This window comes from Arvicola amphibius, chromosome 3 (genome assembly GCF_903992535.2).
Source record: "Arvicola amphibius chromosome 3, mArvAmp1.2, whole genome shotgun sequence".
Classification (NCBI taxonomy): domain Eukaryota; kingdom Metazoa; phylum Chordata; class Mammalia; order Rodentia; family Cricetidae; genus Arvicola; species Arvicola amphibius.
In genome coordinates, this window is record NC_052049.1 from 39,940,464 (window position 1) to 40,062,359 (window position 121,896).

At 42.4% G+C, this 121,896-nt stretch overlaps 1 protein-coding gene across 2 annotated transcripts; it reads right to left on the reverse strand.

The window, feature by feature from the left end:
* Positions 1-62,702: 62,702 nt before the first annotated feature.
* Positions 62,703-119,812, reverse strand: Depdc1b (DEP domain containing 1B). 2 transcript variants are annotated; one of them, XM_038323529.1, is made up of 11 exons: positions 119,765-119,812; positions 112,226-112,491; positions 92,089-92,224; positions 87,509-87,636; positions 86,572-86,702; positions 83,955-84,002; positions 79,834-79,974; positions 69,238-69,404; positions 67,145-67,321; positions 64,927-65,112; positions 62,703-63,220 (listed from the first exon to the last, which is right to left on the reverse strand). In XM_038323529.1, the coding sequence occupies exons 1-11, from the start codon at positions 119,810-119,812 to the stop codon at positions 63,059-63,061; spliced, it is 1,590 nt and encodes a 529-aa protein (XP_038179457.1). In that variant the 3' UTR covers positions 62,703-63,058. The 2 variants fall into 2 exon arrangements, with proteins under 2 accessions (XP_038179457.1, XP_038179458.1); XM_038323530.1 differs by lacking the exon at positions 64,927-65,112.
* Positions 119,813-121,896: the final 2,084 nt, after the last annotated feature.

Here is a 121,896-nt window from a genome sequence, read left to right on the forward strand (position 1 = left end):
TCACAAGGAGATGTGTAGAGAAGCAAGATGAACATGTCATGCTAAAAAACAAAAAGGTGCCGCCACATGGCAGAGCGTGATAGAAAAAAATGGGTAAATTTAAATGATAAGAGCTAGTTAGTAATAAGTCTAAGCTATCAGCTGAGCATATATAATTAATAAGTCTCTGTGTGGTTATTTGGGAGCTGGCTTGTGGGACAGAGAAAGTCCACCTACACTGGTTCATTGTTCTCATGAGAAACATGAAGTTAGGTTCATGTGGGCCTCTGGTCACAACTTTTCCATCAACCACATTCTACAAATATACCCTGTTTTCTGTATATCTCTGCTTAATGATACTTTATTTAGCATTCATGGATAATTTGCTAATGCTGGACATACTATCAACAGTTGTGTAACACCTACCTGAAAGAAACTTGTCTAGCACTCTCATTCTTCTAAGGCAGAAGTTCTCAACCTGTGGGTCATGACCCCTTTGGGGTCAGATGACCCTTTCACAGGGGCAAACTAAGACCAACAGAAAACATGGATATTTAAATTATGATTCATAACAGTAGCACAATTACAGATATGATATAGAAATGAAAATAATGTTATGGTGGGGGTCACCGCAACATGAGTATTAAAGGGTTACAGCATCAGGAAAGTTGAGACCCACTGTTCTAAAGAAACACACTAGTGCTTAGGAGTACTTCAGCACTGTGCATAAAAGTCATTTGATGGATCCAGTCACCACCACCAACAACAAAAAAATCCACAAACAAATTCAAAAATATAATACCACCCATACCGTGAAAATGATACTTACTCATACACAGTAGGAGAACAGAACGCAGAATCTTCACATCACCTTATTTAACCATGGCTGGGGATATGTTTTACAACTCAAATATTTCATGGCTCTTATCCATGAATGACTGCAAAAGCCTGACACTGCACCCTCCACTGTTGTAAACAAATGTTAGCAAATAGATAAGTTCTCAAATATGGAATCTGGAAATAGGAATGGCTAGGGCTCCTACATAAGGTGGCAGTAGCAGATGAGATGTTTCTCTGCAACCCTGCCAGACAGAAACATCATAGTGACAGGGCACAAAGTCATTCTAAACACAGACAGGAAGCGCACCAAGCATGAAGAAATCAGGGATGGAGAAGCTGATAATGATGTAGAGAGAAAAGCAGGGCACGGTCTGCAGGCCTAATCCCGGCTCTCTAAGGACTGAAAGCTGCAACTGCAAGGCAAACGGACAGAACTGCAGATCATCACGCTGAGTGACATAAACCAGAATTAGAAAAATCAAGAATTGCGTGGTTTCTCTGGTGTGTGCAATGCTGGAGGAATAGAAAGACCTGAAAGTAGGAGAGTGTTAGGGAAGAGGAATGGGAGAGGACAATGGGGTGGATACAATCAACAGACATTATATGAACATGTGAAAATATCATGGAAAGTTTATCTCATGAATATATAAAATGTCACAAAATACACTAATATAGTACATTAATGTTTTCTCTCCCTTTAGCCGTTATTATGTCATGTTTTAGCCTCTGAGTGCACCTTGAAATGCTGAAACTCGTAGAAATTCTCATTCAATTCTTACCCTTTCTCTTTCTCCACTTATGAATAAACATAATTATGAATTAGCCTCTTCCATTCCTCCAACCCTCCTCAAGCTACAGTTTCGCTTTTTGGCTAGACTTCTTGCTGGGTTTGCCTGTGCCATTTGCCCTTTTCCCTCCCCCTGCCTACCTGGCCTTTTTTTGAAATCTCCCTTTCACACGCTGCCCTGATCCCCCTCACCTCGCCCCCTCTGACATCCTCAGACTTGTACAAGTCTCGTGCATGCAGTCCCAGCTGCTGTAAGTTCATGTGTGTATCAGCCTGTCACATCCTGCAAATACCCACTGGATATAGGTAACCACTACCTCTAGCTCTTAACATCTGTCCAACCCTCATCTGCAGTGCCCCTAAGCCTTGGACGCGTTGGTGGGGTATGACACAGTTGTCTCATTTTGATCTGAGCACACCTGAGTTTCTTATTCTCTACTTCTAAATCTATAATGCTAGAAATCATTAAGCTGGTTTATCTGGAAATATTAAAAGTTAATCTTTATTAGGAAACAACATTATGCTCTGTGAATGGTGTGGTGGTTCTGGCCTGAGTTTTTATTAGCCGCTTCTGTTATTTCTAAATAAATAAATGGAAAAACAATCCCTCAAAACACAATCAATAAGAAGGTCCACAAATTAGCTTGTGCGATGTGTCTGTATTGCAGACAGTACATGAAATTTCAAGGGACACAGATTGCTCTAGGTGACAGAGTTTTTCAAACTGCAGATAATGTGTTTAGTGAGTTATCAACATATTTTCAATAAAACAGAATAAGAACTTGTTCAAGTGCTTCTAGTATAATAAAGCATAGTTTCATGAGAGTACTTGTGTATGCTATATACATATATATATATATATACATATACAAATATATGTGCATATATATAAACTATAATGTGGAATACATTTCTTATTGTTGGATACAGATGTAAACATTTGCTGAACTATGCTGACAACTACCAACATAAATATAAATGTTATAACTTGCTATAGTAATACATGGTATTTATTGTTTATTGTGATCTGTATATGAAGCCCCTCCCCCTATAGGTTCAGCTGATTGATAGGCCTATAGGGGAATGGTTGGATCACAGGAGTTTAGTATCTTAATCTGCTGATGATTCATGATTTGACAGTGTTGAAGGTGGTGGCTACTAGGAGATACATGTGGGTTGGAAGATGTAGGTCACTGGAGGGAGTCTTTGGAGAATCTATCTTGCCTTCCTTCTCTTTTTTCCTCCATCCTTCAAGTCTACCAGGATGAGAAATCCTCTCCATGGCTCTCTCCACTATGACGTTCTATCTTGCCTTAGGCCCACAGCAACAGAGCCAGAAAATTATCCAAAAAAAGCTTCTGGAACGAAGAATGAAAAGAAATCTTTATTGCCTTGATTTTGCTGATAAATTGACTCAAATATGTAAATAAGTATTTTATAGCGATGGCATATTTTTATTTAGCTCAGATGTAAACACTAGTTTGTGAGTGCTAATTAATGATGAAATAGAATTTGAATGAAAGTCAATGATGAAAGATTCATAATTAAAGCATCGAGTTAAGAAAGAACTGTGGGTCATGGATGAGTTAATTAGAGAAGAATATGAAAAAGACTCGTCTTTATCAGATAAAGGTAATTCATGGTCAGAACGTTGGAAAGAGTGTGTTTAGGAGCAGCCAGGAGGGTACTGAACACAACACACTTTGAGAGGGGTCAGTGGGCCTTGCAGAAGCAGGGAGCCAAGACGAGGAACAGCTGTCCTTTATCCAGATCTCTTGGCTTCCATGTTGGGTTCCTTCCTGTAAGCCATGCTGAGCTGTGGTCCTCTGTGTAATTCACTCTACCCTTCCAGATTCTTTCAGTGATGACAGTCACTTGGCACCAGTTAGAAAGGGGCATTTCCATCTCTACCCTCTAGTGCCACCTTGACCAATGCTTTCTTTACCCTCTGAATCAGGACATCCATAGCATAAATGTCCTTCAGTCTTTCTCAGTTGATTTTCCATGAGAAAAAAATAAAAATAAATCTGGAATTTTAAGGCATGAGCAGGAGAACTTCAAGCCAAACTCATAGGTTTGTGCAACTCCACCAAGAAGAGATTTTGCGGGCCAAAAGGCTGGTATGCCATATGGAAAGAATTTAAAATATATATTAAAAAATATTCTTAAGTGAGAGTTAATATTTATTGATCACGTATTTTGGACAAGGCATTTTACAAACATCCAACCACCTGATCTTCACGATCATGCTCACGTGGGTACTGTCAACTCCATTTTTCAGGTGAAGTGGATGAGGTCAGGATTGTTTTAAAGCACCTAACACAGTCTCGCAGATCAAATTTTTGAGGGATATGGGAAGAAAAGAACGAAGAACAGACTATTAAATAACGAAGAAAGGGAGAATGTTTCACTGTCAGTTTGTTAAAATCAGATGTGTAAGTTTCTAGCTCATATTTACTTAGAACCACAAGGATTCACGTTCACACATACACATGCACACCCACACTCCCTCAAGGTGGCGCTATTCTGATCCACCTGCCTTTCCTGTGGACTTTGGTGTGACGTTTGTGAGTCTGCCCAATGTCAGACCTCAAACTTTTCCTTGAGAAAGACACTGTGTTTGGAGTTTCCAAACCAGTTCTCAGAACAAAAGGCTAGCCAATGTTTAGAAGCTCACGGGGACACTCACCCAAAGCATGAGGTACTGATTCATTAGGTGACAGAAATTCAACCAACCTGTTAGAGATGGGTCAATCCTCAGCCTTATTTTAGGAAACCAAGCAGACAGCAATGGGGGATATTCTGGAGATCAATAACATGAGCTGCCAACCCCAGGGATCCCACCAGTGGGGTTAAGAAGAACCACCAAAAACCCCACCCTCGGGGAACCTGCACCCCCAGAACTGATACCAAACAGCTGGACTTAATAGTGAACGCTTGAGGAGAGTTCCTCCACTGAGGTATTAAAGGAACTTTGAGGTGGAAAAACAAAGAAGAAAGAGGCAGGTCTAGGGGTTGGTCTCTTTGTTTTTTCTAAACAACTTGAAGCTCTTCTGAAAATGGGATAGGACATCAAGCCAATGACGATACCCATGTGATGACCATAATCACATTAGAGCCCTGGCATCCAAATGCAGTAACTGTGGAAGAACCAGGCCCCTGCTGTTCCTACTCATTTCTAAAAGCCAGTAGAGAACTCATTTCTCAGATCTTTTGTAGCCACGGGGAGCCCAGAGAACTTCACAAAAGTATTTCAAGAACAAAACTCTCCCAAAGTTAGCATGTGGTACACACTGGCCCTTCCTAACATGGCCATTTGGTTAAAAGCCCTGGAGACTGTAACAGTTGAAGCCCTGCAGTTTCAGAAGAACCAGTTGACCTTTAAATGTGCTGGTTTGAGTCCAGTCACCTTTCAACAAGCATGAAATTTGGCACAAGACGAACTAAAACACACCAATTATTTTCATGGTGTACATGACTGAGCTCACAGTGTACATTTAGCAAAAAGAAGAGTGATCATTTTCCAAAAGCCAGACTTAGTGGCTGAGCACCTCTGTTGGAAAAATTTTCCTTTGCTAATCATCTCCAAACGCGTTATTGGACAAGGCTTGCCCTGAGAAAGCACGGAATCTTGAAGACTAGAACCCTGTGCTTTTCTTTAAATTCTACATATAAAGTAGTACCCCCAGCTTTTCGGTGTATCGGAAATAAAAATAACTGCTTATTTTGCAAACAAACACTTAGCAGGATAAATAATGCGAAGTTGAGTGTTGAGGTGTATCCTATAATGTCAGCACTCTAGAGGCAGAGGCAGGAGGATTGTTAAATCCAATTCCAGCCTAGCATAAAGAGTAGGACCTTGTCTCAAAAAGAGAAAACATTCCAGAATCAGTAAAGTGGTAACAGTTGGCTCCTAAGAGAGGAAATTCTTTAGAATCCAGAAGTTCAAAGCCAAACACTGAAAGAGCATCTACTCCCCAAAATAATTCTTTGCTGTTAGAGGGTAATTCCCATGGGAGTCTTTTAAGTGCTGAGATTCCCTGGCGTTTCAAAAAGTAACATTCAGTTTACAAATATTCCACCAGCAGCCTCTAAAAATAATACAATACAGTAAACATTGCATAGCTTATTTGAGGGCCATGTGCAGAGATGCACACCCTAAGTGGGTGCTGGGCCATGATCCCTCTTTTTGCCTCTGACCACTGCAAAGGCATGTCCTTCCTTGCCTCTGTCCACTGCAAAGGCATGTCCTTCCCTGCCTCTGTCCACTGCAAAGGCATGTCCTTCCCTGCCTCTGTCCACTGCAAAGGCATGTCCTTCCTTGCCTCTGACCACTGCAAAGGCATGTCCTTCCTTGCCTCTGACCACTGCAAAGGCATGTCCTTCCTTGCCTCTGTCCACTGCAAAGGCATGTCCTTCCTTGCCGCTGTTTTTTTAACCTTCACCTCCTTGGTGTCCCAAGCACTCACTCCATTTCCATCAGTGCTTGCTCCTAGGTTGGCCAGCTACATGGAATCTTAGCCTCCACTCCTAGACCATGGCCACGTCCAAATCTAAGTTTCCTTGGGTCTTGTTTGCGTGTTATTTTGAAATTTGAAAATCGTTTATTTCACAATTTATAATTCTAGAAGGTCAGCAACACATCATACATTGCTTCCCCACATGAACTAGTGACAAAACAAAATTTGACTTCAAATGTACATTTCCAGGACTGGCTAGAGCTCCAATCGTAACGCCAATGAGAACTATCTAATGTTTAATCCTCTTCTTTCAGAACGCAGCTTTGGAGAGGGCAAATCTCAAAATCCTCTGTGATGCACACTCCAGAGTGAGACTTCTGCTGGCTGTGCCCACATCTACCAAACCTCGCCTTCCCTAACATTTCATTTCCCCTTGTCTGCTCTGTTGTGGGTCCAGAAAGACAAAGGTCTGGGTCTAACAGCAAGGAGACTAGCAAGCAGCCTGTGGGTTGTGGCCTAAGGCCAACACCCAGCTCACCACCCACCCACCACTTCTGCTTTAGGGCAGAAGAGAGAGTGGTTTGGTTCAGGAAGAATAGAAACTGCCTGGCTGGGACAGCTCAGCGTCAGGGAAACACATGCTGGCCTTGGGGCCTTGACACAGAAGGGACCCTTAGACATTATTGTCAGGACAGTGTGGCAGTCTGTCTGGTCCTAAGACCTGCTCTAGAATCTGAGGGTCCCCTCCAGAATCCAGTCAGCGCAGGTCATTTCAAAAACTTGAGAAACAAGGCAGCAGCCAGTTTCCAGTCTCCCTCCCTGGATCCCTAATAAGAGGAGTTCCAGCCACTAATTCTGACCCCTTTTTCCTGGCTACATACTCATTTGACACCAACTCACAACTGACTTCACCACCTCTCTTTGCCTTACCAACATTGGGGTAACATGAATGTGTCTTGACGGCCAGCAGAACATGTGTGCCACCAAAACCAGCATGAAACAGGGCTAAGTCCATACCTGACATTTCAGTTTCTCCCATAATTCAATTAATGCAAAAAAATTTTTCTTTAATGAGGGAAAAAGGCTTCTACGCCAAAAGATCTACATAGCAATTTGAGTTTTTTCATCTGGGTACAAAATTCAATTGCATAGAAATTTGCCCATGCTTCCCAGCCCAACCACTTTTTTCCTGCTTCCTGCCAACATCATACTAGAAAAATCCATGTGGTGTGAGGAGAAGGAAGCCCAAGATGTCCGAAGATGGACTGCTAGAGATTCATTCTCATGATACTGTTAACTAAGTGATCTAAGCTAAGTCACTAAAACCTCAGTTTCACCTTCTGTAAAGGGGAAATTGGAACATCCACCTCTCAGTGGGTTGTGAAGGAAGCATCAAGAACCTGGAAACACTTTAAACTATAAAGAAAAAGGGAGTGAGGAAAAGGGATGGGTTGGAGAAGAAACACTAGAGAGACCTCCCTCATCCCTCCCATGAGCAGGCACAGTGAAATTTTAGACAAGAAAACCTAGAGGTGCTGACTCGTGCAGAATATCCCTAGCAACTGTCCAAGCGAGCCACTGTGATCTGAAAACCTGGCCGAGGTCTTGACCTGAGGAGCGGGTTTTGAAATTCTGGTGCATGGAAATGTGTACTGAAGACTTGGGACTTGGGCCTGAAGCGTCATAGTAGAAGCTCCTCATTTCACTCCTAATATTAAAAAATAAAAGAGCAACTGGAAGGCACACTGTGGGACAGGTACCCCGAACCACGAACTTACTATATTCCCATGGCAAATGAACTCCATGAGAATTCTCAGCTTGGTGTGCTCTGCGGGATCCCATTGGAATGTGAGGTGACACTTAGCGCTCCGAAACAGAAAACAGGAAGTCAATGGAACTGGTGTGTCTCACTTCTGAAATGCCAACCATCCCCACACTCGGTCATGGATGAGAAATACAGTAACGTGTAACCCTTCTCCTAAATTGTGCACCGAAAACATCCTATCCTGGGGGTGGGGGTGGGGTGGGAAGTGCAGGCGCCTTCTGCCATCAAGGATGACTGCAAACTGAAGCCAAACCGCCACTGATCCTAAGGAAATGACCCAACCAGCGCCTGGGTGCGCTCTCTAGGGAAAGTGATAGTGGCGCTGAAGGCACTTTTCTTGAGGGAACAAGAAGTCCCCTTTCCAACTTCCTGTTCAGAGGGCTTTGTTTGACTCCAGTGGAAACCCGGAGCTCTGTCCTGTACGTCTGCTAGCTGGATTCCATCATAGACCATCTCCGCTACCTGGTTTGCCTCAACCACACATTCAGCTGATCCTCCGTTCGGATTTGTAAATCCAGCCCCTCTGGGGTGGATTCTCTACTGTCCTGCCCTTGCCCAAGGCTGCCAGGTGAAGTTTTCCAGCAGTGTATGCCCTTCCAGGGTTGCCTGCCTGCCTGCTATGCCCCTTAGTACCAACTGATCATATCTAACTTGCTCAGCAAGTGGTCCCACCCTGTATACCAGGGGTGATGTGTTAGAGTGGAAAGTGTATCTGCCTGAACTAAATAAATGGGGTAAGACTTTATCTTAGGGTAAGCTTTATCTCTCAGTAGCTATAGGAATCTGATAAGTTATAAAATCTCTCTGTGCCTCAGTTTTCTCTAGTGGAATGGAGATAACACCCATCTACACAATTGCTAGCAATAGGGATAATAGAGATAAGGTGGTTGGTCCTCATCGATTTGAATGAGACTTAAAGTTCTTATTGTGAAGTTCTTACTATATTCAAGCTCTGCTCTGAGCATTGTGTGCATGATTACATGTGCAATCATTTATTATGACAATTATAAATCTGATTTTACTCAAGGAGAAACTAAGGCAAAACAGAAACCACAAGCCAGCCTTGCTCTATGGACACCAATTTGTGCTCCTTCCCTTCCTCTAGCTTTTTGTTTGCTTTGAGAGAAGTCCCACTATGAAAGCCATGTTGGTCTTGAACTCCTAATCTTCCTGTCTCAACCACCCAACTGCTGATGCCATGGGCCTGTACCACCATGCCTGGTTCCCCTTAGCTTCTGAGAGCAAAGCCAGTGAGCAAAGCCAGTCCTTCCCATTCTTTGAGGACTTGTTCCATATCACAGTATTGCCTGATAGGTGTGAGAAAGACTTTTTTTCTCTCTCCCTAACCCCACCTGATGCCCTGAGGGACAGAGTGTCTGAGTTCTCTCTGTATCCAACCTAAGGGCTTCTATTCCTCAGCACCCTTTCTCTTACACATCAAACCATAATTATTCTCCAGCTTTTTCTGCAATTTATTTCTTGAAATGCCCTCCAAAAACAATGAGGTCACATCCCCAAATTCTAGCTGGTCTAAAACAAAGCAGTCACATCCTCCAACGGCCGGGGTGCCATCCCCCAACTGCCTCTGCTAAGGTGTCATCACTGTTAGCACTCACTAAGGGAACTTCTGCCATGCCTTTTGTGCAGATAAAGATAAGTCCTGTCCTCTAGGGGCTCGTTGATGAATGACGTGAGTATGTACATGGAAAATTTTAATAGGCCATAATGAGGAGAAAATCTATGTTACTGATGTCAGTACTGTCTCTGACACATCTCAGTCTTGCTCTTTCTGTGCCGTGCCATTCACCAAGTGACACTGTGACATCTTTCCATGTCTCCAGACACCCTGTGATTGACTTCTTACGGGCCTTCGTTGCTAAGCTGTTAAAAGTCCCTCTGGGCACGCCTCACCATGTGATTTCCCTCCAAACGAACCCAATCTCTTTTTGACACAGAACATTGTCGCTACTGAAGTTCAAGCTACTAAACCCTGATGGACTAATTGCTGGGCCCTGAACCTGAGCCTACAAAACTGCCTGGGAACTTGACGTCCCAGTCATACTTTGCCCAATTCCCCTCTCCTACACACGTCACTTCATATGCCACCACTAGGAGAGAGTTTTTGAAGGCTCCTAAAAGTGACTTAAGTTCCTCGTCCCTGTTCTTCCTCATTTTACATCTGGAATTTAGGTTCTCCACTAACGGTAAAGCCAAATATCACCTTATCTGTGAGACTTACTTCCGTTTTCTGATTTTCTTTAATCAATATTTGTATCTTCGTGAAAGCATTTAAGCCCTATTTGCATTACAGTCACTAGAATACCTATTTTATGGTCTCAGTCTTCAGGACAGGTATTTTGTCTTAATCATATTTGAACCAGTAAACTCTAGGTTGTGGGTTTTAGTGTTTTGTTTTGTTTGAGAGGAACTCACTCTGGAGATCATGCTGGCCTCAAACTCAGAGATCTGACTGCCTCTGCCTCCTGAGTTCTGGGATTAAAGGTCTTTGGCACCACTGCTTAGTTAATCCTATTTAATATAGTGCCTAGCAGAGTAACTCAAACATAATATGTGCTCCTTATATAATGAAAACATTTTATTCACATTATATGCTATCATATGGAAAAAAATTCAGATGGATCCAAGTGGGAACCCTAAAGTTTTGGGTTTTTTTTTCCATTATCATTACTATCAATGGTAATGATCAATTCACAGGGCAGCTTAGTGGGTCTAAGGACTCAGGTGTGTCTATGAGGGAGTGTTTAATCAATATCAGCATTTAAATCAATACAGCAAATAAAGAAGTGGGAAAAGCCTCATTCTATTCCCTGAGGGCTAAGAGTAAACAAAAAGAAAGGAAAAAAGGGTCTTGAGCTAGGTGTCCATCTCCAGAACGGAGGACCTCAGGCTGAGGTGTTCGTGTCTGTGTCCTGTCCTTGGACATTGAAGCTCTCGGTTCTTCAAATTTCTGGGACTTCAACCAGCAGACCACTGTTTTTTCAGGTCCATGGCAGCAGTTAGAACATCCCCTCCCTGGTCCCCAAGGCCTTCAGACTTTGACTAGATCTCACCACCAGCTTTCCTGGCTCTTCAACTTGCAGACACCATATTGTGAGACTTCTCAACCTCCATAAGCACACGAGCGAATTCCCATAACAAATCTTCTCTTGCACATCTACACAGTTCCCATTCGTTCCGTTTCTCTGGGAATTCTGCTAACATCTCATCTAACCATTTATCCAGCAGATCTTTTTATCCCTAGGCAAAGTTATTCATTAGGGGTCAAAAATGAAGACACAAATGTCTACACTCAATAAACTTGCATTCTGTATTAAAAAGACTGGCAGAAGATACGAATAAAATAATTATACTCAAAATAGTAAGAATTGCAAAATCATGGCAATTATATCATCGACTAGGTATGTGACCTCAGGCAAATCATACTGTGAGCTAGGTGTCAGTAAGTATATAACGTGACTCCTAAGGACTCTGTGAACCTAATGCCAAGTACGCTAGTGTATAACCGTCCTTTGCTAATGGATGATATTGCCCTGTTGGTAAGTGGTAACGAATTTGCAAAAATTAATCTGTTATTCATGCTAATTAATTCTGGAGAAATCAAGACAAGAGTCACTAACGAAAGGTAGAGAAACAGCAGCTGAAATTAATAATTACAAAAGGAGAAAAGATGAATTACATGTGCATCATCAGCACCTCCCGGTAAATAAATCTGTGGAATCAAGGCTGTGAGTCGCAAAGCAAGCTTAGTGGGAAAGCAGTCCCCAGGAAGCTGGAGAGAGGTGCTCCTTAGGGCCCTGTAGTCTACACCAGAGATCATAAATTTGCATGTGGAAGTCAGCCCCCATCTGCTGTGGGCAGGAACTTTTTCTCACTTACTCTTGCATCTGGTGCCTTACCCGTAACAAGCATTCAATAAATGCTTGTGAGCAGAGCAACGTATTATCACCAAGAATTGGGTATATAGCCAGGTGTGGTGCCGGCGCAAACCTTTAATCCCAGCATTTGGGAGGCAGAGGCAGGTGGATCCTTGTGAGTTCAAGACCACCCTGGTCTTCCACTCTGGCCTACAAAGCAAGTTCCAGAACAGCCATAGAAACCCTGTCTCCAAAAAAAGAAAAAAAAAATTATCTGTGGGGCTGGCAAGATGGTTCAGTGGTTAAAGATGTCTGCTGCTCAACCTACCACATGTGGACACACACACTTTCTCTCAAATTTTATTTTTTACAAGTGTGTGTGTGTGTGTGTGTGTGTGTGTGTGTGTGTGAATCATGCTAATGGGCTGAACCCAAAGCTTTGCACATGCTAAGCATGCACTCTACAACTGAACTTCACCTCCTCGCCCTTATCAAAAATGTACTGAAGATCTACACACGCTAAATCTAGAACCATATCACCAAATAAAATCGGCAAAAAACTTAAACCGGAGCTGTGAACCACACTTTGTTCTTAGAGATGTTTATCAAAGGAAAACAGCTCTGCTACCAAGAAGTGGTTTCAAAGCCGTGAATCCTCGCTGACAACCCTCCACACCATGACGGGAGCCTTTGTCGACAGTGGCAATCCAGAAAGCCACCCTGCTTTCATGTGGTTGTGTCACGTCATAAGCCCTGTCATGCCTCTTTCTCTTTCACACCCTTCACCTAAAAATCCTTCCTAGCCCCACCCCTCAGACTTCTTTCTCCCTGCGCCTGGAGCTGACACCTTGATTCTGCATCACAAAAGCCTCCAAAACTGTCAAGGATCAGCCTTGCTTCAAATGTAGGGAAGCAAATACACACACACACACATACACACACACACACACACACACACACACACATACTCTTAAACATACACACTTATGCACACTCTTTTACACACACACTTACACATGCACACTCACACACACTTACATACACTCACACAGACTCTTACCCTCATCCTCTCTCTCTCTCTCTCTCTCTCTCTCTCTTTCTCTTTCTCTCTCTCTCTCTCTCTCACACACACACACACACAAAGAGCAAAACCAGACCTAAGACTGTGAAAAAGCACCTCAAAGTTTGCACCCATGGCATACGGTATTGGCCTGATTTAGGTGCTGCATAAGGCTACCAAAACAAAAAGAAAATAGTAAAGAAACAAAAGTTGGCAAAGGTGTGATAAGTATGTATGTATGCTTCCTGGGAAGTTTCTGGAATTCAAACACAAAATATTTCCTGGGTAGCTACTCTAAGAATTGTTTATGTTGTGTCTTGATCCCTCCCAGACCACTACTCCTTTTGCATGTTCAGCAGGGACTCAGGCAGGGTTGGAGTTAGCTGAGATTTCCTGCAGTGATAAAGGAAGCGGGTCCTACTGGGGAAGAACACAGGCAGAAGATGCAGGTGCCATGTGCAGACGTGCTGCTCTTCTTTCCCATGCAGGATCACACAGATTCCAGCCACTAAAACATAGTGACTGGAATACGCTGTTTCAATCCAGCTCATTAGGAATTAGTGCCAAGGGCTTTTAACAGAGCTACTCACACAGGCACCTTCTGTCCAGCATTTCAAACAATCCCAGACTCCCAGAAAGAAAGCAGCTGTTTAAGCACAACTGTGGTTTATCTAAGAGTTGATGCACAGTGAAGTACATAGTAGCTAACTTTTGACTAATACTCTAGGGACCAAGTCCCCAGTTACCAGTCCTGGTCCAGACTTGCAGACAAGCATTCAGAGGGCAAGAACCTCAGGCCTCATATGCATACACACACAACAACTCAATTTTTACATAAAGGCAACTCAGATTTGGAGAAATAACTATACTAAAGCATGCCATGCCTACAATAGGTGTAGAGTTCTAGATAATACTGAAGCAGTGTTCTCCAAATGTCCTCTGGATACCTTTATCAAAACCACGAGGGTGCTTGTTAGTCTAGTGGCTACAACCCAACACTAGAAGAAAGGGGCATCCATCCAAGCCTCAGGCTGAGGTGAGATTATGGAAGACCTTGAACACCAGCATGAAAAATTTGATTTTCATTTCAGTCTTTAGAAGCTATTGGAGGTTTCCTTGTCCTTTCACCAGATAAATTAACACATTAAAAACAGCACGGTGTGAAGACAACTCTAGTCACCTTGTGTAGACTATGTTTAAAGAGATAGGGACCAGAAGCTAAGAAAGCTGGAGCAAAAGAAAGAAAGAAAGAAAGAAAGAGGGAGAGAGGGAGGGAGGGAGGGAGAGAGGGAGGGAGGGAGGGAGGGAGGGAGGGAGCGAGAGAGAGAGAGAGAGAGGGAGGAAGGGAGGAAGGAAGGAAGGAAGGAAGGAAGGAAGGAAGGAAGGAAGGAAGGAAGGAAGGAAGAAAGAAATAAACTGGTCAGACCTTATGCAAGAGGCACTCACTTGGAGTTAGATTCCACTCAGGTAGTTCAGTGGGCTCTTCAAGGACAGTTCTGCCATCCCTATTTTCGGGATAAGCCTGCTCAGTGTCACCTAAGTCATGACAAAGGCAGGCAGTGAGTGGTAAGTCGTGATCTTATAGCAAGGGCCAGGAAAATTTCCCCAGTAACTCCCACTTGTACCCTGTGTTTCCCTCCCTTTGACACATTCATGGTAAGGGGCAGAGAAAGGCACCTTCTGAAAATCAAGAGGGTAAAGAAAGAACTAGAAGGAGAAAGTGCTGGGTGGTCTCAATGAGAGACGGGGACTAGGGAAGGAATGGCATATCATCAGGCTTCTTCCTGGCCCAGATCAGAAGAGTGGGCACCTGTTGGCCACCTGTGTCCTCCACATCTCAGAGAAATGTACACTAATAAAAACCCCCATCCTGGGAGATGCCTCCAACATCGCTCAATAACGAAAGCTAATTACTCTTGAGAATGTAATTACTGAGGTGTCTAAAATTACTACTCCCGAAGAATCAGTGGTGCAGTTATTAAGACAATACTTATTGATCACTTGACTGCAATAAAAGCATTAGTGAGAGCTGGAGGCAGTATTCCCCAGAGACATAGGATAGAACCCTAGGATCGAACCAAACATGAATGGCAAAGAAAAGTCAATGAAATGATTCCTAATGATAGTCTGATATACTCATAGACTGGTTTGTAGCCCAACTGTTACCAGAGAGGCTCCACCCAGAAACTGATGGAAACAGACGTAGAAACCCACAGCCAAACATTAGGCAGAGCTCAGGGAATCCTGCAGAAAAGGGGAAGAAAGGATTGTCGAAGCCAGAGGGGTCAAGGGTATTAAACCAATAGAACCAACTGACCTGGGCTCACAGAGACTGAACTGACAACTGGGGAGGCTGCATGGGACTGACCTAGGCTCTCTACATATATGTTATAGTTGTGTAGCTTGGTCCTATTGTGGGACTCATAACAGTGGAAGCAGGAGCTGTCTCTGACTCTGATGCCTGCTTTTGGGATCTTATTCCTCCTACCAGATTGCCTCATCCAGCCTTAATAGAAGAGGAGGTTCCGAGTCTCACTACAAGTTGATATAGCATGGCTGACTGATATCCATGGCATGTCCACCTGTATCCAAAGAGAAACGGGAAGAGTGGATGGGGTGGATGTGAGGGCTATGGGGGGGGGGAGAGATGAAGGATTAGAGAGAGGAACTGGGAAAAGGGAGGGAGGGGAAACTTCGGGATGTAAAAGCAAAACAAATTTTAAAAACCACAAACAAAAAGCGATAAATAGGAAAACTTAAGCAAAACGTTTAAACTTTGGACTTGAAACTGGGGAGACGGCTCAGTGGGTAAAGTGTCCGCCACATGAGCGCGAAGACCTGAGGTTGAATTCTGAGGCCCCACATAAGAACTAGATGCATAGTACAAGTGTCTGAAATCTCAGAGCTCCTGTGAAGAGATGAGAGACAGAGATAGTAGAATCTCTAGAAATTCCTGAAAACTCATATTGTAGAAATACAGCAAAGACACCAAGGTAGAAGGCAAGGGCCAATGCCCACGGTTGACCTCTGACCTCCACATGCACACTGAGGTATGTGTGCGGGCACCAGCATTCACACACACACACACACCAATGTGCATGTGTGCACATACATTACTTCAATAGCAGCAGCAGCAGCAATAATAATGATGAAACCCTTCGCTATGACTGCATGGCCTGTCCAATGAACCCTCTGACTGGGAAGACTCAGACAGCGTTCTGTAACCAGATAGTTACAAACTACACGAGAATAATGGTTAGAAATTACATGAAAGGCTTTACTCTTCCTTGGGGCTTTGGATTATGGCTTCTATTCATTCGGCCTCATAGCTCGCACATGCTATAGTAGGACAGATGAAAACAACCTGCTTTTTTCTTGAGAAAGGCGGGGCAGATGCAGACAGCAGCAATATTGGAATACGTGCCTAAGTCTTTACGAGCGGTGGTCAGAAGCGTAGGTTGTGGAAGTCCAACAGCCTAGATTTCGATCCCGGCTCCAGTAGCTACCACTTTGTACAAATTTTATGACCCTCCCCAAGCCTCAGTTTCCTATTACGAAAACCTGCATTAATTATTCTAACACCCAATCCCTAGGGCTATTCTGAAGAGTTACAAAGATAATGAAATGAAATCCTTAAATAAAAGAAGCTTAACAAATGTTATCTACTAATATCAAAGGCAAAAAGACTGGTTTTGTTTTTGCTCCTATTGCTACACCTACCTAACCCTACCACGGCCAACAGTATTTTTGCCCCTTACCTTATCAACAAAGTAGATCCCATGCTGCTTGAAGCTGTCCAGTCGAGATGGAATAATTCATCCTGGCCGGGAGGCAAGAAGGGCCCCACACTTGCCAGCTGTCAGAGGAGAGGATTTCAGAGAGAGGAGTTGGTACAGAAGGAAGTGAGCCTGGCATGGACAAAGCAGATAAGCTTGTTCTAAATGGCTTCCTGGGCTGAGAAGGGCCACATGCTCGGTCATATGATGAACTGAAGAATTGCCTTAGAAATGCTTAGCTTACTCGGGAGAAAAAGCTGCAGCCTTTGGATAGGCACAAGAATCGTGTGCCTTCCTCTAAAGCTATTCGAAATTGTGAAATAAATTTAGTACCGTGAAGGGGGGGGTAGAGAATGTTGGATGCAATGGCAACATTGAAAAGAATTTTATTTAGCTCCTGAAAGATACATATTTCTTCCCCTGGTCATATGGTAACAATGTGAGCCCTGAATGTGCTTGCTCACCACGGTTCTTCATCCCTCAGGGGCGGTGAAAACAGCCTGGCTCAAGTTACTCTCAATGTCCTGTTTATCTGCTGAGTAATTTCAAAGTTTGTGACCCTCTTACTTCAGTATTGATAAACTCCAAATGGGCCAGAATCCTGCTTCCTCCACACCCCCTATTTCACCAAGGGACAGATAAAGACTCCAGTGACTTTTTCTAAAACACATCTGATTGGCACAGGAGAGGAGCCCAAAGTTGCTGATGGAGAAAAGATAGAGGGAGGGGAGAGACACGACAGCACGGGCTTGAAATAACTTGCTGTGGGGAACCGAACGATGTGGGCAGCTCTTCAGATTTCAACAAGAAAAGCGCTTAAGTAAAATACTTTTTGAGGTGAAGCATTCCTGCAGCTATATATAGTGCACAATAAATTATCTATGTCAGATTTTTCTCTGTGTCTGCTCCTTTTGCTACCGAAGGCTAAATACCGTGTGTGTGTGTGTGTGTGTGTGTGTGTGTGTGTCTGTATGTGTTTGTGTCTGTGTGCGTCTGTGTGTGTCTGCGTGCTTAAGAGTGAAACCCAGTCATAATGTTTTCTTTACTTGAGCAAATTTCTATTTATAATCAGGACTTCACCCATTTTAGGAGTGAGACCCTACTACCTTTGCCTAGCAGTTAGGACACACTTGAAGTCCCTATGAGCACTTATAAGCTTGTCATCCTTAGGGTGTCCTTCAAGTCAGTAGCCAGGCTTTAGTCCCCAGGAGTGTCCTCTTGGTCTACAGTGTCCTCCCCAGTGTAGGTTTCAATTCAGGGACTTTGATAGGGCATTTTGCCAGGTAGAATCCTACCTTCTGTACCCCCTAAGTCCTTCCTAGAATAAGCAGGGGCTTTTGTACATGCCTCAGACCTGTGCGCTCCTGGTGGACTTTCAGATGGTGACCCTGGTTTTCAAGATCTGACATTCCTAACATTTCTCCAAAAGTCATCTACCAAAAAGGAACTTGGAGCTGGGTTTCCTTCCATTCAGCATTTCTTCTGGTCCATGTCAAAGACTTGGCCAGAGGGAAAACTTGTAAAGGCAATGTAAACACATCCGTGTTTGAGCTGCCCTCTGAAACAGAAGTTAAACGTGCTTGTGATATTGTCCATGCTAACCAATAAACCAAGCTGTTCTCACTGGTGAAAATATCCTAAAAACCAGGGAAATGGACTGGGTGTGGGCCAGGGAACTTCGAGGTTTCTACATATGTGGGAGACAGAGCAAATTGACATACCCCCTCACCTCACACAGGAGTGTGTATTTTGGTGAAAGTATGTAAAATCTAGTCTCCTGGCAAATTTCTGATATAAAGTCATGCTGTTAACTCTCTTCTTCACTCTGCACATTGGCTAAGTTTACTTGTTCCACATGACTAAAATGTATACTCTTTGGTCCCTGCCTTCCCATTTCCCCCATTCCTTCTAACCCAACTAACCACTTTTCTACTACTTCTATATATTCAGCTTTTGAGTTTGCTTTGTTTAGATTCTGCATGGGATATTATGCAGGATACTTCTTTCTCTGTCTGGCTTAATTCACTTAGCAAAATATTAATTGGATGTGTTCATGCTCTCACAAATAATTTGACTCCTTTTTATGAGGCTGAATTCTGTGAACATAGGCAAGTGTGGGCGTGCATTTTGCAACTTCCTTGTGCATCCATTTACTGACAGGTACATCTTGTCTACTGTGACGAACACAAGGGCATAAATCTCTTTATGGGTGGGGATTCCATTCCTTTTGGACGTATGACTCAGAAGAGAGGTGTCTGGCTCGTGGTTTTAATATTCATTTCTTCAGGAACCTCCACAATGGCTGAACTAATCTACCTTCCCATCAACAGCACACAGGCGTTCACCTCTCTCTGTATCCTTGCCAACATTCGCTCTTGCTTACCTGTTTTATGCATTAGCCATTCTAACAAGCAATATGTACCGATCTGCAATTCCCTGACGATCAGTGATGTTGAATACATTTTCTTCTACCTTTTGTAAGGGAATTTCCATGCAGCTGCGTTTTCAAGCATATTTTATTCACGTGAAGAGCACGTTGGTTGGCAGCCTCTTCGATTTCATCAGGAATATATCAGTTTAAGTCTAGTGAAACTGGAAGGGTTAAAGCCTCCACCTCCAGCCCCTCCTGCCCCCTCTACTGGAGACTGAAGAAAAAGGGAAAGGGCCACACAGGTCAAACCTTGGGGAAATGGGGGAACGCTGGAGCCTAAGAGTTCCCTCAGCCTTGAACCTCCAGAGTCTTCAACCTTGGGAGCTTCCAAGCAGAGCAGTGAAGCTCTCAGGACCCTTGCTGTAATCCAAGCAAACCACTACACTCATCCTCAGGATCTTTGTTTCTTTATAATCTTGTTTATAACTTAAACTAGATTTACAAAATTAAATATATATATATAAGCATATATATATATATATATATAAGCAAGTCTATACATGTGTAGACTTGCTTTTCTAAAGCAACACTACCACAAATGGCATAAAATCTGCAAATTGCACAAGAAGACTATAGAAACAGTAGCACTGATCTCCCTCATCTCCCAGGCTCCTCGTGATGCTTGGTCTCCTGAACGCTTCCAAAAGCTGTCCCATGCATAGACAACAGTAGACGTGCAGATTGCTTATGTAAAATGTGTATCCAACAAACTTCTCCTGTTGTGGACTTCAAGAACAAAGGGAACTGTGTCTTCTCTGCCTTGGTGTAGCTCTCTGCACCAGGATGAGGCTGTGGTCGCCATTTAACCTTGGAACACTTCTCTCCTTGCTGCTCTGAGTGCACCACTTTCCTGGCTGTTTTATTCTTCCATGTAAACGTCAGCACCAGCTTCTTGGCCATGCCGCCCTTTATTGTGTCACACCATGTACTGAGTGAGAGTCCACGCGTATAAGGCTGTTCATTTTTACATCTAGCCAACCCTGCTCTCCTCTCTTGCTTATAGTATTGATAGTGCTTTTCCAATTAGTTCTCTGGAATCTTCTAAGCACAGTTATATTATTTTATATTTGCTTGTTTTTACGTCTTCTTTTTCTATTTGTTCACTTGTCTGAAAGAGGCCAGCTCCTCAAATCAGTGTTAAATAATGTTAGTGCTGCTGGGTTTTTCCTCATTAGCTATGAATGTTTCCATTGTTTGTCCCATCTGCATGAGCTACTTTGGGCGTAATACAAAATATTTTTTAATCATGAAATTGCAAATTCAGTCTGGTTTATGGGCTTGTTTTTTCTCCACCATTTTAATGGCTTTCTGTTTTGTTCCCATCTATTGTACCCATGTTGTCTTCTGAGAGTTTATAACTGATCTGCTTTTCCTTCTTCATGGTCCATTTCTAATATTTCATTAACATTAATGTCATAAATTTAAACTTCTTGGTGACAGTCTTTTTTTTTTTCTTTTTTACATACTGGTGAGGATTTCATCCAAGAGGATCCCCTTCCTCTACACATCTTGTCAATTTGTGTCACGGTGTCTTACATAGAACCTGCCCCCACTCCCTCTTCATTAATTGTATTTAAGTTCAGTGTATTCTTCTGGCCCTTGGAGATGGCTCATGCTCCCGGCCAGCAGTTCTCTCTGGCTCTAAGGGAAACTGACAGAACAGAATCAATGCACTCCGTTGTGGTTTCTACTTTCCAGACAGTAGACACAAGCTATTATGGACACACCATCCTCCGTACCAGCTTACCAGGAGACGGGCCAAAAGGAACAAGCCTATATGTTTGCAATTTTGCTTGCGCCATTCTTTTATAAAGTCAAAGGGAGCCCAGAAACCGTGCAGTAAGACAACACATGCGTGTTTTTCCTGGGGTTCCAAAGAAGTGGTTGGTTCACTCTAAGCAAGCACTGCTTGAGGAAGTAGTTCTCTACCACCTATGTCTGAGATATCTACACACCCATGCGTCTTCTCTGGCTCTCTGCACCCATATTTGGTCTTTATCGCAGTGGTAGGCCTCTCCAGACACTATCACTTGAGAGTTAGTTTTTAGGTTTTATCAAAAGTAAAATACATATATATCCATATATATATGAAATATACATTCATATGTATAACAAATATACATGTGAAATAATATAATGTAGTATGTTTTATATGATATGCTATATATGTTATTTTTTACCTCTCCCTCTTTTATTCCAGCAAAATTGGTAGAGAAAAGTGGAAGAAATACCTTCAGTCTCTTTAGTCTGCTTCCTTAAAGACAAGTCCCATTATATACAAAGATGAGTTTTAAAGTGAGCACTAATAGTGAGCTTATAGGAGGGAAATGTCTTGTCATGGGAATCTACATATCTGAAAACTAACTGTGAGGTAGGTAGGGCAATCCCTTTGCCTCTGCCTATGTGGCTGGGAGTCAGAAGGTACCACGCAGACTGTGTGAGCACATGCTCATCTCTCCCAGAAACCATGCTCCACTTTATCCTTGCCCAGTAGTAACCACTGGTACCCACAGTGTGGTCCAGCATCACATGGGAGCTTGGTAGACATAGTCTCAAGTGCCTTCCAACTCCAGTCCTAGGATGGAAATCTGCATTTTAGCAAGAGCCCCAGATGATTCGCAGGCACAAAAAAAAATTGCTGAAGTGCACGTCTCAACCCTTCCCTCATGCCATCATACCAAATTCTGTCATTGGTCAGATTCACACAACATTCCTACCCTAGTAATCTCTCATCATGCTATGATTATGTGCTTATTGAATAATTCTTTTCTAATCACGAACAGCTCCCCTTCTAAACTCCTGCAAGCACCATGATTATCCTGCAATCAATCAATCATTCAATAAGCCTTTGCAAAACAGGCACATGAATGTGTATGATATCATTTCCGTCTCAGAGTATTTTGGTGGCACTTAGCGCTTCCCCAGGCTCCCACTAACCGACTAAGCCATGTCCCAACCAACCTGGTCTCTGGATCCAGGGTTCTATTTGGCCCCACTTGACTGTCCAAAGTCAAGGCTTTGGAACATGACCCCAACAGAAGTGAACGAGTAAGGAGAGCAATAACAGCATTACCAAAAACTCTGACGAGAAATGTCATCAGACCCTAGACCCCCAACATTGTACATACCTGGAAAGGATGCAAAGAGATTCTGTTTCCTGAGTGTTGTTTCAGCAAATATTCGTGATTTCTGCATGGAAAGGGAAGGCACACTGTCCAAACACTAGAGCGGTAACAGAACACCATCCCACCCCTGCCCCAAGAGGCCAGGTTCCAAGAGTCGAGTCCTGGTGAGAGGGTGAAGCCACAGCAGATATGGCTGATGTTGAAGACAGACTTCAGCAGGACACCTATGCTCAGACTATGTTCAAACCATGGAGTTTCTCTTGTCAGTTGTCCTCACCAGGTGTAGTTAACAATGCCTTTTTCAGCCTTGGCGGGGGGGGGGGGAGGAGGCATTTTGATGAGCTGGAAATGAAAGGTGACCATTTCAAACTAGTTTCGCTAGGTGGGTCATCAAACTTTCACTAAATACAGTAAGTTTAAAATGAATGTTTGCAACATGGAAACAGAATGTGGTCATTCTAAAAATAGACACTTCCTTGCTGTGAAAGTCCTCTCTGGAAACTCAAGCACAAACGCAAAGCAATGATTTCATCTTTTCCGGCTGTGTTCTGTGAAGCAATTTTTTTCCCAAGGCAAAAGGTTCACCACACAGCAGGGAAGCAACCAGATTGGTTAGCAAGACATCCAGGGAATCTCAGAAAGCTAACTGTAGGAAGTCAAGGGAAATTAAGCTATAGGATAAATACATTCTCTCTGTGGGGCACTGTTCCGCAGCAATCTAAACAAATGACACTTGTTAAGTCCTCTGCTATATGCAGGGCTCGAAGTAGTGGAAGAAGGAGTTGTCATAGATCATACTATGTGGTAGTCTATATTGTATCATACTAGAAATGAGAAATACACAAGGAAACCACCAAGGAGGGGATGGATGCATCAGAGCTGTGGCCTGATAACATTGTCACCTTCAAGTACTGAAATATCACACTATGCTCCAGAAATATATATATAAAATTGTAAGTGTTATTTTAAAGTTGAAGAACTTTTGAAAGATGGCAAATCACTCAGTGGGAAAAATCAACTTCCTTTAGAACATAAACTTATAAGGAAGCTATTTTCCTGAATGAACCCTCACTCTTTACAGCTTTAGAATCCCCAACCCAAACATCAGAATCTACAATGCTTCACAATCTAGACTTATCTTAGTATTAACATGATGCCACATGTAGGAAACTCCACATATGACATTGTGTATGATAGACAGAGTCCAAATGCAGGCACAACAAAAATATCATGGAAGAGCCTTAGGAAATATGAAGGAGGTGGACATGAGCACACAAATCTCATACTTAAATTTAGGTTCCGTGTGTATGCATATATCCCAAAATATGAAGTTGCAAACACTTGTGATCTAAAGCACTTCAGATAAGGAATGTTCAACTTGGAAAGCCTTGAAAGCAAATATACCCACTTCCTCAACAAGACTTCCTGGTCAGAGTCCACTCTGAAATGCAGTTGGTTAATCACAAATGGCCATACCAACCTTCGTGAAGATGTCTACTCTTTCTAACTCTTCTCTACCTTTTTCTTTTGAAGTCACTCCAAACACACACACAAAAACACACATACACACACACAAAAAACATATACCACATACACCATACACACACACGGACACACACATACACACACACAAAATACACACCACATATGCCACACATACACACAAAATATACACCACACACACACTTCATATTCAGGCCAGAGCATCCTTCATGGTGCTCAGTCCAGTGGTCAATCCTGTCATGGAGACAGGTGATGACTGTGTTCTTGAAAATTTTTTCATGCATTCCATTTACATTTTTGGCATTGTTAATTTACATTTGATTGATTTATAACAGACTTTACATTTTTACTTATGCATTTACTAATTTTGATCAGATTCACACACATACCCCCCACTACTTCCACTAACTCCTCTAGAGTCTAACTCCCAAGCCCCCTCTCAACATCATGCCCAAAATTTTTAATAACTTACTGGTCCTAATTAGTGCTTACCATAAAGGGTGTGAGACCATCCAGATGGTTGACCTACTATGGACCATGTTCCTAAAGGAAACTGGTTCTCACTCCTCCAAAAGTTAGCAGCTCGTCAGCTATGGGCAGAGACTTGTGAACTCTTAGACTCTCAATGCTGGAAGTTTGATTGCCTTAATACTGCACAGGTCTTGTGCAAGCAACCACGGCTACTGTGAGTTCGGGAATACAGTAGTCTTGTCCTGGTCCTCCAAAACCTCTGCTCTTGGAATCTTCCCAGAATCTTAGAATCTTCCTCTCTTCCTCCATGTTCCCTGAGCCTTGTGGGGAGAAAGTAGGACATGGTGTCCCATTAATGACTGAGCATTTCACAGACATGTATTCTCTGCTTCACTTCAACCCCTTGTGAGTTCCTATATTAACTGCTGTCCATTCCACAGGAAAGCTTCCCTGATGAGTTGCACTAATCTGTGTATGTAGAGATTTGGATTTAGACAGCACTTTGATACTAGGTCAGTTTGGCAAAATAACAGTATCAGATTAATTCCTGGGACCTCTGAGCTCCCAAGTCAGGGGTTCTTGGTTATGGTACCGGGCACGCCCTCTCTTTGACAGAATGGGTCTTCCATCCAGTTTACTTTTACGCCATCATTTCTCCTTAATTCTCTCCTCACCTCAGTAGGGACTTGACTAGCCCAGAAAAATCCGAATTTGCTTGTGTGTGATCATGTGCACCCAGATCTCCACGGCTCCTCTTCTATTTTAAGACACTTGAGTTTTCCTTTTTTTCTTTCTAGTGAAACTGTGCACGCGGATGCGACAGAGTAACAGTCTCTCTTCTCCCAAGATAATATGTGTATCTTCAATAATTACTGTAGGCAAGTTCTCTTGCCCTGTGTCCTAAAAATAGTAATTAGATCTGAAGACGTGTTGCTATAAAATATCCCATGAGGCACTTTCACTTGTTTTTCTTGTCTTTCCCAGAAAATATGGCCCAATTTGTGGCTGCTGAATAACTGGAGAAAATGCAATCGTGCAAAGAAAGGCACTTTTGATGCCTCTAGGGCTCTCTGGATGTTTCTGAAATCAGAAGCACCCCCTTCAGCTGGTCTCTTGGTACATCCTCCTCTCTGCACACCCTGGTCCTCCAATACATACACATGTCCCTGATGCAGAGATTTTAAATGTGATTCCTCACCTTCTGGCTAAGAGTCACCATGGAATAACCAATGGGTCGTGTCACTCTGAATCCTTCAAATGATTGTATTTGGACTCCTCCTGAATCATCACTAGGACAACGACTACCTGGTACTAAATGAATCTGCGCCTGCTTTTGAGATTTTTTTTTTTTTTAACATGAATTTTTTTTTTTTTTTTATATTTAAAAATTTCCATCTCCTTCCCTCCTCCTCCCCCCTCCCTCCCCTCCTTCTCCCCTTTCTCTCCCCTCCTTCTCCCCCTTCCCTCCCCTCCCCTCCACCCATACCTCCCCTCCCTCCCTCTCAAGGCCAAGGAGCCATCAGGGTTCCCCACTCTATGCTAAGACCAAGGTCCTCCCAACTCCCCCCAGGTCCAGGAAGGTGATCGACCAAGCTGAGAAGGCTCCCACAGAGCCCGTCCATGAAGAACAATCAGAGCCCAGAGCCATTGTCCTTTGCTTCTCAGTCAGCCCCCGCTGTTGGCCACACTCAGAGAGACGGGTTTGGTCGCATGATCCATCAGTCCCATTCCAACTGGAGTTGGTGATCTCCCATTAGTTCTGTCCCACCGTCTCCATGAGTGAACGCACCCCTCTCGTTCCTGACTTTCTCCCTCATGTTCTCGCTCCTTCTGCTCCTCATCGGGACCTTGGGAGCTCAGTCCAGTGCTCCAATGTGGGGCTCAGTCACCTTCCCCATCTGTCGCCAGCTGGAGGTTCCCTCACGGTCCTGACTTTCTTTCTCATGTTCTCTCTCCTGCTTTTGAGATTTAAAGGCCCTTATCCAGTACCCTTGGGTGCAGATGATGGGGGGCAATCCTACAAAGGTCAGGACTGCCCATGCCCTTCACGTGGGCAGAGCAACACTGGTGTTACTTCAGGCACCAGAATACCTTTCCTCCCTACATGCTACTTGATCTCTGGAATTTTATTTTCTGCCAAGGAAGGCACCACATGGAGACCCCTCTGTTGTACTCCTTGTCCCAATATAGTAAAGATGTCTTCTCATGATTCTTAAGCACTGTATGGATTTCCTTAACCATGCATGGTGGTATGCGTGTAATCCCAGTAATGAAGGGCTGAGGCAGATGTATCAAGAGTTTGAGGCTGGCATGAGCTACATAGTAAAACTTGTTTTATTTTTTTTTAATCTAATAAGGGGGAAGTTTTAACGCAGTGACTTGAAGTACAGGTTTTTTTATTTAAAATAATCAGAATTATTGCCTTGGGAAGAGTGATGGGCATTTATTGATTTCTTAGCCCAAAGCACATTTCTATTCCCAACTGAGATGAGCTTATACTGAGTTTGTTTTCTTCAGGAGAGCCCTTGAGACTTCTGACATTTTCCTCTGTAGTTTTCCCCCCAAGTAATGCTCTTTTAGTTATTTTCTAGTAGAATAACAAAGTCCCTGAGCTTCAGAGTATAAAAATTATCTATATCTAAGCCTTCAGATTATTAGCATGAACAATGTGCAGATTTATTGCCTACCAAACAGCTTTAAAGAAACCTAGACATGTCTAATAATGAAGACACTCATACTTCAGACAATCACTAACATGCTTACTTCTTTTCAATGTTCTGGGTATAAGCCTGTCTTTTTTGCCCCTTGAGATATGGTTGAACACTAATTCTTTCACAATGCTGGAGATGGACCTCCCAGTACAATCCCTGAGCACACTCATCAGAACTTTTATTGGCATCATTAACGCTTTGTTGACTTAATTTATAAGCTCTTTCTGTTTCTCTTGCTTCCTCAAGGGCAGAGACATCCTCTAACCCCACGCCACACAAACTCACAGAAAATAGTGGATCAAAACCATTTCATGTGTTTTCTTAAGTTTTTTCCAGAATTTCACTTTCTGGACCCAGTATGGCTCTACTGTCTTACTCTGGTCTGATCACATCATTCCTTGCCCAGTATATAGTAGGTAGAAAAGGCAATTTGTCTATCTTTTGAACACATACAAGTTTGCTCTAGTCTGGTTCTTGGTCTTTCAGAATCTCAAAACTGGGAATTATATTGTCTAACTCACGTGCTTTGCCATATGGTAGATGATTGTCACTCAAAGAGTAGCTGACTCTTCGAGAACCTCTGCCCCACCTCCAGGGTGCTGAACACATATCCAATGCACAGACACCAACCTCGGGGGTTGCTGCATTTCTCACCTCCGTCTAACATCTCTCTCCTGCTTTCTTACCCTCCTTCAGGCCAGTTGTTCCAAAAACACAGATCTATGCAACAGAAGGCAAGGTACAACACATCTTTCTACATAAAACCTTCTGGCCATCCTCAGCAGGTAAAGATAGGAAATGAAGCCAGGAGGAAAAAAAAAAGAAATAAAGAATTCCATGCTGCCACAAAGTGAGCTATTTTTACTGTTCACCATAACATTTAAAGACAAGTACAACCGTAAGGTTGTTCCATTAAAAAATGGAGATTTTTTTTTCTTTTGTAAAGAATTGGGGCCAAGGAATAAGGAAGATGTGAGGCCAGGAGGATTCTATTTTAGTAGTATGAAATGCTGATCTTCTCCCACTTCACGAATCTCAAAATAACATAAACTGTCTTCCTTTTCTGAAGTAAGAAAGCAGTCATGTTCACAATAAGCCTACTTTCTCTTCTCCTGCTTCAGCACTGGTAACTTTCTTGACCTGGCCTACGAGTCACCACACTATCCCAGACAGATTGACAAAATTCGGAATTGCTTCATATATTGTGAGAGAGCCTTCACACACACTTTGGGAGTTTTTCAAGTACATCACTCAGAAACTTAGACTTGGGAAGAGATTCAGGTCAGTGCGGGAAGCCTTTCACCTCTGTGTCTAAACTCTTGAGCTTGCCATCTGTTCTAATGTCATTCCCACAGGACCAGAAGTCACTGGAATCTGCAAGTTTATACAGCTTGAGAAATTTCTTAGCATAACGTACATACAACACATTCTTAACTTCGAAAATTTAATGGGTGTTTTACGTGGTGTTTACTTTTTCCATGGGAGCCGAGAAAGAAATCTAGCATGTCTGACACTTTTAAGAGATGAACTTTGTTTCATATTCTGAATCCAATTCAAACATCCGAAGTTCAGGAGAAAATTCTTAAGAGGAATTGGCTGCAGTGTATTCTCATATTGCAGATAATAGGGTTTAACATATAACATGCAATATGACATGCAATAAATATGTAATTTATTACTGGTAGAATTTTAGCTAGTGAACTTTTCAAATGAACAGCTACCTTAAAATTTATAACTTAACTGATAAAAAAGAGAGTTGTTGGGTTTTACTTTGGGTTTTTTTTTTCTGTACTTGCTTTAAACTTCATTTCTTCATTTACTGTCTTCAAAGAAGGGTAAAGAGAGGCAGAAAGTAGACTAGGCCTATCAATTTTCCTGGCAGTAGTTTCTGGAGTGTGTTTGTGGGTAAGAACTCAACCTTGAAAGATGTTTACAAGAATGTTTCAGGACAAACAAAAAAAAAGGAAAAGTCTCAGCCTACTGTAGCACCACCTAGGGAGAGAGAAGTTCCCTAGGGCAGAAGAGAGCAGAGATGGAGATGCAATGACACTCTGTACCCCCTATCAAGGCACAAAAATAGAAGACTTCAAAGACACAGTCCCAGACACAGGGTATGCACACCATGGGAAAAGTCACTCAGGATAAACATGCAATGCAGAGGGAAACCAGGAATGACTCAGCAGCAGTATATGAGAACTAAGGACCAGAAACAGAGGCATGGTCCACCATCTCACAGGTACCACCTACACAGTGTCGCACACAGGTCACGCCCAGCGTTAGCTACTTATCTAGTAGTTGGGCTCAAAGTATAAAATGAGAGAAGACGTGGAGCCAAAACTAACTGTTTCTATTATGCCAATGGAATGGGGATTAACAATAGTGAATTTTTTTAAAGGCTAATATTTGTATACTGAGATTATTACCCACTATGAAGGAAATATTTAACCATTATAGATTTTTTTCTCAGTTGAATAAAGAGACAAAATGGACTTTATTCAGAACCTGTCCACTTCAATGCTATGCAGTGACAATGTCCACCCCATCAGAATGTTTACTACTTAGCAAATTAAGACACAAACACATAAAAATCTAGATGTTCCTCTACATGACAAAGTACGTTCATTCATAGTAATAGCTTTGACTTATTTCAGTCTATAATAAAGTCTATGGTTCTTATACAGGTTTGTAGCCAGTATGTCACAGCAAAAGATAAATAACATCAAGGCCAAAGTGCTATTGAACAAGTGACATTCTTTGCCTTGAATCATTATTATTTTTTTTCTTAAATTGTCATTCATTTGGGGGCAAATATGTCTTGCATACAATAGAAAATCACATATCTTCTTCAAAGTCAAGCAAGAAGGAGAGGTATCAGCCCTAAAGTGGTCATGGGTTGTGAAGTAATGCTCCCAAAGGTGACCAATAACCTCACAGTACTTGACACTCAGCTCTTTAGATCTACCTGCATAGCAAGGAAAGGAGTTTGTCTTTCTATCTGCAACATGTGTTCCCTCTGGCTCCTATGACGCAGCCTCTGGGATGTGTGGGACGTGCAAAGACACCCACCCTACTGGAAAGCACTGCAGGAAGTGAACCTTCATCAAGCACTTCCGTGTACACCCTGATGACTGGCTCCAGTTATTTTTACCAGCACAGCAGGGTTCAGTCCTGCTCAGTACCCAGCAATACAGAACTGCAGTTTATCATACCTCTCTGCTCTTCTGTGAATTCCTAAGCTCTCTGAAGCATTCTGAATCAAGCCAGGTAGGGTGGCACTGGGCTACATTGCAAGTTCAAGACCAGCCTGGACGATATAGCAAGATCCTGATTCTAAAATATAAATAAATAGAATAAGATAGCCATATTAATTAGTAAAAATTGGTAGCTACTCTTTACACATTATGTTACACTTTCCCTGGTCATATTATAGATGAGGGTCCAGCTCCTGACTAAAAAGAAATCAGTATCTCTGAAAACATGAGATTATGGGCTCATGTGGGTTGTGTCCTTGGACTCAAGCAAATTGAGTCCCTTACTAGTGAAAAATGGGATGTGTTTGAGAGTTTATCAGAGAAAGAAAATAGAAAGGATATATTTCTGCATGTATAGATACATATGAATAAAGTGAGAGAGGCAAGAGGATGTTTTTGAAGAGTTGGCTCAGACAGTTGAGGAGAACTGGACAGTTTGGAACCTGTAGGTATGCCAACAGGCTGGAAATTCATTCTATTTGAAATTTATTCTTGAGCCTAAAATCCATAGGCCAGAGGAGAAACTGATTGAGACCCTTACATGTCATCGAGACTAATCACATTCTCTCGAAGTCAACTGATTAGAGATGCTGAACACATCAACAAAAAAAGATTTCATTGCAACATTTTGATCCGTATTTTTTAAAAAAAACCACCAAGGCACTGTAACCTTTCTTGTCACAGAAACCCAACCACCACAGGATACGAGTAACCAGGACATGCACCAGCTTCATAATTACAATGTCACGCGTGCTTAAGTTCCATAAATTTATGTTTTTAAAAAATATGTTGCAAATGGGAGGTCAGTGGCCATGATGCTTGTCTAGCATGGCTGTTAATGGTGTTTCTAAGGAAGCTGAGGCAGATGGATTTTACTGAGTGCCTGTGACAAAAATAAATAGGCAAGCTTGTGTTCTTAGCTGTGCTCTGGCCACATTCCAAGTAATTCTAGAAGGATCGTTCTCGTTTTTTTAGCCAAGGTACTTATTTTGCCAAAAAAAAAAAATCAAAGATAAAATTTAGCAGTATAGAGTAGACAATTTTTCATTTCACTTACTTATCTCCAAAGTCTCTGTGTCAAAATAGAGTCACTTATTGGGAAAGAATGGAGCCCTGATATGTTGAAGGAGAATACCTGCTTGTATTTAAGTAAACCCCACAATCCTGTGCCCACAAGTAACTCTGGGTCTGTCTTGCCAAAAGGAGAGGGCTTTCTCTCCATTTGTCCAAGGAGAAAATAATGAATTTTGCAAAAACAAAGTGAAGCAAACAAGAGCCTGCCTGAGATCTCACGCTGGGGAATTGGGAGCTTAAAAAGGGTGGCCTCACGTTCTCCTTCAAACCTGCCACAATTGTAATGACCTTTTGTAGCTACTGAGCCACAATACTGGGTTAAAAAAAAATCTCAACAGATTCCAAAGAATCAGGCGTATGATATGCACAGGTTAAAAAACTGATCAAATGAATCTCATGATTCACTATAAATGTTGACAGAAAGTTGAGCAATGTTGATGTATATTAAAGCAAGGTTAGAGCAAGACCAGAAGACTGGATAGGACATTAGGTTGGACAGCTCTATCAATTAGGTATTAATGTGCTCTCTTACTCATCTTCCAGAGAATCTTACCGTTTATGTGACTGGTTGAGTGAATAATCAATCATAGCCTACAAAAGCTTAGAAAAGACAGAAATGGTGTAGAAGAATTATGTATGATCTACACACCTACATGCCCAATTATATGGCTCAAGAACACCTACACATACTTACTGTTTATTTATTAGGAGAAGCTCTTTATCTGACAGAATCATTTTTCACAGTTTCTTAATAACAAACATATACAGAACTCAACCTGAAGAAATTCTTAACATTCCAAACATTAACTTGTTCTATGAGAGGCACAAGTCTTCTGAATCATGAAATTTTTCATAGAGAGAAATTTTTCATAGGGAGAAAGTTCAGTAGTGAAAAAACATTTGCTGCTCTTATAGAGGACCAGAGTTCTGTTCCTAGCACCTGTATCAGGTAGCTCACATAGCTGTAACTCTGTCCCTCTCTGCAACTCTAGCTCCAGGGATCCAATGCCTTGCTCTGGTCTTATGGCCATTCTCACAGAGTGCGCACATACCCACAGAAAGGGACACAGAGAAACACACATACATACACATACATAAAAATAATTTTAAAAAATCTTTTCATAGATGTCTTAGAGTTTCTATTGCTGTGATAAAACACCATGACCAAAAGCAACTTGGAAAGGAAAGAGTTTATTTCAGCTTCCAATTTCAGGTCTATGTTGTAGTTCAGGTTTTTGTTGCTGTGGAGAGACACCATGATCACAACAACTCTTACAAAGGAAAACATTTCACTGGGGCTGGCTTACAGTTTCAGAGGTTTAGTCCATTATCATCATGGCAAGAAGCAAGGCAGCATGCAGACAGACATGGTGTGGAGAGGGAGTTAAGAGTTCTACATCTAAGGGCTGGAGAGATGGCTCAGGGGTTAAGAGCATTAGCTACTCTTCCAGAGGTCCTGAGTTCAATTCCCAGCAACCACATGGTGGCTCACAACCATCTATAGTGGGATCTGATGCTCTCTTCTGGTGTGCAGGCACACATGCAGACAGAGCACACATATATTTTAAAAAGGAAAAGAGTTCTATGTCTTGATCCACAGGCAACAGGAACTGTCTCACTGGGCACACCTGAAGAATATATGAACCTCAAAGACTATCTCCATAGTGACACACTTCCTCCAATAAGGCCACAGCTCCTAATAATTCCCTCCCTATATGCCAAGCATTCAGAATAGGAATGGGGGCCATTCCTATTCAAACAACCACAGTCTATCACTGAAGGAATTCGGGGCAGTAATCTGGAAGCAGAGACTGACGCCGAAGCCAGAGAAGAATGCTACTTATGAGTTGGTTCCCCATGGCTTGCTCAGCCAGCTCTCTTATACCATCCAGGACCATGTTTTGGGGTGGCACCACCCCCATTAGTCTGGGGTATTCCCACATCAATCATTAATGAAGAAAATGTCCTGTGCTTGTAGTGGTTTTAAATGTCAATTTGCTGCGATATAGAACCACATGGGAAGACAGTTGAGGGACTGCCTAGATCCTATTGGATGGTGAGCCTATCTATAGATAATTGACTTGACTGAGGACGGATGGAAGGTCCACACTGAATGTGGCCAGTACCATTTCTCAGGAGGGAAGAAAGCTAGCTGAGAGCAAGCGTGCAGGCGGCGTGAGTATATGTTTCTCTTTGCTTTTGACTGTGGATGTGATTGGGACTAGTTACTTGTAGTCCTACCTTGACTTCCCCAATATGATGGACTAAAAATCAAATAGATGCTTTTCTCCCCTTAAAAAGAAGAGGAGGAGGAGGGGATAGAAGGGAAGGGAAGGAGATGAGAGAGGAGGGCAGTGGAGGGGAAGAAAAAAGAGGAGTGTAAAGAGGAGGGAAGAGGAGGAGGTAGGGGAGGGAGGGAGAAAATGCCCCCACAGACTTGCCTACGTGCTAATCTGATGGAGGCATTTCCTCAATTGAAGGCCTTTTCCACAGAACTCTAACTTGTGTCAAGTTGACAAAAAAAAAAATCTCTGCTTCTATGGAAACCTATGTCTGCCCTCTTTCTTGGTTCAACCACAATAAAGTTGCAGAAAGCTGTAACCCCAGAGAGCCTGACAACAGAAACCACAACAGTATGAAATCACAGAAGACACTGTTTCCGGGGTTTGGTCAAAGCCCTGGAAGCCACTGCAAGTATTGTCCTCAACACCAACATTGTACCCGGCGGATGCAGAAGTACTTCACTGTGCTTCGCAGTGCTCAGTTTCGCTCCCTTGCAGTCAGCCATATTTTACCAGTTATTACTCCTTGTGTTAAATCTTCCCTGTCAAAAGTTACCAGTGTGATCCTGTCCCCTCGCTGGGCACCAGCTTATGCAGGATCCCTCAAGAACCAACCCTCCTTAGAAAGCTCAAATTTGTCTCACAAGTGTATCACATATTAACAAGTTACACCACGTCACAAGGCTTCTTGCAAAGCAGCTGGTTAGCAGAGAAAGGTCCACTGAATTTTTGCCAAGAAATTAGCATTATAAGGTGTGCCTTTTATGAGGCCATTGCTAAGTGGGAACCTTCATAGGTGGCTGATGCGATTGTAAAACAGTTTGAGAGTTGCTCAGACTTTTAACCATAGGTCTACCCTCTCCCTCTGAAATCCTGCTTCCGGATACACACCCACACATGAGAAGCATGAAAATACAACCCCCACAAAAGTTAACTCGTGAACGTTTACAGCTGCATTGTTCCTAGCCTAAAAGTGCAACCCAGTCGAGTGATGAACAGATACATAAAATGTGGTTGTGTGCACACAATGAGAGAGTCAGCCATAGAAATGAACCTTGAAAACATCATGCTGAGTGAAAGAAACCAGAACCATCACCAAAGACCACATATTGCAGGCATTCACTTACATGACATGTCAAGAGCATGCAGGTCAACAGAAAGTCGACACGAGGCTGCCTAAGGCTGAGGACGAAGAAAAGGGGATTCAGTAGGAATAGACTCTTTCAGGGTAATACATGTTCTGGAATTAGATTGTCATGGTGTTTGCACAGTGCTATGAGTATACTGAACAGCGAATGTACACATTGAACATAAATAAATGTACGTGGATAGTAACTCCATAAAATTGCCTTTGAAAGTGTTTTGGGTTGTTTTTATTTTGTTTTTGCTTTTGTTTTATCTCCAATTTGGGAAATGTTTCCAATTGGTACTAAAATGCAACCAAGATTTCAGCTCAATGAGTCACAAATCTTGACTGAAGAAAAAAAGATTGCTGCATGTTTATTTCAGCTGCATTGTATTTGCTTTTAATAAAATTGGTTGAGAGCAACATCAGAGAGGTTAGTGGACCATTTTCCTCTGCTGTCCTATAATAAGCTAGCTGTTATATGAGACTGCCTGCAGGGTACTACTTGTTGAGCGTGATTTAATGTGCAATGATTGTAAATCCATGGGAAAGACAAGCTCATGGGAGGTCAGAAGCAACAAAGTATGATGGGAAATGGCAAGGACTCTCCTGATTCCCTGTCAGGAAATGGAGGCCTGAGCTCTCCAGCACACCTTCATCTCCCTGGTCCTCTCTCTTCAGAGAGTTCTGAAGCAGACGGTCTCCGCAGACCTTTAAGACATCAACGTTGGGAACCTGAGACTCCATCATGTATGTGTTAGTGTTTGTTCATCAGTGCTACGAGTAAAGATAAGCATGGGTGAGATCTAAGCAAATTTTGCATGTGGAAATCCATTTTTTAAAGCTAAATGCTGAAGTCTGATGGCTAATGGCCGTCAAGTATGGCCAGGAGCACTGGCCTTCGTCGGTCACCAGTGCCACCATTCTTTAAGAAAGTGGACAAATAAAATCAGAGGCTAGATGGGAGTCAAACAACAGTGAACCCTTCAAAATGAGGACCTTTGAGTAAGGCCATAACATCATTATTACAGTCATTAACTACGTGCATTACCGTTTTTTACTAAGAACAATAAGAACCCTTCTATTGTAACATGGGTTTCTACTCCTGTTTAGAAAAAAAGAGCAGCAACCTGAAAATAATTAAATCCTTTATATCCTTTTCTTCCACATTGCCCATCTATTCTTTTTCTCCCTGAGGACATCGTGAGGTATTGTAGCTCAGGAAAAATGCAGGAGAGCCCTCCACTTCCTTTCTCATACTTCTTTTGGATGCAATGACAGTCCCCAGAGGGGTTTTTGCGTCACAACTCCAAATGTACGAGCTAAATCTAATTCTAATTGCTACTTACATTAGCTAATCTCACATTTAAATCACGTCGGTGACATTTTATCGAGGCTGGGGAAATTGTTTAAGCAATTTCTGCTTATTTGAATGAATTGTAGCCTAGATGCTAGGCAAGGATGTTAAGTCTGAATTGTGTCCTCAGAAATTTCACCACATTTATTTTACATTGTGTGTGAAATGGTTGGGTGGTCCATAAATTAAAACCTTTGGTTCTTATCTGAATAATATAGAATAAAAACTGTATTTGATGAATATAATTAAAATCTTAGTATGTTTAAATACATTACTATGGAATTACTATAAATGGATATATAGGATATTTGTCAGAGGTAGAGCATTTTAGGTTCTACTAGATGTAGATAAAATAATAGCTTACAGTGAATGCTTTCTTAAAATGAATAAACTTCAAGAAAAGACTTTCAGAAGGTGATAAAGACCACAGCCACTTAAAAACTAAACTAAAAAATAATAAAGTATTTTTCATTGATTAACTGCTGGACACAGTCTAGAAACTTCCCCTGGAGTTGTTGCTGAATACTCTTTGATCAACATGTCAAATGATAATGATGTTTTTCTTCAAACTATCCAATTAAAAAGCCTCTCCTTTGTTTGTTGTATGGTCTATCTGATTCTCAGGAAATAATATAGGGCCATGACTGTGAAAAAAATCATTAAACATCACTGATTAGAATAAACCTTTTTGTCACAAATTCTAACTGAAGATGACAGTAATTATCAAAATAAATGACTTGGTATAAAAGGTATATAAAGGACTTAATTCAGCTATGACTGACCTTATAGTCCTTCTGTTGACTGTACAAAATAAGTTTTTTTTCTTTTCTGTCATATTTTTAAGATAAAAGTTAATATGATTTTATTGTTATATGTGGAATATAGGCTCTTTTATAGAATGCTTCTCAAATTTTTTCCTATCAAGTAACATTTATAGCATTTATAAAATTTAATTTCCTAGAGCTCCTCTTACAAGTGGCAGATTTACTTTTTTTTAACCCTCTTCTCTTACCTCTCCTTTCATGTCCCTACTCCCTCTTAAAGTCATGACCACTTAATTATTGATTGTGTATACACACACACTCACGAGCACAAACCCCGAGAGTCCACTTGGTGTTGCTCTTGTGTACCTTTGTTCAAGGCTGACTACTTGGGATTGGCTATTCTATCAAAGGGCTCATCCCTGGAGAACACATCAGCCATTGGTTGTCTGTATCTTTTCACCTATGGGTCGTACTTTCTTTCCTTGTTCTGTTTTTGTTCCATGTCCTGTTAAAGGCAGTTTTGCTTCTGATCAATAGCTCCGTCTTCTATCTTCAGCTCTACTCTTATGATTCACCTTAGTGAGCTTGGTCCTTGTTCCTAACTCCTTTGTTTCCCCTGTCAGTTCTTAGTGCCTGTTGTAGAAGTAAAGACAAAACGAAAGGTTCTGATGGGTTGGAGCTTCTGCAAGTCTCTTGGTACTATAACCACCTTTTTTTTTAAAACTATGGTGAATAGTGTAATCATTGTATATGTAGGTTCATATTTTCTATTTGTCTGGACATATAACTAAAAAAAATAGAGTTACTCTGTTTAACTTTGGGGGACTTCTCAAAGACTTTTGTAGCTTAAGCCTTGTTTCTTTTAAAATAGTCATGGGGGAGGGGTGTTGAAAGAAATGGTATCCAAGAAAGTGGGAGATGGGAAAATGAAATATCCCAGGTTGGTTTCTCAGTGGCTCTTATTCCTGGCTGCCCATGCAATGCCCCAGGCAACCATCCAGCTGACAGTGACATATTTTGAGAGAACTTGTTTAAAACAAAACCTTGGAACATGCATTACTAAACATGCCCCCCAAACACTGTACTCTATTTGGACATTGTGTTACCTCACCCATGCACCCTGCCGTCTTTGTGCAGGACAAAGTCAAGCCCTATCCCGTATACATTAGCTACTCAGGCTTTGGGAAGACTAGATGAGATAGTTTTATACTGAACCATTCAAATGGCTCAATTACATGTTATAAAACAAACAAGTCCTATTTTGTGGGGAAATATAATTTGTGTCTCCAATAAACAGTAAGATGCATCATTATCCAAGATTCACACGATAAAAGACCACTACAGTTGATGTACACATAATATACAGAAGTGTGCTCATTGTTTTAAAGTACAAGGCAAATAGGGCTATCTGAAACTTTAGGATACAAGGTCAATTAAATAAAAATGAAAATCCAAATATCCTGTAGCTGGTGCTAAACTGCTGTAACATGAGAAAAGCGAGCCCTAAAATAAAGAATAAGTTCACAAGCCTGAAGATGGCCCCAGGTTAGCAGTTGGCAGTAAGAGGAGAACTTAGAGGTACATCATGACTATTGAAAACAGGAATGGGCTTTCCCAGACTACACTGCTGTCCATGAAGGTAAGCTATGTGTTTTGGTTTGATTTTTGATTTTTTAACTTTTGGACCCCTGGAATAATTTTTTTTAAAAAAAAGCAATGGCTATTATTATCAGATAATGGTAGATGTGTCTAAGAATTTGGTTGTGTTGGCTGCCATTCGCTCTTTTATCTTAAAGAATCTGACGTGAGGGAAGAGAGTGGATCATGATAAAGCACTTGCCTAGCATGTGCAGAGAGCCCTGGAGTTAACCCCCATCACCATGTTTACCTAGTATGTACAGAGAGCCCTGGAGTCAGCCCCATCACCATGACAAGAGGACTAGAAAAGAGAGGAGAGCAGGTAAGAAAGGGAGTGGAGAATCAGAACCCTGAAAACATTAGCCCTCATATGGTAAAAATTAACAGATTAAACCTTAATGAAACCCATGGGTTAAAAATAAACAAAAGAGAAATAGGATCGGATTCCAGCTGACTTACAAGAAGAGTGCACATCAAACTCCTTGGAGGTCCTATTGCTGCTCTAAGAGGAGAATGTGTAGCCTGATAAACACAAGAGAACACAAAGCTGATAAGACTGAGGCGTTTATTTCATGGTGCACAGAGAAAAATAACAAGTGAATATCCAAGAAAAGAGAATGCAGGAAATAAAGACACAGGAGTAAATTTAGGATAGGCACACCAGTGAAACCTAACACTGGTTCCTAACAGCCAATGAAAATGTTGCCTAAATGACAGAGTTGAGATACAAGCCCAAAACTGACTCCCTAAGGCAAGATCTTGGGCCTTAGTCTGGAAGACTACAGATATCCTGAAGGGCATGGTCCTAAGAAAAGCAACTCTGACCATTTATATAATATGACCTGAATATAAGTAAAGCCTGCTTTATATATGGAGTTCAACAGAGAAGTCATTCTTGTTATTGCAGCACAGAACTGTTTTGGAAACCCTAAAAATTTTCTATTTGAAAATTTTCTCTCTCTCTCTCTCTCTCTCTCTCTCTCTCTCTCTCTCTCTCTCTCTCTCTCTCTCTCTCTCTCTCTCTCCACCTCCCTCCCTCCATCTGTCCCTCTGTCCCTCCCTCTCTCTCTCCACTGAAAATAATTGCTTAAAACTTATGTGAAGTTCAATATTATATTCAACAAAAACTTTCTGATATTTTACACAAAAAGGGGAATTTTGTTAAACTACACTGAATGGGATCATGAAAATTACTTTGAAAATAAATGTTGTCTTATAGTTACTAATATTATAGGTGACTTTAAACATCTCATATAAAATAAAGCAATGTATCCTGTGGTTTTTAACGAGTATTAATTCAACAAATTCAGCCCTGGTTTCTCCATTTGCCCTGGGGTTTTTACATACCTCTTTGAACCTAAATCCCAGGACAACTCTCCCAAGCAGAGGATCTCTGGGGACATTCCCAGACGAGTATCTCCCATCACCTGGTGTGTTACTTGGCTTTGTGTTTCGGTGACAAAAATCCCTTCCTGAAAGCCCAGCTTGTAGGAAAGGTTTAGTTCACTTCATAGCTTCAGAGGCTTCAGTATACTTCTTGACTCTTGTCGCTGGACCTGTGGCGAGGCAGAGCATCATGGAAGAGGCGGAGAGAAATGAGGACAACATACATGCTTTAAGGACACACACTAACGGCCCCTTCTTCCAACTGGGCCCCACTTTCTAGAGTTCCCATCATATCCTAAAAGCCCAGAAACATGAATCCATTTGTGTTTGCTTCTCTAGAGGTAGCCGACCTGGGAGAACAGAGACGGACTAAAGTCCGATGCGATAGCCAACTTTATTCAGCGCCTCTGACAATTTATACTCTGAGGGTTAAGAAAGATCACCTGAGCAAAGTGTCCAATCACAAAGCTAAGCCACACAGGGCAAACGTATGTTTTTCCGTAGAGGCACATAAACACATAACAACAGCCAGCTGTAAAAAACAATCTGAAGTAAACCCACGCATACCTGCTACACCTGGGAAGGGCACGAAACACATTCCTAGAACATTTCCAAGCTTTGGAGAAACTGGAGTCACAAGACATTTCTCTTATTTTCTTGGAGTTCTCTCCTGAGTACTCAGAATTCTCTTCACAGGACTGTTCTTGGACCGTGTTCCAACACATTTCTATGGTTAGGTTCAACATGACCAATCATCTCCCAAAGTACAACTACACCCCTAACATGGCTGGGGTGGGGGGCGTGGCACAGGAACCCAGCTTCCAGAGTCCTCTCCAGACTCAAATCCTAACACCCAGAATGGCTGGACACGCAGATTCTGGGGCTCCTCCTCAGGCCCACGGACTCGGACTCTAGCAGGTGAGGAGCTCCGAGACCTGGGATTTGACGAGCCCAGGTGGTTTTAGTGTACCTGAAGTAAAACAACCATTCCAAAGCGACTGTGGAAGCTCCCCAGGGCAGGCGCTCTGCTTATCACACCTGCAAATGTTGGCAACTTATTCGGAGTTTTAATGGCTCTGGCCAAAGTGGGAGACTAATTATCAGAGAAAGAACTTCCAGGCGCTCACAGCAGAAGAGTTTCTACATTTGCAAAAATTGGTCCGAAATCAGCAGTTCCCAGCACACAGCAAGAAATGACAAGGAATGTAATGAGCTGATAATGCTAAGATATACTTGCCTGCGCATTTGATCATTCTCCTGGGTAGACTTGCCCTGCCCCTCCAAAAGGATATTAACAAGAAAAATCGTGAAGAAGTGAGCCCTGAGCTCGAGGCCACCCAATTAGAAAGTGGCTTGGTGGAATAAAAATAAGATGTGCCCGCACTTTATCACCAATTATCCCAGGATGATGATGACTAGATTTGTTTTGTACCCTTTCCTCTCTTATTCCTGCGCATATGTAGAGAAGAAAATGAAGAAAAATGTGTGTCCCCCCCCCCACCAGCTTCTGTCAGCTGCTACACAGTATGGTGTCAGCAGATCCAAGTTCCTCAGGAGTCGGGGAACATGGGTCCCTTAGCAAAATGGGGCAGAACATTTGCTTTCTCAATTTTGTTTTGATATTGCTTTTGAATTTTAAATAATGTACGATGTGTGTGTGTGTGTGTGTGTGTGTGTGTGTGTGTGTGTTTTCCCTTTCCAAGTCAAACAAAAGATTACACTTGAGATGAGTACTGGGTACAGTCGCATGACTGAGCGGAGGGGAAGAAAGAAAATTATGTGGTTTTCAGCTATTACTTCTCCCACTGGAGTACACAGGAAATGGAATTTCCCAAGGAACCGGGCTCTCTCCCTTGCCGGGCCATTCTAGAGCAGTGGGCGAGAGGGCAACACTCTGAAATGGACCCCTACTATGGGATGCGGGTGACTCTTTACCTGCCTGTTTTGAAATTGCATCTTTGAAACTGTATAGACAACACGTGCTCATTTAAAGTGAAACTGGGATATAAAGATTATATCTGAACTGTCAGGATTTAATGTAGGATCTGAGGAGATGCCCTCAGCTGTGTTCATTTCTGTGCGAACCCTGTGCTGGAAAGGACGGGCAGAAAGGACAGATGAAACACCTATTCCGTATCGCAAGTGTACATTTGTGTTTTCAATGTAGATGAGAATTCGCATCTGCACACTATCTACGCATCTGTCTACATCTGTCTATGCTGCCGCCTGCATTCTGACTCGACCTTTGATTCTAGTGGTGCTCAAGAGGAATTCCAGGCTCTGCAGGCCCTGAGAGGATGGGATCATCCTGCACCAAGAGACATTAGGTAGCAAGGGAACAGTGCAGGCATAATACAGAGAAGAGAGAAGCACCAGGAACCGCAGACCTGCACACGGGGATGAAGCTAAACTCCAGAATGCTTGGCTGCTTTTCTTCCCACTTGTTATAAAGTCTGCTGGTTGGAGATGGTGGGTGGGGGCTGTAAATGTGAGAATGTCAATCTACATCCTTCCCAGACTGCTTGCTCTCTAAATAAAGTGCAGTTCAAAGACTCAGTGCGCTCCCTGTTGGCATTTGCATTTATGAGCAGACCTGGCTCCGGGATTCAGTTACATTGAGTCCTTAGAGATGTATACTTCCCCATACCCTGGTGTCAGGTGCATGGTACATGGCTTGGCCCAAGCACCCATGACTGGGAAGATGCGTCTAAAAGAAATGATAAAAGGCCCAACTGCTGAGTGGTCCCAAGGATAATGGTGACCATGATGGAACATTCAGAACAAAGTTGCTTGTGTTGTGACCTCAATTGCGCCTCCTCTGCCAAGGTTCCCACTAAATTCCCAAGCCCTATTCTCCAGGCTTCATCTTCCAATCAGTGCTGTGTGCTCCACTAAGCCCGTTCTTTGCAACATTCTCTGTAGTGATTAATTTTTTTAACCTTTCAAGGATAAATTTAAATTTTAGAAGACATAAAGGAATTTTGAAATAAGAAATGGCACTAATTAATATCAGAATTGGACACACACACCACACACACACACACACACACACACACACACACACACACACCACAGGTTTTCCTGCCTGATAACATAAGCGGTCAGAAAAACTGTTGAACAAGTGAAACTGAAGGCATTTTCAACACTTCTTGACCTCTCTTCAAAGAGATGGAATAGTCATTTGATTGTTTATTCGTTTATAAATTAAACTCGGTCTCATTACTGCTTACCTAATGTGAAGCCTGTATGAGCCCTGGCAGAACAGGACCTCATGGTGATGCTCAGAATCCTTTATAATTAGGAGGAAACCTGTGTTCACAGACTCATGACTTAATTAAATTAGACCTCATAAGTACATCTCTATTTTGCTCTGCCTGAAAATATATTACCCATGCTATCATAATAATTACATGGCTTTGCCCTGACAATTGACCTCCATAAACAAAGTGTTATCTTGAAATAGTATTTTGTGGCCATTAAAACAAACAAACGTCTAATCATTTTGTTTTCGGCTACCATGCATGCTTACATTTCTCAAGCCTATCTATTTGTAAATTTCCAAAACGCAGCAGTGTTGAAATACACATTTTCATCTTTGCTCTATGCCACACAATTCACCCAGTTAAATATAAATGAAGTGTGCACTTTGATAGGCTTTGGCACGTGTATCATTATTCAACCATCATGACCGTGATTTGAGAGACACTAACAACGGGTTGGAGAAACAGCTCAGTGGCCAAGAGCACTTGCTGCTCTTGCACAGGACCTGAGTTCAGTTCCCAGCACCCACAGCAGCAGCTCACAGACACTTGTCACACCAGCTCAAGGGAATCCAATGCTCTCTCCTGGCCTCTGAAGGCACCTGCACACACTGGACATAAACACATGTGCGCGCGCACACACACACACACACACACACACACACACACACACACACAATTGTATTATAGAAACTAAAAAAAAATAAAAATAAACTTTTTTTTAAAAAAGAAAACATCTTTTTACATCGTGTGTGTGTGCATGTGTGTGTGTATGTGTGTGTGTGTGCGCACATATGCGTGTGTATGTTTCTGAGGACAGCTGACAGGAGTAAGTTCTCTCTTACGAATTTTGGAAACCAAACTCTGGTAATCCAGTTTGGCAGCAAGCACCTTTATTAGTTGGGCCATCTTTATGGCCCCAAACTTAAATATCCAGATGCTTTCTCATTTTATGAAATCAAGACTGACATTTGATTTTAAAATTAGGTAAAATGAGAAACCATAAAATGTGTATGGCATTTCTACTATTAATCATTGTCATGTAAGTCACAAGTAATATCTAGTTAAAATAAAAAGTTGTCCTGAGAAGCAATTATATCATTATTTCTCATGGAATAACAATTCTACTTGCTCATTATTATTCTATTGTTGTCTGTTAGTTCATGTTCAACATATGATCAAATTTAGGGCTTTGTTCACCACTATTGGCTATGGATTTGAATTCTATCTTTTCATTTATTTCCTTTTAAAGTTAAGATCAATCCATTTAATTTAGAATATATGTGATTTATACATTATTTATAATTTGTTTTCTAATAAGTCACCATCTAAATATCCCACCACTCTGTCTTCTTATAAATGATTAATACTTTCAACTGCCTGAGAAGTGATTGACAAGCTATATTCATGACGGGTTTTAAGACTCAAGATTTCCTATAGCAGAAGGTTTTCTATAAAGAAACAGATAGGGAATATTCTGGACCTTGTGGCCATATGGTCTTACTCACAAGTGTTCAGTCTTATGCTATAATCATGCCAAAATCTTGCTGTGAAGATAGGGAGCTGCATCCATAGAACCCCAATAATGTGGTGGCCTGAATAAGACCTACACAATAACAATACAGCTTGACATGCTGGTGTGGATGGGGTGATTGCACAAGGCCCTACCCCCAGATCAAAAGCTACAGGTAGTCAAAGGCTTCAGTCTTTTCCAGGGATGAGCTACTTGGTATTATCCATTCCAAGTAGTCAGCCTTAACCTCAAATGTATTGTGCCACTGAGCAGCAGCAAATGGACTCAGAAGGTGAGATATGTGTATGTGTACATAGATGTACAATTGTTATTACCTATATGTATAACCAATAAAAAGAGGATATTAATTTGAGAGAAGAAGTAATTAAAAAAACAACAAAGCATAATTTTCAAAAAGTTGAAAGCCAGCCAGGCGGTGGTGGCGCACGCCTTTAATCCCAGCACTCGGGAGGCAGAGGCAGGCAGATCTCCGTGAGTTCGAGGCCAGCCTGGTCTACAAGAGCTAGTTCCAGGACAGGCTCTAGAAACTACAGGGAAACCCTGTCTCGAAAAAACCAAAAATAAAAAAATTTAAAAAAATTAAAAAAGTTGAAAGCCTGACTCTGATCTAAATATGAAGTAAACATGTATGAAAGATTCATTTTATTCATTAATGTGGGAAGAATTAATGCGTAAGATAAGAGAGCAAAGGTGAGTCAAAAGGATAAAGAAAACGGAAGAATATTATCACTGACGAAGAGCTTGCAAAACAAATGCCAAAAAAACATAGACAACTTGCTGGTGTCCCACACTAACTGTGACTTCTGGGGTTTCCCTTTCCACTAGACAGAATTTACCAAATACTGGTCAGTTCTGTGTTAGTCTCCATCCCCTACAAAGTTAAAAATATGCCCAACATTAGCATTTACCGAGTTAATGAGTGAAAACCCCAGGAGTGGATAATCCTGTGTGCCTCTCTTACACACTTTTGCAGCATGGCTAGTTCCAAGTTTGGGATATTCATTTCTTAACACTTTTCACTCCAGCACTAAACTGCAAACAGTGACTTACTTTTCTGTGAAAAAAATCATTTCAATTATCTAAGACATGCCCTGATATCACATCTTTCCCAAATGAATTTCAGCATTTTGCTATTAAGTTCTATGGTAAAAACATGACTTTCCATCCTTACGGCACAGTGTTTGGAAATCAGGGCACCCTCAGCATGCAAGTATGTGTGTACATCTAAGAGAGGACTGCACAGTTCAGTGTGGCTCTACTACCATCTCTCAGCCTGCCTGACCTTCCATCACAGTGATCTGAATCTTACCTCCCATCAAAAGTTGGAGTGAGTGGTCCCTTTCCTTAATCAGAACAAGCTTATAACTACATAGGAAGTAAAGAAGGACTTAGGACTTCTAAAAGTTAGAGTCTGAAAGCCATATAACTTTTTTTTCTCTTTCCTTAGTGCCAAGGAGTTTGGAAAACATCCAGTGTGCTGTAAGGAAGTCCTAATTCACCCCAACACAAGGACCACACAGAGAGACCCCACCCAAGTCTTCCAGTTGAGGCCACAACTCCAAATGGCACAAAGAACCACACTGGGTATGGTGGCTCACACCTGTAATCCCAGCACTAAAGAACCTGCAACAGCAAGATTGTTGAGATTTAGAAGCCAACCTGGGCTACAAGAGTGAGACACTATCTTAAAACAACAGAACAAAAGATCCGTCCAGATGTTCCAGTTCTCAGCCTGGGAATGATGTTGGGCTCACCCACCTTCCCAGATGAATACCCTAACTTGGTAGAATTCAACCAGACACATCTACTGTTCCCTGTCCAAATTCATAACCAACAATATGGCATGCTTGAGAGGCAATAATATTGACTATGACTGTCTCAAATCACTTTTTAAGGAACAGTGTGCCATTACAGACCAAAATTCCAAAAACCACCCAGGTTGACTTAGGGTAAAAATTTCTTTTAAAAATCTGTTGAATTTCTGATACTAAAAGTACCTTTCTATTTTAGCTGCACTCTATAGATATTACTGTGACTTTAAAAAAACACACACATACTTCTTGGTTTTTATGTTTGCTGGTAGTAATTGCACTTCTTCTAGTAAAGGCTGACTTGTGCTTGGTGACTGTGGCCCAGAACCACGATGAACTGTTCTCTCTGTGGATGTGAAAGCGCTCAACTCAAGCCATGACCAGAAGGGGAACCGGGCAGAGCTGGACTGGCCATGGCTGCCATAGGATTTGTAGGCCTTCTAGGATTTAACACCAAATGGCAAAAGACAGCAGCAACAGTAGTTGTCTGCCCCTAGTGCTAAGAAGGGAAAATTACAGGAAGCTCATTGATGGATTCTACTCTTAGGTCAGCCAAAGAGGGAAGAACTTTAAGTCCTTTTAGCTCATGTGCGAGCATGGCTTTTAGCAATAAAACTCCTCTAAGCTAGTAAAGAAACTCTCACCTATGTTCTTCTTTTCGAAAGCTCTTCTGCAGAAAATATTCTATGAGAGAGTACTATGGGATGTCCTCCCATCCAGTGTTACAATTGCCATTAACTCTAACTACCTTTGAGGCCAGCGAGGCAGGTTGTCCCTAACACACAACCTCACGGAGTAATCTTCCTTAGTCTCCTCACTCTTGAAGCTGCTGTTAGTCCAAAGCTGCTCTGCATTACCAATTTGTGTTGTTGTTGTTGTTGTTAAGGTGGAATAAAAACTTCATGCTTAGGAAGTTAGGGCAACAGAGCCCGTACAGATTTTTACTAACAACCGTAATCTCTTACTCTTGTCTTTACCCTCAGATCCTCCAACAATGCTTTTTACATTCATTCACCTTACCAAGTTTTCCAACTAAGTTTTTCATCTTAATTTTCAAAGAAAATATATTTTGCATTTATATTTCACAGGGATTTTTGTAGTCTCTGGCTGAACTTTCCAAACAATAATAGGCGTAACTACTGTTGTAACTAGATTTCAGGACAACCTCCAGTGGCCCTCTCTTGAGTTATACACACTTTAAGACAGTCCTTTGGCGTGCCGACTAGGGTTGAGTTGTCTAATTAACAGAACATCTCAGAAATGACTATGCATGACTTATGTTATCATAGAAAGCATTATGGCTTTTATCTTGTCCTCTTTAGGATGACTAACTTTGGGATGAGCCAACTGTCATGTCATAGAGGCACTCAGCCAGTTTATGGAGATGACTGTACAGCAAGAAATGAAGGCCTCCTGCTGACAGCCGCCATCGGCTTTTCAACTGCAAGCCTGAGTCATATTATCGCGACTTCCATCAGCTGCAGTCAAGTACTCAGAGGATGGCAAACCCTCCCAGGAACTTGGTCACAGCCTCCAAGTATCTCCAAGTCACAGTTACTCTAATTAAGCTGAACAGAATCCCAGACCCACAGACACCGAGGTTTAGCAAATATTTATTGTTTTTATTTTGTTTTGTTTTGTTTTATAAGCCAGGGTTTCTCTGTATAATCACCCTGGCTGTCCTGGAAATCACTCTGTAGACCAGGCTGGCCTCAAACTCACAGAGATCCACTTGCCTTTCTTTCCTGAGTGCTGGGATTAAAAGCAGGTACCACCATGTCTGGCAATTAATTCTTGTTTTTAAAACCATTAAGCCATTAAGTTTTAATCTGTTATGAACTAAAAACTAATGTGAGTAGTACAAATGGGTTTAGGAATGGATACCCAATACAACTGGCATGAACAGATTTACAGTTAAATAAAATTAACAAACGGTTTGGGAATAAAACTCAATGCTATGTTAGAGGACAACCAACTGGCTCTGGTTACTCAACACTCTATGCAGTGGGCATGCATCTATTCTTCTATGGAGGATACAGACAGCATGGTTTACCCAACAACTTTGCTAATCAGCAGTCCATGAAGAGAATGTCAACCCACCAGGATATCTTTGGGATGATTGTTGTTTCGTTGTTGTTGCTTGTTTGTTTTTGTTTTCCAAAGAAAATACTTATGCAGGTTTCTTTTTAGTTCCAAATCTCCCCCTTCACTGACAGCAGTTAGAATACCTTGATATGTTTCCTCTTCTAGGGCTTACGAGACGTGTCCAGTTGAGGCAGCTGGCCAAACTACGTGCCTGCCACATAGTGCAATAGAGAACATCTATGAGACCTCAGTCCTGCTTTTCTCTATCTCATATGCCTAGACACCCTCTTTGGGATGAGAGATGGATGGAGAAACAACTCCGGAACATCAGCATCCTGGGCTGACTTGAATCACGAGCCCACACCATGACTTGAACAGAAGCATTTTACAATAGACTCCCCCATGAAGGAGAGTAACTACAACATGCAGTAGGATGTTTTATGATGCCTGAGACTGTGGGAATTTAAGGACAGGTATATGTGAGAGGAATCCCAGACCCAAGACTGAAGCTGGGTTCAGTCCTCCGTGCAGGGTATGAGGTACCATATCACTAGAGACTGGAGGCGTTCCCTGTCTTGCTCATTTCAGAGCATGTCTACCATCAGGGAGCAGAAGGATTATCTGGGTTGCATGCAGTGGGACAGGGTTGCAGCCAGTGGCTGGGAGGGAGGTCTGCAGAGGGGAAGGAAGTGGAGGTGACAGTTCCATAGGGGTTGATAGTTGGCTAGTTGAGTACCAGACAGTAGCTCACCAAGGGGTATTTGGGGGCAGGGGAGGGAGTTGGAAATACCAGGGCAGACAAAAGGCCTGGAGTGTGCTACATCCATGTGACAACACTGTCAGCTTGTCTGCCCTTGGTTGTGAGGAGACCAAGAGACCTCAGCTTTGGGAACAATGGCTGGGGAAGAACACTATCAGAGTCTTCACACTCACACCGCTGTGCAATGGAAATAGTAGGAGTCCCTTCTTTCTGAGGTGTATTCACAGCATCTCTGAGACTGTAGGAAGAGACACAACATAGAAAAATTGGGAGCACCGTTAAAGTATCCTCCTAGCTTTCTCCAAACTTTGGGTGCTTTTTCTCTACAGGGATCATGGTTCAGATCTGAACAGACCACTAAGCCAGGAATGCCATACTTTTCTGATCTTTCTGTTGTCTCTATTTGAGATAACAAGAATTGTATAGAAAGAATTGTATGAAAAGGTAAGTCCCTTTTCCCATGAGACCAAAAATGACCTCTACTTGTTCTAATCCAACTTATCTTTCCCAGAGTGGCCAAACCCACCACACTCTGGAAGAAACTTTACTCTTATTTATTTGGGGGGGATGGGGTTTCCTATAGCCTCTTTTGCTTATGAAGCCAAAACTGATACAAAATTTTTTTTATTCAATTTTAAGATATACAAAATTTGAGAGAGCCCTTGCTTCTTTTGATCATTTGAGTTTTCCACGCTGCCAGCACTGTTTAAAACAGCCTATACTATAGTAACAAAAAGTCAAATGCAGGCAGTTTCTTTCATGCTAGTTATAAAAACCCTGAATCCACTCCTCCAGGTCCTTCAGTTTCTCATTCTCCAACCATGGCTACCAAAAGGTGTCTTGATCAGACCAGGTATAGAATCGTGTATATAAATTTTCAGAAGGGGGTATATATTTCAAAATCACTTACATTACAGTTATAACTTTAATCTTCACTAGCAAATGAGAATAAATGGATGGGTAAATGTATGAATAAGTTAGAAGATGGGATAGCAGAGAAAACATTGGACTACAAAAGATACAAGCTTGGAACCTTTAGGGAGGTTTATGTCATAAAATACTCAAGGACATTAACTCTATAAACAACTTTCCATTATCTGTCCTTAAAAGATAGGAATAAAATGATTCATTCTATGAAAACTAGGGCACTGATAACTTTTGCAACACTAAAAAGAAAGAAAAAAGAAAAACTGCTGCCAATGAACTCCAATGCAGTCATTGAATTATGCATCTTAGTTTGAGAGATAGTGAAATATGGATTTTTAAAAAGCAAGTCTTAAAAGTAAGAAGATATAGAAGAAGAGATGGTTAAATTCTGTGGGAACTTCTTCAGCCAATAACCTTAAGAAACTCATGTTTCTGGGAAGGTACTATACACAAAGGTCACCAGCCATTCAGGCTGCCTAAGAACACAAAACAGCTAGCAAACCTCCAAAGGAACCAACAGTTCTAACTTTAAAATGGTTAACTGAGAAACCAATATGGGTTAAACAACGGCCTTGGACAAAAGAGAAACTGCAGGCTTTAGAACAGCTGGTACAGGAGCAACTAGATGCTCGCCATATTGAAGAATCAACCAGCCCTTGGAATTCTCCTGTATTTATTGTTAAAAAGAAATCTGAAAACGGAGAATGGTGACAGATCTAAGAGCTGTCAATAAGGTAATTCAATCTATGGATCCTCTATAATCAGGAATTCCTTTGCCTTCCCTATTATCTAAGGAATGGCCTCTTAGAGTTATTGATTTAAAAGATGGTTTCTTCACTATGCCTTTACAAGAAAAGGACAGAGAAAAATTTGCCTTCACAGTGCCTACTTATATTAATTCTCAGCCTACTAGGATATGTCAATGGACTATCCTCCCGCAGGGAATGCTCAATATTCCCACCAATATTTTGTGAGTCAGCCATTGGAAATAAAACATAAATAATTCCCTAAATCTATAATTTACCATTACATGAATGACATTTGCTATCTGATGTAGATACTTTAGAAAGAATTTTGAAGTAAAGAAAGTTTTTCCTAAATGTGGATTACAAATTGCTCCTGAAAAAAAATACAAAAAGATTTTATCAATTACCTAGGTTAGAAAATAGGTTTACAGAAAATTAGAACACAAAAAGTGCAAATTAGGAGAGACCGATTGCAGACTCTTAACGACTTTCAAAGATTATTAGGAGACATTTCCAATCTACTACCTGCTGTTGGGATAACACCTGATCTAATAATTTATTTAAACAAAACCTTAGATGGTGACAAAGACTTAAATACTCCCAGGGAATTAAAAGCTGACACTGAGAAAGAATTAACTTTGGTTGAAGAGAAATTACAGAAGTCACATATGGATTGGGTGGATCCAAATATTAATTGCATTCTAGTCATATTGCCTTTCAAAATTTCCCCTACAGGAATTTAATGCAGAAGGAAGATGCTATCTGGGAACTGATCTTTTTACCACATAAACAGAGTAAAAAGTTAAAAACGTATGTGAAAAAGTCTCTGAATTAATTATAAAAGAAAATTGAGTCTTTGTCAACCAGCAGGACTAGACCCAGAAGAGATTATAGTATCTTTTACTAATGATGAAATTAAAAATTATGGGAAGACAGTGAACCTAGGCAAAGGGCCTGTGCTAATTTTTTAGAAGAGATTAATAGCAATTATCCCAAAAGAAATAGAATTAACCTTATAAAGAGAGTTACTTGAATCCTTCCCCACATTGTCTACAAAACACCAGTAACTAGAGCCCATAATTCTATACTGATGCAAATACATCAGGAAAGGCAAATTACAAATCAGAAGATTTAAGTAAAATGGAACAAAGCTCTTATATCTCTGTCCAAAAGTCAGGATTATATGCTATTTTCATGATACTAAGGGATTTTAAAGAACCTCTCAATATAGTTACTGATTAGCAACATGCAAAAGGAGTTGTTTTGCATATTGAAACCACTGAATTTATAGCAGATGATACAGAATTGACTTTATTATTCATTCAGGTTCAAGATATAATCAGAAATAGGCTTTGTCCCATATACATAAGACACATCCAATCCCATACAGGTCTGCCAGATCTTCTAGCACATGGTAATGCAGAAATTGATTAATTGATTATAAATGTACTGAAGACCTCAGAATTTCATAAAAAAAACATGTCAGTGGCAAAAGTTTATAAAAGATTTTTCTATTACATGGCAACAAGCTAAGGAAATTAATTATAAAGAAATGTCCTACTTGCTCTTTCTATAACCAAATACCATTACCTGAATGGAGTAGCCCAAAAGGTACTCAAAGGAATGAGATCTGGCAAATGATGTGTTGTATTTACAGAATTTGAAAAATTAAAATAAGTACACCACACCATTAACACTTTTCCAGGTTTTCAATAGGCAATTGCTTTGAACTCAGAAAAGGCTGATTCAATAATCACGCATTTATTAAAAGTTATGGTCATCATAGGTATACCTGCACAAATAAAGACCAATAATGGTCCATCATATGTCTCTAAGAAAATGAAACAGTTTTCTGTTTATTATAATATAAAGCATATTGCAGATTTGCCAAACAATTCTACAGGTCAGGAAGTTATAAAAGGATTAAATCAAACTATAAAGGCTATGTTAAACAAACAGAAAGGATGGAAAATACCCCCAGAAATAAATTGCATAATGCTTTATTAACCTTGAATTTTCTTAATGCCAATGAGAAGGAAACAATGACAGCAGAGAGACATTGGATAATAGAAAAAACTTCTGAATTAAATCAGCCGGTGAATTTCAAGGATGTGTTGACGTCAGAATGGAAACCAGGAGATGTGCTATGTTGGGGAATGGGTTTCGCTCTTATTTACACAGGAGAATAAAACTATGGATACCTTCAAAATTAATAAAGATTTGATTTGAAAAATAGAAACCTCTTGAGAAAGAAATGACAGTTCATCCACAGAGGTGATGATCATACTGGTGGTAAGGAAACCATATAGGGTTGGGCAGGGTTCTGTTCTTGTCTTTGCACGAAAATCTTCAAAAATTCAAGAGACCTTGGACATCTAGATACCTAAAGAAGAAAAGATAGCTATCCAGAAAGAATCACCAAGCAAAGAGACTTATGACTTATGGTGACATATCATCTGCAGGGTAAAATTTTAGTGCCTAAACATGTATGTATCTCTACTTAAAAATTAAAGCTGTCTTTGGAGTTGGACAATGACTATCCTTCTCTATATATCCAAGCATGTTGTTAGAAGAAAAATTCAGAATTTCTGTCTCATATAAGGAGCCATCTTGTATGGGACAGAAAGAAGAATGAATTTAGGAAAGATTTTACTTTTCCTCATAAATATTTTTGTCTTTATCATACCTTTCATTGAATATATGTCTATATATGAATAATGTTTAAGTTTTCCACAATGAACAACAAATATTCCTGCAGTTATCTTTGAAGTTTCCAGGAAGAAGAAGGGGTCCCATAACAATGATTCCACCTGGTTGATATGACATCATAGTGCTGATAGTGCTACTTGAAGATCAATTTTGGGGGACCAGCTGCTCAAAATTATTCCAACTTGGTTAGCTGAAATAGCGCACCTCCTTACATTCTGGCAAGAACTTCAAATGAGAAAGACCCTACTGACTACTCAGAGACTCTTTGCAATTATACCAGACAGTAATCTTGAAACTTAACCATCATTTTAGTTTTACAGGATTCTATAGAAAGAACATCACCCCCATAACAGCTGGAAGTATTCTAGAAGACAACATCCCGGGCAGTGAAGGGCGAGGACAACTCTGTGTCCTGTGGCAGAAAGACTGTGTCCAGTGTGTCGTGGAAGCACAGGGCACTGCCAAAAGATGTCTTGTAAGAAATCTTCTCCAAACTCAAAAAGGAAGAAAAAAGTGGTGTTCTCTGGGCCCAGTTTAATTTTACCTAAAGAACAGAAACACACGACCTGCCAAGTTCATCCTTCTCTGCCACCTACAAATAGATGGCGCGCGCAAAGACAGAGGGGGAAAAAATCCACACGCGAAAAAAAAATATAAAGCATGACTATAAATATAAAATCCCATCCTTTCGATATCTATTAAGATAAACAGAGGACCCAGAACACAATAGAGTTGCTCTTGTACAAGTGTTTTAGGATTGGATGGACAATCAGGCAGCTTGACTCTGAAGAAAAAAGATGCTCTGTTTCGGCAGCCATTGACTGACAATAGCGCCACACCTAGGGGTGAGACCTTGTAGAATTTCCTGTCTATGTTGGCATATCAGAAGCATGGTGCATGCACGTGCGTGCGTGTATGTATGCATGTGTGTGTGTGTGTGTGTGTGTGCGCGTGCACGCGTGCGTGCGTGCGTGCGTGTAAAACAACAACTAAAAAAGAGAAGATCATGAATTTGAAAGGGAGTAGATGGGAACAAAAGAGTTAAAAGGGGAAGAAAGACAGATGGAAGTAAATACTCAAAAGTTTAATGAAAAAAAAACCCATAGCATCTAAGTATATGACCAACATTAACAGATTAGAATTCAGCCCCTGTTTATGTCTACTCTAAACTCTGCATGTTTATGAAGTTAGAGTCTACTTACAATCCATAATAAACTAGCCATACATGGCAGCACACAACAGTAATCCCAGCACCCAGGATGCTGAGATGGGAGAATCACTGTGAGGCTAAGTCAAGCCCAAATTACAGTGAGAGATCCTGCATTGGTTGTTTCTTAAACAAAAATATTATCAGGGAATTTGAAATAATTTAAGAGATGCTTATTTAGTATCCTCATTTTATATTGAGACATCTAAGAAAATGTCCATATGTATGCACGCGTGCTCGTGCACATACACACACACACACACACACACACACACACACACATTTGTGATTAGAATTTGAAAGCAAGCATCAAGCCACAAGTCGGTGATCTTCAATCTAATGGGATAACTTGTTGCTTTGTAACAGCTCTTAAAACTCAGTTTTCCAAGTCCTAAAAACTGTCATTAACACCAATAATGATACAAAATGAGAGTATGATTTATATAAATGTACTCAATACAATTGAAAAGGCCATTTATTGTGATTGATGTATTCACTGAATTCAAAAGGCAAATCACTGAAGATCCAGGCTTCCTGCAGGAGTAGGAGATTAACTACATGGAAATCAAAGAAACACTAAGGGAAACACCGAGTTCACATGCGGAGAAAATATTAAAAGCCTCTCACTGCAGGCAATAAGCTCAGGCAATGCATTTGTGGAGCCAGTTCTAACATTCATTAAGTGTTATGAAAAGGAGCAGTGCAGACCCAGGGGCTCAGGATATCGGGCTGCTGGCAGCAAAATGAAAACCAATAATAAAAGGACCACTCTTGAAACAGCACAGGGACTGTTCATCAACGCCAGCAATCCGGCCATGCCCTCGAGGGACCCACCACAAGTGAGCCTCGTGAAAAGGTGGAAAGAGAAAGATAACATGGTGTCAACCTGAAAAGGATCCAAAATTTCAAGAAGCACTGGGATCCTGATGCACAGTGTGAAATATGCAAGTAGGGTGGCCATCCTGAAGATGCTATTGGGGAGACTTCAAAAGCATCTGCACCTAGAAAGAATCCTTTTGTACTGCCAGTTCACAGAAACCCTTGCTGCCCCACTCTTTAAAGGCCTTTTAGTGTTTCTATTAGCTGGGAAACGTGAATTGTCAAGTCATTTCTAGTGGTCATCAAAAGATGACCTCAAAGGATGCCACTATGCTACCTTCTTTGCTGATGGACACATCTTCAGAGGTCATCTTAAAAGGTAGCTCCTAGTGACATCTCCCTCCAACTTCGCTGGGACACTTAGAGGAGACTCTTCAGCTCTGTACTGTATGTGACATTGATTTCCTTCTCTCTACTTAGATGTAGATGTGGCTGCTTTCCTCCCTGAGCTGAGGCCCTTTAAGAGTTACAGCTGTCACCCTTCCTGACTCATTTTCTAGCCTTTGGTATCCGACATTAGGCTCCCCAGTAAGCTGAATAAATAAAAGGGCTCTCAGTAGATGGGGAGCTAACTAGTCTTTCTGAGATGTCCTACGACCTGAATACATTCTGTTGAGGGTGTTAACGTCACAGTAGCGATCCTGAAGCGAAAGTGCAATACCAGCGTTGGCACTGGACCGTTTGACCAGATCCTGAAAGTATCTCGGACAAAAGCAATGCTCAAGAAGTCCATGAGGACAAACAAGGAAGTAGGGAGTCAAGGCACCAGGGCAGCAGTGAGGAGGAAGGGAAGAGCAGTGAGGAGATTTTCACCATATCAAGTCCTTTAAACCATGAACGTGTGAGGTCTTTCCGCGGAGCGAGGCAGGAAATCAGCCTAAATGCCTGAACAGATGCAGCTACTGTTTTCTTGTTGTTTTGTTTTGCTTTGCTTTTTAAAAGAAAGAGTGAAGAAAAGGGAAAGAGGAAAGAAGAACGGAGGGGGCAAGGAGAGAAGGAAAGAGACAGAGAGACGGAATTAAAAGGAATGTGAGGGAGGAAACAGTGGGGAGAGAGACAAGGGTGATTGACAACATGATTAATATACATGTATAAACATGTAATAAACATGTATAGAAGTAGCAGTCAATCCCATCAGTGTATACGGTTAATTTTAATAAAAACAAACTCATCCGAAACTAAGAAAAAAGAGAGAAAAAGAAAGGGTGGAAGGGGAAAGAAGGGAGGGAGGAGAGGAGGGGAGGAAGGAGGGAGAGATAGAAAGAAAAATGATTCCTTTTGTGAGATCTGCTCAGACCAAGCCCATGTATTTTGCCTGTGACAGGATTTAGTGCAGTCAAGGAGGAAGAACTGTGGATCATAGGAGGAAACACCTCCAGTGGTCTCTGTGAGCCGGCATCTCTCCCACGTACAAGGCCATCGAGTTCTGAAGAGCCGTTTCCTTCTGTAGCAAGCACCGTGTGGCGTGGCCCCCACACGTCCTCATTCTGGTGACCTCTTCATTCAGAGCCACTTTTTTCTATCTTCTTGGTCCTGAAAAATGTGGGCATTTGCAACCCCCAAATACAATCAACTCACTTGACTAAGGTGAAAACCAACTTGGAGAGTTCATAACTTACACCATGACACTTGCTTAACTTTCTACTAGACGCACTAAAGACTGAAATCCACATTCTCGGTTCTAACCAATATGGCTGCTACAAATTCCACCGGGAAAGACCACAGGTACTGGATCAGGAGTTGCCTGAGACTCTCTCAACTACCACCTGCCCCACTACCTTTCTGTTAGCATGGAGGAGACAGGCTTCCTCCAGCTCTTCCACGGCAGGGCCACTGTTTCTGACACATCATTCCTGCCACTGTATCATCAACTGCCCATGAAGCTGCTCTCAGCGACCTCAACGATGAGTTCTCAGCTCTGCTTTTTAAAATGCTAATTATATTTTAACACCAGCAACTGCAAAATAATAACTTGGAGGATTATGCTTTGACCTAGATGGCCATCTCTATATTTATTGGAACACCCTTGGTTTAGAGATTAAAACATTGACTTTTGTCAGAGGACTGAAACAAAAACTTATCCAATGAAAGGGAGCAAGCCCAGCTTCCCCCAGACAGCAGAGAACAGAGCTAAAGCAAGGGGCTGGCTTGTATACGGTTCTTCTACCTCAGTTTTTCTGTTCAAGTTGAAGATGCAGACAATTTTTTCCAGTTTAAAATCTAGTAATCAGACACTTATTCCAAAGTATTTGCTGCTGAATTCAGGAAACTATTCTTTTCTCCCACTTGTAAAGAGGTGTTCGTGGAAGTCCTCTGGTTACTAGGAAGATGGATGCTTCTTTAAGGTATCGCTGTCGCACAATTAATGACGTCCTCAAGTGTGATGGACAAATCACCACTCCTTCCCATAGAAGTCAATAATTATCAGCACAAGGAAGAGAGCTCGACTTGGAAATCTGTCCTCAATAGGTGCATCATGGCTTGTGCAAAGTCACATAAGCTAAGTGAGGTACCTCCTATGGCCGTAATACATCACACAATGCAAACTGTGTAAAACAGAAAAGTGAGGGACTCTCTGAATATAAAATCATCGTCTGCAGGCAATAATTGTTTCTAAGTATACCTGGAATTTTGATTAGAGAAGAAGAAAGCAATCAGAGGTTATCAAAGACAGAAAGCTGAGATAATCTGACTCTAAGTTTGACCATTCTGCACATTTTACTTAGAGGTCTTACATTTTTTCTAATTTTTTTTTCTTTTGACTTTTCAATAGAGGGTTTCTCAGTGTATCCCTGACTATCTTGGAACTTGCTCTATAGATCAGGCTGGACTTGAACTACAGAGATCCACCTGCTCCTGCCTTCTAAGTACTGGGTTTAAAAACATGAGTCACCAAAACCTGGTTTTTCTAAGTATTTTTAAGATTTATTTTCTATTACCCCTTCCCAGAGATGATGTTGGATTCCCCTCTGTATGCTATAACACCGAGGTTGTTTCCCACCAGGCCTCTTCAAAGGTCATGTGTGAGTCCCTTGTGGAAACGGCGAGTAAAAGGCCTCCACATTCCCATGTTGGATTTGTCTACAGCATTCAAAATAAAAACAGTTTGGGATGCCAACTGCAGTTTACTTATTTCCATGAAAACAATCTTTAGGCCTCTTTTTTTTTTTTTTAAATAGAGCTTTATTTGTGTTGCTAGACACAGAGCACCAGCACATACCACTCCAGAAGACTTCCTCGTTGTGACTGGGAGATGAACTCCATAGACCAGACAGGCAGCCGTCTGTAGTTTGTGATGGGTGGAGGAAGGGAGAAGCTGTCCTTCCATTCTCTAGAAAAAGCTCTAAATGTTGTCCTCCTATTGGAGCAGAAGACCCAAGAGACATATTGGGAGCTGAAAAGAACTAACCAAACCATGAGTTACTTTTGTTTTGGAAAGATAACCGGGTGGTAACACTTTCCGGAGAACATAATTTGCAACAGAAAATCAGTTGAAACAAAATTTGCTCAACAATCTCCAAAGTGGAACCTACAATATTATTAAAAGAATTTAAAACAAAATCCTAGATTCACTAGAAAATAGTGACATTTATATAACAAAACAGATATGCACTACACAACCTAAGTGGCATTGTATTGGCAGCCTGTCATTCCCATGTTCTTTCCCTGAACCGGAGGATAGAACCTGAGTTTAGCAAACACTGCAACATAAAGGCCCAGGAATATCTATTCTGCTGAACTAATGAAGGTATCTGCAACCTACTGCAGACAGCATCCTTGCTCTTCAAAAATCAAATAATCCTGCCTAGACTTCCTTTGATGATGATCCATAAGGAGGTGTACGGAAATAAACCCCTTCCTCCCCAGCTGGTTTTGATCGTGATGAGCCACCATAGCAATAGAAAACTGAACAAGGCAACAAAGTCTAGGACCTGGGGGGGGGGGGGGGGGTGAAGGGACAACTGTAAGCATTAAATATCAAAACCCAAATCATCTAATCAAAAACCGGACTGATAAGCAGAATACACATTTCTCAAAGGGTGGAACACCACAAATAGCCTGTAAATATCTGGAAGAATCAATGACCGCCATGCTAATGAGAGGCAGATGTGGAGAAATAGAAACTTGTAAGCACGGCGGATGGAGACGTGAACTGATGCTTCTGGGGTTGCCACTGGGGAAATGGGTGTTGGTGGTCCCAAAGAAAACAAAAAGAACTGCTAGATGATTCAGCTATAGCATCCCAATACAGGCCCCAAAGAATTCTAAGTCTGCAAACTACACAGATTCTTGTACATCCATTTTTACTGCTATTATACTCACAATAGGAACTGTACAGAACCGGCCCAAGATGTCTTTCAACACATAAATGCATAAAGAAAATGTAGTGTAGATATATACAATGGAATCTTATTGCACCCTAATAAAAAATGAAATTATAGTAGTCAAAGGAAAACAGACAAAACTAGAGACTGTTAAGCAAAAGAGGGCAGACTCTGAAAGATAAAAAGTGTGTTTTTTCTTGCATGCAGAATACAGGGGTGTGTGTGTGTGTGTGTGTGTGTGTGTGTGTGTGTAAAACATTAAAGTAGAAAGGGGGGAGTCCAAACAGGAGTCAGGGGACAGGAGAACGTACTGAAATATAAGTAATGAAAGAATGAAAGCAGGGGATAATTTAGGGGGAAGAAGGGACAGCAAGCGAGGGAACGGAAGTATGAGGGGAAGGAGAGATGGAATAAGATCAAAGTACAATGATGCACATGTATGAAAATGTCACACAGCAAAGTCCATTCCTTTTCATAGTAACAAAAATGAAAATAAGATTAAGAAATAGAAGCAAAAAAATTGATCAGGGAGAGGGATAGAAAGACAAGGGAAATGCTACAATGTTCATAAGGGGACCACAGTGCTCATAAGGGGACGACAGTTTCATAAGGGGACCGCAGTGCTCATAAGGGGACCGCAGTGTTCATAAGGGGACTGCAGTGTTTATAAGGGGCATTAAATATCTGGAATGGCCAGAGAGAAGGCTTAGCAAGTACAGGCGCTACTCCCAACCTGAGCTCTTCAATCCTCAAGACCCACATGCTAGAAAGATAGCACTGACTCCTGTAAGCTGTACTCTGTACACACATATCACACACCACACACACCACACACCAAACACACACACCACACACACCACACACACACACACACACCACACACACACACCACACACACACCACACACACACACCACACACACACACACACCACACACATACACACAAACACACAACCACCTGCTGGGGGCACCTACAGTGGACCCTCCCACATCAATCGTCAATCAAGAAAATGCCCCCACAGACATGTCCACAGGACAATTTGTTGGTGACAAATCTTCAACTGAGCTTCCCTCTTCCCAGGTAAATCTAGATTATATCACGCTGACAAAAAGCAAACCAGCACAATTGTAAACATATAGCAATAATCACCAGATTAATTTATAGATTCAACAATTTAATATATATATGAAGTTTTATAAAATGTAAAGGCTAAACTATATGAAAAAATGTACAGCTATATTAAAATCAGAATGATATCAGACACCAGTATTTACCTACACATTGAGAATTCAAACCCCACAAGGCAAGCTTTGGTGAAAATGCTGTGTAAAAGAAACTCACACTCTCTTTTCCATCTTCCTCTCGGAGAGGCAGCTTCGCTTCTGCCTCTCTCCCCACTTCTCTGCTTCCCCCCTCTCTCCTCTTCTTCTCTGTCTCTGTCTCTGTCTCTGTCTCTGTCTCTCTCTCTTCCCCCTCTCCGTTCCCCCTTCATAACCCCCTTGAATAAATATTCAACCTCATTCTGTAAAAAAAAAAAAAAAAAAAAAAGAAGAAACTCACACACACTAAGTATGAGCACTTAGGAAAATTGTTGCTACCAAGCATCAGTTGTATTCTTGGTTTACAGTGCTTCCCTAAGAATTTTACATGTTTCAAGAAGTAAGTGTAAGGCAGAAAGGAATCACACACACTTCCAAAAGCAACAGGCAAAGGGTTCACCACCATGGGGCAAGACTGAGCAGAAAGCAGAACTAGACTGTGCTTCAACAAAATGTCAAAGTCTAAGAACGCTGAAGTCTAAAAATCACCTTCACATTAAATATTTGGAACAGTACTAGGGCCAACATGGACACTTCTCCATTTTTAAATGGGCGAAATCCCTGTAGACCATGAAAGATACTCTGTCCCAGGAGAACAGGGGCCGATTTCAAAGGCAAGAGCACAAAAACAGATCAGGGTACACTCTGAAGTACTGCAGGTGCTCCACTATTTCGCAGAATAAACAAAGGAGAGAGAAGGGAGAAGAGGAGGAGGGAAAGGATGAAGGAGGAAAAAAGAAGGGAAAGACAGACACAGTCAGACAGACAGCCATTGGTGAACACTCTCTTGAAACCAATACAAAAGCCAAAATAAACCTCACTTACTTCTGATACACTGAGTGATGTGAAAATATTAACAAAAGGCATTTGATGAGGCTTCCTAACTTATCTAAAAAGAAAAAGAAAAACACTAGACATAATATTTAAAAAAAGAAACACTAGGCACAGTATTAAAAAAACTTCAGTATTTATTTACATTGCATTTACTTTCAAAAGGATGAAGCTGAGAAAATACATTCATAAAGGAAGTAATTTCATCTTACCAAACCTATTTACACTTTTTTATGAAAACAAACAAAGATTTAATTTAGATTTACAGGTCTAAGAGAACCCAAAGAATTCATCCAGCTCAACCTTCCGTCTTTAGCTAAGACTCACATCACACAACTGTGGGCAGATGCAAATCTACTCCACATCCACACATCTGCAGACTGATATATGGGAGATCAAAGAGCCAGAGTTAGTAGATTTCACAGCAACTGGCAACTCTGCAATGAAAGGCACAGCCAACACAATGCAAGACATTAGGGACTTCTGCACAACAACAACAGCAACAACAACGATCACAATTGGCAATGAAGTCAATGTACCACAGTAACAGCACCCAGTGTGGTTTTTATTCAAGTATGTACATTATTATTCTTAGGCTTGGTTTTCACAGACGTGTCAGGGAGGAGAAAGCACACACAAGAACTTTACATACTATAGAAAACAACAAATAGAAGAGGGGGAACACTTTACCTTTAGACTCTGCAACAATCCCAAGCCTGTTGCACCACCACTATACACGTGGCTTGTAATCGTTCACTGATTTGTACATCTCTAAAGACAGCATTGAGATTTATAGAAATACTGACAATGGCTCAATATGGAAATAGTCAGGTCCGGCTTCTCTGAAACCCCTATTTCAGTAGTTTATAACTTAGCATTCTTGAGCCTCGACTGACTGAAAACTGTCTCGAGTGCTGAGGTCTTTAAAGCACCGTCGCTGTATCACATCCGGAAACTTCTCGTCCTCTGAAATGGCTGGAAAGGCTTCCTCAGCGCCCACATAAACAGCTGCGGTTTGGGCTTGGGCTTTTCAGGGAAGAGAAGCGCTTCACTTTCTGGTGTAGGAAATCGCTCCTGGTAGACTTCAGGGTACGATTTCTGAAACTGAACAGGAGTCCAATATGAGTCAAAACAAAAAAAAGACACAGAAGAGCCACAAGAATTGGACAATCCAATTGCAAGACTTCTTGATCTCCGCTCTCCTTTACTTTTGTTAAACTACTTGATGCTGGTGCCCACAGCTCCACCTCACCTTTGATCCAGTCTGCAGATGAAATTGTCCTTGTAATCAAATCCCTCAAAATGCTCTCACTGTCCACTCCAACCAGACCTCACTGAGAAAACCAGTAAGTCTGAACAGGAAATGCCTTGTGTTTACACAAAATCTCTCTGCTTCTCCAGCTTAGCCTGGCCAGCTTCTACCCAACACAGAGAAGAGAGGAATGCCGGAGGTATTATCCAAGGAATATTTAAAGGAAGGGCATGTATTCTTCCTTCGATATTTGCCACTCCAACATTAGCAGAAGAAACATGAGAAAGAGGCCCAGATTCCTGATGTCCAGGGAATAATCTTATGTTATGCTGTGTCCAGGAACCCAGCTGTATAGCGAAGAATAAAAATCAAGAGTGGCGAGGTCCCACTTCCAATTCCAGCACTCCACAGGTAGGGAGGAGAAGATGACCAGGTAGAGGCTGGCCTGGACAAGGACTCTGTCTGACAAAAATAAAAAACCAAACAGAGAACTAAATACCATCCACCCAAGTGAAAACCAGGCTTTGAGGATGGTCAAAGTTCACGTTAGGTTGGGATGGCAAATGTCCTCCTGGTGCCATGTTTCAAATGCTTGGTACCCAACAGTGGGCATGGCTTGGGAAGGTTTTGAAAACTGTGAGGCAGAGTCTGGCTGAAGGAAGTGAACCACTGGAAGCAGGTTCCTGCGGGTATATTACCCTACCCTTCTCCACAGATGCTCTCTGGCCCATGGTGGCATGAAGTCTTTAGGCATGCTCCTGACGCCACACCCTAAATTGTTCCATCATCCCTTACCTGCCACAATGAATACACCCTCTGATACCAGAAGCCCATGAAACCTCCCCGATCCCTTAAGTTGCTTCTATCTGTCTTTCCTCCACAGCATCAAAACCTAAGTGATGTGGTGACGTGAGGTGGGGACGTGAGGCGGTGTCATGAGGTGGTGATGTGATGCAGTGTGCCTTTTCTGAATGAAGACTGTTCTCTAAGAACCTCGGCTGTGCTGCCCCACTCAAGAGGAATTCAATTTGGCTGACTGGAACACTTAGTGGGGTCTAAGACAGGAAACCACGCTGATAATGCCTATCTAAAAATAACAGTTCCTGCAAGGAACTGCAGGGTGGCTCAGTGGGTAGAAGCACCTTTGCAGAGGCTGAACACCAAGGTGCACCAGACAACTAATTCCTAACAGGTGTCTTGACCTCTATATGCATGCTGTGGTATAGCCACCTGCACACACACACACACTAAATATTTTCCTTATAGTCAGTTTCCATGAAGTAATTGTTTGGCTGATTCATATCATGTCAGGTAGCAAAGCAAACGGCAACTATTAGAATTTAACTCTACGAGAGAAGTACTCAATGATGTCAAACATGATAGAACTGGAGAAATGACTGCAGTGGACCAGTCAACCAAATTTCTGCAACACAGAATCTAAAGAAAAACTCACATGCCTAGACAAGATTTACCTAAAGCCCATGAAAAGAGAGAATAAAAGAAAGACGCAGCGAGAACAGAGGAGAGAGAGAAGCCTCCTCAAGAGCATCCTCATCACCTGCTTCAGCTTCTTCTTCTTCTCCTTGTTGGAGAGTTTGGCATCTGCTATGACTTCTTCCAACAAGGCTGCCAGAGGCTCCTGAGAGCCGTATGCCCTTTGGTATTCAAATTCCTCTGGACTGATTTGACGGCAAAAAGAAGGCGCAGACAACGTGATATCCATATCAGCTCCTGGGTATTTTATCTGAGGCATGGCAAAGAATCAGATTAAATTAAAACCAGCTTGTCTCCTGGTAGGAGTGAGATATTTTCTTCAGTTTGCTTGGGGGGAAGGGGCCTTACTGAAAAGGAGAGTATATCCATGCTTTCAAAAGAATAACATTTAAAGCCATGGTCTTAAATTTAAAATACTGAACTGTTTATTTTTCTGAATTTGAGACTCATTCTAAAACAAACAAAATAACCCAATAAACAACAAAGAACTCCTATATGTGCCCTTCAATAAGATCTGAAATTTAAATAGAAATCAGGGGCAGTGAGTGGATGGTGGAGCACTTTCTAGAAAAGCCTGGAGAGCTCAGCTTGATCTCCAGGAGCCATGTACAGTCATCACTGACTTTATTCAGCCATAGCGCAACTTCATCTTTCCAAGACCAAGCTTAACTGCAGGCAGATTAATCAGCATAGCCCACCCTTGATCCTCAAACCACAGGGCTCACAGGCTAAGCTACTGTGAGCTACCTGCTCTGTATGTGAGCACACAAACCCAGCAAGGACCCGGAACGACAACAGCTGCTCTAACCCTCCCTTGTGAAGACTGGAGGAAGCTTTTCATCGTTACTCTTCAAAGTCGAAGTCATAAAAATATCAGGATTGAAAAAAATGTTAAACTAAAAGACCAGTAAGATTGTGTGTTTTCTAATGCAAAGGACAAGGGTGTGTGTGTGTATACATATATAATAAACATACACACACATACATGTATTACACACACATATACATGGAGGTTATGTTCAAAGCAGAGGCAAAGGAAAAATGACCACTTATATTCTTATGCCACTGACATAAATTAAATTGAAACAATCAAACTAAAAGGAAATTTGGCAATATACTGTCAATACTTAAAATATATTTAAGGTCTTTGACCCAGCAATGATGCACTTAGGAATTTGCTATTGGAAAATAATTGTAGATCAGCTCTCTCCCACAAAAAAGCTATAAAAATATTTACTAATACATTGCTTGCAAAGCAGAGAGAGATAAAGAGACAATCTAAATATCAACCAGAACTGGGCATGGTAGCTCATGTTTATAATCCCAAAACTCAGGAAGCTGAGGCAGGAAGATTGTCTCCAAATTCAAGGCCAGCCTGAACACATAATGAGTTCCAGGTCATGTTGGTCTTCAGTAGGAGACCCTGTCTTAAAAACATAAAGTAAAATATAACTAAATATTAAAAAAATTAAAAACCAAGAACACCACAGTCAATTATGTATACATTCCTATTATGGAATACAGATGGTATCATAAAAATATTATTGATATCACACACATACCAATAACATCACTACACTGTTATTGTAAATAACAATAGTAATCACATACCAATAACAACGGTCTCAACAGCAGTTTGCTAAGTGATAGACATTAAAACATTACTCTAAGCATTCTATATATACTAACCAAACAAAATATTAACTATCATTCCAATTTTACAGAAAAGGAAAAAAGAGATAAAGCACAGTAATATTATTTCATTTGCCTACTAAAAACGCACAGCAAAGAAAAGGACACACCATTAATTCAAACACTATTTACCTGCAGAGTGTGCTCTTGATACTAGTGTCAATCAAGAACATTTGACGATAGGAGATAATATTCTATTACTAAGTAAAAAAAATTAAGTTACTAAAAATAAGTGAGATGAAGAAAAGAATGGAGAAAGGAGGAAGGGAGAAATAGAAAAAGAAATATATTACAGACATTTTAGTGTAACTGTTAATTTTCTATATGTGTAATCTGTATTTCCAAACTTGTTCAATGTATTAGGTTGATACCCATATAGCAGTGATTGATACAATTAACCAAACACACATCCCACGGTTATCCATGGTAACAGCAGACTCCTGCAGTGTTCAGTACATGCCAAGACCTATTATAAGCACTTTGCTCGCATCAACTCACTTAATCCTTATGACAGATGTCAGGAGGAGACTGGCAGACTTACTTGGCTTCTAGCTATCAATCTTATAGGACTGACAATGTCTCGTATTTACCTGAACTCTTCGCAGATGAGCCACACGCTCTTCAATGGAGGTCTGCAGGGCCAAAGGAACTTTCAGAATCTCCTGGTAATTGTCCATCAGAAATGTCACCAATCGAGCAGCTAGCAACTCATCTAAGTCTACTTCGTCCTTAGAACACAAGATGCACCGAGAAAATGTCTGAACCATCTAAAACGAAAGGCAGGAGAGGGTGAAATCAGCAGAAATGTGTGGCCTTGTTGCCACCTCTAAGCTGAGTGCCAGTTAGTTTTCTGCAAAAGAAAAGGGTGAGGAGCTGGGGAGGAGGGACAAGGTGCACATCCCACCAGGCACCCAGGGGAGGAGGGACAAGGTGTACATCCCACCAGGCACCCAGGGGAGGAGGGACAAGGTGCACATCCCACCAGGCACCCAGGGGAGGAGGGACAAGGTGCACATCATCCCACCAGGCACCTAGTCACACGTGGCCAGCTCAAATAGCAATCTCTGCTCTTGCCTAAGGAATCGTTGAAACTCTATTTTATACAAGGTTTTATATGTGTATATATATATTTGTATGCATACTATACATATGCATATATATTCTGAAAATTACATGAATTTATCATTTTAAAATTCAAAGTACTCATAGCCACTTGACCAAACAATACCCCAATTCCACTCACTGGTTGTTTTTACTTTGTGTTCCCCAACTGTCATCTTTTCCTGGCCTAGTTTCTCTGCAATTTGAGATACACACTTTAGAATTATCTTTGTGTATCAAATGAAGACTCTTTTTATGGTAAACAGACATACAAATATATAACTAATATGAACAATACAGCTTCCATGGAATTCATATCATCACTTCCTTCCACTCTATGCTCTGAAGTAACCTCTTTCCCTTTCCCTCTAATTTTATTGCCAACCACCTCACATCAAAACCTACAAACATAAAGCCACATGGTATTGTTTATTAAGTAGTATTAAGACTAGCTTTCATCAACACTGTGTCACGTTATCTTCATATTTGCATATATAAGGAGAGGCAGAAATTTTTGCTTAGAAACAATAAATTTCAATAGATTTAAGAATGTTTTGAAATCATGTTTAAAATTTTATACTTACATACACACACACACGCGTGTGTGTGTGTGTGTGTGTGTGTGTGCTGTTAAAGAAAAGAGGTACAAGTTTTCTTTTCTTTGACTTTTCAAAAAGGTTCCTTTTACCCAAGAAGGGATCAAGAGTCACCCTAGTGGGCAGTGCATGTTCCTCTAAAGATGCGCTGGGCAATCCCCAGGAAGTGAGTGGTGGCTTCAAGAGCATGAGAAGGACACACATGGCATTAAAGTAACAACCCCTACAAGATTCTTCTTGAGGAAAGCTGAGAGAAGCATGGAGAGGAAATGCCAGCTAAAGCATATGAAGTTCCAATTAGGAGGAAGTTCTAGGAATCTATCCAGGGCACCCCAGCCATAGCTACAATAACAATACATGGAATGTGTCAACACTGCTGGAAAAGTGGTAAACAAATAAAATGAATAAATAAATAAAGTGATGGACATATTAATTAGTTTTAATTAAATATTTCTACAGTAAATCTATATATATATATCAGAAGAGCACATGAATCCATAAACGCATGAAATTGCCAATTAAAAAAAATCTCCCTCTCCTCCCATATTGTCTAGCACAGCTAGGTACTCTGGGCCCGCCTACTTGAATCCACTACTTCAGCTGCTTCTACCATTGCCCATGCTGTCTCTCTCGCTTGTTACAATAACAAGGACTCCTCAATGTCCCCGTGCTGGGACAAGAGAATGGGTTTCCTACGCTGCCTGCCCACTTTCATTGTCTTCATGTTAATGGCAGGTAACAATTTATACAATGTAAGCAAGGACACAGCAGCTGTCTCTGGAGGGAGTGCCTGTTCCCTACCTCTATTCACTTTGCACCATGTTCTCCAAGGTCCTTAGGCTGAAAGCAAAGGAAGTCTGTGTGGACAGAGGGTTGTGCTCTCAAGCAAGCCTCCCTCCTGCTCTCAACTGACTGCTCAGAACTGGGATTCAGTTGCCTTTCAGACTGAAAACAGGGGTCACAGTAGATGGTAAGAGTCCACCTACCAGCGTGCGGGTGCCAAAGCCATCACACAGTGGCGGCATCTCTTTGTTTAAGCAGATCCTTGCCATCATCCTCATCAGCAGCTGCAGCTTTCTCCTGTTTTCAGGAGGCAGAAGGAGACAACAAATCTGGAAAGCTTCGATTGCCATCTTCTCTTTCTGCAGCAAACCTGATTCAAAGAAAAAGTTTCACCGTTTAGTACCCAACCCACTTGACTGGGCCTCCTTCCTCACATTCCTACAGTTAAAATTATACAGAATGTTCTCACATATTCAGTTACACCTGACAAGGTGCACAATATGCATGCACTGTGACTCACAAGTAAGCACAGAAAATGCAAACCGTGAAGCCATCCAGCAGGCACGAGACAGAGACAAACAGCCATTTCCCCTCCCAGCTACAACCACAGACAGACGGGACAAGTTCATAGCTCTCTTTCCCACTAAACTAGAAACAGGCCCTGCCAGCACCAAAGCCCAACTCTAAAACCTACAGTGATCGAGAATACAATACATAAAATGTCATATTAACAGAAGGATAATCACGGTCATCTTGACAGCTTCAGAAAAGGCATTTAATATAATCAACATCCTTCCAAGATAAAAATCCTGAACAAATTAAGTATAGAAGGACCATAACGAGGAGCTGGGTAGATGGCTCAGAGGTTGGGAGCACTGGTTGCTCTTTCAGAGGACCCGGGTTCAATTTCCAAGACCCACATAGCAGCTCACAACTGTTTGTGGTTCCCCTTCCAGAGGACCTGACACCCTCATGTAAGACATATAAGCAGGAGAAAACACCAATGCACACAAAATAAATAAATTTGTTTAAATTTTTTAAAATTCATCTTCAAAAAGAAAAAAGAACAACAAAAACACAAAGGACCATAACTAAACACAATAAAAAAACATTTATAGTAATGAATAGCTGGGACCAGAGAAGTAGTTCAGCAGATAAAAATGCTGGCCAGACAAACCTGATGGCCTGAATGTGACCCCAGAATCATTGTAAAAAGCCCAACGCTGTTGCACTTCTGTAAGCACCCCTATAGCAAGGTGGAAGGCAGAGAAGAGATTGCCCAGAAGACCACAGGCTGGCTAGCCTGGAGGAGAAAGCATGGACAAGCAGACAGACTGCCTCAGAAATGAGGGAGAGGGGAACAACCAATGCCCAAAAGATGCCACACGTGTCCCAACACACGTGCACATTCTCTTACACAAACAGAGATGAAGGCAGAAAGAAGTTTTAAAAAGTACTTTTGTAAAAAAAAAAATAATAATAATAAAAAAATAAATAAATAAAGTACTTTTGTTTGAGAGAGAAACATGATTTCCATTATACCGATGGGGAAAGCTGAACGTTTTCTCTAAGACCTGGACTGAGAAAAGCATGCCCACGTTCTCTGCTCGCTATTCAACACAGCTGTGTTTGACTGCACACAGCTGCAGACATTACACCACCTGACTACCAAATATGACACGAGCGGTGGAGGGGTGATTAGGAGCACAGGTGGTTCTTCTAGAGGACGCTTGTGCAAATCCTAGCACTCACGTCAGCCACTCACAACTGCAGCCTCAGGAGATCAATTCCCTCTCCGGGCCCCTGCTGACACCAGCTACACAGAGACACACACAAAGCTAAACAGTATAAACAAAAGGAACAGAATAAACCCACGCCCTTACAACCAACTGACTTTCAAGGGAGGTGCTGAGGACACACACAGGGCAGCCATCCCAACCGTGATGAAGACTACCCACATACAGACCAGTAAAACTAGATCCCTACTCTTTACAGTCTCACAAAATACAGCCCAAAATGGATAAAAACGTCAGTGTAAGACTTGACATTATGAAACTTCTAGAAGAACCTCAAACCCACAGCAGTCCTCCCACTTCAGCTTCCCAGTTCTTAACTGAGATTATTGTGTTACATAACATAAGCTAAGAATAAAAAGTCAAGTGCCTCATGACCTCAATTACATATGGAATCTAAAGAGTTGATCACACAGAACTGAGAAGAAATGAGGTGAAGGGGTAGCACTGACCAGTGTGCACTGAGAGGCAGACATGACGAAAAGGCTCTGGGGCCCTACTGCATAGTCAAGTGGTAACAGATAACGAGAACACCATTAAGCTGTACAAAAATAGTTTTGATGTTTTATGAAGAAGAAGAAGAAGAAGAAGAAGAAGAAGAAGAAGAAGAAGAAGAAGAAGAAGAAGAAGAAGAAGAAGAAGAAGAAGAAGAAGAAGAAGAAGAAGAAGAAGAAGAAGAAGAAATAACAGGAGGAGGAGGAGGAGGAGGAGGAAGACAAGGAGGAAGAGAGGAGGAGGAGGAGGAAGAGAGGAAGAAGAAGAGGAGCAGCTCTAGGCCAGCAGGATGGCTCAGCAGTGAAGGAAGGCACTGCCACCAAGCCTGATGCCCTGAGTTTGAACTGTGAGACCTACAAAGTAGAAAGTGAAAACTGACTCTCACAAGATGTCTTCTGACTTCTGCAACTGTATCGCGACATGCATACCCACACACATTCAGAAATGTAGATTAAAAAATTTTAAATACCTGCCCTTCATCACCAAGATGTGGCATGGTCAATTAAGCTCATTTTAGGCTTCTTCACACTTATGCACCAGTACACCTCACTACAGCTTTAACCCATGTGTTCTGAATGACCAATGAGATATATTTTCTTGTTGTGTGCTCCTTAGGGAATCATCTCTCCTTTACAAAATATCTTTTAAAAGTTTGTGCCCTTTTTATTGTATTAATTGTCTTATTGCTTAAGAGTTCTGAATATATTCCAATGTGCTCATTACTTTATCCGTTGCTGTAGCAAAATAATTGGAAAGGGGCAACTTAAGGAAGAACTTCTGGCCTCCAGTTCAAGGGTATTGTCCCCAAGGGGGAGGGGCCACAGTGGCAGGAATTTGGGTGGTCGGTCATGCTGTGTGCTCACCAGGGAAACAGAGTTATGAACACCAGCTCTCAGTCCCTTTTTCCTTCATATTCAGTCGGGCTAGAATGACATTGTGCACAGTTAAGAGGGGTCTTCCCAGCTCAATTAGCCTAACTTAGACTCTCAGAGACAGCGGGCTGTTTCCATGGTGACTCCATTCTAGTCTACTATTTTATGTGTATGGGTGCTTTGCCTGTGTGTATGCCTGTGTACCACATGTGTGCCTGGTGCCAACGGGGGCCAAAAGGACATCAGATCAGCCACATGTGGGTATCTAGAATCAAACCCAGGACCTTTGGAAGAGCAGTCAGTGCTCTTAACCACTGAGCCATCTCTACAGCCCCTCCAGCAGGGATTCTAAAGCCCACCAATTTCACACTCAAAATTAACTACAGCACCTAGCTTCAAGCATTTTCTAAGATATATAATAAGCATATGCTATTCCAAGCTCTTTTCCTTGTATTTTAATGGTATATTCCTTTTTAAATTTATTTTTATTTCCCAGAATATTTTTCTTGTGCCTTACATTTTTATTGTTTCTGTTTACCTTTCAATAACTATAAACTCAAACTAAAGCAATAATTCTTCGCCTTGGAAAACAAAAACTAAATGGCAAAGCTTTCATGGTGCCATTAGCTAATCTGACATTGTCTTAGAGCAATATGGCAGTTTTACAGCCAGAGTCTAAAAGACACAGGTATAATTCCGGTAGTTCTAAGAGGAAGTGTTGACAAATGATAACTACTGGCTGCATCTGTGAGGGAGGAAACACCATTAGAAAATTCTAAAGTGACTCATGGGCCAAAAGGGGAATGGGGTTAATTAAACGTCTCAGTGGCATTTGACGAAAACACAGACTTTGGAAGTTGCTGGAAACAGACAGACAAGGCTGGAGCACCTCAGCATCAACACTCACAACTGTAACAACACCCACAGGCCACACACACACTGCTCAGGGCTTTTCCTTCCCTCAGGAGCCATTGGCAGAAGGCTTACTTAGTCCTTTTCTAACACAGGCCAAAGCAAAGGGAAGTGGTGGGAGGAGCACTTGCAGAGGTTCTGCAGAGAGCCCTGCAGAGAGGACGGCCCTCTCCGTGGCTCCTGTTTTCTTCATGCTTAGAGACAGAGAACACCTGAAGCACGGATGAGCTTTTTGAGAGGAACGTTTTCAATCACCCAATGCTGGGACCATTGGACGGCCCAGCCCACATTTCTCTATACCTCAACTTGTTTCTCTCTTTCTCTAACTTCTGACTGAGAGCTAAGGGCACTGCTGGTGTGAATCTCAACATCATGCATGGCCTGCAGCCTCCTGGGAGAGGAGCTGCTATGGTGAGAACTGCCCGTGAGCTGGCCTGTCCTGGCTATGCCGGACACGTCTCCATTTGGGGTACTGGATGAGGCAGGTACTTGTATCAGCCCCCACATCTTCCTCTTGCCACTATTGTTGCTGGCGCTGCTGTTCATGGGTAGTTAGTTCTACTGAGGAGCTGGTCATGCTAGCCAGCAGGGGCCATAGGCCACAGTTTCCTCAAAGTGGCTGCTGTTAGAGGCTCAATAAAATCACACTACACTGCTGGGGGATGAACATTTATCTGGGGCCACAGCAAGACTATCATTCTCAGACAAAAAACCAAGTCTAGTCTCCCTTAACCCTTTTCTCCATTTCCTGGTGGAGTAATCTTAACACGAGACACTCCTAATTTGAATGAAGCCAATTTTATTGAATTTTTATTGTTTAAGCTTTCTATATGTATATCTTTGCCTACCCAAGATTGCAAGAATCCTCTCCTACATTTTCTTCTGGCGGATTTTAGGTGGATTTGTTTTGTTTGAGTCTATGATCCACTTTAATTTAAGTTTGAACAAGTATGAAAAAATACAGAGGCTCATCTTTTCCAGTTGTTCTAACATCATTTACTGAAAATATCTTTTCTTTTGGTTTCTTTTGAAAAACCTCTTGGCTATTGGTATATGAAACTATGAAATGAAATATAAAAGCAATGAAATATGAAAACTCTAGGAAGCCTAGAAGTCCCAGAAAGGCCAATAGAGTCATGTCTGTTGAAAGGGAGGGAGGGGTCAAAGTTTCACTTTTTATTGAAAACATATAAAGAAAAAAGATTATATTGAACCAAGAGGATTTAAAATACAAACCAATTGGCAAGAATCTTTTGCTTAAAGAAAGACACAGCAAGAGAATCTAATTCTTTGGAGATTTTTAAGGAAAGGTAAGCAGGTTACCACAGTGAATTATTCAGAAGTAGATACAGGCTCCCCATGCTCGAGATGATGTCCTTTCTTACACAAATCTCAAATACAGCACTTAATGATCCCTTCGGCTCCTAGGCTCAGAAAGTTTTTACTCATCCAAATGCTGGATAAAAATGAACCATATTTCATATTACATTTTAAAATAATTTTATCTTTATCTTGCTGAAATGGTATGGGAAAAATCTTGGACTTTCCTCCTGAAAGTACTATCAATCATCTTAGTGATCACTGATATAAATAACTTATACATTGGGTTACATCCAAGGAAAATCTAGACACTTCCCTAAATTGCTACCTTTAGGGAATACCTAACTCCACTGTATTTCGACAATCATTGGAGATATTTGAGGGTGAATAGATATCTCTATCTTGACCCATCTGCATCTTCAGAAGCTCCAATAACAAGATGTGAGCCCAGAAATCAGATGACATCACCAGCAAGAACAAGAGTCCTGTCTGGGCGAGCACACTAACCAGTCTCCCTCTGAGAAAAGAGAAAATAAGTAACAAGGACCCTGAGGTTGCCTGGAGAACATAAGGGCAGGTAAAGACCACATGCTGTTCGACAAGTCACCTGACAACAGGGAAAACACCCAGTTATCTGGTTATTCTACACTATGAGCCTACACAACTCTCTGACGCGTGCATGTGTGGCGTACACACACACACACACACACACACACACACACACACACACACAGATCTCAGACTACCGAGACAGATGATCCAGTGCACGGGAGGAAATGACAAATAACAAAGCTGCCATCTCAGCCTTCCAGCTCAGTAGCAGGGAAACCGGGCGCCACTGCTGAGATGCAATAATTAAGAAATGGGAACTGAGTGAACTCAGTCAAAGCCTGAGAAGCAATGCAGCAGCAAGCTGGAATCCACATTCCCAAACACTTGCTCCTTCGACTTGTACCAGCAAAACCTTGAGTTTCAGACTCGCAGATCCTGTCATTTTTCTTTTTAAAAAGCTGTAAAAATTAATTTGTCTATGAATCTCCTGTATCTTAAAATATGCACGTTAATCAAGCTTCTTTAAAAAAATCAGACACATAGTTCAAACTAGAGCTGCTTACAGGATATTTAAAGAAGCAAGGTTAGCACAAACCAACAATAGGATCACTCGGTTTCTCATTTCTTATCCACCTTCATTTCCCTCAATATGCAAATTAGCAAATGCTACACAAGTCAATGGACTCTGTGTAGTAGGCTATGGAGCACGGGTAAAGGTTGACACTCATGGTGGAAAATAAAGAACCGTCGACAGCTGGCTTGGTTAGACTGCTGGACCAAACTGAGTATTTTGTAATTATTGGTAAAGAATAAGTCTCTCATCTTCAAACATGTCAAATCAGGGTTTTTTTCTTCCTGATCCCCATCCCATACTTGTTAAACGTCCGATTCCTGAGACAGGATCTTGCTATGTAGCCCAAGCTGGCCTCAAATGTGTACTCTCCCCTTCTCAACATCCTAAGGGCTAGGATTATAGGCATGGGCCGCCTCACCTGCGACTTTTCCTTGAAAACTCTTAAAATGGACTTGAGACGTCCAATTTCATATATCAATGGTGACTAACAGCTCTCAGGTCACAGCTCTGGTCACAAGGTCTACCATGTTCAATCAAACAGAGGAGTGAACCTCAAAAAAAAAAGAATATAAGCTAAAGTGACAATCACGCCCATTGAAAACTGCCGGACAATTTTCAACTTCTACACAAAGTAGACTGATTACTTCCTTTAAAAGACAACATCTTGCTTCAATCTAGGCAACATGTGATTTCAATCAAGGCAGCATCCTATTTCAATCAAAGTCAAGACGTTTAAGAGATGAATCAACTCTATGAAATTCAACCTACATCTCTAGATACTTCCTTTATGCACAGACTGTATTAGATACTCTTTGTCAATCATGCAAACAAATTACGATCTTCCAGTCCGGGTTTTCTTTTTGCACTATAGGAAGATACTTAATTTTTTTTTTTAAACAGTGATTTCCAATGCCGGTGTCTCATGCATGTTCACTTTGAAAGGACTGATAACAGAGCAGGTTAATACATGTTACCAGTCTCATTCAATGGCTGTGATGGTTTGACTGAAAATGCCCCCGCAAAGGGAGTGGCACTATTAGGAGGTATGGCCTTGCTGGCATAGGTGTGGTCTTGTTGGCGGAAGTGTGCCACTGAGAAAGTGAGATTTGAGGTCTCATATATGCTCAAGATACCGTCCAGTGTCTCAGTTCACTTCCTGAAATCGTAGAGTTTTCCAGCACCACGTCCTCCTGCACACCGCGTACTCCCAGTCACCATGATAACAGACTAAACCTCTGAAACCGTAAGCTACCACCTCAATTAAATATTCTCATTTTTAATAGTTGCCATGGTCATTGTGTCTCTTCACAGCAAAAGAAACCCTAACTAAGACAATAGTCTATTCTGGCTTACAGCTAAAGGCAATAAATTCCTAATACTCATCAATTCTCTACCTCAAGTCCTTTATATTTTATGGGTTAACTAATTCTGATATCAATTTGGAATGGAGCCAGCTTTAATTCCTAGCTCAGCTCAAAATGAATAATTGTGAAGGACAAATGATATAAAAAAACAGATTTATTGGAATTTATGTTTTAAAAAAAATGTTCCAAGTCATTCTGTTTCCAAACTAAATAATTTACTACATAATATTTTTTAAAAATGGGAAATGAGAAGAAACTATAAGAACTGATTTTTCAATTCAGCCTTTAGAATTCTAGTCTAACCAATGCTAATGGCAGTAAGGATAATGAGAATCTACTCATTTAGTCCATAAGCACCTGCAAGAGCAGCAAGCATTCATCATTAGCCATGAGATGCACACATTCATAAGCCCCCAATCAAACCCAGCTGAAAACAAAATACCAAGAAGACTCCATAACAGTGATGTATCAGTAGCAGATACCTGTAATCTAGTACTTAGATAAGGAAAGAGGAGAGTTATGAGTTCAAGGCCAGCCTCAGCTGCATACTGAGTTCAAGGGCAGCTCGGTCTAAATGAGACTCTATCTAAAAATCAAATCAAAACCAAGATACCCATAAAAGATCAATTGGCCTAAACAAAATACCCAAAAGACTTACTGGTCTTAGAATCCCATAATAAACTAAATAGGCCCTCCATTTATCCCCAGTGTTAATATTAATAGAAAATAATCACGCCTAAAACAAGGTGGATGGATGGGTAAAGCACTTGCTGGGGAACCTGCACAAATCTGGAAAGAGAAAGCCAACTGCACAAAGCAGTCATCTGACCTCAATGGGAGCACCATGGCATATGCCTGCACATATATCATATATCACGCACGCGTGTGCGGACACACACACACACACACACACACACACACGGTTACTATTACACAAACCATTTATAGCAACTTTGTTACTTTCAGAGAACCTATAGAGGCCTGAATCTAGAGTACACTGCTGAGTTCAGGTAACTCATTCACATATAGCTGACATTTTGTTCAGATGCTATGGAAGGGATGCAGAGAAAAATAAAGGAAGTAAAAAAGGAAGGGGAAAGATTGTTAATGCCCAGGATGCTAAGGAACAAGAATATGTTAAGTCCTCTCACGTCTGCGTAACCGACGATATTCAAACAGCATGCATTTGACAAGGAAAAGGTACTTACAGCCCACAGGGAAATCTGATTTCCAAAAAGAAAGGAACAATAGCAATAATAGACTTTTCTCCCTTTCTACCATGTTTCCTTGATGGCGTAAATTCTAAGGTATAAGTCTATATGAAGAATAAAAACAAGCTTTACATGAATAATGTTACTGTATTTATTATGCATATTTCAAGTATCAAATAGTCCTATAAAGACATGATTTTTCTAATAAAAATAAATTACCTTCAAAATGACAATATACCTCCTACACTGACTGCTCATGAAGTCATACCTAGAGTAATCAATTTAGTATTGAAGAGTAAATGTCAAATTTACATTCTTCTCTACCAACAATGTTATGCTCTTATACAACATTCTGGTCTTCCTTTAGAAATAAAACCTGCTGGGTTTTGCTTTGGGTTTTACAATACAGGTAAACTATTTTCTTTTACTCCTTCTGGAGCAGGAATTAAGCAGTCTATGAGTTCTTACCTTGACAATGCCTGTATGGCTAGCTTTTACTGTGTAGGAAGGCACTATACAGGCCGCTGAGGGCAAAAAGTCACCAACACTTTTACCCAGCTGTGGACCCTACAGTGGAGCACCACTGGCAGAATCACTGTGGAGGTAACCACCCACTTACTGATTGGATTTGAAGCCCTGCTCCATGGAAAGGAATTAACACTTGGTATTTAAAAAAAAAAAAAAATCAAAAAACAAAAACAAAACTGATTTAATAAATAAATGAATAAAAAGCCCGTGAACACGTGGAGAAGCTACCACTGTCTTGGTAAATGCCAGACCCATCCTCTGCCCTCTTGATATTCGTGCTTATGACCATAGGGCAGTGCTGCTCCCAGCTTAGGTCAGAAAAGCATCTCTCTCAGTGGATGATGATCACTGCAAAGAGTTGCAACTGCTCAAAGTGCTGAGAAAAAGTGAGCACTGAATGTTCTGCCGCAAACAGGACAGCCTACCCTCCCCCCCGGCCCAAGGCCCAGGGAACATCATCACAGGAGAGAGACTAGGAGCCAGAGGAAGGGGGTGGTGCAGTCGTCCAGGTATGACATGGCTGCTGCGCTCGGAAGTTCACAACAGCTATGATTCCTGCCTAAGACTGGGCACAGCACACTGCATCACGGATGAAGGTTTATGCAGGCAGGCAAAGATCACTGTGGGGAGGTCAGGACTCCCACTCCACCCTGAGAAACTGTGGGAGTTAATCATGGCTGGAGGAGAGGGAAACATTTTTTCAGTGGTGGACCACTGAAAGGTGCAATGATCCTATAAACAGCTCTTACCAATGCTTCAATGAGCAAACCTAATGAAACTCTTTACACACCGAGAGAGAGAGAGAGAGAGAGAGAAAGAGAGAGAAATGAAAGCAGAATGTGCTGTTTGTGAAGAGAAAAGGAATAAGTAGGAATGGGAAGAAGTAAGGAAGGATTATGCATTATATACATGTATGAAAATGTCTTCATGAGACCCATTATTATATATAATTAATATATGATAATAAAAGGAAAATACTGATGTATGAAATTCTCAAAGTTACAAATAGTTCATATAAATATTAAAAGTAAAACAAAAATAAAAATAGGATATCAAAACTAAATTTAAAATAAAATTTTTTAAAAAAATAAAAGATAATGTTCTGAACTCTTATTAGTGGAAATCTGGAGACAGTGACAACTCAGTATCAACACGCAGATGCATTGCTATATATCCACCTAGGACACTGACGAAAGCATCAAACAGATGGAACGTCAGCAGTGGCTCCTTCAGGTGACCATAGTAATCCGCGATTGTCTTGAAGACATCTTTCTCAAACCCCAAGTACATAGGCTGCTTCCAATCAGAGCAGTTCGGCCCTTTAAAAGAAGAAAGAGAACAATTAATGAGGCAGTTACTTGTAAGTACCATAGTCTGACCATCTGTGTGTGTGCACAGATAGATATTCGAGAGACACAGACAAGTTTTCATATGGAAATGACATATACCTTTTGCTCAAATACGATTAATGTTTAATTGAATATATTATAAAATGAAGAGCACTTAATGTATCTCTATTTTAAAAGAAAAACATGCTTTCTTGTTCAAGTCAAGGCAAACTTTATTCATGTAAATAATTTTATTTCAAATAGTAAAATTTTCCTAATCTTAGTAAAGTTAACAAAATAACAATTTGTTAATATGTAATAGATGAGCTATCTAGAAATTTTTACAACTTCTTGAGTTTATTAACTATCCTGTAATATCCTACAATCATACAGTTGAAAGAATCGGTTTCTCCTAACACTTTCAGACAAATGAAACTTTTATGCTTTTTGAAAAGATGAGAAAGATTTTACATTCTATCTTGTCAACTTATTCTAAACTATAAACAATCACTGCCCGATTATAAAAAGAAAACTGATCACACTGTAGAGCTGGAGCAACCTTGGAAGCTCTGAGCCAGCCTGGGCCTGGCCACACTCTGTGCCACCCGAGGGCAGAGGAAGCCCCTCAGAACCCAGGTCCCAGGAGGAACAAGAGATGATCCGCACAATCCGGCGGCAAACACCCTCAGCGCACTGCACGATGAGCACAGGATCACACTGCCAAGTTGACAAGCAGACTGGGGGTGCTGGGACCTTGAAGGAAACAGCGCATCCCAAGAGGACCATAGACGAAAAGGAGTGCCATTATGTGACCAGCTCCAGGCCAGCAGAGGACAAAGCGATTAAACCCAGATAGACTGATATGCCCAAGAGGATGAACAAAGCAACAAAGATGAATTCAAGGAAATTCTTCCCACAGAACTGAGGGAGCTAAGAGATTTGAGCTGTTATACAGGAAGCCACTCTGTACCATGACATTCAATCCCCTAGAACATCATGAAATGGCTCTTTATGGTGTCCCTAAAAACTCCTTTACTGGGAGCTGGAAATAGCTCAGAGGTTAAGAGAGTAGTCCCCAGCATCCACATCAGATGCACCCACATCAGATGGCTACCACCGTGTATACCTGAAGCTCCATGGGATCCAGTGCCCCTTCTGACCTCCATAGGTGCCTCCACCCACACGCACACATAGGTAAAAATAAAACCTCTAGCTGAAAACAAAACTTTTACCCTTCACAGTCTGTACTCTTCTTAAAAATTAATTTTATTAGTTAAAATAATGTTGTAAGCATAAACCTAGAAGCAACTACATAAACCATGCTTGTTTACATCTTCCTCACATAGGAAGCTTAGTCAAGTGATGGTCTGATATATCTCAACAAACAAGACCCATTGCCAGAATTAGTACTTAGCAGAGTGAGCGAGTAATAAACAGTTATATGCCTTGGGAATATGGCATCATCTTTGTTAAAAATATGGGGGGAAATCCCTGAAAGGAAACATGGATCTTTTCTTTCTTAATCACCTTAAGTTCTAAGGACATTTATAAATGTTATTCCTGACAGATTCTGGAATGAAATGTTTTGCCTATTTTATTTCCATTTTTGATTGGCTCTTCTGATGTCTACACACAAAAAGGCAAAAGAAATCAGTTAATCCAGTTCTGTATTAACAGCAATCTTCATCCTCTGAGCGTCCATGAAAGGGTCTGGCCCACAACTGAACACACAGGCCCACGCGTGCATGGTCTGCACTAAAGAAACCTTCAAAAGGAGAAGGAGAATAGCAGGCTTCTAGGAAAGAAGGCGGCACGTAGGTCGCCTATACCCTTCCAGAAGACTCAAGAGGAGACTGCACTTACTAAAGGTAAGGACAAAGAGCAGGTCATAACCAACAGACTCAGAGTAAATTTTCATACACAGGAGAATTCGGGAAAGCCTAGAAATTTTATAAGACTGTCCAACAGGCTGGCCTTGTCCTTTGGCTACCTTTTATATTTGATACATACCCAACCCTCTGTGATATGCTAACCATTTGTAAAGGTTGCTTTCAACACATGTGAGCCCACTCCTCCCAACACTCTGGTCTCTAGCCTGTAGCAATTATGAAGTCATAGGACATCTTTCCTCTACTCAATGGCCAGTCATGCCAACCTTACTGCAGGCATCTGTGGCTTTGTGTGTCAAATAGGGAACTGTGTATACACTGCCCTGCATTCCCGTCTTCAGCGGAAGTCACACACAACAAATGCACCTCGCAGCATTTCAGCACACGTTATAGCTTCATTCCCACTGGTAACTTCCAAATCTTTGGTTCTCCAGGAGCTCAGAAAAAGTGCTGGAGCCTCGCAATTGTACATTTATGTCATCACTGCCACCTCTGGCCAAAGTTGTAATTTATATTTAATTTACTTTGACCAGTTGAGCAGAAAGGATAAAAATGCACTTCCGGGTCAGCAAGATGGCACAGTGGATAAAGGCATTCACGGCCATGTCTGACAACCTAGGCTCAGTCCCAGAACCCATAAGGTGCATCCTCTGGCCTCCACACACTTACACACTTGCTATGGCATGGCAATAGTACATACACACTATACGCAACTTTAAAATCTTCAGTACTTCCCCAGGCTAAAGCCACATTACTCTACATCTCAATGCATCCAAATTATCAACAAACATCAGTGAAAATTGTTAAGAGTTAAACTTGGAGAACTCTGAGTTGTATGCTAGCTGGTATTGCTATGTGTTCAGAATGAGAGGAAGCAACCACCCCACACAGGGCCAGTAAGACAACCATGAGACTCAATGGTTCATTTCATTCTATAATCAACAAGTGACTCAGCTTAATCAATAATTTAGTCTACTAATTCAATAACTTACACACCTGTCTCTGCATATGCTGATCCTACACAAAAATAGTAAGTGATCTTTTCCTGAAAGAGCCATGATACTCTAGAGCTTCTCTAAAACCAAATATCGCCGTTATTAATAAGCTAAAAGAACAAGGATTCTCATTAAAAACACATGCTTGGGGCAGAATAGACTGTTCCTCAGGTAAAAGTGCTGGCCACCCAAACCTGATGATCTGAGTGAAGACCCTCAGAGCCCAGAGAGTAAGAAGTGATCCCCCAATCACCTTCTGACTGCCACACAGGCACCACAGCATGCGTCCGACATCCGCATGCACACATACATATCACACACACACAGTAATAATAATAAAGCGTTTCTTCCTTTAAATATTAGAATCCGCTCTTTAGGTTACACTTTCTGAAAATACCAAGAACATCGTAGTGTTCATTAAGCCTTTATTATAGCGTTCCTTCACGGTGCTGATGACAGCCAATGAAGAGCATGCCATGTGTCCACTAAAGAGATTTTCTATGCCTACGAGCATTCCCTCGGGCCCACCCTGGGCCAGGCCTCCAGATCTTACATGCAGGTCTCTGACACAGTCTTGGTTGTCTCTCTGAATGCAGGCTCCTCTCCTTCTAAGCCATCCTGCAGATCAGTCAGGCCAGTCCTCTAAAACACTCTGTTCCTCTTATAACACTGCCCTCCGAAGCCCCGCAGAGGACAGAAGCTGCCCAGCACACGAGATGTGAACACAATAGACACTTAACAACCCCTATAGGAATGAAAGCCTACAGACCACCATAGGCGGCTGCTGCTCTATGGTGCACGCCGTCACTCATTTCTTTTACCCCTACGATGCGCTCCTAGAAGTGGCATGAACTTGATGTATAATTCATCCATGAGACCGAGGAAGAACTAAATGCCTTTAAAACTGCGATATAAAATGCTGTGACCAAGTCATGAATCTACCGGTTAAGCACAATGGTCGCCAAACGATTCCCTGCCAGCCTCACAGGTGTCAAATCAATGTCCAGCCCACTGAGCAGGAATGTTTTCTAATTCAAGGCACTAATTTCTGTTAATTTTATAAAACTGGCAGATAATTAGTACTTACAATTTGCCAAACACTTCATAGCTGACAGGACCCAATAAGGAAGCTCTTCTGTAGGAAAGGAAGATACAAAAGATATTTTATTTATCTCTTTATAACTCAATCAGATACTCTCTCTCTCTCTCTCTCTCTCTCTCTCTCTCTCTCTCTCACACACACACACACACACACACACACACACACACACACAGTATTAAGAATGTATCATTTGCTCAGGCAATATGAGACATTTCACCAATTTGTTATTTTATTTTATTTTTGGTTTTTCGAGACAGGGTTTCCCTGTAGTTTCTAGAGCCTGTCCTGGAGCTAGCTCTTGTAGACCAGGCTGGCCTCGAACTCAGAGATCTGCCTGCCTCTGCCTCCCGAGTGCTGGGATTAAAGGCATGCGCCACCACCACCCGGCTTGTTTCACCAATTTGTATACAGAACAATTAAAAGAAAAATCTTTCTTTTCTTTAGAAGCAATGTTATAACATGTACTTAAATAGGGAATAACAACTTCTCAAAGGATAGGACACACTTTTAAAAACAGTAGTAAAAAGAAAGAACTGGATGATTTGTCTAGAGAAAAGCATGGCATGCATGAGGCCCTGGGTTCAATCCTTAGCACCATGATGAGGGGCCGGGGCAGGGGTGGGGAGGACAGGACCGACAGTATATTTTGTAGGTCCAATATAGTTATAGTTATCGTTTTACCTGTTACCATTTTCAAAGTGTTTCAGGTCAAGAACATTCCACTGACATACTAATCACAGGCTGCAGTATTAGCTCGGCCTTACAAGAGTAGTGACATTTTCTAGGATAAGCCCAGCCCAGAGGCTGGGGAGACTGCCCAGTGGTTAGAGCATGCGGTGCTCTTCATGGGAGCAGAATTCAGTCCCCAGCACCCACATCACATAGTTCACAATCACATGCAACTGCAGCTCCAGGGAATAACTCCCTCTTCTGGTCTCCTTGAATATTGCGCTTATTCATACAAACCTACACAGAAACACACACATACACAAGAGTAAAAATAAAAAAAAAAACTTTTAAAACAAACAAAAAAAAAGATCCCAGCAAAATAACTTGATACAGCCTCTTCCATCTGGGCCTGCAGTGGAGGGAACTTGTGTGATTCTATAGTGTGGGAAGCAGCCGCCTGTTGTGTTGCTTCACCTAACAGACCTGAGAATTGTAAACCTTTCCTTCTTACAGAAAAACAGAAAACACACACATACACAAAAACTGACTGGTTGTCTAAGTGATAACTCAAGATATAATACTGTTCCTCTAGAGAATCTGCACAGGTCTAGGGGTATTTCAAAGCCCTCCACTACTCCACACACGCACGGGAACCCACTGTTACAGCTGGATAATAACCCAACAGGTTCCCACACATGATTTCGGTCTGCCACTGTCCTCCATTCCTGATGGAGGGCCTACGACAGGGGAAGTGCTCCTGCTTTCCAAGGCAAGTCCTCCTCCTGTCCAGGGACACAGCTTACTTAAACCTCTTCTCCACTCACACACCATGACCCTTCTTGTACATGCCACTAGTTAGGAGCTTCAGCCCGAATTTACTAAAAGTTTCCTATGTCCCCCAAAGTACTGGACCACTAAGTGATCCAAAGGTCACTTAGTTCCAGCCAATTATCAGCAAGAACTTAAATTAAAAGATCAACTCAAAGAACCCTTCTAATTCCAGTCCAACACTTACCTATAAGAAAAGGCTTTTAAATTGGTCTTGAGTCAAATATGAGGACACATCCCTGTCAGCTGAAGCAAGAACATATCGAGTTCCTGAACTACATAGTAAAACCATGCCACAAATAAATAAACAAATAAAACCAGTCTGATGACTGTGGCCCACCATAGGCACTATGGGTAATATGACTGCCTTGTTATAAAAAGAAATAAAAATAAATAAAGGTATGTTTTTGTTTGTTGGTTTGCTTTTGGCCCTGATTTATAAGCCACCTCAGAGGATAAGAAGTTATCTCATTAAAAATAATAAAGACTATCCCAGTCAACCTAACTTATTGACAGCATTGTGAAAAGATAATTCAGAAACATAACTGTGGGGCTGAGAATGTAGCTCAGCTTCTTGAGTACCTGACTAGCATGCACAAGGCCCTAGGTTCAGTGGCCAGTACCACATGAATCATTATTATATGGTAATGCCTGTCCATGACTGCAGCATTCAAAAGTGGAGGCAGGAGGTGAGCCTCCATGCCAAGTTTGAGCTACATAAAACCCTAACTTCAAAATAAACAAAAAAAAAAAAAAAAAAAAAAAAAAAAAACCTAAATGCAATCAAACCTAAAACTTGTGTTGGGCACTTCCTTAGCCTTAAACATTCTCATGTGTCTGGAGTCTCCCTAGAGACAAGGGACGATGGGAGGCACTTACCGTCCTGGCAACTAGACTCTGTGTGCACTGTGCTGTCTTCCTTCCTGGACCCTCGTCTTTCTATGACATTTTAATAACCCAAACACTGAGTTAAAGGTACTGATAGAAAACAAATAAATGTAGTGAGGGCGTAGACTCCGCTGGGGCTTAGGAAAAGAGCAAAGGGAACTAAGAGATGTGTGTGCCAATGTGTGGTCCAAGCCGCGCACAGGGCTGGTGCACTTACTTGACTTGTCATCCAGGATGACGACGCCCTGCTTGCTGACACTGTATACGTTATGGATGATGAACTTGGAGTTGACAAGTTTGGTGTTTAGAACTTCTTCCAGGGAATCCAGGCCAAGGACTTTCTGTAAACTAAAATGATAAATAATTTATTCTTAAAATAATTTTCAAGGTTTCAAAGTTTGTTTCAGTAGTGCTAAACACTGAACAATACAAAAGGTTCTCTACCCCAACCCCCATCGTGTGTGTGTGCGCGTGCGTGCGCGCGAAGCTGGCTGAAGAGCTCCAGGAATCCACCTATCTCTACCCCACAGTGCTGCGGTTACAGGCACTGGCAGGTGTGTCAGTCTCTACATGGGCGCTGGGGATTTGAACCAAGGTCCCGCTGCTTTCACTGAAAGCACTCTTAGGCACCGAGCATCCCCTCGTCACCTCAAAAGATCAGTCTTTAAGGTGCACTGCCTTCATTACTGCACCCAAACTTTCTAGACAGTGGGTTAGGAATGGAATATGTTTAAAATAACCTAGAATATCCTTTCCAGTAGCATACTTCCTTAATTATTTAACTACACAACATCCTGAATTCCAAGACACTAATTTTAACTTTAAGTTGGGAATGGTAGGACATACATGTAATCCCAGCACTCCAAAGCCCGAGCAGAATTCAAAGTCAACTTGGGCTACAAAGCAAAAGCATGTCTCAAGAAGCTTAAAAAAAAAATTAAAAAAGAATTCAAAGTCATATTTTAACTATTACATATCTAACAATAGAAAATTCTCAAAAATTCAGTTAAATTATATATGTAAACAGCATAAGTACAGATTATGCAAAGTTGAGATTTTAAAACATAATTTCAGAAAACTAAAAATGCAGAGAGTAGGAAAGAGATAAAGTAGAAAGAAGACCCCATAAATTCCCAAATGTCAAGCATGCATACTAGGATAGCGTCATGGACTTCCAGATCTCCTCCACGTTGGCCTCGGTCAGCTGTCTTCGGTGGACGAGACGGCAAGCCGGCACCTCTCCAATAGCAATGCTGTGCCGCTTGAACCACATCTCAGAATTCTAATGTGGCGGGAGGGGGATGGGGAGGAAGGAGGGATAAAAGGAGGTGGGATAGAAAGAACGAGAATAAGTTTTTCAATATAAAATGCTACAGTTTATGAGAAAAGCCTTTGACTCGCCTATTTGTAATTTGACTGAAAATATGGTTGGAATTATAATCTTTCTTTGTATGGACCACGGAGAAGGAATGAATGACTCTCAAGATCAGGTCCTATTACGATGAATGGCCAAAGAGCTAAGGCAGTAAGTACAGCATTAAATAAACCACTGCCATTTCCTGTGGGAGTCCAACGAATCAGTGAAATAAACTTTAATAAATTCAAAATTAAGTGCAGAAATGCTTGTCTTGATCTACATTGTCCCAACTGAGTAATCACTTAAAAATATATATACCTTCTAGAATTCTCTTTAATAAGCAAATATCAAATACATATAATAGTGGAAAGCAACCCAATCCTAAGCAACTGCTAAGGGCAGAAAAGCAAGCAGCCTGCAAGAATGGCTCAGGATGACTAAGACCCAGGGAGTGACACCCTTCTGGAGACAGGCGATGGCTCAGGAGCTCAGGAGCTCAGGAGCTCAGGCTGCCCAAGCCACACAGCTCTCCACACCCGTGTTCCTAGCAGTCCATGCCCCAGTCTATTAGACACAAGTCAAACTTTTGTTTTTCAATCACAGGGAAAAATTTTGACCTGTGAGAGGCAAAATATGGTAGAAAACATTCACAATGGGTTTCTAGAATATATTTTTTGTAAATATATTGCTACAGAAAAAATCTTACAAATTTGAAAAAAAAAACATGAAAGTTATTTTTTGTTTGTTTGATGGTTGTTGTTGTTTTTAAAGGAGAGATAGGTGGGGTGTTCGGGTGCCCATGGAAGCCAGCAGCACTGGATTTATGATGGTTGCTGCCAATAAAGATGGGTGCTGAGAACCAAACTGTGATTCCTCTACAAGATCAGGAAGTACTCTTAACAGAGCTGCTACATGGTCTCTGGAGCCCTTGCCTTTAGTTGGAAAGAATAACCAAATTACAATGAAATTCAAAAGCCAGATGGATGTGTGAATTTTTAAATGTCTTAACCAAGTGTTTGGGCTTGAAGGTAGACAGACTTACATTTCCCCTGCAAACCCATTTCCAAAGGCACCCTAAAAAGTACTCCTGAATACATACATGTTTATCTGTGTAATATCTGCAAAGGCAGTGTTTGGAACACGATATGTTGAAAAGCTGGGAAAACATACCTAGCAATGAAGGGTTGAACAAATAAAATATATCACCTTATATTAGGCATGACGCAGGCACTAACATAAAAAAATTGGGTATACCGTGATGTGAGAGAGTTCTTCTGTTTTAATAAAGAAACTGCCTTGGCCAGCTCTTAGATGGGTGGAGTAGACAGAACAGGAAGAAGGAAGTGAGGTAGATGGCTCAGGCAGATGCCACACCTCTCCTAAGTTAGTCAGACTGCTGTGCCTCTCCTCAGAGAGAGAGACAGATGCGATGAAGCCAGCCACCAGGTCAGACATGCTGAATCTTCCCCGGTAAGACACCATTCATGGTGTTACATAGATTATTAGATTTGGGTTAGTCAAGATGTGAGTAAGAGGCTGAAATTAATGGGCCAGGCAGTGTTTAAAAGAATACAATTTGTGTGTTGTTATTTCGGGGCATAAGATAGCCGGTGGCCGAGAGCAGGGTGGCGGGAAGCCGCCCGCGGCTCCACACTACAATACCGTGCTATTCGACATGAAGAGCATGAGGTACAAGATGACCCAGGGTGACCTCGTTGTATTAAAACACACATGCAACAAATAGTAGAGGATAAAAATGCTAGCGTGGGTAATTCTCCATGGATATCACAGACAACTCTGTGATATCTCTGATCACCTTTCTCTGAAATAAATAAATCAGAGAAGCTATACTTGACCGCTGCTGAGAATCTTCTTGCAGAACACTGTTCTTTGCATTTTACAGGGGTAAACTTGGCTGACTCTCCAGTGTCCTCCCTCACAGGGGACCAGAACTCTTCCACAGAAGAACAAGAGCCAGCAGAGGAAAACAGGCTCAAACACCCATCACACAGCTGAGGCCTGAATGCAGCAGCCTGGCTCCAGACCCAGAAGGCACAGCACATAATTGTTTACCGTGTTTCATTACTGTGTTTTATTGTGTATATTGATGCCACAAGGGAGAGGACAAGACAGAGCAGGAGAGGGATCTAGTTTGGAGACAGATGTCTGCCTGGCATAAACGAGCCACCGAGTTGGGTTCTCAGTATTGTCTCCCCTCCCACGGCTACCACCACCACCCCCAAAAGAAAAAGATCTGACGACAGTTTCCCTCTGTAAGCCCAGACTGACCGGAACTCAGCAGGTAACCTAGGTTGACTATAGCTCAAGATCTTGCCTAAGCCTTCAGGCATGCACCACCACATCTACCCTCAAACTCTTTAAGAAAGATAAGCCATTTATTTACTGGTTAACATTATTCTTAAATTGCGTTTTGGTCCCCTGAGCCAAAAAGAAAAGAAAAAAACAAAATCCTACTCTACCATTCTTGGTTTGGGTAGTGCCCAGGGGGGAAGGGGGCAAGCTGTGGTGGAACCCACAAGGACTTTATAGCCTTGCATGTCATGTCAGGGGAAGACACCAGGGAAGACAGACGAAAGCATATCAGAAGAGAAGTGTGGACGTATGCAGACGGCTGGAGAAGGGAGGAACGTCTTCAGAGTTCAGAGAAGTGGACAGCTCTGGGGTGCTGGCACACTTCGGGGCTCCCGGAAGCATTTCAGCTGAGCATAGCAGGTTCGTCACTGGTGCAGGACTCTGAACAGGGCTGACACAGGCCAATAAACCCTGGACATCCCCGGGGCACAGAGGAGAAAGGGGAAGTCATGGCGACGGTGTCTATAAAACATGGTCTCTGAGCGACAGCCCTGGTTAGAGGGTTCTATTAGGTGTTTAAACAGACAACTGAAGAAAGGGGACCCGTTTCTTGGAGTTCCATATGAACTAACTAGTTCTCGACTAGGAACTAACAGCTATTGGGCAGTCCTCGAGGAGCTAGCACCCGCAGTCTCCATTCTGCTCTCTAACACTGTATCTTTTCTGCTTTACTGTCCTCTCTCTAGACTGTGCGGGCGGAGACCTTGTTGCACATCACTGACTCTATATGTGTCACACACTTGCCACACACAGATGCTCTCAATAATTTTTTTTGAATTAGTAAATGAAGGCCTTCCAAATACTGTCTCCCCTCTAAGTTCCAGGGTCACCGTCTCCATCCACCTGCTAGGCACTCCCATTTCCCATAAACCACCATTATTGTCAAATTCATACCAAAGTCAGCACCACCCTTGACAAGTCTGCAAGCCCCTGTGGGGTCCCCGCTTCTGTCACTGCTGTCATCTTTTGCCTTGATCATCTTTGAGAAGCCTAAGCTCCTTAATTATCCTCCCCAAGCTGAGACATCATACAATCTCTTTGGCGGGGGGAGAGTGCTGTTTTTTATTTTAATTGGGTTGTCTAAAATGGCTTCATCACATCTTTGCAAACAAAACTGTCTGGACGTCTGGTCTTATAAGACCTGATTAACCTAAATCAATAAGGTCAGTAAATGTCCTCCATAACTGACGTGCCAAAGATTCTCTGCATTTGATTTTTTAGCATCATCTCAATCTTGGCAGTCACAAAGGATATTTTAAGAAAAAAATACGGAGGAGAAAAAAAGAGGCTGTGTGTTTCACGATGTGCCATCTTTAGAGACCGGAAGAAGTCACGTTTGTGCATACGCTGTGCTGGGAATGGGGTCACTCCCGGCTCACACTCCTGAGACAATAATTAAGACCGCCTTCAGGAGAAAACAGGAAAGGGAGTTAGCAGAATCTGCTCTGACTGAACAGATAAAAGCAGGCACCACAGGCTCTATCAAATGTCAGGGGTAATAGTGAGAACCAGGTGAGAGCCCTGTGAAATGGCCTCAGCCCTGGCAGGTGGGAGTTATTTCACAGCGCCTCCCCAACAGTTCAAACACGACCCAGGAGAGCGCACTAGACACGCCTGCGGCTCACTAGGAGATCCCTAGTGAGCCCATCATCTTAAAAAAAAAAAAATGACTATTATTTTAATTAATTTATTCATTGACAGTTCACACATGTATGTAATACATTGTGGCCACACTCATTCCTCACCCCCTCTTGTCCCCCCTCACCTCTTTCCCCCCCAGATCCCCATCTCCCTTTCGTCTCTTTATTTTGTTGTTTGTTTTTGCTGTGTGACTCACTGGGCTTACCCAGGGCCCACTGTGTGGGCACGGGTGGGGAGTTATCCACCAGAGTAAGTGGCACCACCACGTGGCAACACCACGGACCCAGTGACTTCCTCCTCCCAGTAGCCAGCGACTGCAATACTGTGCCCGCTGTCTTTAGCTGTCTTTACCGCAGCGCTTACCATCACAATTGGCCTCACGGGAATGTTCTCTTGTGAAGTGCCTGGTGGGAGATCATTCCATTCTGGAAATTTGATAACATCTCTTTGATGCAGGGGCTTCTTTGGATATGGCTTCAGGGGTGAGGAAGGAGGAAACCTAAATGCAAGGAGAAATGCTCTATTATTGCAGACAGTAGGAGACAGGTAGTTCAGCACTCAGGGAAGTGATGAGCCCGTTCTTGATTAAATTATCAAACGAGTAATAGCATTATCAACAATGACTTTTAAGACATTCATTCATTATGGCCACCAAATAATATTTATAGAGAAAAGGGTATAAAGTATAGGACATTTTTTATAATAAGCCTTGTTTGAACCGGTGGCACTGTGCACATTACACAGCCCTCTGCCACCCATAGCTCACCATAAATCAGTTTCACTGAGACAAGGACTGGCTACAGGGTCCAGACAGACCGGGCATTCACAGTCCCCCAGCCTCCACCTCTGGAAAGCAGGGATCACAGTGTAGACAGCTGTGGCTGGCTTCTCACTTGATTTCTTTTTCTCTCCCTTTATCTTAAGATGAGATCTCACTCCGGTACTCAGGCTTGAACTCCTGGCCTAAGCAACCCCTCTGCTTATGCTTCCAGAACTGCAATATCAAGTGTGTGTCACCTCACCAGTTCTAAAGGTGCCCTTAATAGAACGGGAGGCCCTTGGTTTCACCCAGCTTGAAATCTTCTTTGCCTCCTGGCAAAATTTTACAGACAGTGAGCTCCAAACAGAAATTACTGACGGAGAAATCCTCGGTGGCCGTGGCTGCGGGCAGCACACTGACCTGACGTTCACTGACTCCTTCGCTGGCAGTGCTGGGTCTCACACAGCAGGCGGGCACTCCACCATGCAGCTAGACCCCAGCCCAGGGTGCACTTTTATAACTAATTCTCAGAAAGAATAACTCCTCTTCCCTGGAATATCCAACATGTCACACAGGGATTGAAATACCAACCAAGAAATCCATCTTCGGGGAGGTAGAAAACGGTCTGGAATGTTTCTGCTTTCTCCACATGGCCCCTCTTCCTGGATCCCCTGACAATCAGGGCCATTCCCCCTTGAACATAAGAACTCTCTCCTGAAAATGGATTGCACTACACCAATAAAGAATTTATGCAAGCCGGGTGGTAGTGGTGCATGCCTTTAATCCCAGCACTGGGAGGCAGAGGCAGGCGGATCTCTGAGTTCAAGGCCAGTCTGGTCTACAAGAGCTAGTTTCAGGACAGGCTCTAGAAACTACAAGGAAACCCTGTCTAAAAAAAAAAAAAAAAAGAACTTATGCTAGGGGCTGGAGAGATGGCTCAGTGGTTAAGAGCATTGTCTGTTCTTCCAAAGGTCCTGGGTTCAATTCCCAGCAACCACATGGTGGCTCACAACCATCTGTAATGAGGTCTGGTGCCCTCTTCTGGCCTTCAGGCATACACACAGACAGAATATTGTATATATAATAAATAAAGAAATATTTTTTTAAAAAACAGAACTTATGGTAAATATGTGTCTTTTCTCATAAGACGTTCCTCTATGAATTTTTTAGAACAGGATACAGTGAAATATATCAGTAGGATGGATGTGTGGCTCAGGGGCAGAGTTCTTGCCCAGCATGTGGAAGCTTTGGTGTCTGGGATGTTCAATCCCAGCACGGCAATAAAGGATAGGGGAACATCTCAAAAGCAATGCAAGAAATCAGGAAATTGTTAACTTTTGTTTTTAAGATTCAGGCCCAAATAAAGGTTTAAAACCGTCCCCACAGGAATCAGAGAGATGGCGCCATGGCTAAGAGCATGTCTGTTTTAGACGACCCAAGTTCGGTTCCCTGCATCCATATCAGGCAGCTCAAAACCGCCTGCCACTCTAGTGCCAGAGTATCTGATGCCCTCTTCTGGCCTACATGAGCACTGCACTCACACACACATACACAGAGACACACAAATACACACATATATTTAATTTCTCCCTGTGATATCTATAGGAAAAGTAAATCAGATTATTAAAAATTTTATTATTTAAAAAATGTTAATTGAAAATTTCATACATGTACACAAATGGATTTTATCTGCCCTCCACTTCACTCAGCTAATCTACCACCCAGCTCTTCCCAGCTTCTTATCTTTTTAAATATTCCATGAAGTCAAATTTGTACCTTCCACATCCTCATGAGTATGAGGCCCTCCTTGGCGCACAGGGGCCACACCCTTAAAGAAAAGTGATTCTTCCTCCCCTAGGTGACATTGACTGTCAATAGCTTAGAGTGCACAAGCCCTGCCCCAACACAGACACACATGCACACGCACACGCACACACTGGAATGTGACAGCTTGATCTGTGCAGACAGCCACGACTGCTGTGAGCGCCTAAGTCACATCCAGAAGATGTGTTTGGCCCTGGTCCTCCCCACCTCTGGCTCTCACCATCTTCCCAGCCCTGTCTTCTGCAACGTTCCCAGAGCTTTAGGGACAACGGGTGTGATGCAGACGTTTATGGCCCAAACTTCCATGCACACGTAGCCTCACGCTTGGACCGGTCGTGAGTTTCTGAGCTGTGAGCATCTCATTCTAAGGCGCATACTGAATCAAAGAGTTCTAAAAGTGCCAACGACTTCAAAGAGCACTTCGCTCACGGTGAGTCAGGAGACGCGACGGTAACAAGAGCACTACAGGAACTCTTCACGACAGTCACAGGAGACTTCAAAAGAGTCGAGGAGAGAAAAGCTCGACTCCACATCCTCTGAAAAGAACATCCAACAACCGTGCTGCATTTTAAGTCAGTCTGAATCAGAAGAAAAAACCACGAGGTCTAGAAATCATCAGGTCAGTTAGATTAACTGAAACCACCACCAGTGGATTTATGTGGCAATCAGATTGTTAAAATAGGTGACAGAATCCCAAATATAAAATAAATGAAAATGTTAAGCCAGCCAAGGATACTTGAGTCTGTATGTTAAGGCCTTCTCAGCTGGGTGGTTGTAGTGCACACCTTTAATCCCAGCACTCAGAAAGCAGAGGCAGGTGGAGTTCTGTGAGTTCAAGGCCAGCCTGGTCTACAGAGTGAGTTCCAGGACAGCCAGGGCTACACAGAGAAACCCTGCCTTGAAGGCTGTTTCATTACAGTCCATCTAACATCCAACTCTCCTCTCCACCTCTTCTCCTCTCCCCAAACTTCTCTTCTTTTTTTAGACAGACCCTTGCTATAGCCCAGGCAGGCCTTGAACTACAGATCATCCTTGCTCCAGCCTTCCACTGTGCTGAAATGACAGATGCACCACACCTAGGTCCACTCGGATTCCTTAAAACCAACAGTCACAACAAAACCTCCTTCCAACCCAAGCTTATCATGTGGGCATGCGCCCTCCCACAGACTCACCTGCGTATATAACCCGAGTTCCTAAACCACGCACCTTGGAGCTCACTCTCCACTATGGTATGAAAACTGGGGACCTGAGTTCTGACTTGGCTCTCTCACGCGCTGCCTGTAAGTCCTTCGGAAGGGAAAATCTTGTCAAATAGTAACTTAGTGATGTGTCGGACGATCTATACACTCCCCTTCTGCTTTGGAAACTTTATCCCTGTATCTCCACGGAGAAAGAAATATCTTCCAAAGGGCAAAGCAGAATTTCTTATGTGCAGACTATCTCCTCACCCTACCTGGTAATGAGATCTTTGCCACCAGTGACACGGGCAGCTAGGTATCCTATTTCCATGGCAGACTGGCGACCTAGCTCAATGGGGGGGGAAAAAAAAGTACAAGGGCTCCCTCTGGTGGTGACTACTGGCAGTAACTTCTGGAGACAAGTTACCAGTTTAATCCTAGCATTTGACTCCTGCAGGGCTAGACACCCTGTTAGCTGATCTGCTTCAAACTTGGATGAAATAGAAATATTTCCTAAACAGAAAAGCAATTTTTTAGAAACCTCCACAACTAACTGGCTCAAAGCACAACACACCTTAAAGATTTATAAGCTCTTCAGTAGGTGTGTTGCATATGCCCTTAGGAGCCTGAGGCCAGCCTGGGAGACACAGCACAAAGCCTGTCTTAAAAACAAGCACCATAAGTGGACAGCAGCTCACAAAGACATACAATTTGTACAGAGAAGAAAAGACCCTGGAGTGTTCACCTCCCCACCCCAACACTCAAGGAACAGGACAAGTGAAGGGAACAAAGATTCTAAGGGCCTGAAGTCAGGAAGGACTGTTCACAAGATCAAACCAGCTTGAAAGGGGAAGGAGCTCACGAGACCCCACCCCTAGGTGAAAGCGATGGGCAGCTGAAGGTGGCAGGCAGGAAAAGAGTCCATTTCCTCCAGGGGTGCGAGCCTCTCCTCTCATGGGCTGGTCCTGTAATTCACCTAAAACACCAACCGGACTTAATGAGTTTTCATTTTCGTTTTTTTTTTAAAGGAAGAGAATATGAAATTTGGAGAGGACAGGTGGCATGGGAAGTGGATATGATCAAAAAACTTTGTATGCACTTGTGAAATTCTTAAAGAACTGACATATAAAATCCAACTTAAAAATAAAAACTAAACAAAAGCAATTTTTAAAAAGAAAAAAATTGCAGGTCCTTTATAAAATGTTATTGAAAGGGATTAAAGAAAAAGTGAACTAAGGAATACCTCAGTGAGAAGGATTCAAGGCAATAAAATATGACGGCGAAATCACATTGCAGAGAGTTGAGGGGTGAGCACCTCTGGACTGTCGTTGTCTCGAGGTGTGGCGGTCGGCTGTAGGGGGCAGTGTGTGTCACTCTTCCTACGTGGGCCGCAGTGGCCTGGTCTTATGTACTGAACAGACCATGCCTTCCCAGTGTGCACTGTCTACTCTGTCATGTCGCTTGGACTCATGTCCTTTAGTCCCATGTCTCCCAGCTTGGGACGGACCTTTGTGGGGGACAGTTGTCAACGTCTTGGAGAAATACCCGGTCTTTCCCCAAGACTGAGCCCATCATGAAGTTGCCCAGGGCCCCAGCAGTAACAAAAACTCAGTAGTTACCAAAGCAGATTCTCACAAGTAACAAGACACTCCTGTCACTTGGGAAATCCCAGGGCTTTGGGAAGTTCTATGACAGGGACTGAGGACGTAGTCAATACTCCATCATAGGCTTCAGGAGTCACAAGGGACTATGTCACAGAGGACTTCTAAGTAGCCCAAGACAGAGCAGCAGCTGAGTCAAAGAACTATAAGACTGTGACTCCATCTCACGGAGCAAGTCACAACAGCACAAGCTTCTTAAGACAGGAATAGTAGCAGAACTACCACCCGTGTGTGCAGTTGAAAGGAGAACTGAGAATCAAATCCGCCTCAACTTTTCGAAATGAAATGAGTTGTCGTGACTTTTAACCTTCAGGGCACTGGTAGTGTCTGAGAAAGATATCCCGCTGCAGACGTGGGCTATTTCTTACACAAAGGATGACTTAGAATGTTGAGCAAAGAATCGAGCTGAGAGCCCCCACGGACCTCTGGGAAGTAGCAGAAATGGCAGATGTATGTCAGACTGCATATCAGTAGATGTCGTGACATAACGGGATGAGACTCAGTTGTCTCTTTGGGAGGGTTCGGGTCCTTGAAAACGAAAGGAAACTGTTGCAGCCAGGGGCAAACTCTGACAGATTATATTTTCCAAGGATGGCCACAACATAGTTCCCATCCATATGCTCTTCCCATCCCATCCATATGCTCTTTTCATCCCATATGCTCTTCCCATTCCATTCCATATGCTCTTCCTACCCAATATGTGACTGCGTTTCCATCGACAGGAGCTTTCTCTACCTGACCCCAACGAGTGGGCTGACAAGCAGAATATGACAAGCAGTTTCCAGGCACAGATCTTGGGGGCCCGTGAGCATTCTCTTCGACTACTGGTAATACTTGTACTTGGGAGACCCGTGCGTGGGACACAATCTCTCCTAAGCCACCTACCATGGAAATATGGAGACTCCCCTACCCCTGGATGTTGCACAAAGCACATACCACAAGGAGATGCCCGAGAGAAGGAAACCTCGTGTAGAGAGGAACTGATCCACATGCAGCAAAGGCTCCATAGTTGTGAGAAGAGAAAGGAGTCATCCTACAGAGTCTATGTTGGTGGTAGCAGCCTGCTCATTGACTTCCTTCTAAGTTCTTGACCAAAAACCAAAGAAAGGAAGAGAGAGAGAGAGAGAGAGAGAGAGAGAGAGAGAGAGAGAGAGAGAGAGAGAGAGAGAGAGAGAGAGAGAGAGAGAGTGTGCATAATCTGGTCTTGTGGTACATTATAATTCCAGTCCTAGAGAGTCTAAAGCAGGAGAACAAAGAGTTCAAAACCAGCCTGGACTACAATAATGAATTCTAGGATACCTTGGGCTTATAAGCCTTTCTCAAAAATAGCATAGATTGCTGGGCAAAGGTGGTGCATGCCTTTAATCCCAGCATTTGGGAGGCAGAGGCAGAGGCAGGCCTATGTGGTTGAAGGCCAGCCCAGTCTACTAAAGGAGTTCCAGGAAAACCAGAACTGTTAAACAGAGAAACCCTGTCTTAAAAACTAACAGACAAAAAAAAAGTAGCTTAAATTTAAAAATATAGTTACTTTAAGCCAGTGAGTTTGGTGACACTGTTTCTCAGCCATAGACAATCAGAACATTGCCTGATTCACACCATGAATTACAAGGATGGTTTGTGTCTTCTGTTATGATCACTTATTTTAACAGCAAAAAATCTTTTCTTTACTCAGAATAAAAACTATTATAGAGGCTAAGGGAATTGCTCATTGAGTAAAAAAAAAAACTACTAGCTACGTAAGTATGAGGGCCTGAGTTCAAATCCCCAGCACCTGCGCAAAAAGTCGGTCATGACTGTGAGTTCCTGTAACCGCAGAACTAGAAGGTAGAGAAAGGCAGCTCCCCAGGGCTTACTGGCCAGCCTAGTCAAAGCCATGATTCAGTTCAGTGGGAAGACACCTGACACACAACGTGCACACGTGCACACACACACATACACCTATGCATACACAAATATCACAGCAAATATGAGATTTAAGATAATATATTAAAAAAAATAACTCTCAGACTCCAGATGATGAAGACTTTTTAAGCCATTTCTTTCTTGGGGTTGTGGTACAGGCCACAGCATGCACAGGACAGAGACAACAATGGGGGTTAGTTCCTTTCCTCTGTATCTATGTCCTGGGGACTGAACTCAGGTGGCCAAGCTTGATAGCAGTGAGTTCCAAGCTAGCCAGAGATACAAGGTGAGACCCTGTCTCAAAAAAACAAAAAAAATAAATATAATAAAATTATTAAGTTTTCTAGTCATCAGGATGCCATAAAACAAGGCCTCGAGGTTTTGTGGTAGAGCATGTGCTTGTCTAACATGTGCAAGAGTCCTGGACTGGACTATAAAAAGTAACAGGAAGAACGGAAGGAAGGGGAAAGACAGAAGAGGGGAGGGGAAGGGATGGTATGGGAGCAGAATCAGAGCAGGGCACAGCAGGGCACTAACAGACAAAACCAAAGGCTGAAGGTGTAGCTAGGTGGCAGGCTGCTTTCCTGTCGTACACAAGGCCGTTTCTCAGCACCACGAAAGGGAGAATGAGAGACCGCTACCATCTATATAACTGATAAAAGATCAATTGACAAAATATCCTATTTTAACTACTAAGAATCTACTAGAAGGAAAAGTTCTACAGAGAGGTAAAAATGTGAAAGAAACAAGTATTTCCAGATGTGGATGAGGATAATGAGCACGCAATAAAAAGACTCGGCCTCATCAGTCACCAGTGTAATGCCAAATATCATCACAGCGAGACAGCTCTTCAGGCACACCAGGGGGGCAATGTGTAAATCAATCCTTATCAGATATTTTCTACCAGCGGAATAGAAAGGAGCATTATGTATGCTGGAAGAGGATCTGTCATTACCAGCAAGTTGAATATACCCAAACCCTGTAAATGCAATGAACTCCGGGATAATGCTGGGTACCCTAAAATAACACTGGCTGGGCAGAACAATCTCTCCACACAGATGAAGACAGCACAGTGGAAGCAACCCAACTCTCTACTGCCAGGGGACAGGCTGTGGAATGCTGGTATGACAGGGTACAAACAGCCACGAGACTTCAGCCAGCTGTAATCACACACATCAATAAAAAAACTACCAGAAACAAAAGACTATACTCTGGTAAGTTTTATATAAAGTCAAGGACAGAGAAAATACTTGAGAAACAAAGACAATTGGTTGTTAGGGGCTGGGGAGAAGGCTCAATGGTCAACGGCACTTGTTGCTCTTACAGAGAACCTAGGTTCAATTCCCAGCATTCACAGTGTAGCTCATAACCATCTACAACTCCAGTTCTATGGGATCCAGTGCCTTCTTCTCCCTACACAGTCACCAAACACGCACATGATATACATGGGCAAAATTCTCCTACACATAAAATAAGTGTTTAAAAAATAATAATGAATTGTTTAAAGATTATATGGATAAGTAATTCAAGAAAAAATATAGTAAACCAGAAGCAGTGGAATCATCCGCACCTATGTCCAAACGCTGGCAAGCTCTTAGGTGATGAACACTGTGGGAAAAGAGGCTCTGCTTCCCTACCAGTACACACACTGTTCAACTACAGCCGATCGGCTCCGGCAAAAGAGTTCCCTCACACTAAGAGAACATTCCAAAGACCATGGCTCCCTCTGCTGGGTAAAGTGTTTGTTTCAGTAACTGTAAATCATAAATTTCAGAACTTGAAAGTCATACTGAATTCCACATTGTATACCGAAGACATTAAGAGCAGCAAAGTGATCAGCCTCCCTGACTAGCCAACAAAGCAACCCTGGTCTCTTAGCGCCTCCTCCGTCACCAAATAATGGCTGAAAACACCCTTTAACACAATACAAACAACTACTATCCTCAGCATACTTATCTGAAAGAAAATAAATTTAGTATTTAATCAAAAGCACAATAAGACATCTAAGTCATACGGAAAACACACTTTCTAAATCTTTGAGGGATAAGAAGGTGGTTCCCTAGGTAAGAGCAGTTGTTGGTCTTCTAGAATACCAGAGTTCAGCTCCCAGCAGCTACATAAGCAACTCACAACCACCAGTTTCAAAAGATCTACCCCTCTCTTCTGGCCTCTGTGTGTGTGCACGCGCACACACACACACACACACACACACACACACACACCACATCACAAATAAAAAATATAACCTTTAACAAATCTTCTGTTTCTTTGCCTCAGGCTTTTAGACTAACAAAACAAAATTCAACATCAACAAAAACCTGCCAGAGAATAATTACCATGAGCTCTGGTCTTTTCAGGGCTGCTGTTTCCCAGAAATCCATGAGTTAGACAAATCTTCAACAATTCTAAGGCTTTAGCTGTGCTCTATAAAGCCTCTCAGCACACGCAGTAATAATATGGTGTGTGTGTGTCATAAATATCATACACAAATACTGAAAATTTGCTAATTATATTTCATAAAACTGCTTGAAGGTGTGCCAGGAACATATAACTGTATACAGTAACATCAAAAAACATGAATGACCTAAAATCTAATGAAACATATTCAAAATTGAAATAACAAAACAGCAGAACAACAGACAGACATCAAACAGAAAGATGTCTGTACTCTGTTTATGACTTGGAAGATTCAATTTTGTTGAGAAGTTAAATCCCAAATGGATCTACTGAATTCCACCAGAAATTCCATTCAAAAACCCCAGGAGGAATTGTTATAAACACACTGACTCTAAGACCAATGTGGAAAGACAAAGGACCTAGAATAGGAATAAGACCGGGAAAAGCACAAAGATGGAGCACTGGCAGGAAACTGACCTCCGGGACTGTCACAAAGCTACAGTGATCAGCGCAGCACTGCACAGGGGCCACACAGGCAGGGCCTACAGCAATGAAACCGTCTGAGAACTAAGGGATCACTATGGGAATGGCTGCCCCTTAGATTACAAACCAAAAATCAAAGGATGCTCTCCTTTGATTAACCTTGCTCTCCATCCCTCCTAGTAACTCCCAGGGGAGTGACCGTCACCACCACTCTGGATTCAGAAGGTAGTATTCCTGACCCCAAAGGGATAAACTCTTGCTAGGGTATCCAATGGGGACACTCTGGATTGCTCCTGTGGCCAGGGAGCAGAGGGAGAGAAGAACGACCACCATGGCAAGGGTACAAGTACCTGCCACACATGGGACAAAAGTGGTAAACCAGAGGGAAGGATGGCTGTGCTCGCACAGTGGAGGCAGGAGGAATGGCTAGAGCAGCGATGTCTGCGTGGCACCCCTTGCCAGCTCCTTGTCCCACTGCAACTGTGGATGGGACAGGACAGAAAGGCTAGTCTGAGAAGTGCAAGATGATCAAGGGTGCAGACCCTCAGGAACGACATTCTGGGCACTCTGCCAGGTGATGAGGGAGGATGAGAGAGCTCACGGTGGAAAAGAAGGCAGGGGAGGAGCAGCAGCTGACTAACTGTGGGGACCGGAGCTGTGGTCTTCCTAGTAATTCCCATCCTCTTGATCTCCCCTTAGGGAGAATGTCCCACAAACATGCATGGAGAAGTGGTTCTCTGCAGCACACGAAACAGTCCGTGCTCACCACAGAGGTCATCTCTCTCTTCAGGCCGAGAACCCCAGCTGCGGTATCATCCCTGTTTTCCACAAGATGCTTCTAGCCCATCATGGGGCGCACGGAATAACAGAATCAGTCCATTCCTTCCGGAAGAGGCAGGGCTTCAGCAGCACTCTGCGTGAGAACTCCCCAGGAGCCTGGGAAAGGCACCGGTCCTGGGCTCCTGCAATTCTTTCCTTCTCGGGTGAGACTTGCATCACCATGTGCTGTTCACTTCATTAACTCCCGTATCCCTCTGGGCACTCCCTCTCCACAGCACTAAAGATCACTGCCTCGGCTAGGGTTTCTATTGCTGTGAAGAGACACCATGACCACAGCAACGCTTATAAAGAAAAACATTAATTGGGGTGGCTCACTTACAGACTCAGAGGTTCAGTCCATCATCAGGACAGGGAGCATGGCAGGCAAGCAGATGCCATGCCGGAGTAGTAGCTAAGAGTCCTACATCTTGTAGGCAACAGAAGGTCAACTGAGACACTAGAGGGTATCCTGAGCACAGGGAAACCTCAAAGCCTGCCTCTACAGTGACACACTTCCTTCATTGAGGCCACACCCATGCCAACAAAGCCATACTTCCTAACAGTGCCATTCCCAATGAGATTACGGCAGCCAATTACATTCAAACTGCCACAATCATGCTATCTGGTACTGTCTTGCCACCTCCTCTACTCCACAGTCCTAAAGGATCCTGTATTTGCATTCGTTCAGATGGATGAAGAAATACAAGTACCTGCTACGCATGGGACACAAGTAGGAAAACCACAGTCTAACAACTATGCTGCACGTCAAAATCCAGCATTTGCTTCATAAATAAAGTCTTACTGACAAACTCTTACATACTATTCATAGCGGCTTTCGACAGAAAGCAGGCGAATCGGGCTGTGCAGAGGCTGCAAGACCAGCCATCTCCTACCCAGCCACGTACAAAACAAGGCTGCTGGCCCCTGGTCTAGCGAACAGACGGAACAGTGTTTACTTGGGAGTTACACAGACAGCATGAGACAAGGAACAGACAGGCCTACCTTGTCCCCACTGCGTTGCCAAAAACAAGCACATTCAGTCTGAATATTATAAGCTACAGGAGAACCATGAATCCCTACTCCCAAGTGTGGGCCAAGTCCAAATGTTGGCATTCCTAGTTTGTAGATGAGGCCACAGGGCCACAGAGTACAGGCAGTTTACTTAGAGACGCATGGGCGGGAAACTGTAAACAGCTGGGTTTGGAGCCCAGCCCTGCCATACTCCACACCCTGGTACAATCCTCCCATCGTCGAGCTCACGTTATACTCCACTCCCCCTCACATGGTGAGGGAAAGCTACAGCCAGCATTGCTAGAAAAGGGGGTGTAGTGAGAACTGCTGGCTTATAGTAAGGTTGGGAGCTCACTCTCCATCGACTAACCTTCGGACTTTTTTCTCAATGGACACTAGGTCTTCTGTTGGAATGATGGGGACACCCAGATAAAGAAAATTCTGTCATAGTCTTATCTCCCTTGTAATGACACCCAACTTGTTTATTGGTTTCCTCCACAGGCAGACACCTGCTGCTAATAAAGATTCAACTGAGTGCCACCTTGAAAGCAAACTTCTCTGAGATAACCTTCCTACAGCCCTGAAGCCATGTCCTATCAGAGGCTTCAGAAGAGATCCAGGGTTCATCCATTTGCAGAAAGGGGTACCCATTTTCTCTGCTCTGCATCACCATGGATACAGTAGGTGTGGCAAGTGCCTGAGAAAGGATAAGAAGAAACAGGACAGAGAGCAAAGCAGCATATGTAAGGATATAATTAGCAGAGACACGCCCCCCCCAAAAAAACCCACAAAATTCTAACAAAAGAGTTCAAAACTGGGTCAGCAAGATAGCTCAGCAAGTAAAAGCACTTGTCGCCAAGGCAGCCGATCTGAGGTTGATCCCAAGGCCCCACATGGCGGAAGGACAGAATCAACTCTCATGAGTAGCCCTCGGGCCTCCGCACATGTGCTGTGATACACCCCTGGCAGTGCGTAAAGAAATAAAACTAAAACTTAGAATACAGCTCAGAAGCTAACTTTAAAATATCTTTTCAAGTTTTAAGCACACACAGAAGACTAGCCCCTCATATCAGAGCACAAGTTTCAATCAAGCAATTGATACAAGGCTGATGTGAGCAGCATAAATACGCTTACATCAACTGTGCTTCCTGAGGCTCACGTGACACATCTCATTCCTAGCTTACAAGTCTGCCAACTCCACAGGCTGAATGGTGTTTCTGTTCTGCCTTTCAGGAACTTCAGCGAACCTCATCTTACAACCGTACAACAAATCCCCACTGTTCTCTGTTAATCCTAAACTACTTTCCTGAGAAAGGCTCACTAACCCACGTGTCTCTATCCCACGGTTTCTGTGTCAATAACAGCTGTGATGTGCTCCTATGCAACCTTCCTCCAGGTCGAGAGAGCGCTCTGCCGTCTAAAAGGGCGGAGCACTTGTGAACCACACTGCTCCCAAGAGACTTCTGAATTCTGGTTCCAATCTCTACCGAAGCTAGTGGATAAATAAATAAATAAATAAATAAATAATAACAAGCAGTGACAATTCAGAGAAAACTAGCTGAGGAGCACAGAAAATATCAATTTTAAGGATAAACAGGTAGCTAAAGCAAATACAGAGGGACTGGATAAAGAAACCCGCCAGAGAGCGTGGAAGGCAGAAATATTTCAGGGTCAGGACAGAGAAACAACTCACAGGTTTGAAATTAGCGAGAATTAATCGCCAACACACCTTTACAAAACTGCGTCGACAATCAGGCTTCTCCTGGTTTGACTAGAACAGCGTATTTCAACATCCCATTGGCGTGTCTACCAACACCCGGGCAGCTTCCACATCACAAGATGGCAGTGATTGGCTGTAACCGCAGAATTGCGCTGATTTAATAGTTCCGTGTATAATTCTCAGCCCAGGGTTCAACTGGTGAAGCTCCTGTCCTTGGCAGATCTTCCCCTGTGCCTCGGGGCTTTCAGAGAACGCCAAGGATCCCTCCTGCCTCAGAATGTTGCACAACGGTCTGAGTCATTGCTTTGTTCTCAGATGGTCTCACACAATCTCCCAGGCTGAAAAAGCTACCCCAACTTAACATGCTCTGCAGTCATTGCTTGTTCCATCAGTATACGCTCTTGCAGCTGTAAACACCAGAAACCAATCTTGGCAAAGTTAACTAGAAATGAATATGAAAATATCAAATAGGGCACAAACCAGCAGAGAGCTAGAGAACAGGAGGGAAAAGGATGAGGCAGAGACAAAGGCAGAGGGCCAGGTGGCAAACACAGCTAGAATCACATCTGAGACCATGCCCTAGGAATAGGTGAGTCCCTGTATGCTTCCACCATTGTTCCTACCGACTATCGCCTCTGTCACAGGAAGATTAAAATTGTCCTTTCCCTTTGCATAAAGATTTAGTCCTGGGTGTACACACCTAAACAGCCAGAACGGCCATGTGCCTGCATCCTCCTTGCCATGAGGGATGAAGAGGGTGGGGTTCAATGTTTAAATTTTTCACCAGCCGGGCGTTGGTGGCTCACGCCTTTAATCCCAGCACTCGGGAGGCAGAGGCAGGCGGATCTCTGTGAGTTCGAGACCAGCCTGGTCTACAAGAGCTAGCTCCAGGACAGGCTCTAAAGCTGCAGAGAAACCCTGTCTCGAAAAAAAAAAAAAAAAAAAAATTTCACCAGTATTCCAGACCTTTATGAGATCATGTGTGTGTGTGTGTGTGTGTGTGTTAATTACTGACCTTTAAACATATACACATAATACATACAAATATACATATATACATATATACAAATGCATTATTTTATATATATATATACCCACTTCTCAATGCTCCATACTTCTTGAGATACTAACTAGATGCAAAGGTCTAAATACCCAGCAGATACTGAAGATGTTTATGAAGATCTGAAAACTATTATGGACTGTTAACTGGCTCTAAAAAGAATAAGATTATAGTCTAAGCCTCAATAAAGAAATGTTAAATACTAATAAAAATTCTAAATAAGATGGCTAATCAGGTAAAGGCCTCTAAGCCTGACTACCCGAATTCAATATCAAGGACCCAAAGAGTGGAAGGAGAGTTAACTCCTACAAGGTGTTCTCTGGCCTACACACACAGCAACATGTACGCACGCATGCATGGGCACTCACACACACACACATTCTCTTTTAAAGATTCTAAATGAAATATCAATTTCTTCCGCAATCAAAATGATAGGATGTTGCATTTCAGACAAAGCTTAGCCTAGCTTGAGACGAAGCGAGAATAAGAAGCGCTTCCATGCACTCTGGCATTCTCGCCCACACACTACCCGGCCGTCCCTCTGCTTGCAGTCTATTCCAATACTGTTACTAAATTAACGGTTGTAGACCACAGGCTTCCTTCCTGCTCAAAGCCCTTGCCTTGGCTGCTTTCTTACGAAGCAAATGTCTACTCTAGGGGCTAGAGAGATGACTCAATGGTTTAGGGCACTTGTTGTTCCTGCAGAGGACTCAGGTTCCATTCTCAGCACCTACACATTGGCTCATAACCATCTATAACTCCAGTTCCAGGGGATGTGACACCCCGGTGCACATACATTCATGCAGGCGAAACACTCACACATAACAAAATAAAATAAATCTTTTTTTAAAAGGCCTATTCCATAGCTATAAACCTAATAAATTCCACCAAATTCACCCCTGTGACATCCTAAGACTAGCCATGTTTATAAATTCCACCAAATTCACCCCTGTGACATCCTAAGACTAGCCATGTTTGTCTCCTCCCAGTTGTCACACGAATTCATGAAGACTTGGACCCCATCCCCAACATCACCAGAAAAAAAAAAAAAAACAAGCAAGAGGAAGGAATGATGGACCTCATTAACCCGTGATTCGCTACTCAAGAAAACTAACACTAGGAAGGCAAGAACATGCCTGGTCATCACTGGGGAGGAGAGAAGATGAACAACCATGGTACAGTCTAGGGGTCTGGATCAAGTTCATTTTATCTGCCAGTTAAAGGATGGAAAAGAGGTGGAGAAATCTCAAACACTGCCAACAGAAGCAGACAAGATCAGCAGTTGAAGAAAGGTGTCTATTGGAGTGAACACACACACACACACACACACACACCAGAAACACAGAGAAAAAGACCTTCTCTTAAAGCAGGAGGATAGAGGGTAGTCTCAGGAAGCCTAAAAAACCCAGTCTCTTCTCAGGGGGTGAGGTTTTTAAAGTCTTGAAGAGTTTTCCTCCCCTGATTTAGGGCTGGTCCTTTTGAGGAAAGATAGGATGCTTGATTGGCCCACAGCTGTTATGTAACACGTTCTGAGCCAGCTTTGAACTTGCTGAGCCAGTCCATCAGCAGCAGGCCTCCCGGTGAGAGAAAAAAAGCCTGCAAAGTCTTTGTTTAAAGCTGTCAGAGTCTGTCTCAACTGCGGAGAGTGAGGAAGAAACCCGTCATCTTGGAAATTTGCCACCTTTGTTACCTAACCATGGCCCTCTCCCTATCTGTCTGCCTCCCAGAGAGTCTGTATAACATCTAGACCCTCGATGGCACAGCTGGATAGAAGGAGTCACTTGGAACAGTTCTAATAGCACAATAGATAACTGTGTCACAAGATCAACTGAGTTTTTCTATATAGCTAGTAGAGAGGATTTTTAATGTCCAACAAGAAAAATGAGACATTTCCAAGGTGACCCGAGTACCTGTGGATGGAATCTGGTCATAAAGCACATATTCTTGTGCGGAAATGCCACACCACACCCAGCAAAGATGTAATTAGTGGGTCAACTTAAGACGAAAATATATCTAACTATTCTCTGATTAATGTGCTGCTTCTCTTTTTAAAACTAGTGTTGCCAAAACTGAAAGCGGGTCATATGTGCGAATAAAGAAACCTCTAGCAAAGAGTATCAGGTGTGAGTCTGAACCAATTTTTTAGAAAAAGAGAGAGGAAAAAGCATTCCTTATACTCCCTTTTAATGCTCCCAAACTCAACTGACCAACTTGACATTGGATATTTTCCTTCTGCTTGCTTAAGAAATGAAAATAAGTCCCTGCGCCTCCAGGTCCCTGTACTCCGCTGGTCTCAGCACCTTGGCACTTAAACTTAGCGCCTGAAACTTGACCTTTATGGACTTGGTGAAATGAGAAGCAAGAGAATAATAAAATCACATATATGCATTTTGTGCTTTCCTATTGAAAAAAGATGTCCACTAGAGGGAGCGAATAGTCCATCCATTGTGGGAGCTGAGACAGGGCCCTTCAAAAGATTTACAAGATAATGTAAGAATTTGCAAGAATGTTTCACAGGGTGACATAAAAATGACTCAGGGGTCATACATTTTAAAACATCTGCTCAAGTTTCTGTCAACAGAGATACAAATGAGATTTTTCAAATCTACAACTTATTGGCCTACTGAAAAGCTGATTTGGGGGTTGGGAGCAATATGATCCTATCAACTTTAACACACAATCACATTTGTATAGCCTTCATTCTATCAGGAAAGAGGTTTCATTACTCCCCCAAACACTCTCTTTCCTTCACTGTATGGTTAACACCCTTCCCCAATCTGACAGCCTTCTATTGTGTAGATGAACTGTGTTGTTCAGCCAACCATTGGACGGTTAGGTTGTTTCCAGTTACTGCTAATTATTAACAGAGCCGCTACAAACACTGTAAGACTATAAGACTCTGTAGTGTCTTATTTTGGTAGCTGAGTGCTTGACTCATAAACAGGACAGCCTTTTGTTATTTAACACTGAATACTCAGTATCACCTTAGTTTTTTTTTTTTTTTCTGCATGAGAATTCTGTAAATTAACCACTGACTTTTGCCACGAGATCAGTCTTGGATGGAGTCTATTTAAACATGTAAACCATTGGTGAAGGGGCCTGTGACTTGTATGGAGGTGAGTGTACAGCTAGATGGCATGCACACACAGGCTTCCGTAGTTGGCGCTCCATGCCAAAGTTCTGGGAAGAGTTGCCTTTGCTATGCTGACCCGTGTATCTCCAGCTCCTTTCTTCAGGCGAAGAACATATGAAGAACGTTTGAATTGAGTAGTTGCTCAACAAGAATGAGGAAGAGGTTTGAGCAGATACTTCAAAATATGCAGATGACAGATAGCCCTCAGAGATGTCTAACATAGTAAACCTTATGGAGATGCAAAGTAAAGCAGCAACTACTAAGTGGCTAAAATAGAAATGCCACCACCAATGTCAAGTGCTGCTGAGATGCAGAGGTTGAGAACTCTGTCATTGGCAGGAATCCTAGGTTGGCAGTCACTTTGGAAAACTTGTTGGCAGTTTCATATAGGGTTAATATAGAGGACCTCACTCAGCGTTCCTTTTGGATATTTCCCTACAGCAATGAAAATTTAGTGTACAAAAGGAAAACTTGAATTTGTAAATGTAAAGGCTAGGCTGAGCCCATGTGAGTGAGCAGTTACTGCTGGAGCCGCCACCTCACACGCCTGCCCTCAGATTCTCATGGGCACTCCCAGCGGAGCTTCACTGGCCTCCCCTAGTTCACCTCACTTCCTGTTCACGATCTGTGTAGTCAGGAGTACAGTGCTTGTATCTGATGGCATATGTGTGCTTTGGTCAGCATCTCATAGCAATGCAGTATAACTATGTATTTATATTAGGTATCATAAGGAATCGAGAATTTAAAGTATAAGAGATGTGTTTAGGTTATATGGAAATGCTATATTTTACATAAGGAACTTTAGCATATGCAGATTTTTGGATAAATGGGGAGTTCCTAGAACCAACACTTGGTGGACCCCGAAGGACCACCACACTTAATAAAGAAACATCTTCTGTCACGTGAATTCTTTTATCAACAGGGATGTGTGATTAAAGTAATCAGCATTCAGTGGTCAACTCCAGGAATACACTCCTCTGTTACTCTCCTGAGAATCTCAGAGCCTCAGGAAACTCAATGGGAGATGCCCTATTTAAGATCACAACAGGAAAGACTGTACGTTACTCATCCAGAGAAGTCTCTCAGAGGGGTTCTAGCCAAGTCTTGATGGGTACAATCAAGGAATTTCCTGAAAGGACAATCACTTAAGAATCCCCAGTGCAGTTTGGTATATGCAGCCTGAATGGGACTTCCCACCATCTGATACCAATAAGCACTCAGGCCTCAGAATAAACTCAGGCCATTCAAGACCCTAATCAGAACTTAGATCAGCAAATAATTGCCAAATAGAGAGACAACTAACAGCTCAGATGACAATCCTGACATCTGGGCACTGGAGACATTGGAGGACACACCCTCAGGCGATCTGGCAGGAAATGCACACCAGCATCTCTTTAGCCCTACATGCTACGACCACCCTACATGCCATGACTACCCTACATGCTATGACTACCCTACATGCTATGACACCCTATATGCCATAACCACCCTACATGCCATGACCACCCCACATGCCACGACCAACCTACATGCTACGACCACCCTACATGCTATAACCACCCTACATGCTATAACCACCCTACATGCTACGACCACCCTACATGCTACAACCACCCTACATGCCATGACCACCCTACATGCCATGACCACCCTACATGCTATGACCACCCTCACCCTGTTCTGCTTTGCACAAAAGTTAGTCCAGGAAAGAAACAAAGAAATAGATCAGGTAGAAGAAGACACATGCTTGAAGCCATGCATCCCGGGCTGACAGGCTCATTAGACATGTTCTGATCAAGATCCTTGCTTTTCTGCTAGAATAAGGAGAGCAAGAGCTTCAAGTCTCCCTGTTCAGCTCTCCACTCCTGGTTAAGTCCTCTCTAGTTCTTGGCACTGACAGAGGATAAACAGCTCCTCTCTGCACCTGTGTGACTCCATTCCTCTTTAGCTGTCTTCCATCACCTGAATTTTAGGTAGGTCTCCTGGGCCTCCGTCAATAAAATACCCTACTGTTCAGCGAGAAAGCACCATAGATCTCCATTTCCCCTCAGAATACCTGGTACTAACTGTCCACATCATAAAGTATTGTCAGCCAATCACACGGAGAAAGCAGGCGTGCAGCACCCGGCTAGTTCGAGATGAGAAGGAATTCTAACACAATCCCACACATGTACCCTGAGCTGTTTTAAGACCAGACATTCTGCCCCTTAGTATTCCAATCCTTGGTCCTCAGCAAAGCTAACCTGGAGGGACCATTTCACCCCATCAGGCACTCTGGAATTACTAAGTCATTACTAAGTCCAGGCAAGCAGGAGGCATGGAAATTTTTCTCCGCTGGAAAAGCATCCCAACCAAAGCCTGTTCCACGCTGCTCTGATGGAGCAGGACAAACTGCAGCTGGTTTTATTTTAACAGCCCATTCAGTCAGGCACTTAGCACATCACAAACAGAACCACCACTCCAGTGGACACAGGAAATTCCTTCACTTCAGGAAGTTTCCAGATGCGGAGCAGACACACTCAGTCTCCCTATCGTCCTTCTGCAGACTTTACCTGTAGAGCTGACGGTTGTCTTCAAAATCCTCCTGACCCCATTTTCCCTTGATGTCTTCGATCACGTGATTCTTCAGGAATTTCTTCAGCAGCTGGACTGTCTGTTTGCGAGTTACCTCGGGCCCAAAGTTCTGACTGTTCCTCAGAAGCTCGTGCAGCCAGTCCACAGCTTCCGTGGCTGTGAAGCAGTGCTCGTAGCTCTTGAAACGACACCGATGTTTCCGTAAAGGCATCCTGGAACGAAAAAGCTCCACCGTCTCGTTCCACTAGGCAAAGGACACAAACGTGTTTAGTTACCGACCAGTGTTCTTTAAGGGTTATTAAGTCCCAAATATTTAAATCAAGGAATACCAATTTTCCATTTAACAAACTGCATGAAGACTGGGGACGGCTTAGCATATGCAAGACCCTAGGATAGAGGATAAATATAGGTTGATCCACAAACCGGGAGGCTGCTAGGTAGGTAAACAGGTAAACAGATAAAATCCAACTATTTAAATAAAAAGGAAAAACACTGGAATAACAGGTGGAGATTTAGTATTTTATTTGCAACCTTCAAATTCTTAAAGTCCTAAAGAATGACTGGTGGGAGGTAATGATAACAAACTGGTGTGGGTGTAATCACGCCACACAACGATACACTTAGAAATAGTTAAAATAGTCTAAGTTCCCAGGTGGCGGTGGTGGCGCACGCCTTTAATCCCAGCAATCGGGAGGCAGAGACAGGTGGATCTCTGTGAGTTTGAGGACGGCCTGGTCTACAAGAGCTAGTTCCAGGACAGGCTCTAAAGCTGCAGAGAAACCCTGTCTCAAAAAAAAAAAAAAAAAAAAAAAAAAAGAGTCTAAGTTATGGTTATTTTGTTATAATTGAAGCAAAAATAGAACCTATTTACAGAACAGAAACAAGCAAACTGCAACAACAAAAAAGAAGTTTTGAAGATGCTGCCAGCAAGCCGGGTTAGCAGTGAAGATCTGAATTTCCATGAATGGAAATCATGGTAGGAGTACTGGTTAAAATGAAGCTCATCGCTGGGCTTGATGCTGCACACTTGTATGTAATCCCAGAACTCAGGAAGCTGAGGCAGAAGGGCTTGGAGTTTAAAGCCAGCCTAGAATTCATACAAAGTCCCAGGCCAGCTTAGATCATATAGTGAAACACTGCCCAACCTATCCTATCGTATACAATTCATTTCTAGAAGTCCCATGGTCACTGTGACTTCACTCAGCAAACACAGACTGTTCACAGTGTGAGAGGAATCATGTGGGGAAAGAAGAAAGGCATGAATAGAAATAATGATACACCTCCCAATGTCACAGGGCTCAGGACAGCAGAGAAAAACAAGGTAGTATCAAGCGTTTGCTTATTCGCCAAGGAAAGCTGTTTGAAAAGACTCACTAGTCAGTCTTTCAAAGCATACACACAAACTGTAAAGCCCCTTCTTTTCTTTTGCTGCAGTCACGTGTTCTCACTCCCTTCGCTTGCCTGGGAGGGAGGTTGCCTGGGAGGGGGCTCTTCTGAAGAACACGGTTTAGTTCAGCATGGTGTCCTCAGATGCCATAGGGACACAGAAGACTGAACAGAAGGAGCTCAGGCTCTGAAGCACTGCTAATGACCAGCAGGCCAGCCTCAAATCGGAGTTAGCCGAGCCTGCGTATCTCCAGCTACTTAGCAACAAAGACCAGAGACATAAAAAAATAAAATAAAGATAAAAAATGTATCGCAGTATCTGCCCTGAAGTAGGTACTTAACAAATCTTACCCTATACTGCTATCGCCTTTATTGTCAGGGTATAGCCATTAAAGCTGAGCAAGTATGTAGGAAAGCCCCCGCATTGAGTCTCCAGGATTCAGTCCAATCTCTACCAATAAGCAGAATACACAGGGCATGGTTAGCACATTTCTGTAGAATATAGCAATTATAACACACTAAAACTCAAAAAGTTGAGATTCTGATATATGAAAATCATGGAAACCAGCTGGGGTGCTGGCGTGTACCCATATTCTTCTGATTTGCCTTAAGGCAAGATGAATGTAAGTTCAAAGCCAGCCTGAGCTACAAAACAAGCCCCACCCACCCATTCCACAAAGAGCGCAATCAAAAGAAGGTCAAGGAGGTTAGGTGTAACCCATGATCAATTTACTAAGAAACAAGGTTGGTTCAATCTACTCTAATCAGATCAGAGAGAAGCGTGGCCCCTGCTTACACTCAGTGTTCGAACCTTTAAGCAAACAAACCTGTGTCAGATGAGAGCATACTGACTAGCTCTAACACACTGCTGCTGATGCTTAGGGCAGTGAGTCTGGCCTTGGCTAAGAGATGTCTTCAACAGGACAGAATCAATCTCTGAAGAAAGGGAAAAATATGAGGTGCTGGGTGAGACTGCGGTTCTAATCCCAGACTTCCCATTCACGGTTTACGTAAGGTTTGGTACATGTTAAGTACCATAAAAATATCCAGTTTCCTTCTGCTCCCAAATGCCACTGATAGAATCACATGCGTCACTCACTTATGTCCCTTTAAGACAAAATCCAGATCTCTCTAGATGTCATTTTTTAACAATTTCAAGACAACTCAGCCTCTTCCTCCTTGTCTTTCAGTGACAGGAAACCAGGATGTGAATAGGTCTAGAATACAGAAGCTTTATGTACATGGCATTGACCTAGTCAGCATCCCAGCAGTCAGCTGACACAGGTAGCCGGGAGTGGATACTGCAAGCATCAGAGAGTGGTCACTATACAAAACAGTCAGTTTTCCACAGCCTATGCCAGAGACACCAAGAACACCACAGCGATGCTCCTGTCATGCCTCGGAGTTAATCCCACCACTCATGAGGCTCTTGTCTACTCTCTGCTTCCAGAATGTGAATGTGTGGATAAATAGCTATCATTTTTGTTCCTCACACAGCAGGAATAGGCCAACCTATACAATACTGCGCCTTTGTATTCTGTAAATGCTCATAGTCACTGTTTCTGCTCTATTGGAGGCATGAACCTGGGGTAGAGGAGCTTAAAAAGGAGGAGGGCTAAATAAAGTCTCCTGCAAGAGCCGTCTTTATTCAGAGCACCAGACGACTTATATTCTGAGGGTATTATATTGTGAGGGTTTGGAAAGTCATATGAGCAGAGTTCACTTGAGTTCTAGCTGTATGCAGTCACAAGGGCACAGTCACATGAGTTCAAGCTGTATACTACTGAGGACAGCTCCTGCTTAGAAACATCATTCTAGAAAAGCATGGGTAAGATGACGGGTGACCTAAAGTAAACCTACTCCTATTACACCTGGGAGAAGCAGGAAAAAGTACATTCCAAGAACAACCCGTGTCCTGGGAAAACAGATTACAAGACGCTTGCCTTGTTCCTTGGAGTTACCACACAAGTTCTCAAAAATTCTCACACAGCTTCATGGACAATGCTCCGACACTAACTACCTTCCAAATGGTTAGGGACTGTTCCAAACTACACAGCACAAGCCTTCTGGAAACTATTTTTAAGTGTGTTTAGAAAACAAAAAAAGAAAAAAGCTGTTTCAATGAGAATGAGCAAACAGCTGACTGTCGCATGTGTCGTCGTGAACTGGGCCCATCATTTAATTTTCACCATAAAATTTTAGCTAATCTGTAAAGTTTTATTTTCAAGCCAGACATCAGGGCTTTAGAAAATGAAGAAGTTACATGCTATGAGAAAGTACAGCCAACCAGGAAGGAGAAAATAGACCCTGTCATGTGTGTGCTAAGAGTCTCCAGGCTCTTCCTGAAGAAACAGGAAGTTGAGAGTGATACAGGAAGAAAAAGAGTTGGGCCAAGGATAAGGGAAGGAAAGGCCGGCCTTGAAGGACAAGGGAGGATGAGTTACAAAACATTTATGCAATAAAAGCTTTAAGACACAGCTGGACTATATTTGGAAAATATCCACAGGTTCTACTTTTAATAATAACTAATTTCTGGTAACAGCAACCCTCACGTTTAAGGGGGAAAAAAAACCTGATGATCACTGTGTCTTTTAAAATCTTAATAATAAACATTAAGTTTCTCAAATCCATAATAAGACTGCAAGGTGAATTGATTACCTGTAAAATACTGGTAAAACTGGGGGGTCTTTATTATCCATATACTTTTCTTTTTAATTAACTGATTAACCTAAACTGGGCCTAAATGTCATGGAGGTAGGAATTAAAAGCATCCAAAGAAAGTATTTTTCTTTACAGACTCCTTCAGTAACATGTTAATGCAAAAGAGAATCGAGTAGCATCTATATATGAAACCTCTGCAACCAAGAGGAGAAGCGCCCCATAAACACAACTGCCTTAGACAGTGTTCCGCTGCTGTGAAGAGACACCATGATCATGGCAACTCTCACAAAAGAAAGCATTAAATTTGGACTTCCTTACAATTTCAGAGGTTTAGTTCATTATCAACATAGCAGAAGCATAGTGGCACACAGGCAGACGTGGTGCTGGAGATGTACCAAAAAGCGCTACATCCAGATCAGCAGGCAGCAAGAAGAGAGAGGCACTGGGCTGAGCTGGGCTTCTGAAACCTCAAAGCCCAACCACAGTGTCACACTCCTCCAAAAAGGCCACGCCTACTCCAACAAAGCCACACCTTCTGATCCTTCTCAAGAAATGCTACCCTTGATGACTAATCATTCAAATATGATGGAGGAGAGTTATCTGTCTATGTTACTTTCATTGGTTAATTAATAAAAAAAAACTGCCTTGGCCCTTTAAGAGAACAGAAAATTAGGTAGGCGGAGTAGACAGAACAGAATGCTGGGTAGCAGGAGAGGGGAGACGCTTGAGGCAGTCACCATATGCAGTCGCCATGATTCTCCTCTCTGAGATGGACGCAGGTTAAGACCTCTCCTGGTAAGCCACACCTCATGGTGCTACACAGATTACTAAATATGGGTTAAAGGAAGATGTGAGAATTAGCCAATAAGAGGCTGAAACTATGGGCCAGGCAGTGTTTTAAAAGAATACAGTTTCCGTGTAATTATTTTGGGCAAAGCTAGCCGGGTGGCGGGACGCAGCCCGCTGCTCCTTCTACACAAATATATGAGCCTATGGAGACCAATCTTTTTCAAACCACACCAACAATGTTTAAAGCACTTCCAATTACTATATTTATTTTTTTATCATAAAACAGGATATGGGCTTGCCGTACCAAGATCCAGTTTGTTTCCCTTGAACAAGTATTGTGGATAAATAGTGGACAGGATAAAACATGTTCTTTTTTTCTACCCAAAAGGACGATATAAGTTAACCCTTAATCCAAAGTTTCAGCAGCACACTGTTAACAACAATCTGAATAACTGAAAATTCCAAAACTTCACAGTTCCTAAGTTTGCAATTGCATGCAGCTCCGAGTGGCAGACTGAAATTGCCTCATCCTGCCAAGGATGTGAATGATCTCACGGTCCAGGGTATCACACTACCTATGCCATTCACACATTAGTCATTTAGTTGTGTTTAGGTTATCAGACAGTGAGGTATCACGGTGCATGTGCTCAAGTCATCCTTATCTTAATGACCAATGGCTCCAAAGTATTACAGTGAACTTTATTAGAGTATGTTAATTGTTCCATTTTGTTATTATTGCTGTTAATCCTTCATTGTATTAATTTATAAATTAAACTGTCATAGACATATGCAGGGAAAATACATACTATGTATACTATATACAGGGTCTATCGTAGTTTAGGCGTTGCCTGGGTATCTTAGTCAGTGTTCTGCTATGAAGAGACACCATGACCAAAGCAACTCTTACATAAAAAGCATTTGGTTGGAGCCTTGTTTATAGTTTTAGAGGCTTAGTCCATTATCATTATGACAGGGAGCATGGCAGCTGGCAGGCAGGAGCTGGGAAATAGCTAAGAGCAACATCCTGATCCAGAGAGAGAGAGAGAGAGAGAGAGAGAGAGAGAGAGAAACTCTGGGCTTCACATGCGCTTTTCAAGCCTCAAGGCCCACCCCCAGTGACACACTTGTTCCAACTAGGCCACACCTCCTAATCCTTGTAATCTTTCCAGGCAGTTCCATTCCTGGGGACTAAGCATTCAAATATATGAGCCTATGAGGACCATTCTCATACAGCCACCACATGGGGTTCTTGGAACAAACCCTTCACAGATAGGAGAGGATGGCCATTAGAGTTTGTAGAAGTCACTGAAAGGAACATTTTCTATCTGCCCTGGGGTTGGAGCTAGCAATAGTCCTGACCTCAGGCAGTTTAAATGCTGGAACCACTTCTGCAGAAACAGCTATGAAAACACCATTTTGAGGCTCTATTGTTTTCCTTGCCATTACCATTCTTACCTCTTAGAAACTAGCTCTAAAGAAAATCTAAATTTATTACTTTAGGTTTATTAAAATAAATGGATCACTCTGGGTGTCCAGTAGATTATACAATGATTCCTTCCAACAACCCTCATCACAGACATCTTAGCAATATGACATTTTCAGCCAAATGAAACAATGCCATAGTCCCTAAAATCTTAGGAAAAACCTCACATGAGGCAAGTGCTCTTTCCTGTGAAGGTTCATAATTTATTATTATTATTATTATTATTTATTATTATTATTATTATTATTAAAGTGCCCCATAAGTCTAATAAAAAAGTAAAGAACAAGCAGCCCGAAATCTGGGTTCCATCCATGCAGAAAGTGACTTGACTCCACGGAACACAGGGTGCCTGGCTCTAGAAAGAAAAGAAGCTATGTTTCTAGAATATAAGTCTAATACAAGAGCTAGCGTTTAGATCCTCGTCCCCACCTTTCCCAGGATATATCTTATAGAGAGTGGTGAGACTTGACTGCAAGGTACATACACCTGAGAGTGGTTCAAGACTAAACTCAAGTCCTCACCTCTGCCTTTTCCGTTAAACTAATCCTTGGAGGCGGGGTCTGTAAAATTACTTCCTCCAGGTAATAAGACAGATCGGCTAAGTCTTTGCATCTTTGTTTTCAGGAGAAAAGGCCTCACCCTGGCGCATCTGCAGAGCTTGCAGACCACCTATCAGAGCTGATCCCTAAGTGAGGTGGGTGCTGACAAAAAGTGAAACTCCAGGGGCAGGAACCTTTGGAGGAGGAATACACCTTCACGCTGTGCACCGTTACAAAGAACTCTCGTCGAGTGTCAACAGTGTCACTCAGGAAGGAGGCACGCCCTTGGCTGGTCACCGCAACCCGCAAGTGCAACACGGGCAGGGTGGTCCTAGAGCTCCACCCAAGGTCAGTCTAGTCCCAGACGCCAGAGTAGGTCCCGAGGACAAAGGGGAACGCGATCGCCAGGTGTTCGCTTGCCGCTAATGCCGAAAGCGCCATCTACTGCAGATAACTTAACCATTGCCCGCAGATAAAGTTCATCCCGCCCTGGTGAGGCTGGCTCCAGGCCTCGTCTGCCCAATGTGCGGGGCAGGGCGAGGAGCCGCGACCCAGCAGACGCTCGCCCACCAGCACCGGCAGACCCCGGCGGACGCGCACCGTCCGAGTCAGCGCGGTGACGCCGGCGCGGGGTCCGCCTGACCCGCACCATCACTCACCAGCTTGGTGGCCCGGTAGGGCCCAGGACCCACGATGCGGTGCTCCATTACCACCCCGCAGCAGTCGCCGGGCAACGCCGGCGGGGACTCCCGAGCTCGCCGCGCCGCAGTTTGAATCGCAAGCCCGGAGGTTCCGGACGCTGATTGGACAGGGCGGAGGCACGTGACAGGAACTTCGTGAGTGGGCGGGGCCGTGCGTGTCCTGATTTTCTCCGCTCCGGGTTTGGCCCTCTCGTAGCTGGATGGGGAAGATGAAAGATGCTTCTTCTTTCTCGCCGGTGGGTGCTCGGACACTCGCACGCGTGACTGATCGCGCAGGGTGTCGCCGGCCTGCCGTGGAAGGCGCTGCCAAACCCTCCCCCGACTTTCCCCGATGCGTGCCGGCTCGGCACACCAGCTCTGCAGCAGAGCCCAGTGAGTCAAGCCTACCTGGAACCTGGTAGATAATTCCTGTCAGCACCCATGGCAGAGAATCTGCAGGTTAGCTAAGAGAGGAAGGAGTGGGTGGTGAAAGAAAGCGAATTGAAAACTGTCTAAGTGGAGGAACTTTGAAAAGCCAGATAAAGGCAGTCCGCCCTAAGGGGTCGTAGAGAGACTATCAGAGCGATAAGAAGGCCCTGGCCGGCTTCTATTCTATTGTCTTGATAAAATAATCTTTCCCCTCCTTGAACTTATATTTTCTACTTAGCATCTGACTGGAATTGTCAGCCCTTTGTTTATGGGGTTGATCACTATGTTTTCTACGCACTGAATCGCCTTTCTACCTCCAGGCCTTTGGAATTGTTGGTCCAACTTGGAACTGTTCAAAGTAATAAATGACTTGACCAGTCTCTACACTTTGTGCCTTTAACTCAGTGACTCCTATTCAGAATTTGTCTGGACACTTCGGTGAAGACCAAGATAAGAGACTGCTGAGCAACTGTTACCTTGACCGTGGAAGCTGCTTTTTGCAATAGACAGTGGTTAATTCAGACACTCAAAAGCGGTAAAAGTGCCTCAGTAGCACTGAGCATGCCATACTTATGTGAACACCACCTCCTTTCAGGGAACCTGGTAGAAGAGAGTGCAGAAAGAATGTACCATCTCGGGGACAGCGAGGAGTTCTGCGAAACGCTGTCCTCTGGATACAATATGGCTCTCCCGCTCATGAGCGCACAGCAGGTTCAAGGGAGCCTGACAACATTCCAGCAGGCCAGGGAGGGCCAGCCACTAGTGAGGAGGTTATTGGAAGTTAATGGATACTGAGAGATAATCATCTATTCCAGTAAATAACGCCACACCCATGCTCATGTAAGCAACCCTAATTAAACTCAGTGAGACATTAAAAAAAAAAAAGAAAAAAAAAAAACAAAAAACAGATTACAAAGTAAAGCCTGGACGTGCTCAGTTAAGAATTTGCGGGCCTGACGTGAGACAGCTCAGCTAGTAAAGGCACTTGCCACTAAGGCCAATGCCCTGAGTCTGGTCCTGAGAGCCACGGTGGTGGAAGCAGAGAACTGACTCACCCAGGTTGTGCCCTGACATCCACACAGGCTTTGGTGACCTCCTCCCAAGAGCTGAGGATACACACGTGTGCCATAAGTCTGACTCATAATCCCTACGTTTGCGAGGCGTATTCCAGAGCTTTTTCTAATCACTGATCATCACGTTTGATTAGATATGCAAATAGGAGAAACTCCATTTTATTGCTAAGGAAGGTGAGCTTCGGAGGAGCCAGACAGCTGGCTTCGAGTCCGTTGTCTAATCATTAACAGGAAGTAGACCTCCACCTGTGTTTCTACTACCAAAACCTGTATAGAGTTTGATTTCATCTGACAGTATGAATTGTGTTGTTTTAATACCTTCAAAACTCAAAATGGACAGTCAAAATAAAGTCTGACAGGCTTATTCAGAGACATTTTCAGTAACCTGTCATCAGTGTACCTAAGTATCTTTCCCAGTTCTGAGTTTTATAAAAGAAAAACACACAGTTGAATAACCAAAAATGATCAAAATCAGTGTCTTTTATTATCTTTCAGTCCCCCGATTATAATTTGGGTTGAACCAGGGTTGACTGAATATATAATATATATTTAATTACATTACTGCCTCCCTAAGTGTGGCCCTCACTTATATCTCGATTATATCATTGC

Coding starts and splice junctions, on each gene's coding strand:
- Depdc1b (XM_038323529.1), bottom strand. CDS start 119,812: ATGGAGCACCGCATCGTGGGTCCTGGGCCCTACCGGGCCACCAAGCTG. Junction 112,492..119,764: donor CCTACCGGGCCACCAAGCTG/GTGAGTGATGGT, acceptor TCCTTTGCCTAG/TGGAACGAGACGGTGGAGCT. Junction 84,003..86,571: donor CATCCTGGATGACAAGTCAA/GTAAGTGCACCA, acceptor CCTTTCCTACAG/AAGAGCTTCCTTATTGGGTC.